The sequence below is a fragment of the Genypterus blacodes genome, unplaced genomic scaffold (genome assembly GCF_046128005.1).
Source record: "Genypterus blacodes isolate CSIRO-AG114 ecotype Tasmania unplaced genomic scaffold, CSIRO-AGI_Gbla_v1 ptg000015l_1, whole genome shotgun sequence".
NCBI lineage: Eukaryota > Metazoa > Chordata > Actinopteri > Ophidiiformes > Ophidiidae > Genypterus > Genypterus blacodes.
The window spans coordinates 4,617,348-4,760,569 of record NW_027466829.1 but is presented as its reverse complement, the minus strand read 5'-3'; the positions used below and the strand labels follow the sequence as shown (position 1 = coordinate 4,760,569).

Genomic DNA, 143,222 nt, shown 5'->3' with positions numbered 1-143,222 from the left:
AGAAACCTCCCCCGCTCCCATGGTGCACCTGGCCTTTGTTTCTACCCAGAAGTGATTTAGCCAGCAACTCCTACCTGCAGATTACAGGGCGGGGCGGGACGAGGGGGGGCGGGGGGGTCTGCAGTGGGACTTGAAACAGTCTGGGTGGCTTTGTATCCAAATTACTGACAGGCTTGGAGTCAGAGTGCAAATGCTGCAAAACCAACAAACACGCAGTATTTGCTTTTACAAATGCAGTGCAGCCAGTCAGGTGATCGAGGCTTTAGTAAATATTGAGTGGAGGGGTGTTCCAGCAGCATGGTCTGCAGATTTATCTGTCGAGAGCCGAGTACAAAGATGAGCCCCCATGAGGATTCCGAGAGAGATGGCGCGTGTTTGATCACCCATCAGGTGTCAGCGATGTTTCAGCTGTTAAAAACACAGGAGAGGCTGCCGCTCTTGTTTGTGCCAGCACATCTCTTCAAAGAGCCTCGCAAGCTCTGTAGCTCCTCATTTAAATAGGAAAGTTTCTTTCAGCCGGCAGCGAGCGCTGGTGGATCTCCTGTTGACACAGGACATTTTCCCTGTGAAAACACATCACTGTTGTTTTTCCGCCTCTTGGTGAGAAGGTGATTAATGACCAATTTTCAGATTCTATCAAAGCAACTGTGCCGCTGTGCAAATCCATCCTAATTACTACACGTGGTTACAAGCGTCAGGGAAAGAGGCTATCACATGAGTGCTGAGACCAGAGAAAAGAAATGCCTTTTTTTATATTTAAAATGTCTCTTTAAAAGCTCTTTAACGATGCTGAGTCATTTCTACCTGGATAATAACTTAATTTTTTTGTGGTGTCTTGCCTTTTTTCATTCTCAAACTGGGGTGTGTTAAAAACAAACAAAAAAACAACGTGCGCTCGCTCTCAGCACACACTCGCTCAATTTTAATTGCCACAGTTCTTCATCTCGCCTCTCTATATAAACAGAAAGTTGAAAGTAAAAAGTAAGAAAAAAGAAAGAATGAAATGTATTCCCGCATACTATGATATGGTAAATGTTAGCGCCTGCTGCATCGCACTCCATATCACTTCGCTCCATATGAAAAATAGTTTGCTATTTTGGAACCCCCTGGCAGCCATAGTGGATCACCACAGACCCAGAGCTCATTTATCTTTTGTCAGAGATGAAGCCAAACTAACGCCATCTCCTGAAGCTGCTAAAGAATGAGGAGGGACGTAGGGAGGGTAAAAATAAACCCAGAGCCCAGGTAGCTACACAAAGAAGTCACTCTACAAGTAATGGGTGGCTTCTGAAAGTGGAACTCTGTATGGAACTGTCTCTCTGCTCAGAAATGATGATATTTAGTCCCCAAGTTTATTCAATTTGAGACCTTTGCTGACTTTTGCGAGACTTGGCGGCTGTAGTAAGAATATTATCCGACACGATATCTGAGGGGCCAGACGATGAAGCATGATAAGGTGGACAAATAAGGAAGTGCCTGAATAGAATAATGTTAATATCAATGTGTCAAATCAATCATATGAGACGATGCTGTGTAATAAGGATCTGATGTTGATTTGATGCTCTCTTTATAAAGGAGATATCCTGCCAGTCAGCGCAGGGAAGTCATTCGTCATGGCAACACACGCAGACCGAAACTGTTCATGTATTATTTTAATGTACATTTAACAATTTAGCTACACCGCAGACATTTCTATAAAAGATCAAATTCATAATCCTCCTGCCTGTTGAGTTACATTTTTAATCTGATTTTATTTTATTCACATCATCATATCTGTATGAAAATGTAACTTAAATGATGTAGAAACGGCAAACTAGAACAGCAAGAGAGGGTTTTCTAAACTAACTTTGCACTCTGATCCATAAACAAAACCAGAACTCAAGATAATTCAAGGGATTAGTAGCAACAGGTAACTCTTTAATACATTTCTGCTAATTCTAAAATAAATCAAAACCCAAATTTCTTCCAGCCAAGAGCCCGTGTGCGTGTGTGTGAGTGTGTGTGTCCGTCATGTATCAGACCAGACCAGGTCAGCCGTCGCTCTCATCCGGGGCCAAAGGAGGAGGAGAAGGTGTTCACATCCACAGACTCCAGCACATTCTGCTAAAACTCTTACTTATCTGGAGCTGTTTACGTGAACCTTTGATACCCTGGAAACAAGTCCCAGTTGCCATGAATAAACCAGTTAAAAGACTTTTCCTTACACCTGTGGTGCCCCAGATAGAACGATCTGCCAGCAAAAAACATGTAGCCACCAGCTACAAGCTCCCTGTCTGGCTGAGCTTTAGATTTCCTTCTATAGCAGGGAGAGTAATTTATAATCCTTGTGGTGAGAGTAACAGTAAAAACAAACTCCTGTAAATATCTGCTCTTATCTGTTGCACGTTTCTCTTCCAATAAACTAAAAACAACATAAAGTTAAGAAAGTCAGATATTTATACTTGTATGCTGGTGTGACTCATTCATCTCGGGATTTAAGCCGACATAGATTTGCTCGTTTAAAACTTGTACTTTTTAAATATTTCTGTACTGAGGCATCATTTTGCATTTAAACAAACATTATTTTCAAGGAAAGTAGTTATAGTAACAGTAAATATAAGCTAGTACAGCGCTTTTGACAGGATATTGCACAGGAAATAAGACTAAGCGAGTAATTCCTTGGTAAATACACAACAACCCTCCTGCCTCAGAAAAAGAAGAAGTGACACATTTATATATATTCCAACATTTGTGTACTACAGCTTCATACATGCAGGAGTAATCTGTGATGAGACTAAATCAGGAAGTAAGAGGTCATTCAGGTACTACAAGGTGAGGTCATGTTACCTCCTTTCAAGGCCTCTCGTGCTAAGAGGGGTACTTATATGTACAGCACACACACACACACACACATGCACACACACCTGTAATTTCATTATCTATGGTTGGGTCTGTATTTGAACAGATAATTCGACGTAAAAGCAAAGCCCTGAGCAATTTCTCAATCAATAAAGCGTGTGAGTCTTTCAAACCCCGAGCCGGCCCGGACGCCTTTCAGACGTTAACGGTTCTGTAAATGGCAAAGAGCTCGCAGGAGAAAATGCTTGGAAACATGTCCTCGCCACGGTAATCATTCTCCTTCCCCTGCAGACGCAGATGCACAGGCGTGTGTGATTAGCCATCGTGAGTCTATTCAGCTCTCCACGTGATCGAGCAGATCTTCGGCGCAATAAAGTGGAGCGGCGGAGGTGTGTGTCCCTCCCCTGACAAGGCAATGATAGGTCAGTGTGTGTCAGTGTGTCACTCTGCTGCTGCCCGGGCCACAGTGTATGACAGTATCTCTTAGTATGACTGCGTACGGCACAGACTGATAGCGTGATGCACTGCTCGCCTGATTGTTACAGATGGATGAGCGTGATGTCTCTGACACTCCGGCTGTCTCCACCTCTCTCTATATCTGCGTGCCTCAGAGAAGTTCCACTTTGGGGACACAGCCAGTCGAGGGGAGTGGGGCCAAAACACAGAGAGCCAACACACACCCTGACACACACACACACACACACACCCCCACACACACACACAGCCAGTGGGCTTGTCATTGAGAGAACACACCATGACTAAAAAAGAAGGCCCCGCTGTGATTGCCTCTCCATGCCTGATGGGGTCTGATGATGGCTCATCCCTGGCCCGGAGATGAGAGCCTGATGAACTGTCAGGAGCCAAACAGCTTTAAATGAGAAATCGACAGACAAGAGCTGCATATAGGAAACATAATAGACACGTTGGCATGACTGGACATCTTGTTGTATGGCGGTAATATGATGCTATCACGTCTGTCTCCTCTGAATATGCACCAGCACAAAATATCTCCAACCATCGGGATCCAGGTCTACCTGAATATAAGCGGCACCTTCCTTTTGTAAAGTCTTGTTAATTATAAATCTGCTGAAATAGCCTTTACACATTGTTTCATGTTTTACAGCCACCATCAAAGAAGTGTGTTATTCATCGCATGTTTGCCGCGCACGGGATCGCTTTGACTTTGATGTCAGTTTAATGTCTTTGATGTCTTTTTAATCAAGTTCCCAGCAAAAAGACGTCTTCATTGTGGCGCTGGCCCTGGACAGACAGCACTGGGAGACATATGCTAAGTTTATCTTCAGCAAATAGATCAGGAGTGCTTTCATTTTTTTTCTCCTCCGTAATGGTTCTCCCCCCCATTGCACGAGGCCCATTTGGCGTTATTTGCTGCTGGGCATGACTTCTTAATAGAATCGGAATTCCAATTTGACTCTCCTGCTTAGCCGTCTTAATTTGAAAGCAGGGTGTCCACTGCCTGGGAAAGTCAAAGGCAGTAATTTAAGCAGCCCCCCCAGCGCTGGTATTACCACTGCTGCTGGAACATAATTCTGCTTAATTTTTTATTTTTTCTAAAGACCTCAAAGAAAGGAGGATGTCTTCATTGTTTGCAGTGAGATCATATTGTCTTGCGATGCTCTTGTGATCTCTGTATGCAGTGCAAGTTCTTTTTTTTCTCTTTTTTTCCCCTGCCCGTTCCGCCCCCCTGCAGGGTGGTCAAGGTACAGGGTCAGCAGTGGAACAGCAGGACCGGGGTTGGTAGAGATTCAGAGGCTTGCTCAAGGACACTTCAAAAGGATTGATGTACGCTGTCACGGAGGCCTGAACCCCGGCCTTCTGGTTGAAGGACAGTCGACTTGATCGCAAATGTCTAACTTAGAGATAAAAGCCCTACGCCGCTGTAATTCATGGCGATTCCCCCCTCAGCACAATGAAATGTAGTTAGAATCCCTGTTAGACTGCTCGCGCCTTTCTCTGGCTGTGCTGTAGCGAGGGCAGTGATATTCGCTGTGAGGCAACAGACACAAAGATGCTGCTAATTGAGTGTATAATTACCAGAACTTGTAGGGAGGCAAAGTGGCTCATCAGAGCACTAACAAGGATGTAACCAGTGGGTTCTTGAGGAGCTCATTGAGCAATCATTCTTTACAATTGCCCTGGAAATGATCGCCCCCCTCATAGTGGGAAGGGTGCTTAAAGAAAGGTCACACTCAAATAGCATCCCATCATTCGGGATGACTTCAGGAAACAGGGCTCCGAACGCCACATTTCCAGTTAAGTGCAGCAGAAAAATGACACGTTTTGACTTCCTAGCCAGCCTTACCTCCAGTTCAAAGATGATTTTTGATGATTTACATAACACAGGGAGTCTAATACAGTTGCACAATCAACTGTAATTCAGTAAAAAAAAAAAGAGGAGGCAGTTCAGTGTGTGTAGTGTGGATGCACAAAGAAGGATTGAAGAGAGAGATGAAGAGAGAGATGGCTGCCCAGTCTGCTGGCACTCACGCCCAGCTGGGTTATGGGGAGGCAGTGGCTGCCTAATGAGCCTCTCTTACCCTGGAGAGCTCACCCACTCTTCCCCCCCCTGAGTCTCTAATATGATGATGAAGGACTGCACACACTCCATCACTATCACACGTCTTGCTTTTCCAATCCGCAGCGGGGGGGAGCTCATAGGAAAGAGAAAAAAAAACAACAACACGCTGTTTGTGTTTGTAAAATGGCCACAGATCACTCACAAGTTAGCAGCGCGCTCATATTCTCCTAAACACTGTGAGAAGAACACACCGGCGCCTTTAACTGTTACTGACACACACCGTACAGCTGTGTGAGCTTACAACCGGGACTCGGGGGGATTTGTTTCACAATAAAAGCACCATAATGTCGTTACTAATGACCGCCGACGCTACAGTGGCAAAGGTGGACGCTGCTTTGTGTTTAACAACACTTTCCCTGGCAGTTTTAAAATTCATGGCCCGTCCGTGAAGTCTGTGGAGCTCTGTGCGCCTTGTAAAACCCTACTTAATGGCCTTTGCTTTGTAAGGCCACAGCCATAGTTCAACCTCTGCAGAGGAATACTCCCTAGACAGTTGTAAATTCCAATAAAAGGTTCATGCCAAAGTGAGCGTGAGTGAGTTATTCTGTTAAGGAGGGAGGTGGGCAGAACTCCAATGGGCCCTCTTTCCATTACCACAGCTCCCCAGTGCCTAATGGTCAAGGCCTGTCTCCGCTGGGTAAATGTTTACCCTACCGTAAGAAAAGAGGGGGTTCACCGCAAACAGGAGCACAGAGGCCAGAGCGGGCAGGGAGATAATGAGCCACTATCAGCCTCTCTGCCTCCCTGCCTCCGCCGCAGCCAGCGCTCATTAGAGGCCGGGTGACGGGCAGGAGAGTCTAACGCTCTCACTCAAGTGATTCCGCCCGCCTGCCCGTTTGCTCTGCTTCTTCTTCTTCCTCCGCGCTCCTCTCCTCTCCTCTCCACGCCGCGTCTTCACATTCATAAAGAGAGAGGGGAAGAATCAACAGTGAAAATATTTGAACAATCTATTCAAACACCTCGTGGATCTGCACTGGAGGCAGGCGGCCAGAGAGCAGTTGTTGAGAATGGGGAATGAGGAGATGGCGGAGACTCAGTAAGTTGTTTTTTTTTTGTCATGGGCTGCCAAAATGGCTTTGATTTACTGAGGGACCTATTGATAATTAATTGTATCATCTGTTTCCTCCTCCGCTCCAGCCAAGAAAAGCAAACCCCGACTCTTCATCAGAGGTCTGGGCACAATTCATACGTAGCATTGGAGGGGCGATTTGGACGGGAAGCTGGCTGTGCAAGCTGTCAGCAGATGGCGGCTGAAACTAAACACCTTTCACTCTCAGCCCCTAATGAAAACTTTGCCAAGGTGTGAGGAGGGGAAAAACAATTAATGGTCTACTTAGGGGTATATTTCTCCCGATATGTCTGCTTACGGATGAGTTTAGAGCCGCTCCCTTGAAACCCACATTGTGATTTCGGCGGCCATTCATTAATCGGGTGTGTTAAAGAGGTTCAGCCCATCATCCTGAGGTTGTGATTTTCCGTGGCTTTAATAGATCCTGTCTGCCCGCTCGCACAAACACAGATCTCTACAGCGAGCTACATGGCAGTATATGGAACATACTTTTAGCTCAATAATTCATTATCTTGGAGGGATGCTGAATAATTGAATTGAACTTGGAGGCCTTTCAGCTCGGCGGAGCTTTGCATGTAGCTGATGGATCTGTGGGATCCAATGCACATTACAGGGGGAGAGGGGAAACATAGTGCTAAGCTGTGTTTCTGTTTTTACTGCACATCCATTGATCAATTATTCAGCCAGACCCTCTGACTGTGACCTCAGTTCTAAGACGAGGCCCCGAGTCTTCTCTTCTCTTCTCTGGGTGGGTGGCTGAGTTCACCTCAGCGCTTCGCTCTCCAGCCGGCGCGCCCTCAGAGCTCATCCAGGACTCAAACGTGCTCTCACCCCCTCACGTTGTTCGGCTACAGCGGTCACAGGTTCGCACACGATCGGCGTCTCTCGTCGTGTAAAAGGAGTGGCGGCGTATGAAATGAAGAGCAGCGTGGCTTGTTCGGGCTACGCTGTTGTTCCCTTGTTCTACTCTAGTCCGGGGAGAGAGGTGAAGAGGAGGGAGGGAGGGAGGGAGGAGGGTGTTGCTTTTAGAGAGCTGGGGGGTCCCCCGACTGTGTGTGTGTGTGTGTGTGTGTGTGTGGCTTTATCTCACAGGCCTTCTCATGAGTGCCGGATCTTTTAATCAAAGACATTATTTCGCAGCAAAACCAGCCTCCCAGCCACTCTCCGTGACTGAGAGTATCTAATTAACACAAAAGCAAAACACTGAGGCTGAGCCCAGTCCCTCACAACAGCAACCTCCATCACTGCCTCCATCACTGCCTCCATCACTGCCTCGCCCCAACATCCCTCCACTCCACCAACAATATTCCTCACAGTCTAATGACTTCATCTGCTGGACTCCTGCATATTATGGAACTATCAGAGCGTTAAGACAGCACAGTCTCCCCTTGAATGTAGACTTGCTAAGCCCAGTAGAGTACAAAACAATATAGGGTTTGCTCTATATGTATGAAATGATGTTGTATATCCTTAATTCCCATGTGCGCCTGGAAGTGGCGAGAGACGTCGGACAAACCCGGAGATTGTTTGTTATGCAGAATCAGCCCAGTGGGATAAAGTCTGCATTGTTCCCAACTCACAGAATGTAAGTGTACCTATTGAGGCCAAAAGACATCCACAGTGAATCAGAATAGCCTGATATTCGACCGTTTAGAGGTCAAGCTGAGCTTTGTCTGCTATGATTTATGATCCACTTGCTCACCTACAGCTGTAGGGGAGAATACATGTCATATAACATTGCTTTGTTAGAAAAACACAGTTTGATACCATTTTGATAGATGGATTTGAAGTTACCTGGGCTTTCTGACATGAGCTGAGTGTGTTTTAGACAGAGGTGTTTAATCTTCATCCTGACTGGTAGGCTCCTCACGTCCCCTGAGCTCCTTGTTTTCCTGTATTGATTAAAATCTGCCCTATCCACCTTCCTGGTGTAAGAACTCCTTCAAAGAAGGCTCAGTGGGATTATTCACTGAGAAAAACTTACCCCAGTCTTTGTTCTGTCGGTTGCTGCAGCTTGTTCAATGAGGCAAGTCTGTGGGCCGGAATCGGTGGAGAGAGAATCTTGGTCATGAAGAGGCCGTTTGTAGTGAGGCCCTTTGTGACTTGTATATTTTCATACTATACACCAGGCAATTTATCATCACGCTACATCACAAAGCTTGTTTGTAAAGTCTAAACAACAGCAAGAGAGTCTAAAGGTGACCTTTTTGCAAAGCGCGGACAGCTTCGGCGTTCTCTCAGATTGACCCTGGAAGCCGCAGTCTGTGCAGAGCCCGGGATTGAAACAAGGGATTAGTTTGGAAATGAGCCCTGGCCTATCTTAAAACACGAACTGACTGAGAGTAGCTTACCTCTTATCTTTGCTTCATTGTTGCAGGAGCTGAAGAAATCATTTGAAAACACACACACACACGTACACGTACACAAACACACACACACACACACACATTCGCAGGTCCGTGTCTGGTGGATATGTTCTACAAAGGTATGATGGCAACAACCACTTAATTTGTGATTAGGGCTTTATTCAAAGGCATGTTTATTCTCCCAGGAATTCATTAGATCCAGAAGCTGCTTCATTTTCCCCCCTTTTCCCGCGACTCATTCCCCCAGTGAGGTGATTTAATGCTATTCTCCTGGTGATAAAAAACTGAAGAGCATGACCACAAATACACATGAATACATTAGCTCTCTTTTTTTTCTTCTTCTTCTCCTCCTTCCTTCCTTCCAAACACAGGGAAGGTTATTCTATCATGCAAATTAACTCTGCACACCAACACATTTCTCACGTGTCTCCTTCCATAGATATCAAATTATTGCAGCTTTAGTGCCAGGTGTCGTACCTGTAGTGGGGTAATAAAGCCACCCAGAGACAAATAAGGCGGCCGGCTACCGTAGCTTAAACAATTTGATTAACACAGAGCGCCGTTTCAGTACGCAGCCAGGATTAGCGCAGTAAACTATACAAATGAGGAATTAAGCTCTTTATAATAAGTAATGGCACTTGTGAAAATGCAATGTGACCACTTTAACTGTAACACATTAGGTTTGTTTCCAATGTATTAGTTTAGATTATACTTGACAACATTTGATGTACACATTGTGGTCATATCTTTGTTTTTTAATTGGTTTTGTTGATCTCAAGCTAATTGTTAAGCAGGAGACATAAAGATAATGTATAGTGGATGGGTTTAGCTTCTAGAGTGGATACATGCCACTAATGCATACATTATAAATAATGTAGTAGTCTAAATTAGAAATGTACGGCTTACATCAATGTGTAAAATACTGATCTGAAAGTTCATTTAATTATATAGTTATAGTTTATATAGTTTATTTATTTATACAGGAATTAAAAAGCTGTTTTTGGGCCCATTCAGAAATTCTGCCTGTTTCTGTCCCACAAATAGAACAGAGAGCAAGAAAGGAAAAGTTAAGTTTAGGGAAAAAAACAAAACAATTAAAGTCACTGAATGAAAATGAAACCAGGACACAGAAAAAGAGGGAGAACGGCAGAAAAGTTTAAAAAGGGAGAAACACAGAGGAGACGGGGAGGCCGAGTCCACGTGTGCACAACCCACGGTGCGGCTCGTGTGTTTTCAATTACGCTTGAACGTACGCAAAGACGTGGACGATCTGATCTGATGGGCCGCCATGAACCGTGATCATGTTCCAGACGAAGTGTGTAAGCAGGAGGAAGTGAGCCGTTATCAGTGTGGTTCTACAGCTTCATTGGAAACAGGTTTGCAGCGGACATACCACAGAGGAAAGAAGGGGGAAAGGAAGGAAGGGAAGTATAAATGAGTGTGGGACAGGGATCGGGAGAGACAAATAGTTTGGTTTGACGCAGGGACATAAATTATAAGAAAGGCAATGAGTAAATATTATGAACACAGGCAACTGGGAGTATTCATATGGAGATAAAGGATTAAAGCCTGAATCAGTTTATGTGCGGCTCCACGTGCGGCTGGAGAGGTGAAAAATAGTGTTTTTGTTCTTTTACACTGCCTAAATTTGCCGTACAGTTCATCCCAGGCTTAACGGATCAATATGCAAAGTCTGAGCTGAACACCCTTTACACTCCCAACCTTAATATTTGAACAGTAACTCCTTAATTTGGGTGAAGATTCAAGAAAGAGCTCAAGTACGACCCCATACTACAATACTATTGATTCAAATGAATTATAAATAAAATAGCTGAGAGTTGGTCTCCCTGTGTAGCCGAGCGGCGTGTTGCAGGAGGATGCGTGTGCTGTGTGAACGCTGCGCTTCCTGCTAGGAGCCGAGCTGCAGTGCACCATCTGTAGCAGCCAAGGGGACAACTGTTGCTCATTAAATTAGCCAGTTCCATCATCCTGATGCATCAGAGGAGGACCTGGGATCTCTGTGACCTTTCTCTCCCCCCCAACCAAGCCCTTCCCTTCACTAATATAGATGCAAACTCAAGTAGGTCAAACACCGGGTATAAATCTTTCTTGGCAAGCCGCTGCGGCGTTTGCCAGGTACGCACCGCGGGCTGGCGTGACGGACTGTGAGCGGAGGTGCGGCTCAGACATGAAGCGGGCACGCTGTCGCCGCTGCCAGCAGGCCGGGACCAGCTTGCTGCTGGCCGAAAGGGTTTTGCCTCCTACGTGGGGACCAGTTGGCCGCTACAATGTGTTTCCTGAAAACAGATATTTGTTATTGCGCTGACGGTGCATTTATTGGAACAGTTGGGGATATTGTGCGAACAAGTTTCAGGAAATTACAAAAGGAGAGGGAATAACGAGCGCGGCCTTATAGCTTTGACTTGTAATACAGTCGCCGCAGTGTTCGGGTTTGACCTTTGGAATTTTAAGGAGGCAGGTTTTTGCCTCTGCTGGTTAATAATGTAACAATAAGGAGAGGGGGAGAGAATAGCTGAGGACGACGCTGCAGCAAAGACTAAACTTCCAGTAAATCTGCGTCTGTGTTAACATTTTAAACACTTTAAGTACTTTAAAACACGGCCTGCTGGATGAAGAAAAGGTCTGGTGTGGTGTAACCCGTCTTAGTGATGACCTCACACCGATGATCTCCTAAGAATGTGAGATTTTATTAGATTATACATTTGTAAATCAATGTATTCGGGCATGTAAACATCTTAAGACCTGATCAGACTAATACGGGTTTGAAGTGGGAATGTGGGGTAATGTAATTATGACCTCAGCACCTCAGCACCTCCGTCATTTAGTCTGGCCTGGCATGTTTGTGTGCGTCAGGTTAAAGCGATCAGAAGCTCATACACACGTCTGTGATATCTGAGCTCTTAACTTCACTCTGTGCTGCTCACGTCCAGCCTCTGTGTCTCACTGGTGTAACACCGAGGACGGAGTCATTCCAGAAAACACAACAACACACACTTCAAATGGAACCCCAAACACTTTGATCTGATTATGCTGAAGGTCAGAGAGTGGAGTAGATTTACAGAATGACCCTTAAGAATTACATTGATCAAGAATGTATTATTCTGAGGATGTAGGTTGCACATTATTGCTCTCCTTCATCAACAAACAAACATTTCCTACCAATGAGGGATTTGATGCCGAGCTTGATGATTAATCAATTGATAGTTAATGAGGTCAGACCAAAATAATTTGGGTGGGAGACCAGATTTGTTCCACAGACCGCTGTTTGCCAACCTCCGATTTAGAGGCTCAGTGTTTGTTAAGTACTTTGTATGAATACACAGATACGGGAGGAAACACGGACTTGAGACATTTTGAATCATGAATTGGATTTTAAATTAAGACCTAATGAGCAATGTTCCCTCTGAATGTTCTAGAATTATTACTATATATGCTTTGTAACATATACTGTATTGAATATAATATACATTGCATGTATTATATGCAATGCTGGCTGCTGGAATGAGCTCAGTTGAACCAGAAATATACAGAAGGAGTGAAAGTCATATTCTTCCAGTTTTTGTGGTGATTTTTTCTTCTTGTTCTTGTTTGTCTTGGTTTGATTTATATTTTATACCGTCAATAAACCGTTAGAGGGGAAATCTTGTCTTTGAGATGACTTTTTTGTTTTGTAGGTACATATGCAGCATATTGTTGTGTATTGCGTAGCTGTAGCCAGGAAGCAGACTGTCCGTGAAATCTGCCAAAACTGCATGTTCTCTAACAAAATACAAAGCAATTATACAAACTCTTCCCCTGCTAAATCCAAAACGGAACACTGACGCAAATAAAACACGAGGAGAGGACAAGGAGGAGAGGGGAAGGAGAGGGGAGGAGAGGAGAGGAGAGGGGAGGATGAGAGGAGAGGAGAGGAGAGGAGAGGAGGGGAGGAGTCCACCCTGAGCTCCGGAGGTCGAGGAGAGTTAGCAGAGGTTGCCGTGCTTAGCCAGTATAAAAAATGGAGGCCTGCATGGAGTTTGTAGGCCCGCAGCTCCAGGCAACGGTGATAAATCCACCTGTGAGGAAGCTTGTATCAGACAGGCCCAGGCCACTGGCAGATAAATGGCCCGGCCCGTGCCCTGACTGGGAGAAGCACCCCTGTGGGCTTCCCCGCCGCTGAGAGTGATATTTCCAGCCCCGTCCCTCGTAGGCTGCGGCGCCGGCGCTTCAGGACACGGGGCCGGCTAAATGAAAACGCCTAATGCACCAAGTTTCCCATCAGAAATTTCCATAATTCATTTCCACACATTTCCTTGAGAGCACACTGTGGGATTTGAGGGAGGGGCCGGGAATCTAAATGTACCAGCTGTGAGAAAAGAGGCGTCTGATCAACAGCTCAGCGGTCGGGGGGCTTGAATGCTGAAAGCCGGCCACCTGACCTTACAGGTGTATTCCCGCTCCTCCTAACAAGGGGGATTTATTTCTTTCATGATGGGGGCAGGCAGAGTAATAGTGTGTAGTCAGAGCTGTGCCCCCCCCCACCCCTCTTTCCTCCCCCCTTTCCTCCCCCCCACCACCGCGTTTGGATTTAGAGTTTATACAGTTGAGGGAATCTATTATTTTATGTTGTGCGTTTCAAAGAAATCCCCTCTCTCAGCCATTCCATTTTCATCAATAAATAAGCCACATTCTGCTCTTTCATTCATCGCTTGAATATATGTTGAATGATTCGAGGGGCTTAAAAGTGCCGCAGCGCTTCTCTTTGTGTTCCTGGTTAAATGTTTCCCTGCAGTTTGTTTTTGTGGCTGTTAAACTACTTACTAAAACCATTTGTTCTGTGGAAAAAAAATAAGTCTCTCTTGGATGGCAGAGCGCCGGAGATGAACTTTTTATGTTGTTGGCTGGTTGCATCTGTTGGCGTATTGAACCACAGCCAGAGATATCACAGATGTCCAATACGGAGCTCAAAAAAAGTTTCTCTCTTTGAAAAAAAAAAAGGCTTCAGATATTTCAGAAATGTAGTTCTCACACACTTTTTTACTATTTCAGTGATTCAGCACCCGGTCGGAAATAACAAAGGTGAGCCGCCTGTGTTCCCTCTCAAATTAGAACGCATATTGAAAAAAGTAATTTGTTCTGTAACAGTAATATTTAAGATGGGTACAAAATCCTCCCAAAATAATGGAGCTGTAATGAGGCTTTGCGCGCATTGTTGGATGGAGAACAAATGGTTTGTACCGAGAGTGTTTAGAACACAGAAATAGTCTGAACACCAGGTGCTGTAGAACAATATTCCCTGCAGTGTGATGAATTGGTTGACTAAAGAGGGTATTCATCCAAAAGCACTATAGTCTGCAGTATGTGATGGCCAAACCTGACAAAGTCTCAGAGAAAACAGTGTGATGCTACAACTTACATCGACCTCATGGTGAGAGATTAAACAGACCAGACTATTCAATTAATTACAAACACAAATAAAGTCTGAGGTCCACTTCTACATGAGGCGACTTCAGGGAGTGTCTGTTTTTTTTGGAGGGGGGGTATTTATGCACAATATGCCCAAATGCACAAGATGATGGAGGGCTTTGCTTGGAGAAATTAAGTTTACTCCTGTGCTCCATTGTCTGGGAAACAATCCTAATAGCCTTTTTTATCCTGGGTTGGTTTAAAAAAAAAAAAAAAGCCAATCCTCCGGGGGAGCTGTTGCCCGAGGAAAGACACAGGTGGCTGCAGCCCAGAGCGGGGTCACAGTCAAGATTTATACTATGTACAAAGTAAAGAACAGAAGAAAAATGGCCGTTCATGTAGCGTCTCAGTGAAGCGAGCGAAACAGCTGTTCACAGAGTGAGGAAGTGGTCAGGTAAGACAGGCCTGGAAATAATAATCACAGGCCCATCTGCTGACCTGGGACTGCATGGCCCCCGGGCTCCCAGCACAGGCCCTCCGTATGGAGCGCAGCGCAGCCCTCGCCCCAGGAAACCTGGCCACGCCACACTAGGCTGCTGACACGGCCACATGCTCGCTTTCTCCCCCTCTCTCCCCCCCTCTCTCTCCCCCCCACTCTCTCTCTCTCTCTCCATATGATGAGCTCTATATGATGCTCGTTCTATCTTTAACCACTGTCTGCCACTTAGTGCTTCACATAGATCCGACTTGAGAGAGAGGGATTTTACAGTTTGTGCTGATATTTAAATGTAAAGGCCTCTTAATGAGCCCACATCATCAGCCTCTGTTATCTGTGATAAACTGCTCTTTTACTGTAAATTCTATTTAGAGTTTATTAGATGTGAGGGGGGGAAAAAAAAAGTTTTACTGTGAAATGACCAACCGGGCATCAAGGTGCAATTTCTTTCCAACTGCCAAAGTAGTTAATTCCAATCATTAATTTAGAGACTAATAGCAGTATAAGATGGCATTTTAATGTAATATTTGATTAAAAGACATTTATCATATTAGTCTGTCTATCAGTGATTTCCTGGCTGTGCATCCTTGATGGTTTCTCCGGGAGGAAATCAATATTGTTCTGTAATTGAGCGATGAGGAGGGTGAGGAGTGTGAACGGTCTAATCATAATTAAAGAGCAGGCGGCTGAACACGGCCAACTGTGGCTCCAGTAGATAAACAAAGTCGGGCGGCGGGAGACGAGCTTCCATGCAACTTTCCTGTCCTGTTTGAACTCAGATACTCTATGAGAGGCTCATTCAGGCCCCTCTTCCTGCTAAGTGTGTGTGTGTCTCTACTGAACAGCAAGTTAAGTAGTCAGACTGAGTAACAATAGGTCGGAGATGAAGCTTAATAATCCTAATGAGCCGCAATATTTACTTCACAGTCTGAAATGTGGTGAAAGATAAAATCCTAAACACTTGGATGAAACAGACGCTTCCTAAACGTCCACTTGCTCCTCACACTTAATCTAACACATACACACCAGCACCCACTTCATCTCTCTCTCAAACACACACACACAAACACACACACACACATATGGTGTCTCTCTGTGTCTCCAACTAACAAAAACACACACGCACACAAACACACACGTGCTTATTCTTTGCTCTATGGCGGTGGGTGCTGTCAAAGCGCGCCACACAAAAGCACCTTTAATGTATTGGGAGAAACGTGGCAAACTGATTTGCATCACTGCCACACATTATGTGCTGACACCCTGGAATGATTTGTTTTATGCACGCTCGGGGCCTTGAAGTTTGCAAGCAGGTTGTCAGTGATGATAGAATTGAGGTAAATGGTGTAGACGGAGAAAACAACAACTTTGCTGAGGTCCCCACTTTGACTTAGAAGGGGGAACTGCTTAACGCAAAAGAAGGCCATTTTAATTGTATCGATTCATCCATACAAATGCAGAATTCTCTCGCAAAGCGCGGCAGTCAGCAGTGTTTCTGTCTTCCGAAGCAGCCAAAGGGAGCTAGTTTATTTTTGTAAAGCCCCTCGACTCAAGTAGGCAGCGCGCAATCATACGACGGGCGGGTTTTGACTTTTGCATGATCCAACACAATGCTCGCAAAGTTATTTGACAGAAAAGGTACAGATTGTTCAAAGCCCTATTTGAATATGATCAGCGTTGCAAAATGAAAACGGCAGGATAAATAAATAAGAATTTGCACTTGCAGCTTGATGTCATTTGTTGAATGGGGGGAATTGCTTTGTTGCTCTTTCTAAATAGCTGAAAAAACACATTTTTTACCAAATGAGCGAGAAACCCCTCAAAGACGCTCGATCAGAAATAAAGTCGACACAAAGAAACAAAGAAGAGAAAAGTTATTCAAACCTTTCTCCACCTCTGAGTAGGTTATTGTCCCGACTGAACGCAGGGTAACATCGGCAAACAATCCACAGAAACGCCACTCAGTATCACATATAATGAACCACGATCAAATTATACTGATTAATAAATAAATAGTAGTTAAAAGAGCTCAAGTTTAATCAGTCAAAAGTAGCAGAAAGTCAAATGTTTAAATCGGAGCTCAGCAGAATAAATCCAAGTGTGAATTTTTGTCTATTAATTCTGGCATAACCAAAGCGGCCAATGACGATTAACAAAGTTAATGAGAGAAGTTAATAATTGAAAAAGTTTGCTTGAAAAAATGCAAATGAACTTGAACTTGAAAATATTTTTGTTCAAGGCTGAAATTTACTGCTTTTAATGCTGATTGGCTGGAAGAGAATTTCGGAATTCATGTTTATATAATTTGTCAAAGGAACAGAAGGGTAACAAGGAAATTTGGATTTAAGTATTTAAGAGCGGACAGTAAATGTGGAAATAACATATAACTAGATATTAGAACGGACATGTTGGGCTTGTGTGTTTGTTGACCGCACACACACACACACACACACACACACACGCACACACGCACACACACACACACACACACACACACACACACACACACACACACACACACACACACACACACACACACACACACACACAACCTGTCTGGCCATACGAGGCTGCTTCACAGTGACATGTAGGAGGAAGACGAGCCTGCTCCTGATGAGGATGGTCACTTCCCAGGTAGACGGGGCTGCACGGTGAGGGATGGGTTCTGTGTGTTTGTCACAGCACATTACCAGACGGCACATGCCGGAACCACGCGGCCCATGAAGATGATCACATTTGATACACAGATGACATTCTATCCCTGCTGCGACTGCACGACCTCATTTTTCTGCCCTGACGTGCGTCGGCTGTGTGTGGGTGTTATTCAAGTCAGATCTATCATTTTAATGGAGAAGTAGTCAGACTTGAGAATTATTTGAGGGATAAATATATCATCGTCTGCTCGTCCGGTATCGACCACATGTCATTGCGCCCCTGCCTAACTCTTTCAAGACAAATGCCTCAAGACGCCATAAAACACAGACGCCCCCAGACGCCACAGCCACAAAAACATCAAGTGAACAAGGAGAGCAAGCGTGCGTTACAACCGTCTGCAGCGGCCGTGATAACCTCGGCTGTTTAACAGAGTTGCAGAGGGATAATGAATCGGCTACTTATTACTAAGTTATCTCTTAGTTATAACAAACCCATCCATTAAAAAAAATCCTCAGGAGTGGTCTGGCCCAGCGCTGAGAAAATGAAAAGTCCACCGTGATTTTTGTCTTTTTGCGAGCGTCCTCAGACACAGCGTGGTTCTGATGCGACTCTATTTGCCAGTAACGGGTTCACAGGGGCACAGCGGAGGATCTCAGCATATTGCTTAAACCACTGCCTCTGAAAGCGCCGCTAATTGCATCTGGGATTTGATTATCCAATCCCACAGTGCATTGCAGCCGGGGCGAGGAGCAAGGGTTGTGTGGTGGGGGGTGGGGGGTGGGTGGAGCGGGGTGGGGAGGGGTTGAATTAGAGGCTGGCAGGGTGAAGCTTCTGCTTGCTGAAGACTTGACAGTGCTTTGTACTGAATGATTGTTCTCCAGACAGCTGACGGAGGTAGCAGCGCGCGCCGAGTTGTTTGAAAGCCCAAAAGGATACGCGGCTGCATCATCAAAGTCCAGCAAGTCTTCCATGTGTCAGGGGGAGATTAAGCTCTTCCAGAAAGGGCAACGCCTCTGATCACTCAATTCAATCGATGGGATTTGAATAAAGGAATAAAAGATCAGGCTTTGTGTATCTGGGTGCTGTGCAACCGCTGGATGGGATTAAGGCGTGTTGGAGCTGTAACAGTGACAGACGCCATCAATCACAAGTTCCCAACACTAGTTAGCTAAAGTTGATATTAGCCCTAAATAGGACACATCTGTTTGTTGCTGCACACTCTCTGACTTTAATTAATTCTCAAGTCGTTTTATTTTTAGGCACAGTTTTTTTATTTGTTGCTGCTCCTGTACATGTGCACAAAAAATGTAAATTGCATCCTCCCTTTGCTCACAGTGAGGGGGCTCACACACACACACACACATGCACACACACAAGCACGCACGAAGGCACGCCGCCGCACGCTGCAAATGAAGCGTGCGCACACACACGCACGCCGGTTCACGCACAAACACAAACAATATGAAAGTCACTGCGCGCAAACACAAACTTTGGTCCGGTGGTCTGATTCGGCCTCATTTTCCTGGCTGAGTTCTCTATCATCTCCCGACCGGCTCCTCCACAGGCTGTGTCAGATAATAGCTTCCTTTCTCCACTTTTCAAGAGAGAATGAGTCTATTCCCTGGGAAGCCGAGTTCAAGGGCAGGTCGGCGTAACCCAGAGAAACAGACTCTTGCCAAGACCTTGGCTTCAGAACCTGGAAATGGCCTAGCACGTTTTTGTTTTTTCTTCTTCTCCCCCCCCCCCTCACGCGTCTGATTTGAACGCGTACGCTCCTCTGACCACGATCCCTGCCTCTCCCGCATCAGCCTTAGTTCTGACAATGGCGCTCAGGTACTCTGGGCTGTCCTTGCTGCCGCTAATTGTTCTGTCATCCTCTTGCATCAGAAAAGAAAAAGTAGTAGTCTCCCCCCGAGTTCCACTGGCACGACTGAGTCCTCTCTCCTCGCTATTGTCTGCTCTAACTTAGCCTCGATCCTCGTCTCTTTTTCGCCCATCATGTCCCACAGTGGGGCATAATTACTCGAATCCCTTGTCTGGCCGCGCGCTCCTATTATTAGCCTAGCATTTAAAGCCCTCTCCCTGGTCAGATGGTCAGTGCTTGAGGGCAATATGTCACACTACATGGGCACCAAAGGTAGCCAAATAATGCCTATTGCGGACCAGGTGCCATGGCAGTAGCACCATTTGGCTACCTTTCACTATTGTGGCGGACTTTGCTCGTTGATGCGGTGTAGCATCAATCGCTAGCGGTTTCAATTAATCCACGCATGGGAAAAGAACTTGTGTCTGCACTTTGGTGTCCGCTGGATAGGCGAACAATGAGGAGGCGACAATGAGGAGAAAACGTGTCCACAGCCCAACATGAAGGAGTAGCTTAGCTTAGCAGTAGCATGGCTCTAGCATCGTTACAGCTGCCTTTCCTCATTATGCGCATGAGAGAAATGGTTGTAATGATATTCTGAGTCTCTTTAATGATTTTTTGGAGCGTTTACGTTCAATACTACATTTGGGAACTTTAAAAACCACCTTCTATGTGAAAAGGGCCTTTAGATAACGTTTGTTGTGATTTGGCGCTTTATAAATAAAGATGAATTAAATTGAAAAATGTATTTTAACTAACAAAACAAGTACCACGATTCTAAATATTGTAAATTGAATTGTTAGAGAAGGTTGGAAGACGTTCTTTTTCAGTTGTTTGGAGGATTTTTACAGGCACTTTCATTCGCTTGATCATTTGTTGAGTGGATGCTGAAGTTGGTGTGTTTGCCGAGGCGTCTGCAGGCTCTAAAGGTCGAGGTAAAGATGGGTTGGAGGCCTGGCTAAGTCCAGGTCAGGCCTCCTGCAGCAGCTCGCCTCCTGCATATGAGCAGCAGACCCCAGCCTCTTTACTTACAGCCCGCTGGAGCAAGAGGTCGACACACACCTGAACCCTGCCCAGCACACTGAGGGCCGCGGGGCCCAACAACGCGCAGCACACACGACCTACTGTGACCTCTCCAACGCTCCGGGGGCCCCTGGGACGCCCACCAATAAGCTCTGGGACCACTCGCAACCTCTCTGTTAGTACACCCTGCCCCCTTAGCATCACAGGCAGAGATGCACTGTACAAAAACACACACACACACGCTCACATACACACACAGGCAGTCAGACATGTACGCCGTGCACATCACACACAAACAAAGAGATACACTCAAACATTACACAGGCATCACATTACTGCTGCATGCAAACACAATCTCTCACACACAGACATGCACTCTCTCTATCTCTCTTGCTCTCCCTCTCTTTCTCCCTCTCGCTCTCTCTCCCTCCTCTGCCTTTCCTTCTGGTATCAGCGTTAAACTGGTGAATATCTCCATCTTGTGGACGGTGTTTGTCCTGTCGTCGGAGGAGCTGTGTGGCTAAACAGTGTGATCATTGTGTCTGTTTAAGCAGCGGTGAGGTCAGCTCAGGTCACTGCGCTCATTCTCGCCTTTACCTCCTTAACTAATCATTTATTTCTGAGTACGTAATACACTGTTCTCTAATATAAAAGAGGAAAGAATGTAGTCACACATAGCTGGTGTGTATCTGTGCACCTTCAGAGGTAAAAACAAGATTTCTTTTAAATGAAAAGTCCATGTGAGGAGAGTATCCCGGTTGTAAACAAGGTATTTTCATGTGTGAAATCATTTGTCCACATCCACTGGCTCCCAGGGTCAGAGAGGAGGCAGGGTGACTTTATCTTGAATGTCACTTTGTTTTTGGTTGGTTAGACAGTAGCCTCCCTTGGATTGGTTTCTCGGATGAAGGCACAGGTGAGGCCCGCAGAGGAGCAGCCCCCTCTCTCTCTCCCTCTCTCCCTCTCTCTCCCTCTCTCTCGCCACGGCGTCTCCTCTGCTAAAACAGCCCTACATTTTAATATGCAACATCTGTGCCGGGAGAGCCTTCCAAAATGGCTGCTCCTTGGAGGATGACGGTAGAGTCTGCTCAAACTTGGGGTTGGGGCATTTGGTACTGCAAGGTTCCGCACAGATGTTAGCATTCACAATGTCACTCTGTCCTTTGCTTCACTACCCTGGGAGGTCTATTTTAAGGGAAGGTGTGTGTTTTCTTCCTTACTTCCCTGAGATCACTTTATCTGTACTTGTCAATGTAACAAATCTACATCGGCTCCGTGAAATAATTTGGGACCGCCGCCGCCGCCTGATCGGTAAGGTATGAAGGAGCTTTCTGCCTGTTCATTCATCATATAGTCGAGTCCTAGGATGTGCCAGACCTGCCAGGGAAACAGCAGAACGAGGAGTAGGAACATGAAACGACACACAATCGCATTTAGAGTCTTCAGAGAGTTCAACAGAAAGGTAATGGACGCCAAAGATGAAACCGCTGTTGTATCTGCAGTCTCTCGGTTGCTTTTGCGGGGAAACAAGTCGGTGTACTCGCTCTACGCTGTCACAAACGGAGAATCCTGTCTGAGCAGAGATGCCATGAGCTAAAGGCTGCACGTCAGTCAGATTAGTCAACTGATTCTCAAACAAGACTGGAGAAAAGACTAAAGAGAATCAGGGAGAGAACGAGCGAGAGACAGAGAACCGAAGAGACAGAGAGACGGACAAACGGAGAGACAGAGGGGAAAAGAGAATGCAAGAGGAGAGGACACACAGAGCATCTAATGCATCGTTTACACAAAGAACATGTTCATATTTAATGTGCATTATTAAGGCAGGGTTTGAACACGGGAGGCTGTTCTTCTTCTGCTGTTTTCCCACACCCTTTGAGCCAAGTCCTTGTGACAGCCCTCCACATCCCGGCAAATTATCCGCATGAGCTGCGGCGAACAAAAACAGCCCAGTGCGGGGGAAGTGAGGCCCAGCCTGAGCTGTGCTCCTGTGATGGGGAGAGACACGTCACTTTGCATCAGCTGCAGCCCTCCAAACCACATCATCTGCAAGTGAGGAGAACGAGACCACTCCACAGGGAGAGGACAGTTAGAGAGAAGAAGGAAGACGAGAGAGGAGGGAAGAAAGGACAATAAAGAGGGAGAGGAGAGGAGAGAAGGGGAGGAGTGGAGAGGAGAGGAGAAGGAGAAGGAGAAGGAGAGGAGAGACTTTAAGAAGCATTTTAGTGTCGTCTTAGATTATAGATTAGATCTTAGCCATAATTATTGCATGTCAGTGTATTATGACTTCACACTGCAGGATAAGTGCTTCATTTAAATTTGTCATGTGAATAATGTAACTCACCGAGCGCTCGTGTACTGCAGATGAGTGTGTGTGTGTGTGTTGGAAGGGAGAGGGGGGGGGGGGATAACACACACAGGCACTTCTAGTCTACAAAAAGCCAAACTACACACACACATTCTCATCTTTTATTTGTGTTGAAACAATACTAAGGTTAAAATATTTGTGAGTATTGCAGTTATTTATTCCACATACTGGTGATGTCGGTGTGTGTGTGTGTGTGTGTGTGTGTGTGTGTGTGTGCTGTACCAACTGTCAGCCAGTGTCTGGTGCTAAACGTCCCCGTGCTGAGCAGAGTCGGGGCTCTCTCTGCTGGACACTGCTAAACTTGCAGGACCTGTAATGTGTTCAGGGAGGAGAGGCACGGTGGCTTCCTGCTACGCTGGGCTCCACTCCATTCGAGATGTTATACGTTTGGATGCATATGGCCTCTTTCTCAAGGATACATCCCGACGGCCAAGGAGACTTGAGAAAAATTGAGTTCCACCAAAATAAACCTGTCTTCCAAGATGCATGTGCTCCAAGCCTAAATTGGCCTATTTAAAGGCATAACCATAGACAGCCTTTGAATAATATTGACTTGCAAAGTATGTGCAGGTCAAGGACATGGAGCAGGACCATGCTGCTTGGCACCAGAGTGATGGGGAAGTAAACAAGATACATTTAGGACTTGGTACATAGTAAAAAGTCAAAGTATTTCCCCTATTTTTTCCAGGTAATGAATGATTACATGGCTGGAATAAAAGAAACACGCTGCAGGGCGCACGGAAACATTCATCAGATCATTTACTGCATTTAAAATAGATAGAGATAAAGCATGACAATACATTTCTATTGCACTCTTGATCTATTTTGTGATTTCTTTTTAATAATGACCATAATTTCCTATGGAAGAGGGTAAAATACATTCATACTAATTATTTGATTTCATGTCATTGAATGTTTATTTTTTTTATTTGACTTACATAAAACAGCTAAAAACGTTTTTTTACATAATAAAATTGGAAATAGCACAATTTCAGCCTTTGCATCGTTGAGGAGAATCCTGTCCCTTCTGTTATATTTGCTGTGTTTTCCCATAAAGGAGCATTTTAAAAGCAATGTTTCTGTTTTATGAGCCTTATCATTTTATGCCCATAACACCACCGCTCCACTATTTATCCTATGCACACGCGGTATGTGCGAGCTGTCTGTCTGAATCATTGCTGTCTCGCTGCAAACCGCTCTGTACAGCTGAGCACACTATCCATATTCATGTGATTTTTGCCGGAAGGCATTGGTGTCTACTAAAAATAGCGCGGAGAGAGAAAGGGTCCCACACTGTGGATCCTAACATTCACCGGCTCAGCCCCTGTGATTGCCTGTAAACAAGTGTCTCTTTGCTGAGATCACATTCCCCCCCAGTAAACATTTGTGAGTAATTGCTGAGGGCAGAGAATGAAGAGATGTTGGAGGTGCAGGTTTTATAATTCAGCTTTTATTTACCTGCACATTTCATATCAGTAGAATCAGGGTTTATTCTTCTTTGTTGGTTTGTCTGCGTACCTGCTGCATGTTTGTGTGTTTGTATGTAGGATGTAGTGATATACATTTGTCCATTTGTAGACGTGTGTGTGTGTGTGTGATTGAGTGAGTTGTGTGTATACAAGTACATGATCAAATATTTAAAATGAGGATCTGAGGAAACATTGTGCACAAACATGGAAATGGTGTGAAGTAAAAGAGGAATTTACATTTCAGAGTCTGGTCACGTGTCTCAACCCTGTCAATGACAGGACGAGTTTGTTTCATGTTGAATTTCAGCCGGATTGCCAGTAGATGGCAGCGAGGGAGCAGCGAGCTCATCAACACTCTGCTGCCGCTCACACAAGCTTCAAGTGTAGAGCTACTTCACTTATTGGAAACTCAACAATTGCATCATCTGAAATGCCAGATTTGATTGAGGAGATGAGGAGATGAGGTCATCAGGCGGCGATCCAGGGTAGATGAGTTTGTGTTCCGCACCTCTTCATCACGTCTTCACTGATGCTTCTGAACAACAGGCCCTCGTGCGTCATGTTATCTCGGCTCTTGACACCATTGTGATGCTAATACAGGTTGTAGGTTCCTTTGGTGGAAAGTTCTGAGCTAAATTAGGAGGTTCTTTGCTATTCTGAGACGAATACTACACAAGCAGGGTTTTCTTCATCCTAATGGCCCCAGATGTATGCACGGGCAGCCTAATGTGCCAAAGATGCAGGTCATTTCCTGGCCGCGGCGCCCGGGGCCCTGCTTGTATTTCACACACATGAAAACCGGACATGGAAACTGTGACAACGCGTCTGTGAGCCTGAGAGAATAACGAGGCTGCTGTATGTGTGTGTGTGTGTGTGTGTGTGTGTGTGGGTGTGTTAAGTTCACTCCTGTTTCATTCAGGATTCAAAAAAGCAAATACAAGCAGGTTATTGATAAAGAGCTCTTAGATTAAGCTCCACATTCACAAACTCTACATTGTATCCTCCTGATTGAATGGCCTATATGGGACATCACCTGCTCTTTTGTGTTGTTGTGCGCTTGTTTGAAGGACCAAGGCCATCTGCTGTCCACAGCTTTCAGTCTTAAACCATAAAAGTGTCTCTCACCTTTGGCCGTATCAGAAATCAATGCTGTTCTGTTGCTTTAATTCTGCCTGTCGTGGTTTGGACTGATTGTGTGGCACCGATGCAGCTGTGTGTGTGTGTTTGCTCGTTGGGTCATGCGGTCGTAGCACAGTTTGGAGACACACACTGTAGGAGAAACTATGGAAGTGAGCGTTTAACATCTTAATTATGAAACAGATTCCCCTCCACAGGTTTCCCAGGTGACGGAGCTCTGCGGTGAGATATCATTGCCTCGCGTTCGGCTCCTTTAACTCCACAATGTGTGTGTAAGTTTACAAATTAGCTCAATATTTTTATCACACCTTGAAGCCTCTGGCAGACAAGAGTGCAGATACAGTTCTGTGTATGAAAACAGAACACACACCGACTCTCTCACTCACTCTCACACACACACACACACACACACACACACACACACACACACACACACACACACAGGCATACCCCCGCTGAGATCTGCGCTTTAGTGGCTCATCGGAACTCACTGAATGACTTTCCTACTCCAGGTAGTCAGAATATTAGAGACACTACAATCAAGTGCAGCACCTCTGTGGGCGAGAGAGAGAATATTGAAGTCGGACAAATTTACTGCTGTGGCAGATTGATTTGGCCTCACACGCACGCTCGCCGAGACAAATTGTAAATCAGTGATGACGATGGTGGAATTTCACCGCAGAAATCAGGATGTCTTTTATGACACACACACACACACACACACACACACACACACACACACACACACACACACACACACACACACACACACACACACACTGGACGCTGGACAGATCCCAAGTCTATCCTCGATGCCTCTCAAAACACAATATGCCCGTACGTCACGGAGGCGGCCTCGGAGATGATAAACCGACTCGCCTTCATCATTTTCCCATCCTGTTCCCATCGACATCAAACACAACTCCGACTCAGACTATGTAGAATTATGGGGCTCTCACTGTTCTAACAGCGCTTATCAATCTGAGGAGGTGATAAATAGCGGCTCACAGGAAGTCATAAAGTCACATTCACATCGTGTCAAAATACTGCAGGGGTGAGTCGGTGAGGTTTAGTCTGAAACGCAGCACTAATGTCGTCTCAGTCCTGCGGGATAGGAAGACGCTTCTGTGATTTTGTGGTGAAGATTGAAGATGCATGACAGCTGACAAACATTTAAGCCATTTTAGGCAATTTACTTATTCGTTTGCCAACCCAACATGAAGTCTTTGCCCGTGTTTCCATCCACTTTAGAGCTGAAAACACAATCGGAGCCGTAGTTTGGGTACAGAGAGTAAAGTGGAGTATTTCATTGTTTCAAAAGCTGCCAGTCTCAAATAAGAATATCGATCCAGGCGTGTTGCTCTGAAGGCATTTCAACACACCAGAGTTTATTCCGCGTCGCCGGTATGAAATATATTCCTTCTGCCACAGAGTCGGAGAAGATTTATGACCCGTTTCACAAAGAACGACTCTATTTCCCCTCAACCGAATAACCACGGCAACGCTCTCTCCTTTCCCCTCTCGCAGCTTCAAATCGACAAAGTTGTATTTTCAGCTTCATTTATCTCTATTCATCTTATTTACTATTCTATCCTGATATCATTTCTGTGCTTGGTGTTGAATCTCTCTCTAAGGCAGGCGGCCATCTTGTTGTTTGGACCCTCTTGTGTATTTTGTTGATCATTAAGCCAAATAGATGGAGCAAAGCAGGAAAGACTTTGAATAATAAGGAAATGAAGTGTTATCAAAAGGACCCGCAGGCTTTATTAAAGCTTTGTGTGGCGTTTATCTCAGAGGAACAAACGGCGGCTTACATCTGTGTCATCGCTGCAAACGTCTCAAATGTAAAAACAATAATTACACATGAGGCACATCGGGGCTCGGCTCAGCCTAAGGTGGTGGAACACACACACGGAACCGCATGACGCTGCACTTCGCCGTGCCAGTGTGTGTGTGTGTGAGCCGCTCGCCCTGTAGACCAAATTGGCAAACACGGATCCATCACCTGGCGTCCATGTTGACACACACACACACACACACACACACACACACACACACACACGCAGAGTGAAGTAAGTTTGTGGCTCGGGGCTATTTGTTATCTATCGTCCCTGCTGGATTCTATTTGCATCCCTATTATGAATCCTATGACGCTTTATGTTTGCACCAGGTTGAATTGATTTTTCCAAACTAGGGATTACGCAACACGGTGGCTACGGTCTCACCTATAACGGCTTTGTCCGTTATGCTACACTGAAGGTGATCAAAGTCCACTCACAGAGCCATAAATTACCATATGCATGCTGCTCGGGGGTTGAGCTGAATGAAGCCTTCATGCACTTAAACCTGGCCAATCAGGAGAGGCTGCTCTTCTTCTTCTCCTCCACTTTTAAGACACGACTGTCCCCTGAATTCTTAATTAAGATATTCTGAATTATTTCTGTCTTTTCCCCGGTTTGGTAGAATGAAAACACACAAGTAAACGAGCGATACAGCAGAAGATCCCAAATCTCTCTCTCTCTCTCTCTCTCTCTCTCTCTCCCTCTCTCTCTCTCTCCCTCTCCCTCTCCCTCTCTCTCTCTCTCTCTCTCTCTCTCTCTCTCTCTCTCTCTCTCTCTCTCTCTCTACACACACACACATATGAACAATCGGCTCCACCGTCCCCAAACTTTCACAAAAATCTTTCAAAGTCAAGGACGAGCAAAGTCAAGCAAATCAGGCCTGTGAAGCCCCTCTGTGGTTTGGAGGTTGGGCTGTGGAAGTGGATCATGGTAAGTAGGACAGTTAAAATGACACAGACAGGCCTAGATGTGTCTCATTGCCTCTGCCTCCCTGGGAACCTGATCAAGCACCAGATTATATGGGGACTCAAAGGGGAGGGAACATATTGGCACTGTGTGTGTGTGTGTGTGTGTGTCGGACGCATGTTTAAGAAGCAAATTGTTGTCGACTTTTAAAGCACAACAGACATTTAAAGTCCCTGCTGGTCTGAGTTCGCAGTTTGTAGTTTATCTGTCACTTTTTCGTGTTGCCAGCGTTTTTCAATTGGCCTTGACAAAATAAAATAAAATAAGAATAAGAATCACTTTCTGCATGTGTTCTTTCAGATCTCTCGACAGCTCGGGATGCAGGCGTCGGTGCGACTGAGCTTCAGATGCATCCCAATCAAACGGGCGCAGGGGGGACGGCGTCTATCAACTGTGTCGAAATAAAAGCATCTCGCACATGAAAGGCAGGATCTCCATGGTTTCCCCGGGAGCTGGGCCTCGTTGCCATGGGAGTGGAAGGTGCTATTTGGAAGAGGAAAATCACAGAGAGAGAGTGAGTGAGAGAGAGAGACAGAGAGAGCAGCCGGAAGACGGGATCATCTTTCCCACCACCTGATTGTACATACAAGCAGATCATCTGACGTCGATTCAAACAACATGTAGAAGAAGTTTATTGGTTTATTATGTACAAATTAGAAGCATCGATCAGAGAGGTCACTGAGGTCAAACAATCCTTATACATTACTGATTCCCCGAAGCCAGGGAGAGGGAGAGAGAGAGAGAGAGAGAGAGAGAGAGAGAGAGAGAGAGAGAGAGAGAGAGAGAGAGAGAGAGAGAGAGAGAGAGAGAGAGAGAGAGAGAGAGAGAGAGAATCTATCATCATATCAAACGCAAATAATCTTATCAAAGCTGCTGAACATGAAAAACAAATTTCATTCGTTTTCACAATGTGTTTGTTTAATTAAACGCCGCAGACTCCAGTGAGCTGAGAGCCTGTGTGTGTGTGTGTGTGTGGGCGTGTTAGAGAAGGAGAGATTGGAGGTCTATAGCCTTATCTTACCTCGCACAGAGTATTGACGGAGTAAGAATTCATATATCATCATCATATATCCTGTTTGTTACATCCGCTAATGTGGAATCAATCTGCACAGTCAAGCCAGCCTTCAGCCTGTGTGTGTGTGTGAGAGACGTTACACAGGTTCACTGAGGGCATCACCGCTGAGATGGTGGAATCATTTGGACCGTGAGAACATTCAGCTTTAGACCTCAGGCTTTATTTCAGGGGAAAGAGAGAAGGAAAGGAAAGAATTCCTCCTCCTATAGTTGAAGAGATCACCATGTTGATCTCACAACATGGTGACGCCGAAAGGCCTCTGGAACATCAGGAACAATGTAGAACACGAGCTACTGGAGTTCTTCCTGTCAGAATGTATGTTCTATATCTCTTGGCAGCGCTATAGGAGCCTGGTAAAACACAAAGCCAGATAAGGAAACGGGCCTGAATGGACTCACTTATGTAGGAAGCTCTCAAACCAGATGAACGAGATAAGGGCGGAGGAAGGGAGGCAGGTTTGCATTTGGTGGAATGAAAACATTTCTTTCCATTTTGGTAGAAAGTGCAGCTGCTACAGAAGCTTAGGGACCCGGACCAAAAGGCTTGTTTGGACCTATTTCAGCTCAGGACTCGGCTGGATACACACGCACATTACAAACACACCAGATTGCTGCACTCTGTAAATCAATGCAGTTATGTGGCCATTAAGTAAATTAGCAGTACAGCGTCCAACTCCGACGTCTACATGAGAGTAGCGGCCCTCATCAGCAGGAAAACATGAATCCTGATGTAAAGTGTTTCCCTGTCCGAACCCTTTATTGGCCATATAAGCTACACTACAGCAACATCACAGTTAACCTGCTCCCCCCTGGCAATTACACACAAAATACTTCAATAACATGAAACAAAAGCTCTATAAAAGTCATTGTAGGTTTGTACTTAATGCACAGCGCGCCGGGGTCAAGCCCCTAATGTCGCTGTAACCGCCTCGCTCCATAAAACCAGCTCCTCTACCTCTGCCAATGAAGATAAATTGGAGGAAATCCCACCGAATCCTATCAGTGGATGACCGGCCAGGGGGAGCCACAGGTAATTCCCGTTTATTACAGAAGCATTTCACAGCTGAGTCAACACAATGCACAAGTGTCTGACGGTATCGGCGCCCTCGCAGGAGCTGGATAGAGATCCTGCGAGGGGGCCGCTATTGTGGAAGGAGACGTAGGCTGTCTGTGGGGGATGTTTGTCGGTTTCCCTTTGTCAGAATCGACACGCGTCCATAAATTACACACAGGCGCAAAAGCCCACGCGTTAGCCCATGTACTGAAACACAGAAGCCTTATTTCCATCAAAACAATCGGGAGCGGATTGCCGGTTATTGTGACGTTTGAAAGTGAAAGTGGATCAGGGTCTATATTTATCCAAAGCCTTTACACACTGACACAATGCCGAGTGTAAAATCTGGTTAAATATTTGCATTTTCTAGCGTGTTATTAGGATTTCAGCAGAGAGAAGCTGCCGGGTACATAGGCGGTGTGTATTTGTGAACGCTCCACAGCTCTCCACGTGATCCTCTCAGGCCGCCGCCGCTGCCGTCGTGGTGAAACCTATTAATCTTTAACTCGGAGCTAAAGTGGCAGCAGATGCTTTTAAGGCCGATCTTTGTTGCTGAGAGCGGCCGGGTCGTAGCCTGAGGTCTGTAACGTACGTCAAGAGCTTCCACTCTGCTCAGCTGGGCAAACACCAGCAATGTTGGCCTTAGTCTTGATCTTACACATCATAAAAAGTGTGTGTGGCCTTGAAGTTGGCTGAAAAAAGCTGACATATGGATTTTTTTATGGATTCAACTGAGCAATCTATTCTAACATGAATCACATTCACATGGCTAAATGTGTTTATATTATATATATATATATACTGTAGATATATTTAGTATTGTCTTTTTACAGTGGCTTAAAATATTTCCAATCTGAGGTCTTGACGTTTTTGATTGATAGTTTAGGTTTCTACAGTTTTGAGTTCTTCATATCTGTCTTGTTATGCAGTGGTGCAAACTCCCAGCCCAGGTTTCAAGTTCCTAATGTTTCTAACATGTTTAATCAGGGTAAAGGTCAGGAGGGGACCAGCAGCCGTGGGGTTAATAATGAGCCACGTTAACACAGCGAGCTGCTGCAGAGTGAAACACAAATCTCTGAGTGTTTCTGTGAAATCAACACAACGTGAGTGATGTTCTAATGTGTCTACAAAGGCATTGAAGTCAAACCAAGCACAGTTGCTTTTCTCTTGTTTAATTGGTATAAAATCGTTTATTACAATATAAAAATGAAAATAAATATAAATAGATGATTAAGGAAGTACTCAGGTTTATAATGTCACAATGCTGGAAAGAGGCAAATCACAGACACCCAGCAGGTAGTCTCGTTTCAGGGTTGACATTTTGTTCACCACTTTAAACCGGAGCGACCTTTGACCCAGGTCGTCCTCGGAGATGGCATCAAAAAAGAAATCCTCGTTGAAGATGGGGTTGCGGCTCTTTCTGATGACGGTGCTGCGTTGCTTCTGGACCTTCCCTGGAATCAGAGAGAGGCTGACGCTGCAGTTGATGATCTTGGGGTCTACAGAGAGGGAGTAGAGACCTTCCACGCTGATCAGGCGGACCCGCAGTCTCTGGTTGTCGGGACAGTACTCGGCACAGAGTCGCAGGCTGCCGTCTTTCCCTATGGGTACCATTCTCTCCTTCATCACCCTCTCTTTGTGCAAAGTCAAGTCCATGGCGAAGATGGTGGGCGGTGACAGGCTGTAACTGCTGGGCAGAGCACCTACCATAGTATCCGACGCCCTCCTCATCACATTGGGGCTGTTGTCTGTGGAGCTTCCCTCGTCAGTGGACAGGGAGTTGTTCCTGGAGACCATCGCCTTCCTTATGTTCCTCGACAAGAGCAGCTCGTGGCTTAGTGCTTTGAAAAGGGAAGACTTGGCGGGACACCTGGTCAGCAGTGGCGAGCTGTAGGGAGACGACTCTGTGGAGGAAGTGGTGTCGCTGTCCAGCGCGCCCTGCAGGTAGAGGGAGTGGCTTCTCGGGGAGAGTCTGGAGGTGAGGCTGCTCAGGCTGAAGGAGGAAGGGGAGGAGGAGGGCGAAGGGGCGGGAGAGGATCTGGGGCTCATGCTGGAGCTGCTCCTCGGCATGAGCAGGGGATAGTAGCCCGGTTCGGCGTGGAAGAGCGACTCCTTCCTCCTGGTGTGAGGGCTCTCCAGTAAGGTGCAAAACCCGTAAGAAGTCTGAGTCTTGGCCAGATGGGGAATGGACAGAGCGGCCTGGCTGTGGGGATCCGCATTGGTAGTCTCCTCATCGCTGTAGCCGTCGTAGGGGCTCTCATCCACGCTCTCCACCTGGATGATGTGCGGGCAGAAGGGCTCATACTGCAACGCTTCTGCCTCGGGGCTTTCCCTGGCACAGGGCGACACCCTGATGATGGGCATAGCTCGGCTCTGCTCGCTCTTCCTGGTCTCCGGCAGGGACGAGATTCTCGGAGGGATGCAGAACTCCGGGATGTTGTCCGGTGTGATGATGTTAGGACTGAGAGGGATCAGTTTGCTTTTCTCAGCCTTTTCTCCAAACATGATGTCGCCCATTTTAAAGCACAATTCTGCTGACGGGACAGGAAGGCTGGATCTTTCCACTGACACACGAATCTTCTCCACCACCCACATGGGACCAGTCAGAAATGTGGGTAACACTGTCAAGACAAAAGGATACTGTATTATTCATGCAACTACATGCTCAACAATACAGAAACTACTGTAAAACATCAAACAATTAACAATGTATGAAGTGATTTTACCTGATTTTAAAGGTGCAGGTAATCCACAATGTAGTCCAGGACAGGATAGGATCGTCCAGCTGATGGATCTGGCTCAGGGGTCCGGACGTTGGTTACAAATCTCTCCTGGGAGCAGCGTGTTCCTCTAATCAAGTCCAGCCCATCTGTGGCCGCCTGAGAGACGCAGGCAGTTTAAATAAAGGAGGAAAGCAACACACGCCCCCCCACTCGCCTTAACAGGATCCTCCCTCTTTCCTTGGCCACTTGTCTCCATGGAAATGTCCAAACCACAACAAAGCCCAATGCCCTGTAGTAGCCACATGTTCTATTCCGCAAGATAAGTGTACTACTTTGTATTATGAAACAAATTAGCACTTCAAACTAATGTGTTTATTTTTCCAGGTATTTAAATGAGACGGTGTGTCTAACCTTGATCCTGGAACAGCTGCAAGGTGATCTGATAAGATTAGACAGCGGAACAGCTTTAGAAAATTTGAGCAGCCGTTGACCTTTAGGTTGAAAATTCTGTGTCAATTGGCAGCTTCAGCAGCTTCAGCAGCTTCAGCAGCTTCCCTAACTTTAAGCGATAATCTCCCGCCAAATTACACAAACACTGTTTACCCACCCGCTCCAGTCCCTGTGTTATTGTGGGTAGATGTGCCATCCGCCGCCACGTAGTCAAACTGTGACTATGTGTCTATGATTATCCCTATTAAATGTCCAATACACCTTATATACTGTATGTACATCTCTTTCCAGCTATTTATTGATGATGTATGTCATTTATGTTGAGTGAAACTTTATTACCAAGATGCTCAAACACTGTGCAGGAGTTATTTGATTTTACCCACGTCCCTCTAATGCAGCCTTGCATCATTTTGAGAGGAACATTAATAACATTCTGTGTGTTTGAGCAAGTGGTTGGCCACATTAAAATGAATGTAGATTTGAGTGGATGGACCCATCAAAATATCCAGAGATTTGCTGTTAAAGGCTTATTTACTACCACAACTACTGCAGTAATGATGAGTGGGAGTGAAATATGATTGTGCAGTAAAGATATCTGTCATTTGCATCACTTAGCTTTGCGCTTCTGCTATAAAAAGAGAGTTTGTCACACTTGCAGTTACATTTAGCTCTGTATGAATTCATTTAGAATCTGAATATCTCTCTTTGCTTGTGTCATCCTGATGTATATAGAGTATCAGCAGCTAACTTGAGAGGTGTGTCGGGTCCTCTACCATAACTGCACCGGCACTGAAGGACACGTTACTTAATCTGAGACCAAAATGTCAACATCCGCACCAAGAGAACAGCAGTTTGATGATAACTACAGGCAGGTAAGGTCACACTACTTCTTTTACAACATTATATCAGTGCTTCCCTCTTGTGGTGGCACAGGTGGCATCAGCTGGGTTAGTGTCACCTCATTGCATGATGGGAAACTGGCCTGCAGTCAAACTTACTGGAGGCTGTTTGCAAAGACAAAACTGAACACAGTGAAGAAGCTTTATTAGTTTTTATGCAGCACGTTTGTGGAGGAAGCTTCCAGATGAACTGAGTTCCGCTGAAACTGAAAGTTTGTATTAAATCTGGGAGGATTTAGCTGCCGCACTGCAAATGCACCATAAGGTTTTATTCTTCTATTTAAAAAAAACCTTAAAGCGTGCTGTTTTATTCTCTTTAATACTCTGGACTTTTACATGATACTTTCTTTTATATCCTGTTTTAACGTCTTTAAAGGGTTTTGTTTTAATCGTCTCTATGTGAAGCATGTTGAATTATCTTCTGAGAGGTTCTACACTTATAAACCTGCCTGGTTTGTCTCACAGCTCAGCAGTGCGTCTGTATATTTGAGACGTTGCTGCTGAAGTACGGCCACGTTAACATTTTGCTCCGTGGGGTTTTCAGTTTAAAATGGTGGTCAGAGATCCCGATGGAGGAGCTCTGTGCAGGGTTCAAGGTTCAAGTGGAGCCACTTGGTTGCACCAGATGCTGAGACACAGGATGATGTCATAGCCATAAGGGTACCTGGAAAAGAACAACCAGGGGAGAACTTCTTAGAAATGTTTTTTGCCGAAATGTTCAGGTCACATGATGCGTTCAAGTGCAACAGCCACCAGACACATCAAGGTCTGCTGATGGAATTAATAAACGAGGAACTATAGAACACACACACACACACACACACACACACACACACACACACACACACACACACACACACACACACACACACACACACAGAGACACAGACACAGACACACACACACACGCACACACGCACACGTACACACTGCATATGCCCCCTGGGTGTGTATGTGTGTATATGTATAACAGTTTGCTCTCTGTGCTTATGTACAGTGTGTGTGAGAACCGTAAAAGCAGAAAATATGAATAATACCGTTTAGTGTGATTGATCCAGCAGAGTCTGTAAATATGTTACAACTCAATCAATGCCTCAAAGTATTTTTAAACATAAATTCATACCAAAAGACAGAACTTATCATCTATTTATGAGTTAATATGGATTATTAAACCTTAGGGTGATGAAACATGAAGCAGGTTGTTTGTTCCTGTGACCATGAGAGGGCAGTGTGTGTTTAGGAAACGCTACAGTAGTGTAGTAGCGTCCACTTTAGACTATCCACTGATCCCAGATGATCATCTGACTGATACACCAAATATACTCTCTGACATTTAATACCTTTATTACATCATTTATGGGAAATATGGAATTCTGATGCATTTCCCACTAATGGATCATTTTGCGGACTTACTGATAAAGCCACTTGCCGCCATTGATCTTGCGTGAGAGGGACGCGGACTGACCTAAACTCACACGCACACACACACACACCCACGCACACACATTACCCATCCTGCTCCACGACTACATTAACGTGAGGCCTCTTAGTAACGCAGGCAGCAGCACATTAACCGATACCGAGTGTGGATTAATAATGTTTATCCCTTAAATCTATCAATCCTCATCTGGCTGCATCTACATATCACAAATCGTGTGTGTGTGTGTGTGTATGTGTGTGTATGTGTGTGAATTTGTGTGTGTGTGTGTGTGACGCTGCTGCCTCCTCTCGGGCGCATAGATTGTGTGTGCGTGTGTGTGTGTATGAGTGTGTGTGTGTGTGCGCTTTTCCCCCCTCTTCTTCTTCTTCTTCTTCTTCTCCCATCTCCCCGCTGTACGGTAACGAGGAGGGGCTTGATGCCGCGGAGGAGGCAGGCAGAGCCGGACCGCGCTCGGTGTGTGTCGCCCTAACCTACATCACACACACTTACATGTACTAAGGAGTGACAGACATCAGGTAGGATTCTGGCTTCATGTAATTTGTGTGTGTGTGTGTGTGTGTGTGTGTGTGTGTGTTTGTGTATGTGTGTGTGTGTGTGTGTGTGTGTGTATGTGTGTGTGAGTCCCTGATGTTCTTGGTGAAGGTGCCGAGCCTGCCTCCCTCCCAAAACAAGCGGGTTCCTCCACAGACGCTCTCGGTGTGTTTGGTTCGGTAGAAGCGCTTCAAACTGCCGGATCTCGGTATTTGCGTTGCGGCGTCGCTCCACTTCGCCGCATCCGTGAGGTTTTTTTATTCGGGATCGTTTAATGATCGCGACTCGGGCTTCGCTCCACCCGGCGCGATGTCAGCGCGACTGATGTTCTTGACATTGACAGATCAGGAGGTAACGGAGATGAACGTTCGATTGAGCGGCGTGTGTTGGTGATGTTGCGTGTTAAATACGTGGGTAGTGTCGGGGGAACGGGGCGGATAACGCGGTGCATCCACGCTGCCCTCCAACTTGGATTTGACCTGAATCCGGATCTGGAGCACCAAAGCTGACATCTGGTGTAAGTACAGTAGATATGAACCGGATCTGCACGCAAACTGGCTCCTCATGGTCAGTTTGGTCAAGTTTGAGAGGGGCAGCTGAAGCGTCTAAGCCCCCGTGATGTTTTGCTGCTTCGCTTCATGGCTCTGCAGCTTCATGGAGCTTAGGAGAGGTCATCAGTCAGGGGTTCGGCGACGTTCTCCCCTGAAGGATGCTCCGGCTCCCCTCCTCGCCGCCCCGCCGCCTCTTCTAGATCCTTATAGTTTTTTCCACGCCGCACTTGTGAGCAGGAATTTAATGATCTGTGACATGTGGTCGTTTCACGCAGGTATACTGGGGCAGTAAATGTTTGCTCCAGGAGAATGGATGTGCGGTTCAGAGGGTTCACAGTAAAGCCACCTACTTATCTATTCCCATGGTTGGGTTTGGATTCATTACAGTTTGGTGGAACAAGTATGTGATTGTTGGGGGTTTGCTTCTTCCCGTCAGCCTCTCCTCACACTCTCATCTGCTTGGGAAGCTTCAGGCTGCTGGGGGCCACGTGCTTCACCCCACCCGCCCGTGTAGGAGCTCAACATCGCCCAGGGTCAATTCAAGGATACTGATCGCACGGAGGTGATACTGGAGACTGACATGTTAGATCTGTGTGCTGGACGGCGAAGGTCAAAATCAGTACGAGGGATCAGTGTGGATTTATGCAATGTGGTGCCGCTGCCCTTGGTGCGACTGGAAGGTGCTTCAGAGAAGAGTGTGTTATTCTTAGAGGCTTGTTTCAGGCGGCGTTGATGTAGAACGTGCAAGCAGTCCTCCATTTTACAGAACACAGAATGTGTGTTGGTGCATGACTAATGAATCTGGTGCATTTAGTTATTCACACAACAGTGTGATCGTGCTTCATATCAGAACAGAAGCTACACAGATTTCCGGTGCCTGACCTTTTAAAGTCACCATTGCATTTTCCAGCGTTTATCCCGGTCCGTGTCATGGCGGCAGCACGCTAAGCAATGTAGTCCAGATGTCCGTCTCCCTGACCACATTTATCCTAGACGTTCCCGGGGCAGATGGGATATTTAATCCCTCTGGCATATTCTGGGTCTGCCCCGTGGTCTCTTCCTATTCGGGTTCTTCCTGGACTTTCTCCCTTGGGTCCAAAGCGTCCAAAGGCGTCCCGATTAGATGCCCGAACCACGTCAGCTGGCTCTTTTCAATGTAAAGGAGCAGCAGTTCAGAGCTCCCTCCTCATGTGTCACTCTGTCCGTCAGGGTGAGTATCTGCCATCATGTTCTTTGGACCTCGTGACCGTAGGTAAGAGTTAGCACACAGATCAGTCGGTAAACTGAGAGCTTTGCCTTTAGGCTTTGCTCTCACATCACGACTACAGTGTGATACAGCATCTGCATCACTGCAGAAGACGCACCAGTCCACCTATCGATCTCTCGCTCCATCCTGCCCTCAATCATGAACAAGACCAACTTAATGGTAATGTGAAAGCTATTAATCATTCTGTGGTCAGAAAGCCTGAGAAATTAACATCTATGCTGATGTCGTGCTTTGGTCTTTGCCGAGTATCATGAATGATTTGTAACATTTTGTAACAACAGATTACATCTAGTGCGTTTTTCTGTGCTTTTAAGGGATATGTCGTCTTAAATGTTGGTGTGTTTTGAGAGAGGGTGAGCCATAGGAATGTATGTACGTTGCTGTTGGACTCTATAGGAGAGGATGAGGAGTAGAAGGGCAACATTTTCCATAAGATACAAACCTTAATTTATGATTATATAGTGCTGGAAAAGCTTTTAGTCATCAACATTTTTTCGTACATATAAATTGAGCTGTCACCTCAGAGATGAATGTATTTCTGTGTAGACTGGGCAGTTTTCTGTGCATGTCCTTGTGTTTTTGCATATGCTGCATGTAGAAACACTATGTGTGCATTCACATCTAATTTTGTGGCGATATGGAAGCAACATAAATGTAATCTCAGCCTGAGCCCGACTGCACCTGTTGGTCCAGAATATTAGCCCTTTGCTCGGCCAAGTTTAAATGAAGGCTTAGCAGAGGAAGCTTGCCAGTTCGTGGCACATCTGCCCCACACACTGCACAGGTTCTCACAGCAGAGTGCACAGATATAATTAGACACAGCTCCACCAATGTCACAAGCTCGCACGCATTCGCCAGTGGCAACTGATAAAGGCCAGGGCTCCATCAAACGAAACTATTCATAAGAGCCGGCGTGATAAAACACAGCGTTTAACATTATGTGTCACCATGTGGCAGCAGAAATGTGGATTTTTAGACCATTTAAAATGTGTCTCTGTCTAAATTGCTGATTGAACACATTAAACTCAGTTTACTGGTCTTGCTCAGCGTATGCAGTATACACAGGTATTTGTGTGTGTAGAGATGTGTGACATCATAGGGATGCTTCCTGGTGGTGTTGAAGACCGCACGTTTGAAAAACTAATTCCACATTTAGCAATCAAATGGATGAATGTATTAAAAAGGGCTCTGAGAGGCTTTAGTGTTCAATATTTGATAGTATGACAACAATCATGTGGCAGTCATAACCGTCAACTATTAAACACACAAGTCCTTTTAAGTGCTTTGCATTATGCCTGTTCCTCTTGTTGCCAGATAAAAGGACAGAACTCAAGTGATTCTGTATTACGCAACGCTATTTAAGGTATCTCTCTTTCTGACTCAATAGGAAATTTACAGAGACTCATAAGACTTCATAAGCCATCATAAAGTGCTTTTAGACCAAGAGTGGAAAGTGGAGTACTCACAAATATGTATAAATACAATACTCAACATCTGCAACCCAGTCAGACATGAGTAATCGCCAACTGCAGTTAATTTATAATAAAAACATCTCCTGCGCTGGGTTGAGTATGTTGATCCCCGCATGTCAGCAGAGAGAACAAACATATGTTAAAGATGAGGCCTGTTTCTGCACTTCCATGTCGGAGAGCGATTTTCCTCTCAGCTGTTGCAGTTGCTCCGTCATCAGGAATGCATTCCTGGTCGGAATTCCCCAGGAAATGTTGAGCTGGAGGGTGGGAAGCAAAGGTTTTAAGAGTCATGCGAGAGTGTGATTATTGAGCCATGTTTAATGCATGAGTGTGTAGGAGTTGGAAGGTAAAACACACCCCATGCAGAGACTGTGACCCAGCTTTATTGTGTCATGTTTGCCAGTGAAGTCGATCTCTTCCGTGTATTTTCTCATCCTTTTCCTTGTGATCGCAGCCCCCTTAGGGACTGGATCACCTCCAGCTCTGCTGCTGTAGAGCAAGAGGCAGATGTATGAGCTGACCCATAGCCTCACTCCTATTCTATGCACACTAATGTTTATTCATAATTTCCTCTATTCACCGCCAAAGATGTAGGTGACAATTACGCAATTACGGTACACTACACCACCTTCCTAAAGTGCTTGTTAACTGAAACTGAACTCTCTGGCAATATTTAAACAAAAACTGTAGTTTGTAATATGATTTCATTACCATTTTTGTGCTCAATGACTACATCTGTCCATTAAAGCAATACATGAATTATCAGTAAAACCACAAGTTGTTATTTTGCCAATGGGTTTGGTCAATCACACAAGCTGGGGTCTCTAATACTGTATAATCACATCATCATCATCACACACACACACACACACAGTGGGTGGAGGGGTGGTGTGTTGACTGTGGTCACTGGTCGCCATGTAAACTGACACAGCTTTGCCAGTGATGCTTAAGCAGGGCTAAGAAGTAGGTCAGTGGATGCTGGCGTGGTGGGATGCAGGTCGGGTGCTGCCTGCTCGTCAGTGGGTCAGATGAGATGCCGCTTGACGACAGCTTCCACGTCAGGGCCACACACAGGACACGGCGCCCCTCAGGGTGACGCTCTGACACATTTCCTCGTAGCCGCAGCTTTCATTCGGACATTTTTACACCTTTGTCATTGCAAACTTCCGCACTAGAGTTGGACGATTCGCTTCATTGGATTTTTAGAATTTGGTTCGTTTCACATCGCAGCAAAGAAAAAGCACCAAACTGTGACTGTGGTGTATTGACGCGGATGTTGGCTGATTGGTTCTGAAATCTGCCGGGGTTACGGCGCCGCGCTCTGTCAATCATTCTTCATTCATTCATTCATCTCCCATAATGTTTCCTCAAGTTCTTTGCGTTGGAATGTTTCTGATCCTCTTATAGCTTTACAACCAGCTGACCATGATATAGCATTTGTTCCAATTGTTGTACTTGTTGTAACTGTAGTACTTTCTCCCTCATAGGGGCTAGTTTGACTGTTGTACATTTCCCGTTCACAATATCCATTCTCACCTGCGATCCAATGAGCCGGCGTTCACTTGGAAGCAATTTTGGTTCACTTTTATGTCGTGCAATGGGAGTGCGAGCGCAGCATTCATACCTGTCCAAACTGCAGAAAACATTCTGTGGGTGTACAGTACGTGTGAAAACGGCCTCAAGAAAAGACTCGCTCCCTTTAGCAGCTGGTAGCAGCTCCCTGTTTGTCAGTCGGGGTGCAATTAACACTAGGTTCATCTTGAAAGGTGTTACAGCTGCAGACGCACACAGAGGTGTTTGAGGATGAAGATAAACAGCTTTTTAGAATCTGTTCTTGGTATCACAGAAGAACATGTGAGCGGTCAGGACTGTGACCTACTGCCTGGGGAAAACCGATTCCCTAAGGTCCAGATCATGTGATGTATGTCATGTGCTATATGCTGCTCTCATTTGAAAAGGGGAGAGGTTGAAGAGAGTAACTAAGGCTTCTTAGTATCTGACATGTCTGCCCTGCTTTTCCAATGGACAGTGTGACACTCTGTTTTTGTAGTTATGCAATACATTTGAGCCCAGAAGGAGCGACTGAACAAAACAGGTTATTTTCCCTCTATTCTTAGAGTGCAAACCACCGCCGTGTCCACAGTTTATCACTTGCTAGACCTTGTGCTGTGTTAATGGCTGTTTGTGCCCAGTGAAGTGAATTGTCACCTTTGTTGTAACATTGTTTTTTCACAGCGTTTTAAGTAGATCTACTGCCTGAAACTGTCTCTTTATGCACAGCTTTGTTTCAAATGTAACTTTGATGGCTGAGCGTTTGCGTTTCCAGCATAATCCACAAAATCTAACAGCTCCATGGAACGCATTCATAACACAAAGCATCAGTGGAAGCCATTATTTGTGTTTGCTCTGGCTCATCTCAGGTCAGAGAGAGTTAGAGGCTTCATCTGGAAGGTTCTGATTGTTTTGGCCGCTCCATCAGCATGCTGGAAGTGGTTTTCAGTGGCAGGGGCTCTCCCAGGACGCGACAGCGAGCCAGAGGTCAATGACAGTGAGGTCGAGGTCCTAGGGATCCAGCCACTCGCCATCGATCCGCATTAATGATACATCACAGCCAAATCAGGCTGAGCGCTTGGAGTCCTGCACCATGACATCATTAACATATTCTGTACACTTATGACACTATTGTTTACCAGTAGAGATAAGTCTAAGTATCTGTGATACATGCGGGGCTTAATAGACTTTGGGACAGGGGGAGCAAAGGAGAGGCAAGATGGACAAAGTAAACAAAACAATATTGCTGTTGAGCGGCTCCATTGATCTCGTTTAGCGAGAATTGACAAGCCATTGCTCTCACACAAAGGTTAATTGAAGCTCTTTGTGTGTAGCGGCTATCAGTGGCTTTTTGTGACTGCCTGGTGCAGTGGACTCTTCTGTCTGAAGAGCAACGCGGAAATTACTGCCATCCACTGCTGTGATCCTCTGCAGGCTGCTGGGGCTGCTGACTGAGCAACAACTCTGTCTCTCTCTCCCTCCCCACTCCCTCTCTCTATCTCCCTCTCTCTATCTCCCTCTCTCTCTCTCTCCCTCTCTCTCTCCGCTCATGGCTATGTCTTGTCAGCACCTTGAATCTCAAACAAGAACCGGACTGCTGTTACAGACTGTCCAAAATGATTTCATATTGGCCCGGCAGAAGTGCGTTTAGCAGCTGGAAGCTGTACTATATAAGTGATTGTGTTACTTCAGCCACATATATTCAGCTCATCAGCAGTGCGGTGACCTTGTGAGGAGGGCAGAGGGCCTCTCTGGTTACCCGGAGTGGGAGGTAATATCTAGGATTACATTGGTTGCTCTGTTTTTGGAGATGGCATGATAAAGATGAGTCAGGGGTGTATGACATGATTTGTAGTGGTCCTCTACTCTTTATAAACCTTTTTTGTGCAGCGACTATTTTGAACTTGGTTCATATCAAGGGTGAGAAAGTGCACCTGTTTAGAACTAGAAATCATTAGTCAAGCTAATTGATTTCTTCAGTCAATCCCGTCATTATATAGGAGCTGACTGCAACCCTATTGCAGTATTTCTTTTTCTACAACCTTAACTACACATTCATCCATTATCCCTACACCCTCCGTCTGTTCAGGGTCGGGAGGCGGGGCTGCAGCGTATCCCAGCAGGCATTGGGAGAGAGGCAGGGTACACCCACAGTATCACAGGGCTAACACACAGAGACAGACAACTCAATCACACTCCCATTCACACCAACAGGCAATTTAGAGAATCCACTTCGCTTAAGTGGGTGTGAGGAAACTAGAACAAACCCACACAGACACAGGGAAACTCCAGACAATAGGCCCAAATTGGTCCGAGCTTGATCCTACCTTCTTGCTGTGAGGTTTTAGTTCCCTAACTTCAACCGTATTTCATTCAAGGATTTGCAATAATGTCAAAAATGTTATTGAACATCATCTGAGGATTGCAGAATTGTGGGTTTCCTCCTTATGTTTCCTAACAATCCTAACTGATGTCTGGGATTCATTTCAAACAGGTCACTGTGGGTGAAAGGTCAGCAGGCCATTGGAACAGAATCCTCAGCAAAGGAGAAGGAGATTTCAAATTGAGTCACAAATTAATTATACAAGATCCCAGTGTTTGTACTGTAACCTTATTGTCGGTGCGCCGTTCGTTGCTTCCACAGCAGAACGAGAGCTGCAGATAAATGTTGCCTCTCGACAGAACATGCTTTGCCTGGCAAATCAGAACCGATGAGCTGATTGAGTTTGTGCTCAATTTCCTGTAACTGTCAGCAACGGCTAAAGCCACAGAGAAGCTGACTTCATCCTAAATAACATTCTAAATTAATCTCTTGTCTCTGTCTCTCTGCGTCTTTTGTTACTGATGCTCGCAGGCCCGGCTGCGGCTGCAATAATCCACGCTGGGTTAGCCTGACATGTTCCGGGGATATGATTCCAGCCTTTATCTCCGGGGGAATATATCTGGGATCTTGTGCCATTCCCTGTGTCATTACTCAGGAAAGCGGTGGGATAACAGCGGCAGCAACAAACAAATGCTGACTTATTAATGTTGAGCCCCGTTTCATTGCTTCATCTGAACGCTAGCGAGGAGGAGAGAAAGAGACTCTGGCCGTTAGAGGTACCGGTCCTGTCAACAGGGCTAGCCATTATTCCATGTGTACATTAACCCGTCATTGTTATCCCTCCATTATGTTCTCTGGTTTCATCCCTGAGGCCGTGCTGTTGTGACAGTGGTTGAACCTGCTGCTACGTACAGTAGAGGAGTTAGTCATCGGCGTATTGGTGATTTCATGGAAGCATCAAGTCTCCGAGCTGAGGCCGTCAAAGTCAGTGCGCTGTTAAAATAAGTGATATCATAGAGTTCTGTTGATGCCGTATGCATTACAGTGCAGAATGGAGGGACTGTGTGCTTTGTAAGATGAGACATTATCTCAGAAATGCCCTTAAAAGGACATTTGCTACGTACCTCAACACAAATGTGCACTTAGCGATGTTGTGTATGACTTTACGGACTGCTTACAGTTCTTTATAGAATTAGAATTCCGACGTTTTGCCGATGCATCTGACCTTTAACCTCTAGGGAAAATGTTACCTGCAGTGGAAACGAGATACATTAGGATGGTGGAAGTTTTACTACAGGATTCATAATAGTTAGAATGTTGCATGTATTAACCTGAGCAGCTCATCAGATTATATAAGGAGGTTTAAATGTAATAACATTCCTTAGGGAGTAGATTCATTCTGCTTAATCTGGACTAGACTGGCTGCAGTGCTGCTGGCACTTAAGTGATTTTCTTAATATCTCCATAAATCACTAATGTGTTACAAATGACCGGCTACTTAAAAATGACAAAGGACAAAGTGTTTCCTTTAAGTGCTTTAGACACAGGCTAAGGGGGTTCACTGTTGATTTTGATTGTTGAAGATACTGTCGTTTAGCACCTCATTGGTCTGCATGTGAGGTTGACTGATCTTCCTCACAAGCTCAATAGCTCGTCTAACGTCTCTTTGCAATAAGAGGATTTTTTAAAGGAGGTGTCTCATTTTAGAGCATGAAATTGTTCAGCATTCAGTTTTCCTTTTAAATATGCAGCATATCACACAATGTCTGTTAAACCTGCATCAGTAAATGTGGAGTGGATCAAAATGCAGTTGTTTACACTGTTGACATCGTTACTAGAAGCCTCCTGTCCGATAAGAAACACAGAATTTCATCAAGGCGACAAAGCAACAGCAAGATCTAGGAGATGCAGACTCGTACTTTTTCCCTAACTCAAACAGAGATGCTGCGTGCAACTTCAAATTGATACGGTGTTAATTTCTTATCGCCACTGCCATCTGCTCAGTTCACTGTGTGGCAGCTGTTAGCTTCGCCCTCTGTCGATTCTTCAGTTTCCACAGACAGATGATTGATGGACCTTCAGCCAATAGTAGATGGTTGCTTATCCACATGGGACGTGCCACCTCTGCCTCGTCTATACCCAGGAGAGGAGCCTCTCTCTCTCCCGCCAGGCTGGCTGCGATGGTGTTGCGTTACACGGCCAGGTGTGTGAGCTAGCCCGGGGTCACAGGTCACACTAATGCTTATCACCAGTGTTGTGTCTAAACACTATAATCCACACTAATACTTTGCACCAATATGAACATACTTACGACTGTGTGCACACGGGGAACAGATTTGCACGCCGACTTAATTGCCGATTAGATGCGACATGACAATTTAAAAGCAAGACGGCAAACTAAATTACCATGCTAAGTGTGTGTATGAATTTATCCTCCCAGAGACAACCGAGACATCAACATATTAATAATCTGAGGTGCCGGCGCCATGTTTTCCATCTGTGAGCGGCTCCTCGCTTTCCCCTCTCCTTTGCATTGATCATGGGTACAATGGCGTCTATCACGACCACGCTGAAAAAACAACCAAACTAAAAACATATTTAGTAAAAAAAAGGAGCGGTTGAAGGTACGATTGTGCTCCGGACTGCCGCGTCTCCCTTTGACGCCGGCTGATCTGCAGCTTTGTGCCTCTGGTAATTTTTCATTTCCTCTGATTTGTTTCTGGGCTCCTCATTCATTATCGATGCTTTGTGCCCTTTTCATAATCCAAAATCAAATGTAGCGCTGGCACATGCAGGATTATTGATGCAGTTATTTAATGACTGTCAGGATCCCTGGCATTTCTGTGTGATCTACTGGCCCGCCTGTGACGAGCTCATACCGGGCAACGTGGACTATATTTACAGTTTGATTTGATTTCTCCGCGCCGGGGAAAGGCTGTCATAAATTAGAGGAATCGGGTGTAGCGAGGCACTGTGGAGCTTTATAAAGCCGGGGTTGCAAACAGACAGCGGAGGAGGCGGCGGCAGCGCTCTGAAAGGACGATCTATATGCAACTTCTGTGGGAGACAGCATCCGAGACACACACGGCACACACAGGCTCTGAGGCGCTGCTCAGAATGTGGCTGGTTTGTCATGTAAGGCTGCTCACTCTGCCGTCTGTCTCATTGAGCCGATTGGGTTTTTCATGATAGCTGAGGGTATTTTAGGGGGGAAGCTTTTGAAACCGCTCGCTCGTTGCTGGAGTGGAGATGCACGGGTTTGTATTTATCCCTGCCAGTCTTTTCAGCGAGTGAGGCTATGTTTAATGCACACCAACAGCACTAATGATGTGCTGCCAATATTCTGTGCATACACCAGGCCTGCCTGCACAGCCGATGTATCTCATGGAAATGGATCTATCTGCTCCCCTTTGGTGTAGAACTGTGGGACTAATTCAATTACACATCCCCCTCCATACTGCTCTCAGTCCCATGGGAAGGCACAACTAATCATTTACAATCTCTGTTTTCCAGAATAGGGGAGGGGGGCCGTGGGGGCATATCAATGGTTCCCCTATGAGAAAGCCACTGCACGGCCTCTGTCCTTCCATTTTCCACAGCATCTCCATAGCTACCGTAGGATTAGATGTCGTCACTCCAGAAGGTTCCTAACCTACTGACCTCTAAAGGCTGAAGCGCGGCCACAGCTGGTGCCCAGATGTACCCTGCAAACACGCGCGGCTCACTAGTAAATGAATTCACTCCTAAGTTTTACAAGAGTCTAATATTTGAAGAACTTGATGAATTATAACAAAGGCCAGGACCTCAATCCGTGCATAGCATAGATAGCATTGGTTTGTTGCGTAATATATATTTTCTATTTTGCTTTGAGTTTTGGTGCAATCACAAACTGAATTACTATCGGGCAATAATTAAGATAATGGAGCCTTTGCAGTAAAGGAGAGGTTTGCTGTAATGCTGGACCTGGCATAAATCCTAAAATCACAGCTTAGCAGTGTGATTAAGGACGTAGCACAGAATAATGGGGGACCCAGTTAAACCCACTTTAATGAACTCCTCCTTGATGTAAAACCTCCCGACAATCATTCATGGTGCAATCTGAGCCCGTAGTATGACATGTTTAGAATGCAGAACACTGAAAAATGCTCTGAACTGATAATGAATTATGGGTAATGTACGTGCTGGTGATTATCGCTGCCCGCAGGTCAGCAACCGGTCGCTATTTGTAGCAATGTGGTAAAGATTTTGTCATCGTTTCATGATTATCAGCCCATGAATTTCAATTACAAGCTTCCAAAATGGATTGTTAGTGCTTGATAGCGTTTCATACAGCACAGCTCTGGATCGAAAGGCTATAAATTGCCACAGCAGTGAAAGTACGAGAGTGTATGGTGCTAACTTTGCCCTCTGTCAAACATTGGTAAAGTTGTGATGAAACACAGGGCGCTAAGGGTCGCCATCATTGCATACTATAAATCCCTCCATCTGTCTGCGGTGCTTTTGTTGTTGGCTCCTTCATAAATCACATTTACCGCTACATCTGTATGCTCCATGCTAATGAAGTAACACCCAGCGAAGAGACACAGGGCTGATTTCATTTCCTGCCTCTGCGGCTGCTCCCTAGACGGCAGCTAGATGGAGATTACACGGCAATGTCATATAAAGGAAGAGATTAAAGAATCTGTGCCCCGCCGAAGCGCCACAGCTGTCTGCTCAGCCTGACAATTAGACGCAGAAGGTTAAGAGAGAGGGGAGATGTGCACTCGGTCGGGCTTCGCCTCCTCTTCTACAGATCTTTGGAGCGTAACTTTTGCCTTGTTAACCTCTGGCGGGTGTGAAGGCTGGAAGTCTCCCCTCCCACGCAGGAGTCTGATGATACTCTCCCCTCGTCGGAGAGCTGCAGCTGGGCTGTCCGGTCAGTCGGAGAGAGAGAAGGGGCACAGTTCTTTGTCTCCCCACGTGTTCGCAGGCCTGCAGAGTACACACATCCAGGCGCCTGCAGCATTCACGCCTATTTTTCTGTCCGAGCACGGAACAAAAATACCACTGTTGCAGAACTGACTTTGGTTTTGACCTCGACAATCCAATATCTGCCCGCTTGGTTCTATGGTGTGATGCCTGCTGTACAATCTTTCCCTCTGTCCTTTATCTCTGCTATTTTAAGATGCCTCTCATGCTCACATCCAGACATGTGAGCCTTAGTGAGTGTGCTAATCTTGGAGTATGTAACGAATATCAATACTGATTCAATCTTTCTGTCTCTTGCATGCATCCACACACACACACACACACACACACACACAAACACATAAATATGCCTCATCCATTTTATGTCCTCATGGCTTTAAATCTTTTCTCCTTGGGTTTATAACTATAACGGGAAGGGTGACATAACCTTAGTGAATCAAGATGCTTGTTACAGCATTGAAAAACAATGAGGCCATTTGAAAGAAAAATATACTATCATTAGATGATGTCATCGTCAAGACATTTCTGGGTTGAAGCGCTGCAGATGTGATGTTTTCTTTTTCAAATGGCTGTATCTAATGAGGAACCGCAGACAGGTGTTTCATACGTCTGTCTGGTGACGCAGGAAGCTGCACCTTACTTACAGCTTCAACCCTCTGAAAGAACCACATAACAGTAAACCCCCTTTCCTTCATCCTTGCCTGTAATGACCCTGAGATGTGAAAGGATGAAGCCTTCTTGTAACTGCAGGTCCTTCGCCTCTGTGCCAATATTCTGTTTTTAGATTGCAGTGAAAGGTTGCGTCACAATCCTGTAAACTCCTCCTGCCTTAAATCTGACTGGAAATGACACAAGCTGTCCAAACACAGATTAAATAACTCTCCTACATGCTTTCATGTTTTTGAGATGTCTTCCAGTCTGGAATAATGGAACCTAGAGCCTAGAGTCTGCTTAGGGACAACAGGAATTTATGACCTCCATTGGGTGCTGGAAGGCCACATGACTGTGGGTGTAACTATCAGACGGTGTCTCGCAGACAGCAGCAATCACAGCCGTGGCTCATTTGCATACTGTCAACACAAACCCAAAACAGCTTAAAATGATAGACCGAGGCTGGAAACGTGAGTTTGTTTGGATTCTTTTATCAACAAACTTCACAAACTCTATTTTCAGACCAAAAGGAACGACACTAACCTGCTAATATAGAAGAAGCTACGGGTCCTTTAAGGCAACTTTTCAGGTTTCAGGCAGTTGCTGCTGCAGAAGTGAGAGTTGAGTAAAAAACAATATGTTCTCTTTGTTGCTGCTTCTCCTGAGTGCTTTGTCAGCCATTCAGTGAACACAAGCGAAGGTTTGGGGAAGCAAAATGAAGGTTAAGGAGAGAGTAGCAAATGTAGAAGTGTAGTCTTATTAATTGCTGAGTTGATTGGCCCCCAAGAGGAAAAACTGGGACGAGCTTCTATCGTCCAGATGTTGTTCGGAGCAGATCAAGGAGCCGCTCGTTGAAACGCAGCCATTCACGAGGACATTAACTGATACGAGAATAAATAGGGAGAAGAAGGCCGCAGATAACAGATGCTGAGATGAGGCGGGCGATTATCTCTCTGCCGTCTGCGGTGTGTTGAAGCTTTATTATCCTTCATATTACTTTTCTTACTTCTCTGTTTTGGTCTTTGCTCAACATTCACAATTGACATTTTCTGCTGAGTAAATTGCCAGAAAATGTCGATGCTCGATAAGACGCTTGTTTTTGTTGCGTGTGTAATGTTTGTGTAGCTGTGCGTGTTTAGTATAGATTTGGGAATGTAAGCTAGCTGTTAAAGTTGTCCGCACGCTCACAAGTAACTAATTATAAGCCTGTGTGAGCATTAATGAGTAATCTGTTCAGCTGAGGGGACATTTAGGTTGCATTGCTACGGGCAGAAATCAGGAGCACATGATGAGAAGCTTCCATGAAAGAGAGCTTTGTAATCATCAAAGTCACATTTGTTTGTATGAAGCGTTTAGAGCTTAAGGCTTGAGGTTAAAGACAAACAAGCATGTACAAATATACTAAAGAATGAAGTTGCGTGAAGGTTTTTGTCGAGCCTTTCCAACAAAGTCTTCTCCTACGTGTGTGCGCACAACAATAGCAGTACACAGCACACTGTCAAACACAAAGCCGTGGCAATTGTGTGAGATTTCCCTTTAATGCTCCGCGTCACCTACAGCGTGAAGAGAGGGCGGCATTCTCAGAAAAAAATTGCTTCTCGCACACAAGTGATAACATTCTTTTCTCGAATTCCATTTCTCTGGCGCGCGGCACAACACAACACAACACAAGGTTTCCAGGCATTTTCATAACGCGGCGACATCTGCAGCATGGAGTAAATGAGCCTTTACTGCGGACAAAGCAAACAGATTAGCCCGACAATTGTGGTAAATTGGTTGTATAATTGAACGTTGTCTCCTCTCTTTGCTAAAAAAAGGATTGCAGCTACAGACCGCACAGTGGCAAGCTTATTATCAAAATATGAAATAGAGATGCTGTGCCACTTTGATGTTCAAGGAATTAGGCCTGAACTGAGCCAATACAGAAAAAAGTACCTTTGGCTTTGCAGCAAAGCTTCACAAACTTCAAGATGCAGGAGTCTCATCCTGGCCCCAGACTCACACCAGCACCAGAACCCTAAATGGAGAGTGTTTATCAGGCTGCTATGACACAACAGAAACCTGGGGAAGGGGGGTGATGTAACCAAATGAGATTTATCCAATAAAAAATTCCAAGCGGAGCCCCATCTTCTCCTGAAAGCCTCTATCAGGACATTCCCTGGTTTATAGGCTGTATCGCTCCGTACCGACTGGGCTCTGGTCCCATACATTATCAAGCCATCACTTTTACTCCTTTAAAAAAAAAAACAGGGTCTTGGGAGTAATGGAACATGTCTTCCTCTACAGCCCATCTTAAATTGTCCATGAGAGGATTGACGGAGTGCAAATTACTGCAGATGCACAGATCTTCCATCACCTCGGTGTCAACTCGCAATTTGGGTGGATTTGAAGGAACGCAACCGTAATTACAATCATCTTGTCCCTCACCAGACTCTGCGTCTGTGACTGGCAGGGCAGCCAATAAGCATAATTATATTCCGGTGGCAGGGAGGAGAAGCGCTCCTGCTCCCGGTGGACGCCAGGCGCTGAAGGTCGTGTGCTTCTTGTGAATTTCTCGCTCCATATTGTAGGTACAATAATGAGTGTGTGTGTGTGTGTGTGTGTGTGTGTAGGGCACCTCCACTCTACAGCAGACATTTACATTTACCTTAACTGCTACTTACTTTTGAAAATGTGTTGTGTTTCTTCCTCCTGGTTTCTGCTGAGACGGCGCGTTTTAAATATTAAATCGTCCACAGGCTTGAATTGAAAGCACTTTAATTTATTCTGCCTTATTTGCCTGCGATCCTCATTTCCAAAGCAAAAGTAAGGAAAATCTGTTTTAAAATGGAAATTGTAAAATGTATTTATAAATGTGTTTTGATATGTTTGCTCATCTTAATTTAGCCGCATGTATCAGTAAGAGGCCCGTTTAACTCCAGATAACACACACACACACTCTTTCTTGATTGGAGCAAGGGGTCCTGCATGAGCCCGACAGGACGTACATGTCCCCGTATCTACACATGATCTAAACCCGATCTATGAATCTCAGCGTATTCAAACCGTCTCTTCACTTGTCGGCGCTCAACTTGCCGGCTTTGTTGTTGTTGACAAAGTGGCAGGAGGCCAGAGCCGTTACCATCAATCAGTGCGGTGCCACATCCAGCCGGGGTAGCCGGTGATATATATGCACAGTATGCAGATGCGGAGTCAGGGGCTGAGTGTGTCATCATGATTTAAGGTGGACTCGTCTGGATTTATAGGTTCCTCATCAGTTTGTGAGAGATAGCAGGAGCCGTGCTGTGCTGCTAACTTTGGGCTGTAAATCACAACAATACTGTTTACTGGTACTTACTTTTACACTCGCAATAAGTTACAGAAGGCTTCTTTAAAGTCCTTTAATGTTTCCCCCTATAGTATTTCTTTATTTCTGTGTTTTTGATCATTTCCTGTAAGTTACTCCATAAACCTGCTTCACTTTACAACACATAGCAATTTCCTGTTCTGACCCATTGCCCCCTAATGACTTCCCTTTGTGCACGACCGCCAGCGACGCTCTGCCAGTGAGTTTGTGTGCGTCTGCATTAGAGGCTGTGCATTGGACGCAGCTGAGCTCTAAGCTCATTACAGTAATCAGGTTAAGAGTTAAAGACTGGGGTACAGGGAGCGCTCGGCCTGCGGCTCGTCTCCTCTGGACTTCCCCCGGTGAGACAGAGACGCTCGCACAAGCCGAGCTGCTGGGACGAGCCGGCTCCTAATGATCGCCTCTCGCTGCTTCTGTTTGTATGCGACTCGCACTGGGGTACTCAGCGGCGACTGTGCTGCCATTATTGCCGGCGTGTAATAGTCAAGATTGCAGAATTCCTTGCTGGGCTGCAGATTGTTTTCTTAGCACCGCCTGTATTCTTACTTATGGTGGATGAAGCTCAAATCCGGCTTTTGTGCGATTTCTGCTTCATTTTTGTACGCAGGCGATTTGTAAAAATGTCCATTCCTGTTAGGTATGGATGTGTGTGTGTGTTTGGGGGGGTGGGCCCTTAATGTTTCTGTTTTTGCTGAGTCAGACAAAAAGCGATGAAGCAGCAGTAATGATGTTGTCGGCCTTTCACCGTCTTGTCCTTCCTGCTCTTGTGTTATTTTATATTATCAGCTGTTAAATATTTACTGAGACCACTTAATTCTCAGCCTTTTTAATCAGTCTGGTGGTCAGAAATCGTACAACAGAAATCTGCTGTAGCCACGAGGACCAAACCTCTAAAAACTACTGAGTCATGAGAACCAATTTCAGAGCTCTTTGTCATTTTGTGGAAATAGCAGCGCGCAGCAAAAGGCCTCTGGAGCTGACAGAAGCCACCTGACCTGGGAATTGCCCGAAAAACCAAGGTTGCTATGGAAACCGGCAGATGTAGAGCATGAAATAGTGAGGCCTGTGAGTGTCGGGGCTACGGCGTCCTCTCCCCAACGTTACGATTCTTTATCTGCACCCCTCGGCTCCAGCTGCAGGACGTCTCCACAGGGGCTTTGCTTTCGTCTCCCCTGTGGTCCTACAGGGGGGAGGGTGTGTGTGTGGGGGGGTTGTAATGCTTCTCCTCAGCTGACCTTGTCCACCCAATGCAAAGGATCTCCATGCTGAGTGGAGCGTGGGCGGCTGGGTGGAGGAGTCGACCAGTTGTTTACTCGACGACTTACGCGAGGGATGTTTGTTTCTGCTAACTAGAAACACCTGGACGCTGTCGAAACACTGAGAATCCACTGAGGAGAGAGGAGGAAAAACACTCCTAAAAGATATGGAAATGACGTTCAGCTGCATCCCAGACAATTCAATCAACCTCCACTACTTGAGGGAAAGCAGGAATTACCAGATAGCCTGCGATTATGCTGTTATGGCCCAACCAGGAGGCTATTTAATTTAATTTAGCTTTGCTCTGTTTGGACCTCCGATCTCTCATGAAGGAGGATTTCTTCAAAAAGCTCATTTTTTTCTCCACGGCGTCATTGAATAACTGTTATTCAAAACAGCTGGAACAAAAGCAGCTCTCAATGCTCAGCTGTCATTTTCTCCAGCCATTGTCACAAAAGAGTCGCAGTCGAGTTCTTCTGCCTCTTTATTTAATTAACAATTGTTCCTTTTAAAGCCTTCGCACTCCTTTTCTCTGCCGCTTTTAAAGTTCATCTCGTCGGCTAACTCACCTGGGCATTGCAGCGAGTTTTACACTCCAGCTCTGTAGATCCTGTCCACATCTGGCACAAAGGCATCGGCTGGGAGAGAACGTTGTGAAGTGTGTGATATTTGTCCCAGGGAAAATTGTTGTCTGTGCCTTTTCCAGCCAGTTTAAACATTTTGACTCTCCAGTGCTTTTAGTCCTCGCTGAGAGAAAAACAAAGCTGGGAGGATACACACAATGATACTGTGTTTGGACTGGGCTCCCCCTGTTAACCGGGTAATGGAGTCCTTGGTTTGCGTTGGCCCCGGCACAGTTTGCTTTCACCTTTGGTTGTCCACTTTTCAGCCGCTGTCCGCTCGTTAATCTCCTCGTGAGGAAACGCACTCTCAGAAATCTCTGTTTGGTTAATTGAGTGGCGTTGCTTTAGTGCTTCCCTCATACGTTCTGCTCTGTCGTCTCCTCTTTCAGGCCCTTTTTTAAGATGGAATCTTGCTCTGGGAACATTTGGATCAAAGCATCAGTGGTAGATGTCACAGGCAGGTTGGCGCTGTCACGCTGTAATGTTACATTATTATGCCTCAAACTTCAGTGAAGCACCCAAAACTGAAGTGACTCTTACAGCAAAGCTCTGTTCACTTACAGACTCGCTCCATCAAAGTGAATCAAACTCAATCCCTCTTTCTCTACGGAGCGTTTCTTTACGCTGTGACAGGATCGCTGAGGGGGCTTTCGAAAGTAACCGGGACCTTTTTGCCGCCGCTGTCGCTGTCGCCGCTCCCTCCGACCTCGACCGCCCGACATTTAAAAGCTGACGTCACCTGTAAGTTCTCATATCGCTGCCGAGGGGGCAAAGTTCACAGAGACGACCCCGGGACCGGCCGCTGCTACCTTATATGTCCAGGAAAATAGGTGGGCACAGCAGCCGCCATGGCAACTGTGGGCAGAGTCACTGATGTGGAAACAATAAGCCGACAACATGGCCTCTCCCTGAACCGCTCTAATACAACAACACTGCTCCACTCGGCATGAACCAGGGAGGATTTAACGCTTGTAAAGATACTCTGAGACAGTGCTACATCACCCTGTAGGCTAACTGACACCACACACACACACGCTCACATAAACAAATAGAATAGAAACCCAAAGCGACTGCCCTCCTCGATTTAACAAATAAATCAGCTTTTTCATGTTTATTCTTTGCTAATTGCTGTGATTTACCAGCTCAGTGATTTTCTGCCTTTTTTCGTGCCGGGGGTCTTCCTCTACAGCACACTGGAGGATGGAACACGCTGATAGAGAGAGAGAGAGGAAGGGGAGAGAGAGAGAGAGTCCATTACACTTTGGAGTTAAGCCAGTGTGTGTTCCATTCGGCTGCTCCTCGTACTGTAATCAGCATGCGAGTGGTGGGAGGCAGTCAGCTGCTGAGGTATGAGGGGCTTCAGCGCCGTGCAGCCTGAGCAGACAGGAGATTGGAGTCAGCTGATTTACAGGACGCGCGACAATCCAGGCACAATATACTGAACTGTATGTGGGAGCCAGAGGTGTGAGCTTAGACACACACACACACACACTCACACACTCACAGCTCCCTGCAGGATGAGCCGTCTCTTATGCTTGTTGGTTATGATTAAAGTTGCGTGTTTGGGCTTCAGGCTCATTCCTGGACATTTAGTTTTCCTTGTATAAGCTACGATCTCAGACATTGAATCTTGTGACTCGTGACTTCTTCTACTGTCAGTATCCGCTGTGCTGTGCTGTGCTGTTCATTTTGCCCATTTTCTGCTTTATAACTAATCGCCATTCTATGTGGCGTATGCATGTTCTCCCTGCCTCTGCGTGGGTTTCCTCCCACCCCCAAAGTCCTGCAGGTTAGCTGAATTCCAAACTCTAAATTGCCTGTAGATGTCAATGCGTTTGTGTCTATCAGTGTGTGTGTGTGTGTGTCAGCCCTTGTGATGGACTAATGACCTGCCCAGGCTGTGACACGATGCTGAACCAAGATAAGTGGGTGTAGGAAAACGGGACGTAAGGATGATTTCATGAGCATTGGCAGTCATTTACTTTACATCTGTTCAGATTGGTTAAGTTTCAGCGCCCTTTTATGTATAGTCTCCCACTAATTGCCGGCAAATTACATCTGTGGACGGGTGGTGCTGCCTCTCTGTCTCCCTGTGGGTGCCTGTCTATATTTGATAACGCAGCTTTTGAGTTATGTCATACTGTGAGGCCTGCACACACACGCACACACACACACACACACACACACACACACGACCACAGCAGAGGAGTAGACACACTATCTTAATTGCCGCATCTCTCCCTGTAGGTTTCCACAAGAGCACCGGATTGTATACTTCTTAATTTGATTGCATCTTTGACAGTCATCGCTCCAACTTTAAACACTGTTTCGGGGTCAGTTGTGTGTGTTGTGTCGGGTAACTTGCGAGCGCCGCCGCCGCCGCCACAGAGAAGACTAATGAGAAAAGTCCAGTTTTGTCAGCAGCAGTCACCGATCTGTCCTTGGGGATGTACGGTATATTAATATGCTGGGTGCTGTTTGTGTTTGTGACTTCAAACTCCCAGACGGGGCTCTCCTCCTCCTCCTCCTCCTCCTCCTCCTCCTCCTCCTCGCCCGTTAATCAGTCTGCCGTTATCCAGGGGAGGAACTGATGTGATTGGATATTATTGACGCTCGGGCCGACTCCACCTGCTGATACATCCCGCTCTGCTCCAATCTGCTCCACATCCTGGCTGTCAGATGCAATCCGGGTGCCTTTGCTCTCAAAAACTGCAGTAATGATTTTGTCGCACCTATGAGCGTTTAGTCACAGGTACTTCCAGGCTGGAGGCTCCTGGATTGGCTGGTGCCTTGTAACCCCAATGCACTGTGATCGCTCTGCCTCTCTTGTCAAGTAGATGCGCATACATGCACCTAAACCACTTTGATGCAGATGTGCATAATGCAGCTAAATGTCAACGCAGAGTTTATGCTGTGTAATTGTTGCAATAGCAGAGAGGGATAATTGTCCGACGGCGTTTCTGCATGTTTAGACCATTTGGGGTTAAAACCTTCCATATGGCACGTAAACGCAGAGAACTGTACATTACAGGCTAACCTGTGTGGATGATGTAATTGAAGCCACTTGACAAACACCTGCTCATTATTCTTATTCAATCATAAACACAGTAATAACATGGCAAAGGTTCTCTGGGGCATGAGATAAACGAGTGAAAGGATGCAGAGGAAATGAGGCGTTATGGTAATATAGACCTATGTAAACACCTTCTATAGTTAGTGTTATATAACAGAAATAGATTATTTTTATTGAGGCAACTTCCTGTCACCTTTGTATAAACAACCACGAACCAAAGTGTGCACTCTGATTGTGTCTTCTCTTATTACAGTGGAGAAGCAGAAGGTTTGGCTGCAGATGTGCTCACTTTAGTTGGAAGCGTTTCCTTTCTTTCCCCCTCCTAGTCAGTCAGTAACCAGACGGTTGTGAGGGAGTCGACCAAAATGCTCTGCCCGGGGCTGAGTTCATCCCTCAGAGTATCAGAGGAAACCAAAAGACTTCTTTCCCTGACACTTCTCTGACGTCTTCAGTACAACAACTCCAGTAAGACACAAGGCCCAGACTGACTGCCTGACTGAATGCCTGACTGAATGCCTGGCTCATGGGCTGGCTGCAGCTGCTGGGTGGAGTGCTCCTCCTGCTCCTCCTCCTCCTCAGCAGTTGTTTCTTCCTCCATATGTTAAGAAGCTCATTCGTCACATTTCTAAACGAGATGAAGGACGCTGCAGATTGAGTCTTTCCGTCCGCCGCTGTGCCAATGTGATGTGATGTATTATTCTCTTGGATTTTACGAGTAGCTGGACTTAGTCGGACCTAAACTAATAAATAATATCTTTTAAAAGTAATGTAAATGATGTATAATCCGCCTAGATAATTACTCAACTGGATATTGGAGCACAGTCTGCCTGCATGGCACAAAATGTTCCAGTCATCCACGTCCAAGAATTATGATTGAAGAATTGATATAAATGTCTCTTTGTCTGTGGCAGTTTGTATGAGTAAATGCTTCTGTGGAGAGGAAGCGTATCTGTTTGACAGGAATGGTGCCGCTGGAGGACACTCTTAGCTGGATATTTTTATCACAAGAGGAGCTGCACTTTCTCTTCCTGCGACAAGGGCAAGATTTATGATTTCTGTCAGGTTCCGTAACCTCAAATTGCATTACGACAAAGTGTGCAGCCCCGAGAGCAAAGACTGCGGTCCAAAAAAGGAACGGGCTTATATACCAATGTTACGGAACGGAGAGAGATGGTAGTTTGAAAATCTGAGTACGGCTTTGATGATGATTGGAATCGACAAGTACGGTTTGACAAAGTCTCCATACTGTCACACAGTAATTCTATTATCAAGCAGTTGCTCTGTTCTACAGGTCATGATTGATTAATTTTTAAACTGCGTGGAGGAAATGATAAGGACGGAGGTGACAGCCTCTGACTGATGGTTAATTATATGAAAATGTATTCAGTTAGACCCTAGATTCAGGAAGTCTTCTCTGCAGGGAAATGACCACAAGGACATCTTGATAATAAAACAATATCGCTTCTGAAAGGCTGAGAAATGTGAACATTTGAAATTGGCACATTACTCAGGCCGCCTTTATTAATTTTATATCTAGTAATGAAAATGCGATACTGTGCACCACTGCGATCGTTGACGGTTTTAATTTTGCTCTGTGCGTCTGAGCTCAAAGTGAGACGGCGGCGGCGGCGGCGGCGGCGGCGGCGCTGTGATGAATCTGGCTTTGTCCAAACGGTCGGTTCACAAACACTTCGACCTTCACCTCCCCGCGCAGTAATGACATCGCCCTCACGTTCTTATTAATGCTGCAGACGAGCTGACAGAACGATTACTCTGTGGCCCCGCGCTTCTTAAATTACAGCTCTTTGCCTATTAAATACATAGATTGCTCATAATTTTTTCCGTATACTAAATCAGGTTCGTCTCATCGTCATTACTGAGATGTATTTATGACGGTTGATGAATGTCTGCCTCTTGTGTGCTGTTAAACTCCATTCCCTGCGTTTAGATGCTCAAAATGATACTTGGCAGCGGCTGAATGTAGAAACAAAACACAGAGCTCCATATCTGTTGGAACATACAGCGCCTGGGCCTGGCACGAGATTAACTGAGATCTATTTTACAGTAAGAACTGGGATTGGATGAAAAAGCGAGTACACTTTCCCTCCTCTGGATTGTTTGCCGTTTCTTTTTTTTTCCAGGAAAGTCTTGTTGGTCTCCGGAGACATATTGACATGCAGGAAACTGACCATGCTCTCAGTCAGCCAGGGATAAAAGGCTAATGATGTGCTCAGAGTGTCGGTGCAGGATGTAAAGATGAGAGGAAAGGAGGTGAGGCGGGGAGTGATTTTGAGTAACCTCTGCACACGCGCACACACGCGCGCGCACACACACTTTCATCCTGCTGCCCCCAGCAATCCTGACAACTGCTGATGATGGAATTATTTCCACCCCTCCATTCAGTGCCACTGACTTGCAACATCCTTTAACTAGACGATGATAATAGCCCCGCCAGCCTGCAGATAATGTGCTGGACTAAATGAGGGTTCAATGTATCGGTGCTGCTGCTGGGGAAATACTTTACTGGCCATTTCATTCAGAGCATTGTTGTTTTCACTGTTATTGCACCTTGTTAGACTCTAATTCTCACCTTTTACAGTAATGTACAACACACACGTGCCTTAGATTCCAATATGGCAGTTTCTCCTGCATAATTGTTTGTTGTTGGGAGCTGCAGGGTCGTATTCATTAGACCAGAGACGTTTCTGCTCTCGGCTTTATTTCCAAATGCTATTGGAGCATCCAGAGTCTGAAGTGTTTTGTTTATCGTGGCGTGAGTTCTGTTTCTCTGGTTTCTTTGGTGTAATGATCTGACCTTGAAAATCATGTCGCAGTGTGGGTCGAAAAAATTGCTTTTTGGAGGATCGGCAGTGATGCGATTCATTTCCAACCTTGATGAATCACATCATGTTGCCGACGGCTCTGTCTTTGTTCATTGCCATGTCTTGTTTCATTTTATTAGTATTTTTCCATTTCCGTTTTTCCTATAAACAATTACTCCTGTGTAAAGTATTGTCGGTGTACTGTTGGATCTTTAGTTTCAGTAGGGGAAGTTTGAGTTTCTTCCCCCCTAAAAGATTATTATTTCAGACATTTTTTACATGTTTTCCTTCCAGACATCATAGGGGCAAATGGCAGCATATATATTACACATATATTCTACATATATTTTACATTTTTGCCCCTGTAAACTCAAATAAGGAGCCAGTATAACTGACTGTTATATGATTAACAGTCATGAACAAATAATTAGATTTTCTGAAGGTATTTTCTTCTTATCTAATAAAAAGCCTTTCATTTAATATAAAAATAAACCTCCCGCTGTGCCTTTGCTCTCTCAGTTTAGTCTGACTCAATAAAGGGACCTGAATCTAAACGCTGCTTAACCTGTCGTCTCGCTGCTGTTTAGATCTATTACCTTTTTATTCTGATCGGTTGCGACGCCAATTTTTTGTATTTCAACAAGTTGTGCGTCGTACATGCCCCTGACTCACTCGCTCAGTGAGGTAAATGATTTCCTTGGCTGCTTTCAGGTTGCCCAGTAATTTCTGTTTCCGGAGAGCGACTCGCCCTGACTCGTGTTACACTCTGCATGTTCTACTCCTTTTGTATCCAAATGGCAGGAGAACAGCGTGTAAACACTCGCAGGCATTTACTTTGCTTTTTGATCAAATGAAACCGTTGAAACTGAAGCACCTTGTGGATTGTTGCAACACATCTACAGTCTCATTCTCACACAAAGCCCTCACCGCAGCCTCACAGGCTCTAAACGCCTCGTACTGTTAGACGCGAGGTTCAAACAGAACGACTGGGGGCCTTTGACAGACTGGCACCATTTGAGTTTCCTGTCCAGCTGCCTCCCTGGTTGCGACGCAGCAGACCGGTCCAGTAATCACAGCAGTCCTCGCTGCTCTCAGGCTCTGTGTGTGTGCCGCTGCTGCTGCTGCTGCTGGCATTACAGTCAATCAGGGCTGCATCCTCCCCAGATGGCTCCTCTCATTCCTGGCCTCTATTAAATTGTCCACGTTTAGACTCCCCATCAAGCCGCTCTTTGGCCATTTTGGCATCTTCATATTTAGAAAAGTAAACAAACCTAATTCAATGAAGGAAGCTTTTTTTTGATGAATTTGCGATAAGCGGAGGAGATAGCTTTCAGGTACGACCGTTTTTTGGGTCTGGCCGGTGATGCAGACGGGGCAATAATATGATAGATCCGACAGAAAGAGGCATCAGGGAGCCGTTCCTCATCCATCCACGCTTTAAAGACGAGCTAATGAGGAGTTCCTTGCGTCGGAGTGTTTGCACTACGATCCCGCAGAAACATTTGCTGCTGTAAACTTAGGGATTATGATGATCCTCCTGGGTTTCATCATGGGGCTCTTGCAGTTCGTGTCCGCAGTGACTGACGCTGAGTCACATCAGATTCTGCCGTGACTTGGGTTTCAATGCTGGACATAAATATTACTCACCAAATCGCTCACGTCTCTAATAACCTTGGAGTAAAAGTGAAGATGGATCCAAAGCTAGGTATCCTCTAGGAGCTGCAGCAAACAATACATACAGTTGATCTACACAATTGGTCAGGTTTGCACTCAGTGGGATCATCGGTGCATGTAAACCTGTGTACGCACCCGGGTGGCCTGTCTTGTCAGTTCATGGCGTCAAGCTGTTCTGTGTAGAACAAAGTGCAAGAGCCGGATGACAAAACCACAGTGGGGCTCCTCTGCCAGCTCCGTACAGAGGAGAGCTCACGCGGCGCCATTACCCCCGTCTTCATTGTGCCTGTCTTTGCCACTTTTGTATGAGGAAGAACTCCAGGCAAGCAGAGCGGCGACCGGAGGCAACGCATGGGCACAACAAAGCCGCAGTGGCAGGAGGGCTCGTTCACAACTCCATCATTATAGGTGAAATCCATGTCAGCTCGTCTCTGCCGGGGGCTCAGAGGTTTGCAGATCTGGATCGTGGAAATCTAAAGCTTATATAAATATATATGGGGAACGTGGATATGGAAATGTTAGAACGTAGCAGGCAACAGAGTAGGAAAGTTAATAACTACAGAAAATAGGAGATAGAGAGCTGTTGTGATTATAGACAGCCCAGTGTATTCAGTTGATCTCTCTCCGTGTTCATGCCGGGGTCAAGGTCTCTCTCGCAGATGGAGTTTTCAATGCTTGAACTGATTCACTCTAATTGCAGCGTTGCGACAAAGCGACCGTCGATTTCTGCGAGAATGAAAGCCGGCAGGGCAGCGAGTAATGATGCGTCACCGGAGTGTAATTTTCTTTGTTTTTTGACTTACCTTTCCTCCCAGGGATTAGAGATACGCGCTTTATCCCCCCGCCTGTTCTGCTCAATGACTGCACAGTTTACCTCCGTCCAGCCAATCTATGTCTCTCACTGCTATCAGACAGAAGTTCTCTTGCACAGCGGGGAGGACTGAACAGCTGCCAAAGCAGTCGTACGCCGCTACACACATTCAATTTCACACGTAGAAACGTCCCCGCGGAGATAATTGTGGAGATTTGTTCTGTTCTTAGTGGCGTTTGTATTGTATTGTGCCGTGGAGACTTCAGCTTCCCTCTTGTCACGCATGGCTGTTTTACGAGAGCAGATTTTAATAATGGTCTGTTGAAAACAATAAAAACGTAGCCCATCTATTTCATGGTTCTGTCTCCTGTGTGTTGTAGGTGTGAAGGTCGGTGAGGCCGTGATACGACCCACCAAGATGGTGGCCCTGTCGCTAAAGATCTGCGTGCGCCAGTGCAACGTGGTGAAGACCATGCAGTTTGAACCTTCCACGCCCGTGTACGATGCGTGCAGAATCATCAGAGAAAGGGTCCCTGAAGCCCAGTCGGGACAAGGTACTGTCGCCGTCACTGATCGTTCACAAGCTGCAAAGGTATGGTATGACTTCCTGCTGACTTTGTGTGTTTCAGCCTCAGATTATGGCCTCTTCCTGTCCGACGATGATCCCCGGAAAGGCATCTGGCTCGAGTCGGGCAGAACCTTGGATTATTACATGCTGCGTAACGGGGTAAGGTTATGTCACCTTATGTGGGGTTGTGGTGGTGGAATGTAGATCTGATCTGTTTATGGAAAGCTGTAATAAAAACCCACAAGTGGTTCCTCTCTTGTTTCTCAGGACATCCTGGAGTACAAGAAGAAACAACGGCCGCAGAAGATTAAAATGCTGGACGGCGCTGTCAAAACCATCATGGTGGATGACTCCAAAACGGTGGGCGAGCTGCTGGTCACCATATGCAGTAGAATAGGTAAGTGAGGTTCTCCTGCACGACGGCCAATATGAATCTTCCAAAGCCATCGCCCAGGCTTGAATTATTCATCCTCTTCATTATTTTTAGCACAAGGCGTTTCCTCCTCACTTCATTGAGTACTAAAAGGTTCTATGATGTCGCTGTGTTATTACGAGGTATCAAGTTTGGCATTTGGACGCAGATGCAGCACTTCGGAACATTAACTTATGCTTGATAAATTCCCAATCACATTTTGTTTAGGACTTAATGGGCATGATTTATCAAGCTCAAACAAGCTAGTTTCTAATTAATGGTGGAGCGTTCCTGCGAAGGCCCAAAGTGTGGCGTCTTCTCCTGACTCAGAGTTGGTCCCTTAGCTGTCTGTTTCCATTCTAATGAGCTGCAATTGTGCTCAAACGGTTAAGGGAGCAGAAGGATGTGTGTCTGCAAGATATCGTTGTTTAGAGAAGCTCTTTCTGCTCGGCTTCGTCTGCTGCACTCTCATTTTGGTTCGCCCCGCTCCCTACTCCGCCGTTTCAAAAGACGTAGACGAGACGAGGCAATGCAGCAGCACAGCGCTCTCCTCAGCTAGTTTCTATCGTTGTCATGCCCGTTCTAGAGGCTCCTTTCATCTTCCAATTCCCCTGGATCTCTTGCGCCCCTTTCAGGAATCACCAACTACGAGGAATACTCCCTCATCCAAGAAGTGACAGAGGACAAGAAGGAGGACGGAATGGGGACGCTGAGGAGAGACAGAACTCTGCTGCAGCGAGATGAGAGGAAGATGGAGAAGCTCAAAGCCAAGCTGCACACAGATGACGATTGTGAGTGTGAAGGGGAAGGGGAAGCGCCTGCAGAAGCGTCTCATTTGAAACCCGTTTTCTATTTTTACACTAATAAAGCATAAAAATTTCATGAAATTGAAATGACTATCTTTTGCTCAGAGAACTAAATTAAATCCATACTCAATTTAGCCTGAAAACTAGCTTTCTTCTCTGGAGATATAGACCAAAAGAAACTATTCATACACAGGGAAGATTTTAGTTTTTCGGTAATTAATCGTCTAATTTGATCTTTAAAGACTCTCCAAAGTGTCTGTATAATTTTACTTCTGGTGCCTTCCTCTTGCAGCACCGTTCTGAAGTGAATGTCTATGTATGCTTATTGCACAGTGAACTGGCTGGACCATAGCAGGACATTCCGAGAGCAGGGAGTGGAAGAGAGCGAGACTCTGCTGCTCAGGCGCAAGTTCTTCTATTCGGACCAGAACGTGGACTCGCGAGACCCGGTCCAGCTGAACCTGCTGTATGTTCAGGTAAACCTCTTACAATCACCTGTTTCCGATGAAATAAGGCCAAACAGACCCCCGAGCTGTGACGACACAATCCAAGAACTACACTTAAACTCAAACGTCGCCTATTCGGGCCAGAGAACGAAATACATCGGTTTGGTCTGTGGCTTTTGCAAACAGATGGAAGACATTGTGCGTAGGGTCGGTAAGCACATTGTAGCTTGCATGCAGCTCTCGGTCAGATCTGGACAGACTCTGAAATGTGGTTGGCTCAGATGTGATAGAAACAGGTTTGACTTGGTTCTTGAAACGCCAGCCAATAGCACATTTGTGTCCTATCGTGTGACATTCCTCCATCATTGTGTTGTTAATTCTTTTATCTGTCGCCCCATTGCAAGCAAAAGCTTTCCGCATGCAGACTTTGTAGAGACTCAGCAGCAGTTATACAGTGGCTGCTCGTGTGGCTCTGACCTTTATATTGACAGGCTGTTTTAATGTCTGTTTGTAAAGAATGATATGAGGATGGGCACAGCTTGATTAGTTTCGCAACGCCAACCTTAATGGGCTTTTGCTGGAGACATCCTTTTTAAGTAGTTTGTATAATAGATGAGTACTCCATCCCACACTTGATTGGCTGACTGCGCCGCTGGCCGGGCTGTTTGCTTTTTTCAAACGGGAGAAACGTGTCCGCCGCTCTGTAAGGACGTGTTTCTGTTTGCATGCATGCATGTTTCATTTTGCCATGTACAAGGTTCATGAGTTTTGACAGTTTGGAGAGTCGTCTTCTAACACCCCTAATGTATTACAGATTGGTCCAATACGTACGGTATGTGTTGGTCTGCTTCACTTTGTGTCTCAGCGGTTGTTTTGTACACTGAAATTGTAGTGAAAACTGAGCTTGGAACATGGAGCTCAGCTTAGTCTGCAAGAAGCGGTGGTGAGTTTAATCTGTTGGTTTCTCTCTCTCACTCTGCCTCCCCTTTTGTGTCACTATGTGTATGTGTGTGTGTGTGGATGCTTAACAGTGCTGGTCCTACCAGCGTTTGTAAACCAAGAAGACAGAGCTGCTGGCACAAAGGGGTTCCCTGGGGGGGTCAGCTGAGTCGGTACTGCAGCGGCCAGCCTTTGCTCACTGCACACCTCACTGCATTCACATTAGCCTATCCGGTCTGGGGAAGGAGAGCTCCCTGCTGACCGCTGGACTCACACAATGGACCCTGGAGTGCCCCCTCCCACACACACACACATACACACACACACACCTGTACACTGTATGGGCGAGATAGAGGGAGAAGAAGTGAAAGGCAGCATTTTGAATGTGCTTAAGCACATGTTGACACAAATGAATGCAATATGTTGAAAGAAACGCACAGTGTTGCTTACACTCCCACACAGAAAAGATAAAAGCATGGAAAAACTGGGCTCGGTGAACAAGCACAGTCATTCATCATTCCAATCCCTCCATCTTTTCAAGCACGGCTGTCTTGTTTATGGATATGTTCATAACAGCCGTCCACCCCGTTCCTCTCTGCCTGCTGCTCTTCCTCCCCTCTATCTGTCTGTTCCCGTTTTGTCTCTCGTCTTTTGGCCCTCTTGTTTCCTTCTCATCTTGTTTGCCTCTCGCCCTCACTCCCCCTCCTCGTACACATTCTGACATAATCGCACACATCCCCACCCTCTTTCCCCGGCACATATTACAGCACTCCGCATATCATTCTCTCCTCACAACACAGACTCATATTTCCTTCCACAATAACAACCCCGCCTCCTGCCCCCCCGCCTCCTTTTGCCTCTCAGTTGCCCTTCTCCATTTGTCCTTCCGCTCCCTCTCTCTCTCTCTCTCTCTCTCTCTCTCTCTCTCTCTCTCTCTCTCTCTCACTCTCTCTCACGTCAGATTGTTACACAGGCGGATCACAGAGACTCTTTACATGGCAGTGGGTCTAATTTGTCACTGTTTAAAAAGGACTAACTGAGCCAGAAAAGAGATCCTTCTCTTGGGCTGCATGGAACACACCCCAGGCTGTGAGCGACCACAGGGGTCTCTTTTGCAAAGGCACAGCTTGGACTTTGCTTCCATCTCCTTCTTCTCTCTTCTCTTGTCTCTTTTTCATAATTTCTCATTCACCTAATCCAGCTTGTACAGATTAGGATGTTTTTGCCCCCATGTCTTTTTTGGCACAGCGTCCTAGCAATGAGCTCAAATGTTTATTAATGTTCGAAATTTCCTTGGTTTCCACCCCGCCCACAGACATAACGCACACACACACACACACACATAATAGAGGCTCTGTAGGTAACAGACTAATCTCTTTTACTATACAGCCACTCCCTTTCTGTCATGTATGTGTGCTTGGAACACACCGACAGCATCACTCTGCATGTGGTGCCCATGTGCTTTTGCGTGAGCTCACTCCATTTGAAAGTGTACGATTAAATGAGGAGAATTGTAGTTAAAATGTGTGTTTGTGTGTGTGAGGGGGAGGAGGGAGGGGGATGATTCAGTACTCAGAGTCCAGTCTGTCAGTCTTTGTCAACCAAAGAACTCATGAAACATGATTTCATCATGTTTCCTTTGCCATCAGCAGTTCTTGAGTCGGTGTTACAGCTCAGTAATGTGCAGTTTTGGGGATTTATTTATTTGTTTGCGTTGATGGAAAATGTAATTGAGTGAAAGGGGAATAGAGAGAGAGACAGAGAGACAGACAGGCCTGTGGCTGTGCCTCAGCTCGCCTGGACACCAGGATGCCTCTGATCCGTATTCAAACTGGAATGTTTTGGCTTTGCCTTTGTCATAAATGTTAGTTTCTTTATTATTCCCGTGCTTGATTTATTCCTGCTGACCAAACAATGCGTTCATTTAGCTGCTTTAGTGTTTCCCTATGTAAGCGGTTCTTTTTATGGCCGTGTTCTACCCTGAGCTTAGCTGGACTGGTTGACCTCAGCGTCATTGCCTCAGGCTGTGTATGGCAGCTTCCGATGTCCTGTGATTGATTTCCACTTTTGCAGCTTAGTTAGAATGACCTCGAATGTTCGCTTATATCACCGGTCAAGTAGCCTACGCTGTGAGAATGTTGACTTCTCTGTGGATTAAGCGGTCATACTGGTCCCACTCAGGCCAACCATCTGCTTAGAAATAATGGGCTGACCATCACGATTCCTATATATATATTAGATTTTTGTTTTAGCTATGGAGGCGTGTGTATGGCATACTGAGAAATGTAGCAAAAGCAGTATGGAACCTTGAGATGTTTGTGTGTGTGTGTGTGTGTGTGTGTGTGTGTATCTAGCTGTGCTGTTCTTTACATGTGTGTGCATGGTGTGTATGTGCCTCTGTGTAAATAACAAATCTCACACATTAGATCAATTTTAAATAAATTTCTTACAAAAATGTTTTGTTTACTAGCTTAGCGAATTGGGTGCTACTGAAACAATGGCGGCAGAATCAAACCTACTTTCTCTGTAAACATAGCAGCAGTCTATTTAGAATTAAACTTAAATTGCACACAACTTGGTCATCATCTTTCAGCAGGGTAATGTTGACATGTTGATGCTTATCATGTAAGTGGTTTGCTAGGTAGCTTAACAACAATGCTGGTGTGAAGCTAGTTAGGGATACTAGTACACATTTTTACACTTTATTCCTAAAATCATACTACACCAGCTATCATATAGTGCACAGTATGGATGGATTAGTGTGAATTCCGTGTAATGGCTGATTCCATCTGGGTGTACTAACTGTATGTATCCGCTGTACTCAGGACTGGCTGATTGATTATAAGTGGTTTAGATTGTTGCCGTCGTCATTGCTGTTGCTGTGTGTTGCTGTTAACTTTGCTTTTGATGTAATGGGACGATAAGAACGAGCCAAGTGTGCTCCGCGCACTAATATGCTAATGCTAAAAGCTCTGATGGAGGCTTTTGGCTGTCAGCTAGCGTCTCAGCTTTGGGAGCCATTAATCTTGCTGCAGTGAACTAGAAAGCGAGAGTGAGGCAGAGCCGACTACCCCCCGGAGAACACCGGCCAATGCTGACAACGGCCTGAAAGATGTCAACAAAAGCTTCTCCTTTTCCATCTACCTCCATAATAACGTGGACAGCCTCCCAGAGCAGAGAGTCTTAAAAGCCATGGAGACATAAGTGATGCTTCAGCAGCACCAAACAGATTTAACCATATTGTGCTTGGTGGAGAAAAATAATAATTCAGCCATTCATTGGATTTCTTCACAGCGTATGGAGGATGTGCTGTAATGCAGATGGAATACTGGGAGAGACGGAGGCATTCCTGTAATGTCTTTCCTTTTTTTAATAACACGTAATGGACTGTGATGACAAACTGCTGAAGCTGTCACATTTGAAAGCCTAGAATGGCTTTTATTGTCACAAACAAATCTGATTTGGCTGTCCTCAATTGTGTGTGTGTGTGTGTGTGTGTGTGTGTGTGTGAACTGTCCCTGCCTTAGTTATACACTTACCAGTTGACTGAGAAGACACAGTTTGTTAAGCCACCGCACATTCATACTGACAATGGGCCGGCCATTATGGACCTTGGGTAATTGTGGTGTCTTTGTACTCCAGGCCTTTACATGCGTGTCTGTCTCTCTCTCACTGTCTCTCCTCTGCGTGTCTCTCCTCTAGGCAAGGGATGATATACTCAACGGCTCCCACCCTGTCTCCTTTGATAAAGCCTGCGAGTTCGCTGGGATCCAGGCTCAGATCCAGTTCGGGCCCCATGTGGAGCACAAACACAAGCCTGGATTCCTTGAGTAAGCCTCCCTCCACCGAGTGATACATTACCTCCAACACAAGCCTTCATTTCCAAACACTCTTGGCACGGTTTGCTTTGCCTCGTTCAGCTCAGCGCCATCCAGATACACTGGATATCTCTGTTTACTTTGGTTCAGTCCATTTCTTCTGCCGTTTCCTCAACTCCAATCCTCAGGGGTGATGTCAGCTGTTACAACTGTTTTCTGATATGCACACACTAGGGCAAGAATGACCTCATACGTGGAGGTATGTTAATAGAAAAGGAAATGCCTGCAGCGCCAAAGAGTAACAGTGTAAAAATGTCATTTATCTGCATAGCCTGAAGGAGTTCCTACCCAAAGAGTACATCAAGCAGAGAGGGTCGGAGAAGAAAATATTCCACGTATGTATTTTAAAAAAAGGTTCATCTCATAAACAGTTTTTGTCCGACATGAGAAATAACACACACACACATATAGATCTTACTGTTTAGTGCTGAGGAGGTCTCACTTCTGTTCTTTGTCCAGGAACATAAACTCTGTGGCGAGATGACGGAGATTGAGGCAAAAGTGAAATATGTGAAGCTTGCCCGGTCCCTCCTGACCTATGGAGTGTCCTTCTTCTTAGTGAAGGTAAGGTCATAGTGAAGTGAAGAGAGAAAAGGTTGCATATCTTGAATGTATGCTTTCACATTGTCACAGTATTTACTTCTCAATCCCAGCATGTTCAATTGTTCATACACAATGATATCCCATAAACATGCTTGATTGTATTCTAACATTTCTTAAATATTTGATCTTTCCCATGCATAATTACTGAGCATTCCCAGTTTAATGACACGTCCATCTGATCTGATATACATCACGCTGTCAGCAGATGTGAAAGCCTGCTGAGAACAACAAACGGCATCATAATCACCAAAGGGCTCAGGGTGGAAGCTGCTGCATTTGCTATTCAGCTGCTTTGACAGTTGCTATTCTGTTGTTGTTGAGCCAGACGAGCAGGTATTGTGAAATCTCCCAGGCTGAAGCTCATTCGGTTAGCATCTTGAGGAAAAAGAGGGGAAAGAGGAAATCGAGGCTGATTACATTTGTCAGCCCTGGTCTTAATGGACTATAAATCGAATGTTTGGTTGAGTAGTTAAAGCCGACTGCGAGTTGAAGATTCTCGTTTTAATGTGTGTGCGTATGTGAGTCCCGCCTGTCCTCCATGAGAAAATGTGATGGACATTTCAAGACACTGTTAAATAATTCACTCTGCTGCACTCTCCTCTTGTTGCCAAAAGCACAAGTCTGGCTTTGCTGAAGCAAAGGTGTAACCTTCCATGTGTCACCCTCCAGTCTTTAATCACTGCAGGCTCCAATGGCAAATCCATTATTGCAATACATATACAGTATTTATATAAACCTGGCAGATATGGAAATATGTGGGAATACAACAGCCTGTGTGTGTGTGTCTGTGTGAGTCTATGGACATGCATGCAGGTTTGAGTGTAGTTCGGTTGCCATCTGACCTTGACCGCCCGCTTTCTTTCCTTTGTGAGCCCCAGCAGATTTTCCCACACTTAGCCGGGGTGAAGCGTTTCTGCTTTATCTACATGCTTATCCATCCACAAAATCAACCTTCCTGCTTGGATAATTATGACGCTCAAGCGATGTAACCTAAAACAATGAAGGTTTTTAAATAAATCATTGTTCGTAGCGATCATGACTGCTGGGATAATGTTATCTGTCCTTGTATTTAAGAGCTAGGAACAGTTGAAGCCATTCTGCTTAGTGGCTTTTGTTCCAGCCCCGGAGCTCTACATTTTGACCTAGAGATGAAAACAATAGCTCGGAGACATGAAAGGTATTTTGACCTCCCTGTCTGTACAAACCTCTAATTTTTGTGTCATCCTCTGCTGCCCTGGAGGGTAGCCAAGTATAGGCTCAGACTCTGACGTGAGCGCTAATAGATTTCCAGTGGGCAGAGAGCGGAGGGCCCCTAGAGGCGGGGAGGCAGAGAGATGGTGGATGCACCGTGCTGGTGTGCAGGCGGGAAGTGAGGCGTGTGGAGACCTTGTTCCATAAAGCAGCAGTTAAATAAGGCTGAACTCTGCAGGGTCAGTTCACAGCTCTCCCTTTTCCTCCCCCAGCTAGTGTGCAAGCCACAGACACATGTACTGTATATCAGGACACACACATACCAGCCGAACGGCACAACAGGTTTTGTGCAAAACTGGGTGAATCATCCACGTAGGTGTTTAACCCAGACATAAGCGTTGTTGGTGTTTCTCCTATTGTGACAGGAAAAGATGAAGGGCAAAAATAAGCTGGTGCCCCGGCTACTGGGGATCACCAAAGAGTCGGTGATGCGAGTGGATGAGAAGACGAAGGAGATGGTGCAGGAGTGGCCCCTCACCACCGTCAAGAGATGGGCCGCCTCCCCAAAGAGCTTCACCCTGGTACTGTGCGAGGCTCTCCGTCACCTCCCCACTCTTTCCTATGGAGCCGGATGTTATTCCCTCATTATCATATGTACACATTCATCTTTACTGCACACAATCTCTCTCCCAGTTTAAGTTCTATCGCATTGTTGACACCATAGACCTCGATATTGAATGTTTTCAGGAGGCTAGACGGATAAATCCTCCATATTTATAATGGATTCCAGGGTAGGATGTGCAGAATTCATATGTATTATTTATCCCAACCTGCTGTTGACTGGAGCCCGCTCTGTGTTCTGCACATTGTTTTATTAAGCCTGGCTGCTGTTGACCGGGAAAGAAGTCCTCCATATCAAGAGTAATGCAGCGAGCAATCCTTTAAAAATATAACATTGCTTGTCTTTATGTAGATTTATGTAGATTGCTTTGAAACCGACTAGTACTGAGATGTGCTTTTTCTCACTTTAATCAGCTCTTTGATGAGATAGAGAACAGACATAATGGAGATGTTGCCAAGACAGTTAATACCATGGCTGACCCTCTCTGAGGCATTGTGTCATCTCTGAGAATACTGTAAGAGCCTTGTAAGCCAGAATATGCAGGGAGTGTTATGTGGATGTTGGAAAACTAAAACTTAAAGGACACTTGGCTTACCTTAAATCTCTGCTTTGTCTTTTGTCTCCGCCGCGCTACAAAGGATTTCGGGGAATACCAGGAGAGTTACTACTCTGTTCAGACTACAGAGGGAGAGCAGATATCCCAGCTTATTGCCGGATACATTGACATCATTCTTAAAAAGGCAAGTAAATTCAGATCAAATGTAACAGTTTGGTGAGAGAATATGGCGTAACATCCTGTATGATCCTGTAACGTCCACGCTGATGTCAGCTTATCTCCTCTCTCTCTACAGAAGCAGAGTAAGGATCGCTTTGGTCTCGAAGGAGATGAGGAATCCACCATGTTGGAGGAGTCAGTTTCCCCAAAGAAGTGAGGAAGGCTGAAGCTGTGTGTGCTGTTGGGTCTTTGCAGGGCGGCCTCATGCTGACCATTCAGATTCAGCCTTTACAGCCTAGTTATTCTGTGTGAATTTAAACCTCGCTGTTTAACTGTGCATATAATTACATTTCTGCGTGCACAGCACATTCACACTTCCCCCCAGAGAGAAAACGTTAGAATTAAACACACAAACAGCACTTTAAAAATAACAATAACACAAGTCTTGGTTTTGCGGGATAGAAATTTTGCTTCCTTCAACAGGTTTGTTTTATGCAAGGTTAAATACGAAACCTGCCTCAGGACAAAGCTACTTTATTATAATCTTATTTAACAAAGAGGGGTAGTTTGTTTGGAACGGCTCTCTCCTCCTCCTCCTCCTCCTCCTCCTCCTCTTCTCTACCTGCTGCCTCCTGTCCAAGAACATGAGACACGATTGACAAGTGTGGTTAAAGATTCCCTTTGTGGTCAAATTCTCCAGGCTCAAAGCTTTGTCCTAAATTACATTCGATCTGCAGAGACACTCCAAGTTATGGATTCCTATCAGTATAAAATGAGGATATTAACAAATTCTACAACAAAAGTATACAGATACGTACTGTAGCTTTGAGATGTATCTAAAGTTCACATATTTATATAAATATTAGTTCAATTCTTTCATCTCTCATCTCATAATCTGGATGAAGGTGATGCAGATGGACTGGCGCTCTGTCACACGGTAATGTGTTGGTAATGTGGACATCCACATGCCTCTTAGCAAAAGCACTCTGACAGACTGGGGCATCATCGTCCTGCTGCTTATGGGCCAATTGACTCATGTTGTGGTTCTCAGCACAAAAACATAATTGCTGCCTCTCAAAACAAGCCGTAATTAACCGATGGAGTCGGCAACATCTGTTGAGCAGGGCAGAAAAACAGACATTTGTCTGAACAGCATTCCTTCTGTCGTTGCCCACTCATCCTTGTGCTACGATAATTGTTTTTAATTATAATTTTGCTGTGACTGACTTCCAAATGAGTAAAAGTTATATTGTTTAATTTCAGTTTAATTTAATTCAAGAAAACACCACCACAACTCAATTTACATAACACACATCTGTGCATCTAATATCTGACATTTGATATTAAGATAGATAGCATAAGTAGACCAAACCATCACACAGTCGCAGGCATAAGCTGTTATTATTCCACTCATTTTGACCAGAGGAATGATCCCTGCATGACATGTTGTACACACAGTCCTAATGAAACTACTGAGCTGCTACCAAAACATCTTTGGAAAAGAAGAACATTTTTCATGCAGAGCTGAACTCTTTCTCTTCCTTCTGTATGTTAGATCCACAATCCTGCAGCAGCAGTTCAATCGCGTGGGTCGTGTGGAGCACGGCTCTGTAGCACTACCAGGTATAATCCGCTCGGGGTCCATCGGGGGTCCTGACACCTTCAACGTGGGTACGATGCCCTCCGCCCAGCAGCAAATAACCACGGGGCAGATGCACAGAGGACACATGCCCCCTCTGGTGAGTGGGATTGTTTTCTAGTTGCAAGGAGAAGGAACAGGGACACACACATGCCGCTGGGCCGCTGGATTGATAAGAGCACAAAAATCACACGTCAGCAGTGGTCAACAACAGACAGCCACAGTTTTTGAAGGTGGTGCTAATTTAAAATAATGAGCTGCGACTAGGACTAGGAGACAAACACTGTGAGGGAGCTTAGGAGGATTTTTAATGAATTTACCACAAATTACCGCCTGGGATGCTTCTACATTTTGCGTCACCACATTTCTCCTTTTTTTTTCTGAGCAGTATTTTCTGACATTGACGTTAATGAGCACAGCCACAGAGGTTTATTTGAATGAACAGCTGCTAATATGGAGCAGCTGCTGCACTCTTTACAACTCCACTACACTTGTGTGTGTGGAGCTCGCAAGTGTCTCTTCACAATGCTGTCCCCTTGACTCAGATAATATTCGTCAAATATTGCTGTGGACATATTAAACAAATAAGTCACTAACATAAGACTTCCTGGAGTTATGAAAGATCAATCTGGGAGGTATTAGCTCATTGGGAGGATGTTTAAACCAATAGCCCGACAAAATCCTAGCTGAGGATAGATTTGTTTTTAATCAATATTTAATCTATGAATAGCTGGTTGCTTCCATGCGAAACAGGGCCGCAGAGAAATGAGAAATAAGCGGCAGAGGGAAGAAATAACAAGAAAATTATGCAGTAAAAAATCCCATCATGCCGCCATGTTGTTGGAAGGGATTTTCCAGGTAAGAGCTTGTGAAAGTGAGAGGCTGCATGTTTGATGCCACTAGAACACGTCCAACTTCTGATCAAAACTCTTACTTTGAATAAACTGAGCAGACTTTTATCTGAGACTTATTGATCACCAGGCGTTTGACGCAGGCGTTTGAACATGTGACCCAGATTTCATACTACTGTTTGCTGTCTGGTGCTGTGTTTTACCAACTGATCCTTATTTGTCTTACTATCAGTCCTAATGAATGACAGACAGACAGACATCTGTGCTGAAACACACACCACAAACATCCAAACACAAGTTATGTGTTAAAGGCAAATGTTACAGGAAGTGATCATTGACAGGAGGAGAGCCGCCATGTCCCAGACAATCACTGTTATCACTTTATTGTTACATTCTTCTCCACCTTACATCATAAATAAATATTGATGTGAGAGGATGATGTCCCTCCACCGCTAAGCTTCAATCTTTAATGGAGCGTCATGGTTCATCACTGTACTTTCTGATCTGTTGTGTTTGATACAGGGAATTGTTTGTGGTTCCGACTTTCCACAATAAAGCACAAATATGATTGTTTTTAACGTATGGGATGAGGCTCCTTACACTCTATGGCTATAAACCTATTTGTCTCTTTCAGTTAATAGAGATAACAGGGCGAGTTTCACAGTTCTGCACCCACATTCAATAGCTGGGTTGTGTTTTTATACACCTGCACATAGTTTATCTGAGCTGTTTGCTGTTGTCAGAGTCTGGCCCAGCAGGCCCTGATGGGGACCATCAACAGCAGCATGCATGCGGTGCAGCAGGCCCAGGACGACCTGGGACACGTCGATAACTTGCCTCCGCTAGGTCACGACTTGGTGAGTGTTTTCTTTTTTACACCAAACACACACTGCTGAGACACGCTTGTTAGGCCGAGTGGATGAGGTGACGGTGCGGCTGTTTTATAATCTGAATTAGTTGTTATCTGAATGATGTCAGATGCTATAGTATAACATTACAGCCTTTTCTTGTGCACACCTTTCTATATAGAACCTATGATGTAGATCTGTTCTCTCTCAACATATCGTCTTTACCATCTACAGCCAAGGTTGTTGCCGCTATTTGACTCTAAAGCAGATTATTGCATTACTGCTCCTCAGTTTCGGAGCCTCTGTTTGTTCAGCAGAGCAAAGTGAGCTTAGAAACACTCAAGTATTCACATCTCTACAAAATCCTCAAATATCATATAATTAGCTGGTAGCACTGAATGTAAATATGGAGGATCTATTTAATGCTTGAGATGAGTATTTCAAAAGCTGTGGGACTTGTGAAGCTCTAGTCCTTTAATCCTCCAAGAAAAAAAGTTGATGTCAGATGAAAAACTGTGATGAAAGCCAATAAACTCTACGTTTCCTCCGGCACTGAAAGGCATCCAGGGTTTGGGTTCAGAACAAAGTGGATGAATCCAAACATGAAATCCACTCCCAAGTTGATGCCATCACCGCTGGAACAGCATCTGTGGTCAATCTAACTGCAGGTGAGGACGCGAGACAATTCTAACTATCCAGGAAGCAACACATTGTCATTTTCCCCTTTTCCTTTATGTCTACAGCAGATTGGTTGTTTATGAACTCAGCTCTGAATAACACACACACACACACACACACACACACACACACACACAGGAGCTCTGTTATTAAAAAATGTTTGTTTTCTGGAAATCACAACAATCCCAATGTGTAAATCGATGAACATGTTTTCCAACACGGTGTCAAACTGAAGACAGGTGCTGAGTTTCCTTTAAAAAAAACCAAAAGAATATTCCCTATTTTCTCCAATAAACATTTTTCCAGTGCTAATTAAATCGTGAACATGTTGTCCTGGAGCTCAGCTACTGCCAGTGTCTCCCCTTGCTCTCAGTATTGCTTGGCGGCGAAGACACACTAAGTTCCAGCCAACCTTTTGGAACGTTTTAATCTTACCTAGCCATCTGTTTGGGTTGCACTTAGACTCCCTCAATCCATTCAGAGCAAAGTTTGTGTTCTGCATTGTCGCTTGTCGCCCGTCTACGTGCTTCTCTACACAGGAACCATTTTAAATAGGCTCTAATTATGAATCTGACAATGACGCGTGTGTTACAGCACATGACACACTAGTGGCCCTGTGGCTCGGATAAATCAATGTGGCAGTAGCAGAACAAATTAAGATGCACAGCAGAGGTAGAGTTTGTAATCACGGTGATCCAAATCCGCAGGGGAGCCAGCAGAAACCGACTACACAGCAGTGGGCTGCGCCATCACCACCATCTCATCAAACCTCACAGAGATGTCTAAAGGTGTCAAGCTACTCGCAGCGTTAATGGACGATGAAGTGGGCAGTGGACACAAGCTCATGGGCGCTGCCAGGATGTTGGCAGGGGCTGTGTCAGACCTGCTCAGATCTGTTGAGCCTGCAGCCGCCGAGGTGAGACCCTCTGTGCGGCCTTCCTCCATTCTCTGTACTATCACACCGGCCACAAAGGCTTCTACGCTATTCAACTGCTTGCGTCTCCTTTTATCAGTGTCCTAATTTACATTTATATGACTTATTAACAAGTATTTATGGGTTTATCCAGTAGAAGTATGTTTATCATAACTCAGTGTGGCCTTTGTGAGAGCAGAGCAGCCCAGCGTAACCAATGTGATGATGTCATCCCCACACAGCCCAGGCAGACGGTGCTGACTGCAGCAGGAAGCATCGGTCAGGCCAGCGGGGACCTGCTCCGTCACATGGGGGAGGGCGAGACCGACGAGAAGTTCCAGGTTGGACGCAGCCCACTCACTGTTTCTATGACACTGCTGGCCAAACAGGAAGACACACACACATGTTCTCAGACCCCCATTACAGATCTGCAACACACACTCATGCAGTCACCTCAGGCTTTATTGTTAGACTTTCATTCAATGTGCTGTTTATATTGTAGTGTCAGGAATTGTGTATTAAAACAATACAATATGCAAATATCACAAACCTCTGCAAAGCTTTCTGCCATGTTCCTTCTGTTATTACACAAGGAAGTTAATCTTTCTGTCACGCACAGACACGACTAAAAGTGCTGGATCCCTGAAGAATAAAAACAACAAAATCGCAATTTGAGGGAGTTCATACTGACGGACTTCACACAGCGCTTCAGAAAGCTCTGTGTCAGTGGCAGGTCAAGGCTCCTCCTGCAGGATAATGACCCTGAGAGAGGAACAAACCACCAGCTGTCTCATTCACAGCTACAGAAAGTGCTCGATTGCAGTGATTTCCTCAATAGGCTGAGCTACAAAATACAAGGTTCAGGGTCCAACACACAATCTGTACATATCTACTAGTCACTGTTACCCTAAAGCTTTGGTGCCACATTCCAATTTGGTGTTAATCTGTTGAGGAAGGCAAGGGTACAAATGTAATCTTCAGTATAATTCTGATTTATGCAGATCCTATCTTTCCTTGTGCACAAAACGTATCTGTCTCAACATCTTGTGCTTAGATATGGTTGCATTGCTCTTCCTATGTGCAGCTGTGTGTTGTGTTGACTGAAGGACATTGATGAATGTGTTTTAGGACATCCTGATGAATCTTGCCAAAGCAGTGGCCAATGCAGCTGCTATGTTAGTCCTGAAGGCCAAGAACGTAGCCCAGGTGGCCGAGGACACCATATTGCAGAACCGGGTGATTGCAGCTGCCACTCAGTGTGCCCTGTCCACGTCACAGCTAGTGGCCTGCACAAAGGTACGCATCTAACTCTAACCAAGCAAACCAACACCGCAGCAGCATGCGAGACAATCCGGAATAGAATGAGTTTATTTCACCCCATTAGGGAGATCATTAAAAAGGCTTATCTTAAATGTTTTATTGCTATCTTATAAGTAGCTGTAATTTGTCTGCATGTGGCTTATCTGTGGCGCAGGTGGTGAGTCCTACCATCAGCTCCCCAGTGTGTCAGGAACAGCTCGTCGAGGCCGGGAAATTGGTGGACCGCTCGGTGGAAACCTGCGTCAAAGCTTGCCGCTCGGCCAGCGACGATGGCGAGCTGCTCAAGCAAGTCGGGGCGGCAGCTGGCGTGGTGAGCCAGGCCCTCAGCGACCTGCTGCACCATGTGCGCCACTACGCCAGCTGTGGAGAGCCCATCGGACGCTACGACCAAGCCACAGACACCATCATGAATGTCACAGAGAACATTTTCACTTCAATGGGCGACGCTGGTGAGTTGGAGAGGAGGAGGAGGAGGAGGGGTGGTGAAGGCTGTGAGCGAGAAGCTGTTTTAATTCTGTGTGTTCACGAAGGTCCAAGAAATACAAAGACAAACTGCTCACCATTACGTTATGTTTGATGAAGTCATGTAATGCAGTTTGACAGAGTTAGAAGGCTTTGAGTTATTGTCCATTTTCCGTTCATGTTCCTGAGCTCAAGAACTATTTCTGTACGTTTTCAAAGGGTGGGGGGGGGTATTTGTTATGGTTCAAGGCATGAAACTGAAGAATTTCCCAACCTAGCCAATCCTCAAGGGATTGTAGAAAACTTGTCATCCAAAACCGCTACAGAGCTCTGAATCTGGTCTCAATCAGCATCTAGGGAGGCTTTGAAACTTAAAAGGAAACACATGACCTGGGCATTTTTGGCAGGGCACACTTTTCTCTTCCACAAATCATCAGCGGGGGAAAAAAAGAAGAACTGCAGCCGTAGATCACCAGCGAGCGACTAGGGTTCGTTCTACAGATCGAGCACTGGTCGATTCCCAAGGCCATAGGATGTGAGTTGTAAAGCAAGCCGATGTCATCACACTGACTTATATCCAGCTGGAGGAGGGAAATGCAGCTTTTTATAGCAGGTGTGTGGGGATATGATGCATACATTTCTAAGACTCTTATTTATGTGAGAGAGGCTGTGCAACTACAAACCTTCAGCTACAGGAGCGGATGAAGGCCAAAACAATGTCAACTAGGACTACGACAATTACATAACGTAGAAGAAGAAGATTTTTCCTGTCGCTACAAATGAGGTGTTGTTAGCTGTTTTGTTGTATAGCCAGTAGCATGCTGGGTAATTCATAAAACGTGATTTAACCCATGTGTGAAATGCGTTATTGGCCTGTTTTGACCATTGCCTGGTTTAAATTGTATTTGCCTCAGATGTGTTAGTGGTCAATTGATTAGTCAATGCGCCTAAAGGGAAAGTGCTGATCAAGTGATAATGTGACCCCCTCCCCCTCCCTCCACTGTTAACAAGAGAGAAACTATATATAACAATGGCGGTTGCTGCCTGCCCCAGTTTGTTTATGAATTCTTTGGCGCAAGTTGCATTTTTTTACTGTTACTTTTGCTGTTTGGCTGGAAATTATGACACCAAAAAACTCCACCAACTCTGTCTGTTGTAATGGACACAAATCTAGTGAAAAAGACATCATCCCTCCTTTAGAACGAACAAGGGAGGAAAAGCGTGTAGATGCTGAGACAGGACAGATCAGCGTGGCCACAGGAACTGAATTTCACACCTGACACAGTATTTCCTTTGTGTCGCTACCCTAATGGATATGCTTAAGGTCTCTCTGTGTACTTTCTATCTGCTCTCTGCATGTGTGTGCTATCGTGCCTTCTTGATGCGAGCACTGTGTGTGTGTATGTGTGTGAATAGGGGAGATGGTGCGGCAGGCCAGGGTGCTGGCTCAGGCCACCTCAGACTTGGTCAACGCCATGAGATCTGATGCTGAGGCTGAAGTGGATGTGGACAACTCCAAAAAGCTTCTGGCTGCAGCTAAACTCCTGGCTGATGCTACAGCTCGGATGGTGGAGGCTGCTAAGGTACGAGAGGATGAGGACTTTTGATTATCTACCTAAATAAATCTACAGTGATGTAATCAGGGGTAATATAATCAAATCTAAAGAGCTGTTGAATTTTCTTCCTTTAATTATTTTAAACCTGTTTTAATCTCGATGTTTTGTGTCCTATTTGATCATTTTAATATTTCCGTTGCTCGCTATCGCTGTCATAGTGTGTGTGTGTGTGTGTATGTGTTATGATAAATGTCAAATGCAGTGAACTGGATTGTTGACGTGTTGTGACTTGATGGAAAACAGATTTTGGGGCCTAACTGCATGATGAAGTGTCCAGCAGCATCATTTCACATCCGAGATCTGAAAAACTGCATCATCATTAGCGGTGAATAATAAGGCCTGTCTGGCTCTGTAGACAGTTGTAAATGAGCAGGATGTCCTCAATGTGAAACACACCGGCGATTGAAACACTGCTCATGGCTCCTTTCTGATCTGTGACACATTAATCACCACGCAACTGCCATTATCTAGGGGAAATGTGAATTTTTGGCACCGATGGTTTCCTAGGAAACTGTCAGAAAGCAGAGAGCTAAATGCCTTTTTGCATTTATTGTTCAGTTTGTACAGCCAAGGTCAAGGCAAGTAAGAGTTCATTGTTGGGGAACTTACTGCTGTTGTTGTGTGTGTGTGTGTGTGTGTGTGTGTGTGTGTGTGTGTGTGTTTGTTTACATTGAACTATATGTGTGTATTGAACTGCTCAGGGAGCAGCTGCCTACCCAGACAATGAGGACCAGCAGCAGAGGCTTCGAGAGGCGGCTGAGGGACTGCGAGTTGCCACCAACGCTGCAGCCCAGAACGCCATAAAGAAGAAACTGGTCAACAGGCTGGAGGTGAGTCACAGCCGTAAACACTTTCTTATCTTTACGCTGCTTCATCAATCACGGCCTCAGCAGACATCCACAAAGATGTGGTGTAACCGTATCTCATCACAACAATGTTACAAGCCTGTAGAGAATCCTGCTCCAAAGATAACTACACACCTGCATGGAGGATTCAGATCTGAGCGGAGAGGAAATACAACATTTCAACAATTATCTGCAATTTATCGTATTTGTCTTTGTTGTTTTTCTCCCCTGTAGCGGCAGAGAGCTCTAAATCCCATTAGCGCTGTGAATGAACGATCTAAGTGTAAAGATCTGTGTTTCGCCCCTGGTATCAGTTCGCCCCTAATGACTAGCACCTCCCTGCTTCAGAGCTCCAATGTTCAATTTCCCAAGCACATAAAGAGTGCATTACCCAGGGCTGCCATCAGCTCGCTATCAGACTAATATCTCAGTCTGGCTGCTCACGTCACACACACAGTCACTGCGAGGGTGCTAATGGTCACCTCACAACTATCAAGGACATGTGGACACTGAATCATGAAGCTTAACATTCACAGTGTAGCATTCATCTCTTAATCTGGTCTCAGGCTTCACAGGGACGTTCTCATCCACCTCTTTATGTATTTCCCATTATGTTGATGATGCTGTATGTTTCTATACAGGAGAAGCTATAAGAGCTATATATTTTTTTCTTCCTCATCCACTCAGTAAGGAATGTCTTCTCTCATCCCTTGAAATATCACATTTCAATGTTAGTGGAGTTAATTAATGTCAACCAGACACTGTTTTACCACTTTGGTCTTGGAAGCGGAGCGACGTGAGGAGTTTTCTCATATCTTGAAATGGAGCCTGCAGGCGCTGCGATCCATTTCCTCTTCTTACTAAATGTTTTGCTTTGTGACCCCTCTTAGTTTGATTAGAGCCGCCTCTGCCTGAATATGGAACATGACAGTGTAATATTGCACGGAGCGAAAAGCAAATGTTCGTCGTAACCAGCAGCCTCTCTTCCTCTTCAGCCCTAAACGCTTTCTATTTGTCCTTTATCTTCTAAACAGATAGCTGCCAAGCAAGCGGCGGCGGCTGCTACTCAGACCATCGCGGCTGCTCAAAACGCTGCCGCCTCCAACAAAAATACTGTCTCACACCAACAACTAGTGCACAGCTGCAAGGTATGGACATGCATCGTCTAGATTACTGTCTAAAATAAGATGATTGTTACTGCTTAATTAAACAACACTGCGGATTCAAGCACTGAAAACACTTGTATCATTATTTAGTTATGATGTTTTGGAGATGATGGGTATGTGTGTGTTTGTGTGTGTATATCAAGGCCGTAGCAGACAGCATTCCCCAGTTGGTGCAGGGCATGAGGAGCAGCCAGGCCCATCCTGAAGAGCTCAGCGCCCAGCTTACTCTTATCATGGCCAGCCAGAGCTTCCTGCAGGTTGGATTTCAACTCTCAAACTCTCCATCCTCACAACTGTCCAATGTTGCTTGTGTATTTGTGTCGTGTTGTATCTGCTTGTTAGTGACTGCGACTGTATTTGTCGGTGCTTCTTTGTTGGTATTTGTTGCTCTTCCTTCAGCCGGGGAGTAAGATGGTGACGTCTGCAAAGTCAGCAGTTCCAACAGTGGCTGAACAGGCTGCTGCAATGCAACTGGGCCAATGTGCCAAGAACCTGGCCACCTGCCTGGCAGAGCTGAGGACTGCCACTCAGAAGGTAAAGTATCTCTGCACAGCACAAAAAGCAGCACGATTTACTTCATTTAGAGGCACTCAGCACGTCAGGTACAATTGCATCATGCCTGTGTTGCTAAATGGATTTGGTGCAGGTGAGTAACATGTGTGCCTGTCCAATCATTCTAGGCCCACGATGCCTGTGGTCCTCTGGAGATTGACTCAGCCCTCAAAACAGTACAAACCCTCAAGAGTGAGCTTCAGGACGCTAAGATGTCTGTCATTGATGCCCAGCTGAGGCCTCTTCCTGGGGAAACGGTCAGTACATGCCAATACTTATACGGTGACCTAGATTTGTACTGTGACATGTTAAGATAATGTGTTTTCTCTCGCTCACACAGCTGGAGAAGTGTGCTCAGGATTTGGGGAGTACATCTAAAACTGTGGGCTCCTCCATGGCCCAGTTACTGACATGTGCTGCACAGGGCAACGAACACTACACAGGTAAGAGAAGCACGTTTTACATAGACGGCAGCTTATTACAGCAACAAATCACTTAAGTGACTTATACGGCCGCAGTAAAGGAGAGATAATAAATATGTATAGATTGCCGGGTGTAATATTTTATTGGTAAAGTAGCTCCTGTGTGCTGTGCCAAGTGGAAACGCGGGGATAAAGCAGGCAGGGGAAGCTCACCACTCCTTTATTTGTGTTATCATTGTCGCCTAAAACTGGACCCGGTGGATCCTGCAGAGCTCTGTGCTTTTGTCCTCATTTCTCGCTCAGCTGAGGCACTCAGGGGGCGAGCGATGAAGACAGATAGAGGAGAGCATTTCGAAGAACGAATGCTCCCAGGCAGCATTTCACGCTGTGGCCCACGGTGCTGCTAGCTGCTCATTAATCTTATTTGCACTAAATTTAACATTCCATCAGCAAATGGCTCCACTTGGCTGCTTAATGCAATTTGATCCAATTTGCTGCTTTTCTTCTCGGCTTCATGTATAATAAGTTAAGGGCACCTCCCATGTGGGGACATATTTTGATCTATTAATCAGTTTATTTAAACAAGGAGAGTGTTTTCCGATTGTTCTCAGTGTGGCGCTGCTCGCCTCTGCCCCGTGATTTGCACAGTGACATTAAATTAAAAGAGTCAAAGGCTTAAACAGGACCGCTGTGAAGGAAAAGATAATAAGATCGAAATTTATTTTGTGAGTAAAACTGTTCAAAGCTTCATTATCTGCAGTCACAGGATTATTTAGTATCAATAAATATCAATATAAACACAATAAAGCCATAAAGTCTGATCGCTGCATGTCCATCTGACGCTAATCAATACATAGTGCATAGTTTCTTCCATTTCTTTTCCTGTTTTGCTGGATTTCACTTTGCTGTTGCTGAGTTTGTTCAACCTGTGCCTAATCATTTTCAGGTGTGGCTGCCAGAGAAACAGCACAGGCTCTAAGGACGTTGGCGCAGGCAGCCAGAGGTGTCGCAGCCAGCACCAGAGAGCCTCAGGCCGCAGCTGCCATGCTGGACTCGGCTCAGTTTGTCATGGAGGGCTCGGCCATGCTGATCCACGAAGCCCATCAGGCCCTGGTCCACCCGGGAGACGCTGAGAGTCAGCAGAGACTGGCACAGGTAAGACAAATCCCTGTAATCTTTAGCCCAGACTGTAATATTCCTATCATGGTCATATTGTCTGTAAGCATTTCTTTTCTCCATAACAATCATCTCTTCTAAGTATGCAATTTTCTCCGTCTCTTGCTTAGTATTCCACTCTCAGGGGCACCACAGTAAAACTGCTCATTCTTCTACACTCCTTCAGGGAATTAACATATCTTTTGGTATATATCAGTGCCAGCAGCATAAGCTGGTGACACGGGCGGCCGTGCACCGCTGTGAGACCAATTTGCATTGGAGATGTTTTGCCCTCACGGCGATGCTCTGGGAGTTTGTATATTGTAGTGCATTGTTAGAATAACTAATCTGACAGAGCACTGTTCCTGTGTTTCAGGTGGCCAAGGCGGTGTCACACTCCCTGAATAATTGTGTGAATTGCCTGCCGGGCCAGAAGGACGTGGACATGGCCCTCAGGAGCATCGGAGAGGCCAGCAAGAAGCTCCTGGTGGATTCTGTGAGTCAAGCTCCAGACTTTTAATTTGATCCACAAAATAAGAAATGAAAAAAAAAGGTGATTAACATTTGACTGGTTCTGATATTCTGCCTATTATAATAAGGCTGAAACCATGTGTGTCTCGTCTTTGAAGCTTCCTCCCTGCAGCAAGACGTTTCAAGAGGCCCAGACTGATCTGAACCACACAGCAGCTGAACTCAACCACTCTGCTGGAGAGGTGGTCCATTCATCACGTGGCACCAGCGGCCAGCTGGCTGCGGCCTCGGGGAAGTTCAGCCAAGACTTTGATGAGTTCCTGGACGCTGGCGTGGAGATGGCAGGACACACCCAAGTTAGTTTCGTGATCATGCAACCCTACACACTGGGCAGTGGCAGCTGAGGTGGGCGGTTGTTGGTTGCCAGTGATTCATGATTAGCTTACATGCAGGAGAGAGGACTTTGTATGGGTCACATCTAAATGCATCTGAGGTGCTGAGTGGCTGCTTTTCATATTTCTGTGTCACTTCAGTACGTCAGCTGTTGAACTCATTTGTTAATTAGACTTTTTCATTTAATTCACTTTGGCACAGGATTGTCCCAGAGAGCGTGAACGCAGACTGAAGTAATGAGATCTTGTGATGTTCTTGTTCTGGTTATTTTGCTCATTAATTTGGATAGATCATCTGGGAGTGCAGTTGATGTAGCGTGACACACGGGCCTTAATCAGGCTCCGAGAGGACTGCTGAGCGGGGAAGAGGGATATAGATAGTGGTGACATTAAATACACTCAACAGGATCTGGACCCATATGCAGCCCTTGACAGCTATTGCTGACAAATGCTAACTTAGGTTTTGCATTAGAAAGACATACTGCCTTTATCTTAATTTAACTTTACTTAATCCCTCCCCTGTTTTTCTCTTGGCAGAGCAAAGACGACCAGATCCAAGTCATCGGTAATCTGAAGAACATCTCAATGGCGTCCAGCAAGCTGCTGCTGGCTGCCAAGTCCCTGTCTGTGGATCCAGGTGCAGCCAACGCTAAGAATCTCCTCGCTGTGGCAGCAAGGTGCGATAAGATAGAACCGCAGATGTGCAAAAGGATTTCTGACAAGCCAAGAGATGTTTGTTATCGCTGTCGTACAATAGGTGCCATTACACTGAGAGCTTTTTCCTTTCTCTTGTTTATCTATGATCCCATATTTGACAAATGTACATTTTACACTTGAGCGACGCAAAATCTCTTTCTTCTAACGTCTCTGTGCCGCTTCAGTGTCTGCCTGACAGCACTGGAGGGAGTGTCTTCCCTCTAGTGGAGAGAAGCAGCCACTTCTTCAGGGCTTTATGCCCGACTGACTTCCCTCTGTCTAATTAGGAAGATGGAAGCTTTGGCTCAAGCCTTTCTGTGTTCAACAAGGCTGAACGCAAACTGCAAGACAATCTCAGCTCTCCTGCGCTCAGCCCGAGCCAATGGCAGCGAGGGGCCAGGAATGCTGCGCTGGCGTACGGGGAGTTAAAAGCATTCGATAGGTGGTGTGTGTGAGTGGAGCCAGGCGGCGTGTGTGCACGCAGAGAAACATGTGAAAGCTGAAACACTTATGCGGCGGCCTGTGTGTTTCAGGGCGGTGACGGAGAGCATTAACCAGCTCATCACGCTGTGTACCCAGCAAGCTGCAGGACAAAAGGAGTGTGACAACGCCCTGAGGGAGTTAGAGGTACAGTCGCTCTGTGCCGCATGCTGACCTGTCTGTCCTGAGGCCTGTGTGTGCTCAGCTTCAGTTACAGTACATTTCCATTCAACTCCTCCATTCTCTTACTTCCATAAGCCCATTAAGTGTAGCCAGACAAACAAATCAGAACTAGCTGGGTTCATGACACAGATATGACAAAGTGACACAGATTTCATACATTTTGAAGATATTTTTGAGGTTATATTTATATATTTTCCTCAATAACTGAAGCCTTAAAGCACATCTGGTTGTTTCCCTCGTCTCTCTGCTCAGGCTGTTCGAGGGCTCCTGGATAATCCCAATGAGCCCGTCAACGAGCTCTCCTACTTTGACTGCATCGAGAGCGTCATGGAGAACTCAAAGGTACACACTCTCCTCCCGCACTGCACCTTCAATTAATGTCACGGCTGTTTGAGCAAAGAATTGGAGGAGCTGAAGATCCGAGTGGCGTTTGCTCCTGTTTCCCATCAGGTGCTCGGGGAGTCGATGGCAGGGATCTCTCAGCACTGTAAGACGGGCGACGTGACGGCCTTCGGGGAGAGTGTGGGCGTGGCATCCAAGGCCCTGTGTGGGCTGACAGAGGCTGGAGGGCAGGTGAGGTAACCGCCTGGTACGAACCGGCTCTGGACTTTCTCTCCTCTCCTCCTCCTCTTTCATTTGGCCCAGTCCAGGTCAAGACTTATTAAATACCAGTGCAGATATGTTGGGAGTGAGACGTGCAGTTGTTCATAATTTATGTTGATGTTCTTCATAGATATTCAACCTTTACGGCGCCACTCCAGCCTTTAACCTTTGCAGCCCCTGCTACTGAAATGGCCTTTACCCGTTATCAGCCAGTCGCCAGTGAGGCGGGATTCATTGCAACTTTTACAGACTCCCACTCCTAAAGCTGTAAAAAGCAATTCTCACCTCCATTATCATTGTACTTCATTAGATCTGGAGAACAGAACAATCGCTGGCTCTGTGATCTGTGTTCTCACCCCGCCGTACGTGTGTGTGTGTGTGTGCGTCTGTGCTGTATGTGTTAATGTATTTAACTGCTTATAGAATCCACTTTAGGCGTGAACCAACACTATGTTATATGTTCCGCTCCTGTAGGCTTCCTATCTGGTCGGTGTGTCGGATCCCAACAGCCATTCGGGACACGAGGGGCTGGTTGATCCCATCCAGTTTGCCCGGGCCAACCAGGCCATACAGATGGCTTGTCAGAACCTAGTGGACCCAGCTAGTAGTCCCTCACAGGTGAGTCCATTCGGGCAGCCGTAATGCATTTACAGGATCAAGCATACGGAGGCTTTAGTTGGGAGACTGCAGTAATGTACATTCATTGCTCCTGACGTGAATGAAATGGATGATTAAGTTTGAAAACCTCTCAAATTGACCAAATGTTGTAAAAGGTTCTTTTCTGCTCACGTCGCCAGAATGAATCCTTTCATACTAACTTTGCTTCGCGACTGTTTTGTTTTTTTCCAGGTCTTATCTGCCGCAACCATCGTAGCCAAACACACGTCGGCCCTGTGCAACGCCTGCCGCCTGGCTTCCTCTAAGACGTCCAACCCTGTAGCTAGGCGACAGTTTGTCCAATCAGCCAAAGAAGTGGCCAACACCACAGCCAACCTTGTCAAAACCATCAAGGTCATCTCCCCAACTGATCAAAATGTTGAGTGCAGATTTGCTACACGCGTTTCTTCCCCGCGATCTTGGTTGATGGGGAACACAACACAAATTGCCTCGTCGCTCAAGAATAAAGCCAAATGAAGCGGCACCAACGTTGATCGTGTCTCATCTGCTTTCAGACCCTAGACGGGGATTTTTCGGAGGAGAACAGAAACAGGTGTCGCGTCGCCACGGCCCCGCTGCTGGAGGCTGTTGACAACCTGACGACGTTTGCCAACAACCCCGAGTTTGCGAGCATCCCTGCTCAGATCAGCAACGAGGTATTTACACCGATTCCCTCAATTTTTTACTCTTTGCTGTTAAGTTATGCGTTGTGTTGTCGGAACACGGTGAAGTATGCAGTGCGTGACACAGAACATGCTAAAGGAGGCTCTTCACGGCCTCGTAATGAGTGCGCTTGTGATTTTTGTACTCCAATCCTCTTGAAAGAGCCTCTTGTAGGCTGAGCCAATATAGAAGGGTTTACACAGGGAACATGGGGGAATTGGGCCGAGGTGCAGTTTTCTCTTTTATTTTAATACCAACAAAACGCTTCGGGGGAAAGATGGATTTTTATATTTCAGTCAGAGTGGAACCGTCCTCACATGCTCTTAAAAAGCTTTGAGGCTGTAATCTGCTGAGGGGCGGGACGGCTCTCTTTCTCACCACACCGCCGCTAATCTGCACCTTGTTAATCTAATTGTCCAGGGAGGCTTTGGCTTGGATCATAAAGACTAAAGGTGTTTCTTTCAGCGTCTCTGTAAAAGCTGCCTTTGCTAATCTCATACCTCCTTTAGATTGCACCTTTGATCTCACGGCGGCAGTCAAAGAATATTAACAACTCTATCCTTTCCCTCTACCTGGATTGTTGTTTCACCAATGCTAATCTCCTCCTCCTCCTCCTCCTTCTCCTCCTCCTCCTCCTCCTTCGCAGGGCTCAGCCGCCCAGGAGCCTATTGTGCGTTCAGCCCGCGCCATGCTCGACAGCTCCACCTTCCTCCTGGAGACGGCCCGATCGCTGGTCCTCAACCCTAAGGATCCGCCCACCTGGTCCATACTAGCCGGTCACTCCCGGACGGTTTCTGACTCCATTAAAAGCCTCATCACTGCCATCAGGTCAGTTTGAATCCCTCCTACAGCCACGGAAGTCTCTGTAGGAAACTCCTGAATGTTTACAGCCTCATTCTCCATAAATCTGTTCCTCATTAGTTTAAAGCTCCGGAGTGATAACGACTCTTTGATTTGATTTATTTGATAAAGAGTCCCTGTTTTGCCATTTTGGATCTGCAACACATCATTTTCTATTCCACCAAATGTAGTAAAGCTCTCCTTTCCCTTCATCACCACCCACTTATTACTTCTTTACTACTCTTACTAACTAGTCTATGGTCTGAAATAATCTGTGTTTTCACTCTTTAAGATGAATGCTGATGCTTTTATACGCCTCTGTGTTGTCTAATGTTGTGTTTAAAGGCACTCTCTCTTATTTCTGTTGGTAGGGACAAAGCACCCGGACAGAGGGAGTGTGATTACTCCATTGATAACATCAATAAGAGTATCCGGGACATTGAGCAAGCTTCACTGGCTGCTGTGGGCCAGACTCTGCCCTGTAGAGATGATATCTCCATGGAAGTGAGTTCATGTGCCCCGCCATGTCCCAGAGAAAGGAACTTAATGTTATCTGTTGTCTCTCTGTTGTGACTTAGACTGTAATTCTCTACTGCTGTGTCTCACCAGGCACTCCAGGAGCAGCTGACATCCTCTGTGCAGGAGATTGGACATCTGATTGATCCCGTTTCCACGGCAGCCCGAGGCGAAGCTGCCCAACTAGGCCACAAGGTGCTGCTCTGGTCCTAGATCCCTTCATCCCCTCTGGATTTAACAAGAAAAAAGCCCATTCTGTCTTTTATGCACTATCTTGTGATCCAATTCCTCCTCTGACTGTTCTCGTAAACTCAATCTTCCAGGTGACCCAGCTGGCCCGTTATTTTGATCCACTCATCGTGGCATCAGTGGGCTTAGCCTCTAAGCTCCTGGACCACCAGCAGCAGATGACCATCATGGACCAGACCAAGACTTTGTCTGAGTCTGCACTGCAGATGCTCTACGCTGCCAAAGAAGGAGGAGGAAACCCAAAGGTACTTAGGCAGTTCAGCAGCGACTGCATGTGGAGTGTTGGGAAGTAGGCCAGTGCAGCAAGAAGAGGAAGAGGAACAAATCATATGAGAAATACGATCATTATTTATTAAAATGGTAGATAACTTTACAAACAATAATGGTTTCAGCAGATCTAATACACTGAAACACGAGGGCTGTCCTCAACTGATATTCTGTCCTTCCACTAACAAGGACCTTAATCAGCTCACTGTGCGCAGGCTTATCACACCCATGACGCCATCTCTGAAGCTGCCCAGCTGATGAAGGAGGCGGTGGAGGACATCATGGTGACTCTGAACGAGGCGGCCAGTGAGGGGGGCATGGTCGGGGGCATGGTGGAGGCCATCGCTGAGTCCATGGGCCAGGTGAGCACGGGTGGGGTGTGTGTGTGGGTTCTGTGATGATTCACGCTCAGGAGACGGCTCATCCGCTGCTCAGGTTGACACATTCCTGTCTTATTTTTCTGAAGGCAAAGTGAGCTTAAGGTGAGAAGAAGTCTGCAGTGTGTGTGTGTGTGTGTGTGTGTGTGTGTCTGTGTGTGTCTGTGTGTGTCCTTGTTAGCGTCTCTTATTAGTTCAACAGATGACAGCTTTTAAATCCACAGCCCACTGGTGATGTCACTCATCCAGCGGGTGAATATGTCACCGTGGCGACAGCGTGGTTAATAATTAATGATGATCTGCTCGCATTCGCACCTGGATCACGTCGTACCATCACATTAAGTTTTCTCACGTATCATTTTTCCTCATCTTAAACATAGATCAGTATGACAACACCATATAAACCCTAATAAAGGAGAAGAAGAAGATTTCAATTAAAATGACTAAGACGTCTCATTAATGAAGGTGCATAAATACAAACAGGCTCAATGTTACGCTTTATTCTTCCCAGCTGGATGAAGGAACGCCTCCGGACCCTGAAGGCTGCTTTGTGGATTACCAGACCACCATGGTGAAGTTCTCCAAGGCCATCGCCATCACAGCACAGGAGATGGTGAGCGGCCGCCAATCACTTCAACATCCACCGCCAACCCACCATCATCAATCTGTAGTGACGCTGCTTGATCTCTTTCTCTCTCTGTCCCCAGATGACTAAGTCGGTCACGTGTCCCGAGGAGCTGGGCGGCCTGGCCTCTCAGGTGACGGTGGACTATGGACAGCTCGCGCACCAAGGACGTCTGGCTGCAGCCACCGCAGAGCCGGAGGAGGTGAGGAGGCATCTCTCTGTCATGGAGGAGGCACAGGGGTGTGTGTGGGGGGGGGGGGAGGGGGTATGATGTGCGCTATGAATGATTTAACACATCCTACCGCAGATCAGGTTGCAACTCTGTCCCTGAAACGTCACTCTGAAATATCAGCTTATGCCTGCGTTTTGACCCAAAAATGGGGTTTTGAAATGGATTCCCTAACAGACAGATCAGAGCAGAAGTTTGCTGAGGTTTGATACGATGCCTCTTCCTCAAGGCTGCTCCTGACAGCATGAGATCAAACACAACAGAGTATATTCCCTCCCCTCATCTCTATCTCTCCATCCCTCCGTCGCTCTCAGCACCCACATAATCTTCTCATCAAGCTCGTTCCGCACAGTCCAGGGGACGCTGGACGAGAGACGCAGCTCTTATCGATATCTTGTATGTAGCAGGCTGCTGGAAACCCCGCTGGTTACCATAGCGACATTGTGCCTCTACAAATCTAAAAGCCTATAGTGATGCTTATAATGAAGTACCACCCACCCATGACTCTCCGTCTGGAAATTAAAGGTGTAGTGCCTGCATTCCCGCTCGGAGTGTGCTTGAAATCAGTTCTAATCCGCCCAGAGGATGAGAGGCGCCGGCACTTTTCAGGAGACGCTGTCAGACACTAGATGCTTGCTTGTGTTTTGCAGGTGGGCTTCCAGATTAGGACGCGGGTGCAAGAGTTGGGCCATGGCTGCATCTACCTGGTCCAGAAAGCCGGAGCCCTGCAGCTCAGCCCCACTGACAGCTTCTCCAAACGGGAGCTGATCGAGTGCGCCAGAGCCGTCACAGAGAAGGTGAGGAGATCCGTTGGACCCATACAGGGCAAACACACACACAGGGAACACAAGGAAGCTTTTTATATCGCCGCTTTCTAGCCGAAGCTCATCGTGTTACAAGTGTCGTAATTAATCATCGCTGGCGTTTTGAAGTTTAGCAGCAGCGTGGAGCCGCTCTGCTCTTTCATACAGAAACACCTCATGCGTGCATACGTTCCCATTAAGTGATAGGCAACACATTGTAATTGTGTGCAGCTGCGGGCTTTAAAGAAGAAGCTGCTCAGCTGTGAATAATCGTACACCATAGAGCCGCTGACAGCTTTGCTTGTTAATATTTCCTCTGAGGATTAGCTCCAGCCTTAATGTTGATCTACAGAACACAAGACTTTAAGTTTAATGCGGGGTTGTAATTTGTTTGGTTGTAGCCTCGGTCATGCGTGTGATGAGAGCACGCCGGCCTTCCTTGACCATCGTCACACTGTGCACTTAATGAGAACAGTAACGTGTCCCTGCTGCAAAACCTCCCAGTAGTAAGTTCTCCTCTCCAGCCTCTCCCAGTTTGATTCAGGCTCTTACATGAAAGTCTCTACAGCGAAACGTAACTCTTCAGGCTCTGCTGCTTTGTTTGTGCAGGACGGGCAGATGGGCAGATGGCCGTCTTTGAGTGAGCTGCGTGACTTGCAGAGTCAGGCTCGTTGGCTTAATGTGATTGTGCAGCAGACTCTGATCTAATGGAGGTTTAACCCAGCTCTCTCTCTCTCTCTCTCTCTCTCTCTCTCCCCGGCTGCCAGCCTCCTCCTATATCCGCCTCACTGTCTTTCAGATTTGCTACCTCACTCTTAGACAATATGCGATTAAGAGGGAGAAACAGAATGACGGTATGAAAGTGTTGTTTTTTGGGGTGTTTTTCCCTGAAGGCTGTATCTTGTGGCTGTTGCAGGTGTCCTTGGTGCTGTCAGCGTTACAGGCGGGTAACAAAGGCACTCAGGCCTGCATCACAGCAGCCAGCGCCGTTTCTGGCATCATTGCTGACCTCGACACCACCATCATGTTCGCCTCGGCTGGAACACTGAGCCCTGAGAACGAGGAGTCGTTCGCCGACCATAGGTGCGGTGACCTTGCGGCATACGTGACCCAAACACAACACAGACACTGGAAGAGAGGAATCTGTTTACTGAATTAAAACGATCTCTATCTGGCAATTTCATCCTCGGCTTTAAATTTAAACCTGCTGATTAGATGAGATACAGATTTCTGTCGTGGTGGAAAGTGCTGTTGTTGGCTTCCTTCCATCTCCTTGGTTACCCGATTATGACCGGAGCAGCTTGTGACCCAGTGTGTCCCGTCCCTCAGGGAGAGCATTCTGAAGACGGCCAAGGCTCTGGTGGAGGACACCAAGCTGCTAGTGGCGGGCGCCGCGTCCAGCCAGGACAAGCTGGCTCAGGCCGCCCAATCCTCGGCCAAGACCATCACCCAGCTCACCGAGGTGGTCAAACTGGGAGCCACCAGCATGGGCTCTGAGGACCCGGAGACGCAGGTGACGCCGCCACATCATCCACAACACATTTACAGCTTCCCTAAACGTTATTGCTTTGTAATTCAGCTCCACGCCTGTTTTAATCTGCTATCATAATAAAGGTAATAGTTGCTCTGGAGTGTGAGCCGTGTTTTCTACTCACCCGGGGTTAGATTCTATATAATTGCACTTTCCATCTGATAGTTATGAGTCTCCTCTCCCCTCAGCCTCTATCTCCTCCCTGCACCCACTGTGGAGTAGCATGATTCCGGGGCGGTGGAGATAAGCGTGTGCCGTGTTGGATCCTCTCCACGGGGTAGCTGCTGATAAACCTCTTTACTTCAGCCATTTTGTTGTATTGATTGCAGTTCTGCCTCCTCAGGTGGTTCTGATAAACGCGGTGCGGGATGTGGCCAAGGCTCTGGCCGAACTCATCGGTGCCACCAAGTGTGCGGCGGGGAAGCCGGCCGACGACCCGTCCATGTATCAGCTGAAGAGCGCCGCCAAGGTAAATGTGGATCTCAGCGCCGGCCCGCGATCGCTCAACCGCCGCTCTCATGGAAATAGATCCTGTGATGGTATCTGTGCTGTGCTTCATTTAGACTTATCTGGTCTGAAGCAGGGCTCTGATACGGCCTCTTCATGGTGTGTCTGGATTCCTTCCTCTGTCATATCTGTGTCCGTACATTTTAGCAGGTATTCGCCCGTTTGTGTCTGAGTTTCGCCTTCGGGTTCTTTTCCTTTCACTCCCTCTTCCATCCTCACGACCCCCATCGAAACACAATCCAGGATCAAAGTAGCATTTTGGATCTAACAGCAGCGCAGCTTTCACTCACATAAAACCCAACAAAGCAAGATCTAAACCTTTCATCTGATCCCTCCACACACACTCCAGGTCCAGGTTCCGTTTGTAATCCTAGCCAATTTACTTTCAGTCCCAGCAGTGCTTTCCTGTAACTTGCAACGCCTGCAAAAGCCTTCTTATGTCTGTCATCCAAATGGAATTAGTGCCACCCACCGTCCCGCTCATGTTGACAGATTGTTCCTCTTCCTCCAACATATGGTGACCTCCAAACGGGACCCTGTCGAACGCCTGCTGCTCATGTTGCTGAAATTCTTAACCTTTCTTGACATCTCGTACACTTTGCAAAACTCAACACAGACGCGGCAGAATCTGTTACCGTCGGTGATGTTTCACTGAGTTTCCTGACTGTTGTTGCAGATCAAAATCCTCTTTTTTCCTTCTTCTCTCCTTTCTTTCTTTCTTGAGCAGCAGATTTCAGTGCCAGGGGGAGATAAGGGGATTTTCTTTTTGCAATAATAATGTTTTCATCAGCTGAGGAGTAAGAGCTCCACCTCCTGGTTTGATGGAGAGCTTCATGTTTACATCATTTGTTCCTTTTGTCTGACAGGTCATGGTCACCAACGTCACGTCTCTTCTGAAGACGGTGAAGGCGGTGGAGGACGAAGCCACGCGCGGGACCAGAGCCCTGGAATCCACCATCGAGTTCATCAAGCAGGAGCTGACAGTGAGTAGAGTCACCTGATGAGACACAACATCTCTCTGAGAGGGTCCGGTCCATCTGAGAGGGTCCGGTCCATCTGAGAGGGTCCAGTCCATCTGAGAGGGTCCGGTCCATCTGAGAGGGTCCGGTCCATCTGAGAGGGTCCAGTCCATCTGACAGGGTCCAGTCCAGAGTCTGTTATTCCAAAAAGGGCCATTGAGCGTTTTATCTCTTTCTTTTTTTATTGTTTACTCAACTCTTCCTCAGGCTTCTCACAGCACTTAGCAGAAGCAGAGTGAGAGAGGAGGAAGAGCCCAAGAGCCGGCTTCTTTATGTTTCTTGTAATTTGCTGTTAATCCTTATCAGAGGACCCCCAGCCTGAGAATGAGCTTAACAAGAGCTGCAGCCAAAGCCCAATTCAACACAGTTCACCAAACTCCCAGTTAGACCTTGTCCTCCTTCCTCGCTCACACACAGACACACACACACACACACACACACACACACACACACACACACACACACACACACGTCTAAACCCCATGTACCTGTGCCTGTGTCTCCTCCCGTGTCCAGGTGTTCCGGTCCAAGGATGTCCCCGACAAGTCCACCACACCCGAGGAGTTCATCCGCATGACAAAGGGCATCACCATAGCAACAGCCAAGGCAGTGGCCGCAGGCAACTCCGCTCAGCAGGAGGACGTGATCGCCACTGCCAACCTGAGTCGCAAAGCCATCTCCGATATGCTGACTGCCTGCAAGGTGCTAATCCACACACCGGCCTGCCAGCGGGCCCCACACACACACACACACACACACACACACACACACAGACAGCAGCAGGCTGCTCAGAGAGACGCCACACCTCTCGGCTGCTCGCAGTGACTCAGTCACTTCTCAAAGTCATGTGATGGGGTGTGGGTCAGGATGTCCTCCAACCGCCAAGCAGTAAAGACAAACCATAAAGACGACCTCATGTTGTGTTGTGTTTGTTTGCAGCTCATTTCCACTCTGAACACACTCTGTGACATAAAGGCCACAGACCTCAAAAAGTGCATTTTTACAGCAGACACTTGCAGAGTAGTCTTCTGTATTTACCCTGGATGAACCCTGTTCCTCTCTCCTGTCTCCCCCAGCAAGCGGCGTTCTTCCCTGATGTGGGCGAGGAGCTGAGGGGCCGAGCGCTGCAGTACGGCTTAGAGTGCACCAACGGATACGTCAACCTGCTGGAGCAAGTGCTGCAGGTGAGCCTGCTGCTCTGTGTGTGTGTGTGTGTGTGTGTGTGTGTGTGTGTGTGAGAGCTTCATACGAACACACCCCATGTGTACATGAAGGGAAAGTGTGTTAACATAGAAGTGTATGCTAATGAGTGCATTAATTAGAGATATTATTGATCACATTAGCATTTCTGTTGCGGCCACAAGCCGGGGACTGTGGCAGGACATTAGGGCGTCTAAGTGCCTGGTGTTGTAATTTGTAGTGGAAGCAGGTGGAAAAGATGGCGGCACAGTTACAGATGGTGTTTGGTGTCAGATCACACAGACAAACATGCTCAGTGTGGCAGCATCACAGGCTGTGTGGGAGGAGGTGAGACTTCCTTGGAGCTGTGGGTATAAAACGGGTTCTTTAAAAGTGCATCTTGGTTCTCTCATTCATCTTTGACATTCTGGAGTCACCTCTGCGTTTGTGTGTGTGTGTGTGTGTTCTCAGGTCCTCCAGAGGCCCATGCCGGAGCAGAAGCAGCAGCTGGTCGCTCACTCCAAGCATGTGGCCGCCAACGTGACGGAGCTCATTCAGACGGCCGAGGCTATGAAAGGTGAGGCCACACACACACACACACACACACACCACACACGGGCGTCACACAAGCGGGCGTCACGCACTCACTTCAGCAGCATGTAGAGTTTTGGCCCGGTTGGCCTCAGACGTGTCGAGTGGCAGCTGTAATATTCCAGTTTGTAGCACTTTGATGAAGCGGCGTCATTTCTCCCTCAACAGGAGACGCAGGGACAATACTGCAGTTCAGGCTTAAGAGCACTAATCTCCGTCATCATGTCACATTGTCCAACCGCTAATAACAACAATAATGCAGACGGGTTATGAAAATCACTGTCAATATTGAAATGGCACGGCGGAGAGCCTGTGGAGAAAATGGCTCCAAATTGAGCTCTGCCAGGTGGTTAGAGCGCAAACTCACCCGCCTGCTGCACACACACACACACACACAGCCCTGACAGCAGTAATAGATTGTGTTTGGATGAGAATTAGATTTCAGTGTATAGCCCCAGACCCAGTGGGGCTATACACTTCACCTCTCTAACGTCCCTGTGCTCTCTCTCTCTCTCTCTCTCTCTCTCTTTCCTCTCTCTCTCCCTCTCTCCTCGCTGCCTCAGATGGAGGTAAGTGCGATATGGCAGTGTGTTGTGTTCCTCCAGATCACCTTTCATGGAGTCAGATGTGGGGGGGGCGCCGGTGGAGCAGAGGGGTCGGGGGGTGCTGGGGGGGTACAGGGGGGGCGCAGGAACAGATTTCCCCAGGGCTCGGGCATAATCTAGGAAAACATTGCTCCATCTGCTCCGCCGAGCTGTTTCCCAAACGTCTCCGCTTTATGGGCACTTTAAAAACTATAAAAAGACAATGATCCATCAAAATGCACATTTTCTTCCAACTCTTTGTTTATCTTATTTAACTGGGAGACACGGCGGTCACGCTTGCAAACAGCTCTCCCTCACTCTCTCTCTCTCTCTCTCTCTCTCTCTCTCTCTCTCTCTCTCTTTGGAGTCAGAGTGTGTGAGATTGGTTGCGGTTCAGAGAGGTTGAGGATCCGTGTCATTTCTTTCCTGTCAGTAACTCGGTGAAGTGTCGTTAGTGGAGGCGTGTTGGTGACGGCGCGTGTGTGCGTGTGTGTGTGTGTGTGTGTGTGTGTGTGTGTGTGTGTGTGTGTGTGACTTTCAGGTTCGGACTGCGTGGACCCTGAGGACCCCACTGTCATCGCAGAGACCGAGCTCCTCGGGGCGGCAGCGTCCATCGAAGCTGCAGCCAAGAAACTAGAGCAGCTGAAACCCCGAGCCAAGCCCAAGGTACCGGCGCCCCTCACACACACACACACACACACACACACACACACACACACACACACACACACACACACAGAGCCACACGCAGCGTGATCCATTCATCAAAAGTTAAGACGATGATGGGCGGGAAAAGGTGACACTGACTTTGAAGCAGAGTTGCAACTGCGTGACTGAACTGCTGAGGCGTGTCGACGCGTCTCTGTAATCCAGGCGCGGGACGCTGGGGGAGTTTCTTCAAAGGCACATTTGGGACGTTATTGTTGCCTAGAGATGCAAAATTACACCGCTGGGTCCTCAAGTTTATGTTGGACTGAGTTCAACTGCACAATGAACTGTGGTGACCCTCCCAGAGAGAGGGGGGGGGGGGAGACAGAGAGAGGGGGAGAGAGAGGGAGAGGGACAGAGGGAGAGGGACAGAGAAACAGGGAGACAGAAAGGGAGAGAAACAGGGAGACAGAGAGGGAGAGGGACAGAGAGAGAGGGGGAGAGAAACAGGGAGACAGAGAGGGAGAGAGAGAGGGAGAGGGGGAGAAACAGGGAGACAGAGAGGGAGAGGGACAGAGAGAGAGGGGGAGAGAAACAGGCAGACAGAGAGGGAGGGAGAGGGGGAGAAACAGGGAGACAGAGAGGGAGAGGGACAGAGAGAGAGGAGTAGAGAAACAGGGAGACAGAGAGGGAGAGAGAGAGAGAGAGAGAGAGAGAGAGGGAGAGAAACAGGGAGACAGAGAGAAAGAGAAACAGGGAGACAGAGAGAGAGAGGGAGTGAGGGAAAGAGAGACGGGTAGGGGGAGAGGGAGAGGGACAGAGAGTGAGGTCACACGGTCTGACTGAACTCTGTTTCCGTTGTTTTATTGTAGCGTGGCTTCGTCTCTAATCTGATCCTGTTTGTGTATTCATGTAAACTCCTCTCTGTGGGATCAAACGCTACGAAAACAAACTGGTTTACCAAAGTAAGGAAATAATCCAGAGACAAAGTACAGAGTAAAGTTACGTGTGTGTTTCCCCCTCTGACGTGTGTGTGTGTTGTGTTACTGCATGGTTGTTTATCTGTGGAGACTGAACACGTCAGACCCCTGTGCTCTTCTCTTCTCCTCCTCCTCCTGTTCCTGTCCTGCCTCCCTCTTCTTCTACTCTATGTATTCTGTTCTAAAGTGTCTATGTGATATGCAGGAGGGTTAGAGTCTGTCTCATACTTTAAGTCCTTAGCTACAAACTCTGCACTCATGAGAGCTTTAGAGGATTAGAGAGAGAGAGAGAGAGGCGACCCTGCAGGTCTGTAGGGCCTCAGTGTCGCCCTCTAGTGTTCTGATGAGGTCACCAGCTCTGCAGGAGGAAATCTGACATTAGGAGGACACTTCTGACTTCTGCTTATACACAGAATTGACTTTACTTCACCACACACACACACACACACACACACTCACACAGACTGAGAATGCAAACGAGCTCTAATAATGCGTAAGAATCTCATCAACGCCTCTCGAGCTCCAGCGTCAAAGATCCAGCGAGTGTCCACGTGTTTCCATCTAAGATTAACTTGCGATTCTTGGATTCCTCCTCTTTGCATCCGTCTTCACATATCCCAGCATGCTTCACTTGCCTCCTCCTCCTCCTCCTCCTCTTCCTCCCCCCCTGCTCTCTGAGCTGTTGTAGACCTGGAAGTCTTCTGCAGGTCTCTGTCTGATATGTTTGATATATTAGGTTGTTATTCAGTCCAACTATATATCAAACATATTCCTACAGTGTCCCGCCCTGTCTGCAGCCACGTGTGCCCTGTGTGCTGTTTATGGACCTCTGTGATCGATGGCAACGTCGCTGGCTGCCGCGGCGGAGATTTCCATTCGATAATCCGCCCCTGAACACATCTGATGCCTTCCTGATCTCCATGTTGGTTCTCAGTTCTCGGTTGGATCGCTGATAAACTGTTTAATAAACGTTTTCCTTTATTCGTCTGAAAGCTTCAGCGGTGGGATGTTGTTGTTGTTGTTGTTGTTGTTTGTGGAGTCTTGAGTTGACATGTGGTTCTGGTTTCAGCAAGCAGATGAAACGCTGGACTTTGAGGAGCAGATCTTGGAGGCAGCAAAGTCCATCGCCGCAGCAACCAGCGCTCTCGTCAAATCTGCCTCAGCGGCTCAGAGAGAACTGGTGGCTCAGGGCAAGGTCAGTCCACACACACACACACACACACCAACACACACACACACTCAAACGCCAAGCAAAATACTGTCCTGGACTAAAAGACGTCTTAACTGTATTTTGAATCTGTTCCTCTCCTATCTCTCCTGCAGGTTGGCTCTAATCTGGCCAACGCGGTGGATGACGGTCAGTGGTCCCAGGGTCTCATCTCAGCCGTAAGTCTCGCTCTCTTTTACCTGTTCACTCGTTCTTTTGCTGCTCTTTGACCCTTGAACGAGAGTGAATGTGCTCGCCGTAGGCCCGCATGGTCGCAGCCGCCACCAGCAACCTGTGCGAGGCGGCGAACGCCTCCGTCCAAGGCCACGCCAGCGAGGAGAAGCTCATCTCCTCGGCCAAGCAGGTGGCCGCCTCCACGGCTCAGCTGCTGGTGGCCTGTAAGGTCAAAGCCGATCAGGACTCAGAAGCCATGAGGAGACTTCAGGTAACGCTGCTGCTGCTGCTGCTTTTATCTGATTGAACACTTCTACGTGTAGAACCTGCTGACTGTGAGACCATTCTGCTCTCCCAGGCTGCAGGCAACGCGGTGAAACGCGCCTCAGACAACCTGGTGAAGGCGGCGCAGAAAGCGGCGTTTGACAAGGCCGAAGACGACAACGTGGTGGTGAAGACCAAGTTTGTGGGCGGCATCGCTCAGGTGAGAATGGAGAGGAAATGTAATCATTGTGGTTTTCAGATGGTTTGGAGTCCAAAATGACTCAAGAAAGATGTTCCCGCTACATTTGTCCGTCTTTTAGCACTTTGAAATGATACTGCTGCTGGTTTGAGTCCTTTCTGTGTTGAGCCGTCTGAAATGGATCCTTCCTCAGGAGTGGGATTGCGCTCTGTCAGCTGTTTCTTGTTCCCTCCCCCCTCAGATCATCGCTGCCCAGGAGGAGATGCTGAGGAAGGAGCGTGAGCTGGAGGAGGCCCGGAAGAAGCTGGCTCAGATCCGACAGCAGCAGTACAAGTTCCTGCCCAGCGAGCTGAGAGAGGACGAGGGCTGATCCGGGTTGGGGCCGATCCGGGTCGGGCCGATCCGGGTCGGGCCGCACCACTGCACCACAGCCGGTTAGACCTTCTTCTTCTTCTCACGGGGGAAACACTGCCACATATGATCAGCTTCTACTCTCATATATCTATGGAATATACGGCACTTGAAGCGGGCCCGTTTGGAACACGCCTGTGCCCTGTAGTGTAACTTGTACATGTGTATGTGTGTATGTGATGTGTGTATCGTGTCAGAGAACGGCGAGATCGTCATAAGCGAGACGGCGTGTCGTACCTGAATGCAGCGCTCGTGTGAAATGAAACTTAACCCTGCTTTGCGTCGCCGCGTCGCCGACTGTTACGATGACGGAGCGGAGAGGAGACGAGCGCCCGGCGTCCTCCGTGTTTGGTTGAATGTTACAAAGAGCAGGTTTAGAGCAAATAAAGAAGTGGAACTGGATGACGTCACACTAACCTGGGGGTCAATCGGACGGCAGGAAGTGGAGGCCTCATTTCCACCCCTGGCTTGCATGCACTGCATTGTCTATACATATCAATGAAGCTACTAACCAATAGAGTAGTAAAGGCACTTAAACGTTAACGACTAATACTGATGTGAGCGTGGGGGAGGGGGGCGGAGCCTATGAGGTTCAGATGAAACTATAATGTTCAGCCTAATGCCAAACAGTGAGGGGGGGGGGGGGTCTGATGATGAAAGAGTAGAAGAAGAAGAAAAAAAGAATGATTTGTTGACGTTTAGATAGAAAAAATATTTATTCTTGACTGTTGTTTTGTTTTTTAGTTTTTTTTTTAAAGAATCGGTTCATTAGAAGCTGACAGGTGAATTCTGTTGTTTGGAGAAATCAGGTGACCAAATTCCTTCATTTGTCACTTCAGCTAACCGCCCCTGCACACACACACACAGACTACACACACACACACACACCAGCACTTCTCTTCTTCCATGGCGTAAACAGAGCAGAGCAAAGTTTACATTAACGTCGGTCCTGTTTGTTCTTTCTTGTCTTCACATCTCAATTCTCCTCCTCTCCCATTCTGCACACAAACACACACACACACACACCAATACTGTAGTTACTCTCTCCCTGCCTGGTGTTTTCTTTTGTCTGTAGCAATACGTCACACTGAATATCCTACCGAGTTAATCTGTGCTGTCGTTGTCGTCGTCGTGGTTGTGTGTAAGATTGTGCAATCGCCGGCCGTGCAGAGCGCTCTGAGGAGAGCAATCCACCATCTTCCATCATCTTATCTATGTCACAACTCTCTCAAACAAACATCACCAGAATGAGGGGAGGGAGTGGGGGAGGGGGGGATGCATCGGGAGATTATATCCAGTGGGTTCACGCTGGTCTGCATCGTGTTCTAGTGCCTTACTTGAGTCCGCCCCGCAGGCGGCTGAACATCAGGCCCGGGCTCGGGAGCCTGAGTCTGGTCCCCTCTGGATCAGAACATTTGTGCCAGTCTAATCCCTGCCGGGGGTCTCAATAAACCGCCGCCCCGCCCCCTTCGCCATACGATACAATGCCTTGGCTGGTCGCCCCTCTGCCTACAAACGTTGTATGCTGATATAAAAAAACAAAAACAAAAGGGCCGTCTGTGCATAACTAAAGGAGTTAAAGACCATAATGGAAGACTAACACTAGAATGCATTCCATGAGCATGTGGCAATTTGTGTATGAAGTGGAGAAGAATACCAACACCAAGTCCCACCGCAACGTCGGGCCGAATAACTTCTTTGTTTTTCGTTGTTTAACCACTATAAAGATGAAGTTTCTATTCCTAAATGTAAGAGTTATCCTGAAGTATATTGTCTAAACTAATTTGTCCGAGTATTAATGGAAATAGACAAAAAAGTGTACTAGCTCTGTTCTGACTATGAAGTGTTGTGCTTTCCTTTAACAGACTGCGTTAGTTTGATGGTTTCATGCTGTATGTATCATATTTATCTGGTCACTAAAGTATTTTTTGTATTCACCAAAAATAAAGAGTTTCAAAGAACCACTTCATGTCCGTATTCTTCTGTCCCCTTCTTTGTGAGGTTGTGGAGTGGTTCTACATTCTTCCCTGTAGGTGTCAGTGTTGTCCTTCACAGTGGGGTTGAAGGGGTCAGTGGATGTTTGGAGAAATATGCTCCAGTAGAAGCGCCGGCCCAAATATGGACATACTGGATCTGCCTTGTTCCCTCCGCCTTTTGGTTCACAGGCCAAACTCTCAACTATGCAAAGATTCCCATTTAGACTTGTTGGTCAAGCATGAGAATGCAGGCGACTCAGCTCAGAGCCGCACAATCTTACAGCAAAAACACACAAAGATGTCAAACCGCTGCAGTGTTGTTAAGAAAAAAACACGTGTTACAATCCTGAACGTTTTGTTTGGGAACGGCACGCATTTCAATCTGGAGCTGCTTCTTCTTTATACTGTACATCCAGTATGAGTGTGTGGGACGGTGTGTGTGTGTGTGAGGGATGCTTAGAGGTGACCGGCACAATGCTGCTAATGAACTCCATATTTGGCTGTTGGAGTGTTTGGGTCTCATGTAAGGTCCAAGCGACACGTCCAAGAGAGAAAACTGGAGCCATGTGGTCCTGCACACACACACACACACACACACACACACACACACACACACACACACACACACACACACACACACACTAGTCCCGGGGTACCAGGAGGATGTTTGTCAAACCCTCAGTAGATGAAAGATATCAAACAGATCTACAGTCTTGTGCTTGGGTCCGTTCTCGTATTGTCCTGAACTTTAACCCGCCTTTACAAAATGGCATCTTAGATTTGGACTTGAAGCATCAGTGCAGGATCAAACAGCTTCTAAGCCCTGCAGAGGGGACGCCCCTGGCAGGCTGGATGTGTTAGATCTCTGCCTCGCTTCCCCTCAGCCTGGCTGCTGTACAGCGACTTAGACCAAAATGACGGTCGGCTCAACACTCCGACCTCCGCGGCTTTAAAGCTGAGCTCAGCCGAAGCGCAGCAGTGGAACAACAAACACATGTGGATGGTAGCGCCTGGTTTCTAACATCCAGGGATTTAGACCTAATCCAGTCTCAATTACAGACGCTGAAGTTTGAGTTGAGTTTATTTCCCTCAGTAAAGTCGACCATTAAACTTTTTATATAGGAAACCAAGTCAGGTGGTCGTTTAGGTTCAGCACGCAGAGCAAAGCCACTGAGTCTGTCCTGATGTCACCTGCCTGCAGAAAGAGAAGAGAGTGGAGGCCAAGTTTAGAAGAATGTGTCTCAGGTGATTGCTAGGATTGGAAACTCTGGGTTATTATGTGTTCTATTCAACAGTTTCCTCCTTATGGTGTCAAATCTAAAGCGTTTCAGTTCAGACCGAGGCCAGCGGCTTGACGAAGTGTGTGAGAATGTGAAGTTCCAGTGCTTAAGTGCGGAGCCGTGAAAGTTCCACCTTCCCTCCCTCGACCTGATGCTGTGTTGTTCTAAGCTTGAAGGGGTGCAGTTAATGTTTGGCTTCAGTCCCGTTCCTTCAGGAAGTTTCACCGAGACCCAAAGATGGTATGGAAGAGGGAGAACGGAGGAAGCACCTTCATCTGCTGAGGAAGAATCCTCCATTTGTCAGAGTTCAGGTCCATTTGTAAGAAGCTGTGATGTCCAAACTGCCTGTGTTGTTTCTCCTGCTGCTTCATGTTCCTTCTCTTTTATTTGACCCAACATTCTCACCATTAAACCCCATCATGTCACGTCTCCTCACCGTCGCTGTCAAACTTTCTCAAACTTACAAACTTGGCACGGGATTGGCCGCGGTTACACACATTTGATTTGCACTTTCGGTGTGTTTGCAGTGTGTGTTTGCCTGAGGATTCCTGCAGTTGTACCAAAAGGCGGTGAGGTCATGGTGTTAGAGGCTCCATCTGTCCTGCTGTATACTCACACTGAGGTACTGCTGCCTAACATAAACAGGCAGAGAGGAGCCAGCCTGATGGATCCAAGGAGCCTGGAACACATGACTATTTTAGGCCATCAGAGGGTCTCTCCCCCCTTAAATGAGCCACCGTCCACCAAGTCTCTGTACGGGCCGTTACGTAACCAGGAGCTGGTTATTGTCTCGTGTTTAGATCTCCGCTTAAAAGTCAAGAAGTTGATTGTGATAATGTTGCTTTGAATCGTGTCTTAAAGTTCAAAATAAGAAGTTTACAAGTGAAGGGGTCGTGTCAAGTAACAGGAGGTGACCCCCCGAGTTTGACCCCTGTGTGACGCCACCACACACACACATGCACACACACACATGCACACACACGACACACGACACACACGCGCACACGCACGCACACGGCACGCACATACACGCACACACGCTCACGCACACGGCACACACACACGCACACACACACACGCTCACACACACACACACACACACACACACACACACACACACACACACACACACAAGCACACACGCTCACATACATACACACACACACAAACACACGCACACACACGCACACACACACACACACACACAAACACACACGCTCACGCTCACGCACACACACACACACACACACACACACACACACACACACTCACACACGCAGAATATGTTTCAGTGAGCTGTGGTGAATTTCGGGTGCTTTGTGTGTGTGTGTGTCCGGTGTGTGTGTGTGTGTGTGTGTGTGTGTGTGACCTTCAGAGGGTCCATCCTCTCCCATGACGGCACAGCAGCAGTGCTTGGCCTTCATGCAGGCGGGCTCAGTATGTCTCAGTCAGCACTGACAGCAGGTCTATATTGGGACAGAGCTGAGACTTAAAACCCTGGGTTCTAATTTTGGACAAGTCAACGTGCAACATAAGGAATATCTGACACATTCTACCACGTGACGCCGGACACCTTCTCTTCCACAGTCTGACTCTCTCACTCTAGTTGCAGAATTTTGTGTGTTTTTGTTGTTTTTGTCGTATTAGCAGACGGCCGTGTGGGGAAACCCGCGGCTCTCGGGCCTCAGACGCCGCTGCCCGACTGGATCTGATCTCAGCCCGTCCGTCTCCCCCCAGATATAAGCCGCCGCCACTGCCCTGGAGTGAAATGTAACACCGGCCGGGACCAATCCCCTCCTGTCTTAATAAGGAAACTTTGCTGAACGCTCTAAGATGACAGGCCGCGTTTCTGCAGAGGGAAAAGTCCTGGGCCGCCTGTTTCTCCCGTTGGCCCTGCGGCCTCCCCGCCCGTATTAAAGCTGAATAAACAGCTCCGCTCGCTGCTCAGCAGATTCTTTCCCCCCGCACTGATGGCAATTTTCATGAAGGGGATTTAGAATAAAGGAACAGGCAGCATGATGAATCCAGGCTGGTATCTCTAACAGGGAACGCTGGCCCGTCTGCTCTTTAAAGACTCGGCTGAACAGTAACATCCTTTCTATATCACCTCTGTATTTCCCATTCCGTTGGCAGAAAATGATCTCACGCAGCAGAGGGACGTCTAATTACTCTCACACAGGCCGTATTACTTGTTTTATAACTTCTAGCACAGCTGCCTTTGTGAGCTCCCCGTGTTTCAGAGTCACGGCGTCTGATCAGATGCAGAGGCGCAGACAGGCCCGGGCTGTAAGAATGCAGGTACGCCTGTCGAAGGGCTGTGGGCTCCGGCGGCATTCCTCGCTGGAGGAAAACCGCCGTGACCCCTGTCACAGTGAACGCCAGCCTGCTAAACTTCCAAACAGTCACTCAAAACCACACTCGGAATGTCTCATCGTCACAGATTCTCGCTCGGGCTCCAAGATTATGGCTTTCCTGCAGCCGGGCTTTGGTTTCTTTACAGCGCTCGGTTTAAACTCCTAAAGTAGATAAGGCTGACGTTCTTAATTTGGAGCTAAACTTTCCCAAAAGCAGAATATGTGAGGATCTCTTCCGGGTTTCTGGTTGTTTTGCATGAATGTGGAAGTTTGTTTGATGCCAGAAATACAGACAGGGAATTGTGTCCTGATGCACAGACAACCTTAGACGTTCAGCATCCTCCTCCTCCTCCTCTTCCTCGCCATTGTTTGACTTCTGGGTGCCAGAGCCTCTGACAGGCTGCAGTGTAACGGGGGGGGGGGGGAGCTGTGGCTCAGCTGTAAGTGCATACCAGGAAGTTTTATGGCCCTGTGGAATGGAAAGAAATATCAAGTACGTCTTTGGACCTCACAAAAAGCCCCCGCAACTTTAGAGCCCTCGCCTCTGTCTCCTCTACCTCGCTCACACACACCACAGAGCCCATATAAGGACACGTATATGAAAGATTCCCTCTGTGTGTGTCAACATTGGGAGAGTTCTCTAACCCTGCGACACCAGGGGCAAATGTTAAAGGGAAACGTTTAAAGGGGGTTATCAAGGAGACGGGCTGAGGTAGGAGACGTAGGATCGGGCAGCGACAAGAGGGCGAGATGGATGTGGGAGCGCTCCAGGCAGGAAGGAAGAATTCCTGAGGAGGCAAGGGGCCGAGGCTGTGTGTGTTTAGGGATTCTCTTATCTGGAATTGGGAGCAAATCTGCAGCCTGTAAACAATTATTTGCTCTCCTCTTCCCGGCTGATGTGCTCTCTGCTGTGCGCGAGGAGAGATGCACGACACACACACACACACACACCACATTGGCTCAAACATGTCTGGGCTCTGTCAGAATTCGATTTTACACTGGAATTCTTGCACGGCATTCCACTTGAGTTTGAAATGAATCGTGACAGTTCCCCCTGAATGCATTCGCCCCCTCATACACACACACACACACACACACACACACACACCACCCCCCGCCCCTTATTACTGTAAGCTGACTGAGCAGCATCAGATACGGGCGGACATTCTTGTCCCCATCTGTAGACGGGGAACACAAACAAACACTCTGGGAGGAGCCCTGGACAGCCCACAAATATTCCTCCATTATGAAGGCAACCCACAGTGCTTTGCAGGACAGGAAACCTTCATTTTGGGTATTTTGGGGTATTTTCTAACCCACTTGCTTCCTGTTAGAAAGTCAGAGCTGCACCCACAAGGCTCCTCTCCCTGCACACATGGCATTCACGTCTCCAATTCCATCAACAAACACAAGGAAGGACTTTAAAACGAATGCAAGAAGTGTCTAAGAAAAGAATGAGTGAAGAATTGCAGGCCCACGTATTAAATGTATGGGTGCGCTTGTTTACGTGGCCGGTCTGAGCCTGGGCGCAGGTCACAGTTGTCTGAGCGATGACAGAGTCTCTCACCTCCTGGCAGCTGCTCACACCGGAGCAAAAAAAGGAATTCTGCCCATCTTCAACCAGAGAGAGCACCTGCAGCTGAAGTATTTGACCTTCATACCTCAGGAATGTGGCTCCATATGTTCTCACACAGGCGTTGTTCTGTATTGTAAGCTCAGTGTGGTTTAGGTTTCATTAATTAAACAGAAAATTAAGAAGAATTACACCGCTCGTAGGTAAAGCAGTGTTGTGATTTACACTCCTGCCACAGCTTTACCACCGCCACAACACTGCCCTGTAAAGGTGTCACAACCTTATTGCTTCTATCCATCATCTACTGTGGCTGTGTGTGAAGGTTGGTTGTGTCCAGACGAGGGTTTTGCGCTCCCTGCAGACCGGCACAAGTCTCAGGACGACGCTAAAGCCGGTGGAACATTACTGTTAATAAACCAAAGAGCCGGCGAGAGACTTGGGTTACAGCTTGAGTTGCACCCTCCCACTTCCCCACCTCCATTTCTGCTCCATGCTAAATGATCATGCCCCTGCATGGAGCTTTCTAATCCCCAGGAGCCGAGGAGTTCTCTATATATATCTGGACCATGTCTGCAGAAATCATTGGATGGTATTTGAAAAGGAGCCTGGCAACGCTTCGCCTCTCAGAGTTTCACTGCCGTGGGCTTCAAGATGGTGGCAGAGCTCGACTCAGCGCCCGCTTCCCCTCACAGCTCAGCCACCGAGCAATCAGTGGCACAGATCTTTCACAAATAAGCACACGTCTGTCAGAGCAGCTGAGCTTTGCTCCAGAGCAAAGAGTTTGAATCAGTAATATCACTGGATGCTGCTGAGTGTGGCAGAGATTCATAGTGAATTCACTGGTTTGGCTGTGATGGGACCTTAAGTGTCCCCCCCCCCCCCCCCCCCCCCCCCCACACACACACACACACCCCCAAGGTCCGCTTATGCAAACACGCTTTGATGCAAGGCGGCCAAGTAGAGCTCAGCTCCTCCCTCAGCCGTGACCGAGCAGAACCGGACATTCTATATCTACACAGGGTCACTGCAGGCACACCAGACCTGCTAATGCAGAGACATTAGCAGGGGGGGGCAAGGGGGGACATGTAGATCTGTCCCATCCATGGACTCAAGCTGACACCATGTGACCTCTGGGCTGCAGACGTACGGAGCTCAGAGGGGTCCAGAGAGGTCCTGCATGGATGAACTGCTGTATTAGACACTTGTTGCCATTCAGCTCCTTGTATGTCTTTTCATACTCATTGATTCACTCTTTGTTTATGTTTCATGAAGCTGTTTCTGCTTCTGGCACCTGTTACCTGATGCAGACTCAGTCAACCAGCAGTGTTTGTGGTTCCAACACATCAGAGTTTCTCAAACCTGAGTAGGAAACGTTTTCTTTTATGCAGTCAGAGACTCAAAACGCTGTCAAACAAACTGTGCCTCTTTGTTAGGAAGGAGAAAGGAGTAGAACATAATGGTAGTTTGTGTATTATAAAATATGCTGGAGTGTTCTTCAGAGGCCTTAATCATGCTGCTCTGGTGAAAAGCTTTAGAAAGCCTTGAAGAAGCAGATTTCTTTTTCCAAAGAGCAGAAAATTATACCTCTGGAGACTTTTTTTCTTCTTCAGCGGCCATAAAAAAAGCAACTCTGTGGAGCTGTGGTGGCTTCAGTCGAGCACCACAGCCTCAACAGGCCCCGAATACTGCAGGAGTTTCTCTGTCATTTCATTTGTCATCTCATGTATAATGCTGTGAAATGAAAGGAGCCATAAATAAGATTTCCTCCGTCGATTCTCCCGTCTAAACAACGGACCTGAGAGCCCGGAGAGAGCTGCCTTCCTTTCATCCTCCTCCGGGATGGAAGTCAGAAGGCAAATCATAAATAATTCCTGGACATAAGAGGAGATTTGTGTCCACTTCAAATCAAAGTAAGCACATCGGACTCTGGGCTATTTTTACTGTGTCAATATGTTCAATCATAAGCGTCATAATGGAGCTTATTTTCATTCCCAGAATGCCGTAGTGAGTCCGGCGTGCCGAGACAAACCTCCCGAGCGCAGAGACTTAACAAAGCATTCGGATAATCGAGATCCAATTGCAACACAAAGGGAACCACGGCGTCGATACAGAGCATGGAGGAGACTCGCTGTAGTATTATGGGATAGGAGACTGAGAGAACTTAACACAACTACAAAGATAATGTGTTTATCCAATGATATTGACTCTTTAACACTCATATCTGCAGCTTATGTAAACATCACAGGGGTTAATAATCTGATTAAAGCAGGAATGCAACCTGATATTGAGAGAGAGTCTTGATGTGTAAAGCAGATTTCTTCAGGATGCATGAATGTGTTGGAGATGAGCCTCTTCTCTGCTCACTCATCTGCACAATGAGGAAAAGGAGCAAAAGCTTTCCAAACCACACGTGTTTATAAAACTGAGAAAGGGAGAGAAAGAGAAACAGAGCTACAGATTCCAGTCGGTTCGAACGCGGCCTGGATTAGCTCTTTATTATTCTATCCCTGTGGCTGTCACTCAAAGTTCTGTGACCACTTCAGAGTCCTCTGTGAGAATAAGAGGCTCCTGCTTACGTAATCATTTAATCTACAGCAATGCAATATGAGGAGGAAGAGGGTAAAGTGTTGAAAAGTGGCGACGACACACTCCTGTCTTTACCCAGCAGTCTGCTGGCACGCCTACAATAATCTACAACACAGACCCACAGCCTGAGGAAGAGCAGGATTATTTTTGGGGGGGACGTATTTTATGGCGTTAGGCCTTGGAATCTTGGCCTCGGCGTCTTGGATCCCATTTACAGACCAGGGCAGGTGCACGCATGAAAGCGAAGGAGATCCTAAAAATATCTCCTGGGGAATCTGTGAGGGAGGAAGAGACCCGATGTGTCCTCAGTCACCACCCCAGAGTCTCAGCTGCTTTATGAGCACTACAGACTCAAATGTAACACCTTAGAGCTCTAAAAAAGAAGCACAAGTCTTAAATAATTACTGGATCAAGTGATTAAAGCACAGTCGATGTCACCTATGTAACAATACTGTATAGATTATATATGTAACGTTCCCTTACACCCTCCTCAAGTATAAACCCATTCATTAATAAAGCTTATAAACTGGAATTCTCCTAAGTGTTTGGGGAGCAGTTAACATTTCTCAAAGTCAAACTCCATCATCGGCTCAGCTGCTGTAATTGAGGCATGAACACCCGGCTGTCTGTCTGTCTGTCTCTCCTCTGGATGCTGCAGTGTGTGAGCCAAATGGCATCAACAGCAGCTTACAGGAGGAATCGAGGCACATTATCAGATAATCACTCCCCTGGCTGCTGCATGCAGGGGGACAATGCTCTCCTAAAGCACCTCAGCCCCACTTGGCCCCCTGGCTACTGGAACTCACCCCTGAGGAGCTCACACACATACACACACCCCCAAACCCACACACACACAAACAGGGACACCTGGGGAACCTGGGGAAACACCTGGCCTGTGGACAAAAGGACAGAAAAGGACTGAATGAGAGACAGCCCGGCAGATAAAGGACATGATGTTGCACCCAGCAGCAGCAGAGCTCGGCCTCCATCTCTTTATCTGGCTTCCGTTACTTCACCAGCATGACGGCGTTCTGTGGGAGCTGCTGTCTTGTCCATCACGCCCCATATAAAGACATATGAACAGTCAAATGTCTGGAAGCGACGAATCGCGGCGCAGATCCTTAAACCCGGCCGGGCTCCCTCACACACGCCTCCTCCCAGAGAAGAAGTATTGGATGTCCGCAGGAATCCAGCGGCCCCCCCTTGGAAGTACATATTTGCCAGGGCGCAGGGAGGAAGAGCCCGCACTCCAGCTTCGCGTTCAGCCAGCCTCAGACGCTCTCGCTTCTCTCCTCTGGGTTTTCTTTTTGGACATTTTGGGTTCGGACACCAGTGAGCAGCCATGGACGCCATCAAGAAGAAGATGCAGATGCTCAAGCTCGACAAGGAGAACGCCTTGGACAGAGCTGAGCAGGCCGAATCAGACAAGAAGGCAGCTGAGGACAGAAGCAAACAGGTCGGCTGGTTCTTCTTTAAAAACAAACAAACAAATTATCTGCTTCTTCCTCTTCCTTTCTCCTTCTTCCTTTTTTTGTTTTGTGGTGCGGAAAATTCCAAAAATAGCAAAGAAACAGAGCAGGAATTCCCTTTAACGGATCGACTCCACAGTTTGGAGTAATTTACTTTATGGATCTCAGCCTATAAGGAACTTTCCAACCAACACTTTTCACTCAAACTTATCATTTGAGCGAATTTTGTCGGATATTTTAATTTTTCCCTTCACTGCTAATTGGTAAAGTAAAGTAAAGTTTAGTGACTAACAGATAAAGTTGAACATTCTTATTTAATTGATTGTTAAATACTTTTTTCCACCCCTGTTTAACTTGATACTGTGTGGTTTATGTGCATGTTCATAGTTAGAGGACGAGTTGAGAGAGATGGAAAAGAAATTGCGTCTAACTGAGGACGAGCGTGATAAAGTCATAGAGGAGTTCCAGAGCGCAGAGGAGAAGCTGCTGACCGCCGAGGAGGTCGCGACCAAGGTACCACCTGAGCCCGCATGGACCCTCCTAACTGCTCTCTTTCTCTGTCCTCTCCTCCTGTCTGTCTGTCTGTCTGTGTCTCTGTGTGTGTGCGTCTCTCTGTGTGTGTGTGCGTCTTTCTCCTTCTCCCTGTCTGCGTTCCTGCGCCTGTGCGCCTTCACGCTCCTTCGCTGATCACCCCTGAAACTTTGAAAACCCTGAAAACCCTGAAAACCCCTGAAACGCGCCTCAGCTTGAGGACGATTTGGTAGCTCTGCAGAAGAAGCTCAAGGGAACCGAGGATGAGCTGGACAAGTACTCCGAGGCTCTTAAGGATGCCCAGGAGAAACTTGAGCTGGCTGAGAAGAAAGCCGCCGACGTAAGTAAGAGAGGGGCTTCACTCTGGCACCTTTTCCTGCTTCCTCACACCTTTTTATTCTTCATCACTGCGAGAAACGACACTTCAACACAACAGATCCACTGTTGGTTCCTAATGGGAATACAAATGTGCTCTCATCATCTCATGTATGTGATGGGATGTCCCTTAAGGATGATGAGGATGATGAGGGTGATGATGATGGTGAAGCTCACCTGAACATCCTGCAACCTCACTTTGAGTTATTTATCTCATGTGGATCAGCTGTTGAAGTGTGGTTTTAGTGATGTCACAGTCTTTCATCCATCAGCCCAAAGACACACAGACACTGGACACCATTCACTGTTAAAGGCAACATTCCAATATGAAAGTAGCTGCTCGTTAGTGTTTTGTTTTTAGGCGGTGATATGATCTGCTCATTCCTGCAGGCGAGCTGCTAAAGGAGTGAAAAGTGAACTGGCCTGATATACAGTAGAGTCCAGAGAGTCAGCGGAGGATAAATATAGCCCACTGCTTTATATGGTCAGGACAGAGCTCACATCTGTGGGCTGAGCTCTCTGCTTACCACAGGGAAGAAAAGCCTTTACCATCAAAATGACAACATACCAGGACTCTAATAGAGCACAGCAGACAGGAAGAAGTCAGCTGGGGATTCAATAATGATCAAAACAAACACACAAAGAGGTTTTATTCAAATATTGTGATGTATATTATTTTGACCTTTTAGTAAAAAAATAAAATAAAAATTGGTAGGTAAAATATGTGAGGAATTTAGATTCAGGCAGTGCCAGTAAGACACAAAGTAAGGAAAATGGAATGAAAGTTTAGTTAAGTGACGACAGACAGGCAGATTTACTCTCAATCACCAGAATCATTCAGAGGAGTCAGTTTGTGTTGTGGCTCATAAGCTGCTGAGAATAGAAATCTATCATTTCCAATCTGACTGTACTGACTCATTAATCTACTGAGTTTACAGTCACATCATGGTTGATATTGTATTTAATTTCTAAGAATACCATTGTAGGTTTCTTAAAATATTCCTTGGATCTTAAAATAGCGCTGTAGTGTTTCATTCTTAAACTGATAGTTAGGTTGGATCTTATAATAAGACATTTATACAATTGCGTTCAAAATTATTTAAATATTCTAAAAAGTTATTTAAGGATCATTGTAATTCTAATTGTAGAACTCTTAGACTGATTAACTTGCCAGATGTGTCTCTCTTTGCACTGCTCAGTATTGACCAGCAGAGGGCGCTGTTTCTCCACCAATCCCCAGATGCTGTTGATTACACTGTGTGTCTTCTGGGTGTGTTCTTGTTATTAAAGAGACATTGTTCCGCTCAGTCAAACAGCAAACTAGTCTTTAATCCCAGCAGCTGATCCCGGCTGGATGGATGCTCGCAGTACTTTCAGGTTCAGTCGCATTCTGTGCATTTCTGCGCCACTTCCTGTACTCGGCGATGCAGGAGCGCGTCTGCAGAAAGCTGCGCACCGCCGCGCAGCTTTCTGCACAGCCGAGGACGTCATTTCGCTCCTTGTCACTTTGTCGGAAATTGCGCCGCACCTTGTAGCCGGAGTTTGATCATCTTAAAGCGCAAATAATGGCCGGAGCCACGTCGCTGGAGGCGGTCAAACGAAAGATCAAATCCTTACAAGATCAGGTGGACGTTGCTGAGGACAGAGCCGAGAGATTACAGAGGGAATTGGTTGCTCAGAGGAAAGCCAGGGAACAAGTAAGCATGTTTACTACGCTAGACCTGAATCTGAACCTAAAGCTGAGCCTGAGTCTGAGCCTTTACCTGGAGCGGTGCAGCGTTCCAGACTAGATTTGAAGAGATACGCAGTGAAATAACGGGATTTCTGTAAACGAGCCTTATTGTGGCTCCGTGCAGTGTTTGCGGTGCGCAAACCCGCGCAGGTTCACCCGCCCATAGTTTTCAGATTTGTGTTAGAAAGGGGCCATTGAACACACACACACACACACACACACACACACACTGTCACATGGTGCTTTAGTGTCTCCACCTGTCAGAGCTGCAGACTCTTTCATGCTTTAACTGAAGCTTTAGTCTGAAGTCTGTAGCTGCAACAACGGATCACATCTTTGAATGAACAAATGTGAAAGCAGGAAGTTGCTAAACCGAGAAACACACACAGACACACAGACACACAGACACACACACACACACACACACACACACACACACACACACACACACACACACACACACATATACATACACATACACACACACACTGTGGCAGCCTGTGCTCTATAATTTACCCTTATAAGGACAATGGCCTCAAAGAGACTTTCCCTCGTGTGGACTTGGCGGTTGTTCTCAAAACGAGATGTAAATCTTTCCTCATGTACTTACGGAGATCTGTAGTTCAATAGATAGGGTCTTTTTAAACGTATAGTTGTAGTTTTGATCACCTGAGGCGTTTTAAGAGGAGCAGGAATCACTAATCACTTCTTCAGCTGACGTATTATCAGTGAGTTCCTTGTTGACAGATGCACTTTGCTCCATGGCAGCACTCCCTCTCTTACACCGACCCGATGACCTGATCACCTCTCACACCCTCACAGCCCGTGGTCACTGCACAATGTGTCAGTGTGTCAGTGTGTGTCCAACGTGGCAAACAGATATCAGAAAGCAGAAGTAGATCAATTGTCACCAGATGCACTGAGTCACTTTCGAAAAAAAGAAACCGATGTGTCATGTAAACGGTCCCAGTCGGAGTGTGAGCAGCTAAATCTGCTATCTAGGGACTCTGCCTCTGTGGTAGTGTGTGTGCATCATGTGCACTGTCATTTATGGCATAATTGTCCCTGAGCCCTTTGACTTGGTCCCTGTTAATGTTCTCCAGAGGGCCGGATAATGAGGCAGGGAATTCAACCTTCTGTCGACCTGGGTCATCATTATCATTAGAGGGAAATCGTCAATTAGGAGGGCGAGGAATCCTCCAGGGCAGAGCCTCCATGTTGCTCCCAACAAGTGGCCACCAATACAGAGGCAGCAGGGAGCCTTTATACTAGATATTCTTTGTTTTAAATTGCCTTAATTACAGTTTCATTAGATTGATTACTCTGCTTTTAACACAGACTGCAAATACTTGTGGAAGAAAATCTTGAAGCAAACATGAAGTCGTACAACTAAGCAGCAGACAGGAAATCAAAATCAACACCTACATTCTTTGGGCTGATGTGTGTGTGTGTGTGCGTATGTGTGTGCGTGCGTATGTGTGGGTGAATTCTGGTGGTGTGTGTGAATCTGAACGTTGGCCTCCATCTCCTCTGACTTGCTGCCCTTCTCTCCCCGCAGGCTGAGGCAGATGTCGCTTCCCTTAACAGACGCATCCAGCTGGTTGAGGAGGAGTTGGATCGCGCACAGGAGCGTCTGGCTACTGCCCTGACCAAGCTGGAGGAGGCTGAGAAGGCTGCTGATGAGAGCGAGAGGTGGGTTCTTTGGTTCCATCCCTCTGTCAGGCCTATAAGCCGCTTCCTCCGTTCCCCAAATTCAGTATTTCCCCTTCTGCCATATCAGAAAACCATCAACCTTGTACCTTTTAGAAAGCAAAATGAAAGATCCACGTGTCCGTCTGTCAGCTCTGAAGCTCTCAGGTCGTCTCGGCTCCTCTGTGGTCGGGGCGCAGCAGAAGGAAATGACTCCTAATGTGTTTTGCATTTCCGGTTTCCCCTCACAGAGGCATGAAGGTCATTGAGAACAGGGCCATGAAAGACGAGGAGAAGATGGAGATCCAGGAGATCCAGCTGAAAGAGGCCAAGCACATCGCTGAGGAGGCTGACCGCAAATATGAGGAGGCGAGTCTCTCAGCTGTTGGCGGCCTTCCCCCTGTCATAGAAGAACTAGAAGTCACCCCATAATGATTTAGCATAACTGAACATGTAGCTTCCTTATTTCATATAATTACTTTACACCCTATTTTCTTACATAATACATTTCTTCCTATTTAAATAAGTTTCCTACCAACCAAAACATTTATTTATACCACTAGGGGGCAGCGGAAAAAATGTTCAGACAGGAGGACAACAGGTTTAAGTTAAACACAATGATGTATAAGGTGTAGGGAAGGGAAACTGTAGTGTCCACATATGAGGACGCAGGGTCTCAGAAGGTTAAGGACCAACTACTTTATTTTTATGTGTAGTTGTAGCGCAGATTTTCTTCTATAGATCCCTTCCCTTCTATTTCCCTTTCAAATGCATCAGGGTGTTGTGTCTTTGTTGTGTTTGTAACATTTTCCTGCGTTCCACCTAAAGGTCGCCCGTAAGCTGGTCATCATTGAGGGTGATCTGGAGCGCACAGAGGAGCGCGCTGAGCTCACAGAAGGGTAAGGCCTCTGGCGCCCGTGTACATTTGCACGTATAGAACGCTGGCACGGCAACAGATCAGCTGGTAGCACTAACCTACGGCAGGAAATACAAACAAACAAATACCTGGTCTTGCTTTCAACTTGAAGAATGTGCCTGCACCTTCTCATCCTATGTGCTCGTTATTTGCATGATCTCCACGTTTTGAATGGCACTGGCTTGCACACGCCACACACCCACTAACAGGCGAGCTCGGAGGGCGGAAGAGGAGCTGAGAGTGTTGGAGCAAAGCATGAAATCACTAAACTGCTCCCTCACACAGGTACTGACCCCCAGACGTAAAGGCACCTAATGTATAGATTGATGTTGTGTTTATGGGCGTGGCTCTTCTCGGCTTGGCTTTGCTTTGCTTGCTGTTCTTTCGTTCTCTTCTATTCTATCTAGTGTGTGTATTGTGTGTGTGTGTGTGTGTTTTAGATTTTTTCCGAACTCACTCCTTTAACTTTGCAGGAATGTTGCTTGAGAATTGAACGCCTCATAGTTTGTAGCTGCAGACAGATTAACGCTCTCACATTCCTGCTCTGTTGGGTTCCACTCTGCTCTACGATTTCTGTCCTCGTTTATCTCCTCGTTTTAGTTCTTACATATTTTGTCTACTCTTCCTCTCCCCTTGCTCTCCCCTCTCTTCTGTTCGTCCATCTCTCCTCCTCTTTCCTCTTCCTCCTTCGCACTCTCTTGTCCGTCTCGGCGAACCCCCCCAGCAAATGCAATGAGCTTGAGGAAGAGTTGAAAACCGTGACCAACAACCTGAAGTCACTGGAGGCCCAGGCTGAGAAGGTGAGTGTCGGTGCGACGCCGCGATGCAATGGACTCTCAACTCTCTCCTGCAGAATTAGCTTCTTATCGTGCAGAAGATCCGCCACCTTTTCCACCATGACATCATTATCGTTTCACCATATTCAATCGTCTGCGGAGGCGACGCATGTGTCTGACCCTCCCTATCTCTGTTTCTGCACCACAGTACTCACAGAAGGAGGACAAGTACGAGGAGGAGATCAAGGTCCTCACCGACAAGCTGAAGGAGGCAAGTATTGGGGGGGCCGGGGTGGGGGTTTCTTATCTGGGGGTTGCGGGCTGAGGCCAGAGGGATTATCTATAAATGTCACACACATGCCGTATCTCTGAGTCGCTCATCAAGTATCTCTCTCCACCACAGGCTGAGACTCGTGCTGAGTTCGCTGAGAGATCAGTAGCCAAGCTTGAGAAGACCATTGATGACTTGGAAGGTATGATTTTTTGTTTTTGTCTCTTCAGGCCCAAGTTTGTTTTTTATTATCATTATTTTTATTATTATTATTATTATTATGATGTCCCGTGAGTCCCACTCGAGGTATTTGGGTAAGAGCTTCATGCTTCCTTCTCATTTCCATTGTTGCTTCTCTCTCCACATTGCATCATACTTCCTTTCTCTTTATTCCTTTATTAAGTGCATTTTTAATTCATATTTAGTCCCATCACACTGAAGCTAGGGCGTGGTGGGCGGAGCATAGCACAGGTTTACTCTGTGATAAGGGTGGAATAGGTCCACCTGGTTCCTGGAGCCATATCAGGGTTTGATGTTGACTTTGGGGTTTGAGATTAGAGCCGGCGTGTTTCTTCTTCTTCTTTGCCCTTCATTTTGTTTCTGTTCTCCTCTTCTTCCATTTTTTGTTATAACGTTTACTTCCTTTCTTTTTCCCCTCTCCTTTATTTTTTCTCCAACCTGTCCGTCACCCTTCTCTGTCTTCTCTGTCACTGTCTGTCGGACGCTTCATCCCTCCACCTCCTCTGTCACCTGCTCCTCCACCTTCCTTCTCCCTGCTCCCTCCCTCCCTCCCTCCCTCCCTTCCTTGCCCCACCAATAGATGAGTTGTATGCCCAGAAACTGAAGTACAAGGCCATCAGCGAGGAGCTGGACCACGCCCTCAACGACATGACTTCCATGTAATTCTCAACTTGCTGTGTCTGCTTGTTGCCGCCGTCGACCTCCTCCCTTCCCCCTGCACCTTTTTTCCTGCCTGTATTCCGGACGTCCCACCCTCTCCGTCGCCCCTTTACTCTCTCATTGTACCCACCTCAGAACGCTGCATCCATAACTGAGGTGTCCGCCCCTCTCCCCAGTTGAATAATGTTAAGAATGATGCAACAAAGTTAAATCAGACGAGTGCGATTGATGGCACATGATACTGTTTCCTGTCTGTGTCAGTATCAAGCGGGGGTGATGTCATGTGTTTGCATGGACACACATCAGCATGCGCTCTCAGTCTTACAATTGTTGGAAGTTGTATTACTTTTGTTAAAAGTAATCAATGTAACGGTGTGAGTTTGTGCATTGTTGTCGACTTTATGACCGGAAGCGTCTCAATTAATCCGATTCCTGAGGTGAAGTGTGTTTCCTCTTTGGTTCCCCTGCCCTGAAATGCCCCACGTTTACTAACACGGTCTACTTCTGTCCCAGAAGAGAGGCCCACTGTGTGCTTTGTGAGATTGTCCCGCGTTGTTGTCGCCCCTGCACCGGTTCACCTTGTTCTCCTCCCATTCTGGGGGAGAACATGGAGGTGCGTAGCGGAGACGAGGGCAGGTTGTGTCTGTCTGTCAGTGTGTGGTACCTGATGATGATGATGGTTTGTTGCCTCGTTGCTTTGTGGTGCAGTGACCCCGCCTCCCCCCAACTACATCCACCACCTCCCTCGGCGACCCCCTGTGGTTTACTGTACCTCTTCTCTCCCACACAGATAAATTGTTTACACCTCGTCAAAGACGCCTCCTGCCGGCTGAGCGGCATCTATCCGCTCTCTCCAGCCTTCCCTCCGGTCTTCTCTCCACTTCCCCCCCCACCCCCCTTCCCTCCCTCCTCTCTCTGTCGTTCGCTTTCCTCCTTCTCCTCTCCTCGTGTCCTCACCCTCACGTCAGCGTCAATTGCAATCCCATCTCTTGTACAGAATCCTAGACTCTTTCTGCCGCCGTGTAAAAATAAACGTCCTTCCTTCTATGTAAGCTGTATCTCTTTACTCTGTCCCCTCTTTTCTGTTTATTTTCCTTTTCTTTTTCATATCTATTTATTTTGCAAGTGGCTTAAATAAAACCCGGCAAGCCATGATTTTAAGTTATGTATTTGTTTTTGTTTGTGCATCTCCACAAATCATCAGTTTAGCAGCAGAAACCCCCCGCTTCACCTGTGATCAATTCATGTTTTCCTGCCAAATACTATATCTTCAATCGAGATATTAGAACAAGCACAGCACCTAGAACAACTACAGCTACAATGTACACGTTGAGCTGAGTTGCTCTCTGGCATGCCGGCACTTTTTCAACACATAAGATGATGACAGTGTGAGATGTGGGAATAGGAGGGATAATTTGCGTCGGTTTAGTTCCTGAGGAAGATAGTGGTGCAGCAGAGTAACGGGTGAATGATGGAATACGGTATGTGAGCATGGAGGGTCACCTGCTGGTGTGCTGGGTACAGATGGATAAAGGATTGAGAAGGGCTGACACGTGGTCTTTGTGTAATATACAGTATTCTGTCATTTATGTGAATAAATATAGATTCACACTTTCTGGGTGTTTTTTATTAAACAAAGCGCCACATTGTGGAACGGAGCATGTTTGCAGAACACGTGAGGAACTTTGTGGTGTCGTACACAAGTGAAAGTGATCCGTTCCCTAAAGTCAGCTTAGATGTGATGGAGGCCAGTTGTTGAAAGCACATATACACTATTACATTATACTCAGAATTTAGCCTTTTTAACATAAAATACATTCATTATTTGTCAAAAGAAGCCATAAAATCTTCCTTACTCCTCTTTTCTGCCTCCTTTTGCTGTCTTGCTTCACTCTGAAATCCAAAGCTGGGGCCAGATTTGCCCCCTAAATCAACCTCACATAGCTTCTCAGATATTTTCCTCTCCTAACACACACACACACACACACACACACACACACACACACACACACACACACACACACACACACACACACACACACACACACACACACACACACACACACACACACACACACACACACACACACACACACACACACACACCAAAGGTCCTGCTGGCTCTGTTCTGGAGACGGTAGGTGCTAACAGGCATTTGCACTTTTCTCCTCTGACTTCCTCTCCTCTCTCTGTTTCTCTACTCGCTGTCTGACTGCAAAGATCGCCTCTACCCACAACTCGAGCGAAACCGCCATCTCACTAATGAGCTCCGAGTGGCCTTGAATGAGGACTAAATTCTGTGAATGTTTGATCTATTTTAAATCATTTGTGTCTTTAAATAACATGTATTGTGTACGACAATCTGATCCAGTGTGACAAATGATGCTTGCACTTGCTTGAATTTGTGTTGCTGATGGCTGGAAACAGATTGAAAACATTCCTAAAATCAGGGATCATCTCATATAGACTCTATTTACATGAAGTCTTCCAACCCAATAACACGCTTTCTATAATGGATGTTGTTGTAAATGTGTAACTGTTATGTGTTTCTGTCAAGCATTAATGGCAGCTGCTCTCTTGTAGACTGTAACTTGTCTGCATGGTGGCTTGCGTATCAGTCTGAGCTGGTTTAGTCTTAATCACAGTGTTGTTTCTTGTTAAATGTCAGTGTTGATGTAAACGGCTCGTATTTATATTGAATGGCCAGCTGGAATGATGAATTAGCTATTAATGCAAACTAATTCACTGATGGACTTAACGCTTCGCCTGCTTGTGTGAGATTAAACCTTCTCCGTTTGGTGTTCTAACAGAGAAACTGTCACAAGCTAAAGAAGAGAACCTCAACATGCACCAGATGCTGGACCAGACTCTAATGGAACTGAATAATTTGTGAAAGCACCGTCTGACCCACCAAACTCACTGTGGTTTTGGCTTCATTTTTTGTTTTATTTTTCTACTTGCACCTTGCTTTACCCGTAAACTCCCGCTTCTTCCTACCTGGCGAGCCAAACAGCCAGACGCTCGTCCCACTGCGCCGCCCTGCCTGCAGCGGAACATCGACCAAGAAGCAAAAAGCTAAGGGGAAGTAAAAGCTTAACCATTCCCTTGATGAAGAAAGAAAAAAAAAAAATGCGATTGTTTTTCGCAAGCCAGTTTTGATGTCGTAATAACGTCTCGCAATTTGCAACCCCTTTGAGATAACGTTTTATTTCTTTATTTCTTTTCGACAAAGTCATCTGCAGAAGTGACGTGTGCAAAGGTGGCTACAAAGGTTCTTACACCCCCGCTTTAAAGCTAACTTGGTACCTTCCATTCCACCTCCATCATGCACAGACCATATAGGACTATCTTAAGGACAACGTGAAGAAATTTTGCACTTAATAAAACCTTAACATTATGTACGTACGTTACATATTGTGGGACAAAGTGTGTGCGTCTAAAGCTATTCAGTATACCTTCGTGTCTTTATACATTGCCTGTACCTGTCAGTATGTGATGTATACTGGTGCTACTGTATCTTTTTTAGGACTGAGTTTGGACTGAGTTTAGGGCCGATATTCCATTTTGTTTTGGTGCCAACATGTTATAGTGACCTGTGGCTATAAGGGGACCTTCCTACACGCCCAGAGTGTATTTATTTTTTGTTGAATAGGAACGTTTGGTTCAAAATTCTTTCATCTTGTCTTTGGGGTTTGATTGAAGTCATCTGGTTGTGCATTGTTTTAGCTTTTTTTATTATGAATATGGATGTTTCAAGTGTTTATCATATCTGAAATGTACAAATGATGAATATAAATAAAAAGCACATGTTTGGAAGTTTTCTAATTTGGTTTGTAATGCAAACACATCCTTTCTGTCTGACTGCGGTCTTGGCTGGAGCGTTAAGGGGCGATGCAAACCAACTGATTTAAAATACTTTCCTCTGGTAAACTTCTAAATTGTGCTCTAAATGTGCGTCCCTTCTCATTTCGGAAACAAATGTAGATCTGTTCATTTGCAGCTTTATTGCATTACTCCTGGCTCACTTTGTCTTGACCCTCAGTCTGACTTCACTGGAGGGAAAAACCTTCTCACATGTTTCTGTGGTTCAGCAGTGGACCGTATCAGTTTATACCCATGAATAATCAAACCCAGGAGCCGCGGCGGAACATTTTGTAAAACTATTTTAATCCTGCAGATTGGTGATGTATTTCACTGTTTCACTGGAATTTAACTCCTGCAGCGCCATCTAATCCAAATAACACTGCAAAGGTGCTTATTTCAACTTCAATGATGAATTACAGTTCCATCCTATTTGTTTTGTATGTTCAATCTTATTTTGCTAAGTCATTTGTGGCCATCAGAGGAACTTATTTTCCCTAATTTCTCATAATTATGAGATGCTAAATTGTAATTATGAGATGACATCCCATAATTATGAGGTACTATCAGACTATAAGAGATACTACGTCATAATTATTAGATACTATCTTTAGTCCCTAAAGAATGGAGTTGGACGACATTCCAGATGTGCACGACAATTTGCAGTCAACAGGAAGGAAAATAATACGAGCACTTGCTTCCCCCTTCATGTTGGATGATCGAGGGAAGATAATACCATAGAAATCTCTTATTTCTGTAAGTGAAGTTAATGACTGGAACATGACTCCGCTGATATAGCCATTGATCTACCTATGACTGTGACGTCACACGAGAAAAAAAAATCGATATTCAAGTGCTTACATAAGTACAAGTGCAGCTACTCTAGACTAGGATTCCGCTACTTTTACCTGGCGGCTGTAGTTATTCCAATATTAAGACTTTTTCTGAGTGTCTATCGCTTTAATGCTTACGCTCTACGTACCAGAAATGACGTAGATTATCTCGCGAGAGTTTATACCGGTTTGTTTGTAAAGGAGCGAAAATTGCAGTGCAGCGTGCAACACCTAATATTTATTTAATGCCGTTCGTTATAGTTTGATCAACATCCTTGTTCCTTCCTGTCTGATCCAGTTTGTGACATTCTGAGTATCGAGCCAATGACGTAAAGTAAGTGCCCGCTGCTTGATTGTGTCTATATCTCACAAGTTTAACCGTGTTTGTTTGTGTCCATCGGGATCAGATAAGTCTTATATTGTCACGATGCTCATGTTGTAGTGACTCTATAGTTCGTTTCTGTACTCCGCCGTATGTAAAAGTTAAAGCGCTGTTAAAGCTGTTGGGAGAAGTTAGGTTCGCCATGGCAGTACCTTTGATTCGCCACACTGTGTCGCCGTTTTCCTTTGTATAACCTTGTCAATGGTGAATCTGTGAAGTAATCGCTTTTTCTCAAAGAGTGAAATGATCAATGCCGTGCCTATTGATATATTTCTACGACTTCCATTCAGATGTTTCTATTGATGTTTCACAGTAAGTCATGTTTGCTAAAGGTGATTTATTTGTTGTTTCAATCAGTGTTAACAATACAATAACAATGCAAGTGTCCTGGCCGATACACCATCCTCTTTACTGTTATAATCCTAGAAGAGCTCGAGTACAAACAAACTAATTATTTTGTCGATTCAGTATTCTCATTTACAATGTTTCTAATTCCACTGTCTTGTCAAAGACCAAATAAATGACCAATAGAAAACTGTGATATTTACGTCTCTTCTGTGAAGCAATAAACCATAAACCAATAAACCGTATGTGAACATAAACATATACAACGCTGACGTTTTAGAAACATTTATTTGCATTTCCTGAAACTTTAATGTGGTCACGGATGCTAAACACACATCTGGGTGAGCGGGTCAGGAGGGGGAGTTCACGGTTACACGGTGGATCTGAAAGCACCAGAAGAATCAGTCACACTTGTAAACAGGCAGAGGGAATCTGATGTATTTCCGGTCTCGTCCACTAGATGTCACTATTACCCACATCTTGAAAACATGAATGACGTTACAGGGTTTGTTCATAAGAAAGCGACACGGACGGTAACAATATATTAACACATCGCCGTACAACAGCTGTTTGGTTGATCTAGCTTTTTACACAACTACTGTTTTCTACTATCATGCCGCTCAGTTACATCTCTGTATTTGCATAAATATCCTCCGCATCCATAAATATGAGTTTCTCAATGGCTGCTGCTGAGTGAACAGGAAGAGGGACGGTCACAGCGGCCCCTAGTGGATTCTTTGGGGTACATCTCTTCAAGTAATAGTAGAGATTGCTAAAAACAACCCCACATTACTTAATTTGTAGGCATTCTTCATGTTATTTAAAATGACAATGTGATTGAGGGGTGAAAACCTCAAATGGATGTAAAGATATAAACTTAAAAGCTTTAGATAATCCCGATTTTAGTGTAGGTTGCATTTTGAAGCGCTATCGTTCCACAGCTGCAAGCTTCATTGGTCTCCTGAGAAGCGCTAAGCAGAAACAATCCCCAGGATCTACGGTTCAGAGAGCAAATGGCTGATTCATAATGTTTGTACTTTAACTCCAGTCTCTCAGGTGTTTATGGGCTTTCTGCACAGTCAAAGTAAAAGCATCAGCACTTACAGGGAGGAAACCTGTAGTCCTCAACCATCTAACAGAGGTGGAGAGCCAGCAGCTGAGGGGTAGCGGCGCTGTATTATGGGTCACACTATGCTCTCGCTTTCCTATGTTTGCCTGAATGAGAGTGTGTGTGTGTGAGGGTGACAGATATGGGCCACAGCGAGCGGTGGGGGTCCTCATCTAGAGCAACAGAGACAGATAACTGTGCAACATAAATAAGTGTGTGTTCACCAGAGGCTTGTTTTGGCCCTAGCTGCTCAGTGGCAGTGTGAGTGTGTAGAGACCAGAGGATGGGGCACAGCAGCTGCTTCTCTCTCTCTCTCTCTTTCTCTCTCTCTCTCTCTCTCTTTCTCTCTCTTTCTCTCTCTCTCTCTTTCTTACTGCCTTCTTTCTGTTCTGATGAAGAAAGCTTTACTCCCTTTACTTTGCTCACACTCCTATCTGCCTGCTCGTCCCAGTGAAGGAGGAACTTGTAAGCAGCTCTTGCAGGTCCCTTGAAATGAATTTCTATTTGTCAGATTTATTAATTCTTCACCCTCTGGTACAGGAAATGGGTCAGAGGAGTTAATTGGCAAATCAAACCAATCTAATTTTAGGATGCATCATTTAAACAGGCTGAGCTGTGACGGCTCGGCTTAGAAACATCATCTATTGTATTTAACTCTATAGATCCAGGGTTCGTCTCTGATGTCATTTTTCCTGCTGTATTATTATATTATCTTATTATATTTGCACTTTATGTTTATTTTATGCAGCAATCCTATAGGAGACACTGCAGAGGGACACAAGTTGATCCATTTTAATATTTTAAAACGACAATAAACCAATCTAAGGACCGCAGGGATCAAACAGAGAAACATTCAGACATGTTTCAGACTCTCTCTCACTTCATGTCAGCTTTTCCCCCCCTTTCCTCTAGCATCATTTATATTTTGGCACCGGCTGCAGTTTGTGCCGCTGCCGCTGCTCATACGCAATCCCTGGATGGGTGGTTGCCATGGAATCCTGGGTCACATGCGTGGGTTTCCTGTAGCCAGAAGCAGCGAGAAGATGCTCGGACCCAAAACCCCACAACAGCCATTTTCACTGGAGAAACACGAAGGTCTCGCTGTGGATGGATCGCTGACTTACACCTGACCTGCTTTTTCTTATCCATCCACATACATCGCGCTTGTGTGTGAGGGAGTGTGTGCGCTTGTGTGCATTCGCGCGTGTGTGTGCGTGCGTGCGTGCGTGCGTATATGTGTGTGTATGTGTGTGTGATTCCTCTCCCAATTCGCTGCAAACCGGTTTTGTCCACATCCATAGACTGATCACAGGAATGAGTATAGAAATCCCTGAAGGACTGACGGAGCTGCTACAGAGCTTTACGGTGGAAGTGTTGAGGAGCCAGCCCAGGGATCTGCTCGAGTTTGCGTTGCAGTACTTCACCCAGCTGAAGGACAGCGAGAGCGACGAGGCCTCCGTGGGCAATGAGCAGAATTCGGCCCCAAGACCTGGCAAAGCGGTCAATTTCCTTGATGAGGCCATGCAGATCGACTCGGAAAACGGAGAGGAGGAGGATGACGATGACGAGGAGTTCATAGGTACAGTGGCGGCTTGTTTTTGTTGGGTTCTTTTAATCGTGGGTTGGATGTGAGCGTTTGGCATGTTTGTGTGTGTGTGTGTGAGGTGATTAGCATGTATCGCGGTGCGCGGCTGCCGGTCTGTGGGGGAGCAGAGGAGCATCGCCGCGCCTCGCCTCGCCTCGCCGCGGTGATGCTCCTCTCCCCCGGCTCGCCTCTTTGCATCCACCGCGGCTCTGCCATTCTCCATATATGGTCACGGGGGGATGAAGGATGGCGGATGGACGCGGCGCTGCTCTTCATCCGTGCAGACGCGTTGTGTTGTTGTGAGGACGCACAGCAGCTGCAGGACGAACAGGGTGGTGGTTGTGTGTGTGTGTGTGTGTGTGTGTGTGTGTGTGTGTGTGTGTGTGTGTGTGTGTGTGTGTGTGTGTGTGTGTGTGTGTGTGTGTGTGTGTGTGTGTGTGTGTGTGTGTGTGTGTGTGTGTGTGTTTTCTCACAGAGGGTCATTTTCAGTTCCAGGCCTCATCGTCGGGCCTCCACCCTCATCATGCATCACAGCATCTGACACATCAGATCTGTGCTGCAGGATTGAAGCATTTCTTCCATCCTCAGCCAAACAATAAGAAATCAAATAAAGCAGCTGGATGCTTTGCTGTCAGGGTTGAGATTATAAACTCTGTCTGGTGCAGGAGTGTGTAAGGTGCAGCAAGTAGCATAGCAACCAAAAAGCCCTGACACAGCATCCTAATGAGTGTTGGGGTCTGCAAGGTTGAGCTGTGATTGTTACATAAGGACAAATACACTTACACACTCCACATCTGGACTCACTAAGGTGCTGGTTCTGGTGTGTGTGTGACTGTGGCCTCTGACGTCTCCGACACATTCATGTTGCTTAATGATATTACAATTTATACTGAGCAGGCACAGTATTTATGCATGACACACACACACACACACACACACACACACACACACACACACACACACAGTCTGATGTATATTTCATATCGTGCCCATTGTGTTATACTGGAGTTCTTTCTCATTCAAATTGGAGGCAAAAGCACTTGAAAGCACCTGCTGTTGTTCAGGTTTCACCCAAATCTTCCTCCCTGTAGCTGCGTGTTGAGCCAGCAGGTATACACTATAACGCTTAGAACGACGCCTATCAAAGAGTTAGGATGGAATTTAACAGCTGAGCACATTTTCCTTTTGTGTTTCTGCAGCACCTGTCATAAACAGATTCATCAGAAGAGCTTCAGGTGAGTTGTTCTTCGTCGCCTGACTTTTTAAAAGCCTGTCCTGTCGAGAGCAGAAGTCTGGATAATGTCCGTGCTGGAAATATGTCAAACTCCTCTGACACGTGAACACGGAGGCTGCCACACATTTTCCCCCATTAACACGCAGTCACCAAAGTATTTTCCATCTGTCTCTTGTCACCGTCTATTCTTCTTGTAATAGTGATGAATTCTCCTCCGTTACTTCAGGGTTTGTGAGGGAAAACGTTTAACATAGACAGGAAATGTGAATCCGTGTTTGAATGTACCGTCTGGTAATCAGCCTGCAGTCACATGGTGTGTTTGTCTCATGCAGTGTGTGCTGAAGCCTTCAACCCCGATGACGATGATGAGGATAAAGAGCCCAGGGTAAACAAGAGTTTCAAGAGGAAATGAAGCTTTGAATAGTTTTAAAAAGCTGAAATATTCAACGTTTGTGATCCCACTTTAATGTGTGTTTGTCTGCAGGTCACCTACCCAAAGACAGACGAGCAGAGACAGAGACTACAGGAGGCGTGTAGGGACATTCTGCTATTCAAGAACCTGGATCCGGTGAGTGAGCTGTAGATCCAGAAATCTGCGTTTCAGGATCTGAACTCAAAATGCCTGATCGTAGCCGTGCTTTCCCGTTCCCCTACAGGAGGAGATGTCCCAGGTGCTGGACGGCATGTTTGAGAAGTTCTGCACCGAGGAGGATCACGTCATCGATCAAGACGATGACGGGGACAACTTCTATGTCATTGAAAAGTAACCGCCTCACATCAGATCAACGACTGTTAGAGACTTCACACACATCCACCTCCCTGCTGCTCACCGTCTGTTTATCTGTTGCGCTCAGCGGGACGTTCAACATCTTCATGAGGGTGGAGGGCGAGGATAAGTTGGTGGGCTGCTACGATAACAGAGGGAGCTTTGGCGAGCTGGCGCTGATGTACAACACCCCCAGGGCGGCCACCATCATCGCCACCACACCTGGAGCTCTTTGGTGCCTGGTGAGTAAAGCCGGAGCACAGCTGGATCTGAGCTCAGCTTCTCTGAATGTGACTCTCTGGCTCTGCTGCTGTCAGGATCTACAGTAAAGTAACCAAACTATCTGTGGCAACAATGTCATCTAACGTGATGAAATGATGAGGGAGGTGAGATTTTTAGATCAAATCCTTACATGAATTTATCTGACTGTGACCTCTGACCTCTGCAGCTGCTGTAGTTTCATTCTGGTTTGTTTATTAAAGACAAAACTATGGGTGATAAATTGTGTCATGTCATGCGAGCTGTATCCCGCTGTATCCCCGGGTAACCTTGAGCAACAGTGGCGCCCAGAACGCAGAGGGGGAGGTGTGTAGATTAGGTTAGTGTATAGAGTCGCATCAAGCACCTGAGGTGGACGAGGAGGGAAAGAAGCCACGCTGCTGCCAGTGAGCCTCTGAGCCAAACAATAAACGAGCTGCAGCTGCTTAGGCTTCAAATCCATCCTGGTCGTATGCTCAGAGACCATTTTGACTCGTTTTTAGTGGAAAAGCAGAGTGACTAACAGCAGCAAGGAGGGATTAGTTCCATCTAAGCTTGTTTGTATCTACAGCAGTGAATCAGCATGTGTAACAGCAGGGCCAATGGCACTTGAACTCTGAATGGAATGCAGCCATTGTTGATGCGTCCGTCCATCCGATCGTCCTTTTATCTGCGTCTGCTGAGTCAAACGCCCGACGTAAGGACAGACTGCATTCATTTCAAGCCACCAGGGTGACAGAAGCACATGAATGTTGCTGTTGCTGTTTTGTTATGCTCGCCCTAAAAGCTGGGCTACATCGCCCCCTGCTGCTAAATGTCATGTATGATAGTTGTTTTTGTTAAAGGGTGCTGCCTCAGAAGTAGAATATAAATGACTACTGCAACATGAAATCAGAAGTGACAGCTGCTTCTCTTTTGAAAGATGAATCCTTATTGTTTTTCCTGTTAAATTTTGTTTCCAGGATCGTCTGACTTTCAGGAGGATCATAGTTAAAAACAACGCCAAGAAGAGGAGGCTGTACGAGGCCTTCATCGAGACGCTACCACTGCTCACGTCATTGGAGGTTAAGATACATGATGTCACCTGTTGAGAAACTGCAAGTCGCGTTTACATTCAAACTGATTGAACCAATTTCCGCTTCATCCACAGCTGTCGGAGAGGATGAAGGTAGTAGACGTTCTGTCCACCAAGGCGTACAACGACGCGCAGCAGATCATCGCTCAGGTGAATCCTCTCTTTGTGTTATCTGTGCCTTTATGCACCCATACAGGCTTTTATGGTGATCTGGGCTCAGGCTACATCTTGCTTGCTTTATATTACAGGGTGATTTAGCAGATAGCTTCTATATCGTCGAGTCTGGTCAAGTTAGAATCACCATGAAGAGAAGCAGGGTACGTATTCGATTGGAAATCTACTCCCTGGATTCAAAGTGAGAAAATGTTCTGTTCGGTTTGTCTTAATTTGCGTTTCTTTCTTGCCAGACGAAAAAAGATCAAGAAGACGAGGCGGTTGATATCGCCACGTGCTCCAGGGGGCAGTATTTTGGGGAATTGGCTCTGGTGACAAACAGGCCCCGGGCTGCGTCGGCCTATGCTGTGGGAAGCGTCAAATGCTTGGGTACGTTCAGTGCAGCTTTACCGCCGCCTCTATTATCTATGTTCCCGTAGTCTGTGTGTGACTCATCTGTCCTTTTGCCCGTCAGTCATGGACGTGAAGGCTTTTGAGAGGTTGCTGGGCCCATGCATGGACATCATGAAGAGGAACATTGCTAACTATGAGGAGCAGCTGGTAACCCTGTTTGGTGACATTAAGCAACAAAATGCATGAGACAGCAGCTCCAAAGGACCATGAATTGGTGGATTATATATTAAAAAAAAGGCTTATATGGATGTTTCCCCCATAGCTACTCAAACAGCTTTTCTTACAAGAAATGTGAAAACCTGCCACATTATTTATTTGTCACGTAAATAAATCTTAATTAGTGACGATGCTGTATGAGGGAGGGAGGGCATGTTTTCATGGAGTTGGCCACTAAGTATTAAGACTAAAGCCAAAGCTGAGTCACTTAAAGCTTGTTTAAATTAGATCTCACACTACTCTCACTTTGAAAAAAGAAGGTGTACATTTACTTGTCAGTGTCAGATGAGGTATTTGTTGTATATTGAGCACTTTTGTTAACGTTCACCTCTTCTCTTCAGGTGGTGCAGCAGCAGCATAATATTTTTTTGTAAATTTCTGAACCTTATTTATTAGACTCAGTTGCCAAAGGTTTCTTACTAGATCAGTTGTGAGCAGTTACAGTATGTCACACACACACACACGCACACACTCACACTCTTGTCGTTTTCCACACGGGCAATGACACTGTGCAGGCGGTGTAACAGTGACCCGACATGTAAACAATCAGCAGTGTTTGGTGAGAATAATCATAAGAATCATTTGACCTGAAATCAGTGTTGACTTCACCATAGTTTCAGTGGTCTAAATTTAAATATATATATATACATTTTCCATGCTCATCTGATTGATTCCCTTAAATACATATTCATAAACTGTAAGTCATTGTTGGTGTTTGTGGCAGTTAGCCTGATTCTATGCTTTTTTTGCAACAACTAAAAGAATTCTGAAAGAGATAGCTGATAGTTTTGTAAGAACACACACTACACTGCTGTACAATTTCAAATTGAATATTTACTCTTGTCATATAGGCTTAACTTTAATTTAAAAGAAGAAAAAAATTCCCATACTCGACTGTAGTCATTATAAGCAATGTTGTGATTCGATTAATTTCCCTGTTTCAGTGTAAAACCTTTAGTCATGCTGTTTTGGTGTCAGTGAAACATAAGATTATGATATCCATGATTATGAGACCCATTATTGCTGTCTACCTCTGGCAAAAATGAATACTGTTTGGGAAAAACATTCTGATAATTCCTTCCAATGGGAACCCTTTGTGGATCCTTTCACTATTGTTTTATTTCAATTAATAATTACAGTCCTCTGTATTTTGTCTGTGGTTTGTTGCAGCTTCAATGTTTTAGAGCTGGTTTAACATCGATTCTCTGTATGAAATTAAACACTCTTATTTCCCCCCCATGTGCAGATAGTAGTGCTATAGAATTTGGTAATTTTGAAGGCAAAATCATAATAACTGGCTGAAAGTATGTTTCACTTTTCATGTCAATAAAGGACATTTTTACATTTGCGTGTCACATGTTCTCTTCCTTTCATTGGCCCAGTTCATTCATTCAATATTCATACAGTGATTCATGTTGTTATCCCACTGTGTGTGTGTGTGGGATAAAAACATGAAGTGCTAATGTGAGACTATTCATCTATTTATTTATTTCAATTTTTTCAAATGATGTAAATAATAAGTGATTGTCATTCTTGGTATAGTTGCAATAATGCAGATAAAAAGTAACCATGTATTGTTCCTGTTATTGCCAATCAGCTGTTACTGGGCAGTAACAGGCGTGTACTTTCAGCCAATCAAACGTTCATCAACAAACCAAGCCCCGCCTTCTAGATTATTATCTACAATTTTGACCAATAGCATCGGGGGCTTCTTGTGATTGATGTGTGTATTAACCAATCGCGAGCCTTCTTTGTAAACGTTCATTGCCACCCACAGAACGAATGCCAGAGAGTTTCTTGATGGCGACGCGGCTGGTAAGTGAGAAGTTGTCTACTTTCTTTCGAAGAAACAAATGATTTAGATTCAGTTTGGACACAACTAACAAGTAATCCGTTGCTTTGCTCTTCTAACGCGATGTTATAGCGCGGTTGTCATACGCTTGTTCCATGTCGAATGACAGATCGTACTTGTGTTTTTTTCCTTCGTGACGCTTGTTGTTTTGTGGTAACGATCCCACCTGACAGCACTTCTGTGTCTCGAAACAACATCGAAAAAGTCCAAAGTGTACCGATCGAAGCGAAGATGTTGCAAAGGCGCTTGTCGACGTTTTTGTGTCATTCATTGCTAACGGGGCAAATCGGTTGCGTCATGCCTCAACTTGTTGACATTCTTTTGTTTACAGTGTTCGACTCGACAGCCTCTGGCTCTGTGCTGAGGACACCGCTGCTTTCGGGGAGCGGGGCACAGAAGGCCTGGCCCGTATGAACTCGCTTTCATGGGGGGTTGTGCTCCTAAAACGTTGAATGAATGAACAAATCAGGCTAATTTGTCTTCTTTTGGCGTGTGCGAAGTAACGCGACGCGACGCTCCTTTCTGCAGCGTTAAATCTCGCACAAACGTTGAATCGATCGTTTGCTGGTACGCACGACTAAACTTCTTTCCACTAAATGCGTTTGTTTTTTATTCCATTTGTTTTAAATCGTGTTTTATTGTTTACTTTGCATGTGTAAAATATTCGCGACTATAAAACTAACCCGAATATTCGACTGATCCATCGGCGCGCTGGGTGTCGACGCTGTTGTTGTTTTAGCGCGTCGTATTTTTTAGCTTCCAAACGCACTTTGAGAAATTTAACGCAGCGATTGATCACTTTTTCTACCCCGTTATGAATGAATGAGCTCTGGTGCGCATGCGCCAAAGGCTTTAAGTTTATAAACAAGGCCTCCACGCAGCTGGTCACGTGACTCGCCACAGATACAGAGACAAAGGACTCAGGAAAGACTCCTCCACCTCTCTGTTATGTTCATATAATACCCGCCTGACATTGGCTGCTTGTCGTTTTTTTTCTTCTGTCCATGTCTGAATAGAAACACAGTGTTAATGTCCAACACCTTTTTAAAAAATTATGCAAATGTAGAAATAGTCTCTTCTCTGCCATTTAAAGTTGACACGGTTCATTAGCTCAGGGGAAATTTAAACACAGCCTTCAGCAGTTTCACTTTGTCTAATTTTGGTGCCATTCCCTCTTGCAGCTGTTGTGGCATGATATGATGTATGAAGCTGAGTAAGTGGACCTGTAACCTGTCAGCAAAGACCAAACAGCAGAACACTGCAAAGATGGATGAATCCTTTGACCCACTCAAATGTAACGAGGACCTACCTTCTCCCGGCTGCCACATGGATTATGGTGACAATTCTTTTAAAAACAATATGTGGCTCAATCAAACAAACAGAGCCAAGTGTCTTACCTCTCTCCCCGTCACCCTGCAGATGACATGCCCGAGCTGCAGGAGGTGGAGGAGGACCAGAGGTCTCCGGGGCTGTTTCAGGTGAGAGATGGCGTGTCTCATCAAGAGTTCAGCAGCTCGCCCAGCACCAACTGGCTGACTGAGCTGGCCAACATCGCCACCAGCCTTCAAAGCCCCCAACTGAAAGACGCTCCACATAAGAGGTTTGCAGGGATGCATGCCATCACTAATGTGAGCCAATGAATGTAGGAATGTGCAGTGATCCATCTTACTGGTCATCATCACGTTTTGTAAAATCTTCATATAATCACTTAAACAATTTAATCCACCAATTCCAACTATTAATTTGGTTGTAGTTGAATCATTTCAAAAGCAAATCTTTGGTAAAATGCCTGCAGAGGCACAGGCATGTCATATTAGTGACTGTAAATACCCCATACAGTGTAAACACACAGTCTCACCCATATCATTGACAAACGCCTCTCGATGTAGTTTTATAGCCTTGTCATCTTCTTTCAGGTCGTCTCCAGTCCACATCTTTGGCAGCAGCAACAGTTTACATTCCTATGCCCGGCCCCCATTAGCCAGCAGTGCACCCAACCCCTCCAGAGGCCATCTCAGGGAGCACAGGCGTGTCAGGGTAACTTAACTTTGCAACTCCTATCAACCATATTCTGATAACCTACGGACTATCCGACCCTGTAGACTCATTGATCACAGGCCTGCAAGTCCTTTATGACAGCTTTGCCTTTTCGCACATTGAACTTGTTCATTACGTCACTGTCGCTGTTAACTGTTTTTTGGGTCTTTTCTTCAACAGGCCTGCAGTGAATCTGAGTCTGGGGTTTTCTCTATGTCCACATCGTTTTCCGATGATGAAGACATGGTGTGGTCTCACTCCTGGCCCTCCACTGCCTGGCACTGCTTCCTTAAAGGTGCATACATGTGCATGCGTGTAGCCACACACTGCACACACTTACAGTTGAGAAACACAAAAAAAAACTTGTTGTATATCTATCTAAGTCAATGTCTTATGTTTACATGTCCTTAAAACAACTCTACAAGTAATCAGGACAGTATTTCATCAGAGTGCTACCACTATCTTTTGTTTATTTCCACTTTTCTGTAAGGATCAGCCTCAGAAATTCCTTCCAACCATCATCAGTTACAAAATAGGAGAAACAATGACGCCCAGTGGTGAAATGGTGCTATTACAGCCTCTATCCCTTCAGTTGTTTACATATCTGTTTGTCTTCCCTTTCTGTTGTGGTGCTGACACTCAGGAACGCGCCTACGCTTCCACCGTGGCCCGAACGTGGAGTGGCAGGATGCTGACGAACTTGGAGATTTTGAAGATAACTCAGACGAGGAGACCATGATGCCGTCTTCCTTGCGTAAAGTGAGGAAGCAATTGAGACTGTGGCGTTTGTGTGGCGTTTCTTTGCAGTAGTGAACACCTCACCTTTATTTTTTGCTGTTACCAACTTCACAAGTTTTGGTTGTGAGCTCTTAGATGGCTGTTTAGAAACAAATGTTGATTTTTCTATCATTTCCCGACACCTCACAAGCCTTTCCTCTTCCTGTTCCTGATGTTTACCAGGTGACAGTTTCAGTAATGGTTTCATTCAACCTTTATTTGACTTCCATCTAACAACTCTACCAAAAGGCCTCATTGGTGGAACGCTGCAGAGATGTTTGTCCTGTTATCGGGTTCTTGCTCTATAATCCCGCTCCATTCACTCAGATTTGAGAGGAAATTCCACAGATATTTGGTTTTTGCTTATCAGGTCTTTATTTGTGTCTCTATTTTCACAAATCTGTTAAGTGAACACCTCATGACATTTTGTAAAAGGAATGATCAAAGCCGCTGAGCTTCAGGAAAGCAGCAGAAATGTACAGATTCTTTTTTAGCTCTGACTTACTTATTTTAAAAATACTCCTCTGACTGACACTTCCTGCTGGTGTGTGATAGCAGAGATACGGCTCAGAGGGCCTGAAGCTGGTGAACCACGAGGAGACGGTGTCTTTCGGCCAGGCTGTTCTGAAGCTGACCTTTGACCCTGGCTCACCCGACAATGGACTTCTAACAGCTGAATGTCGACTGGATCACCCATTCTTTGTCAAAACTAAAGGTACAAACACAAACACTTTCTCACAATTCTGCAAATTGAATATTTCCTTTTACGCTTAATCTGTTTCTCTATTTTTCAGGATGGGCCTCCTTTTATCCGAGCCTTACCGTGGTGCATCATGGGATCCCTTGCTACGAGATGCAGCTGGGCGATCTGTGCCTGCCGCCAAACCACCCCAACGCCATAAACTGTGATGACTCTGTCGTCTTTGACACATTCAGAAGGTAATGCCTCCGTCTGTGACCTGAAGTAGCTTTTCTGTGATTGACGTGAGTACTTCGCAACGACTAATGAAGAAAACATCTCTCTCTTCTCCTTTCCTTCCCCTTCAGTTACGACTTCACCCCGCTAGACTCCTCAGCCGTGTACGTCCTCAGCAGCATGGCCCGCCAACGCAGGACCTCTCAGTCCAACGGCGGCGCCGTCAGTCCGGACTGCGATAAACTGGAGCGCTGCAGCTCCCCGCAATCTTCTAGCAAAACCAACAAAAACTCAGGGACAGCCAGTGGTGCCCCGGCCACTAAATGCAAACGGCCAATGAATGCCTTCATGCTCTTTGCCAAGAAGTACAGAGTGGAATACACCCAGATGTATCCTGGGAAGGATAACAGGTGAGTACTCACACACAGGCTGATCTCACCACACACACCAGCACTCTGTGGGGTTGAGAATAAAGGATCTTTGTCCTTCTGACTCTTAACTGACTCATTTTACACCCCAGAGCCATTAGCGTCATCCTGGGTGACAAGTGGAAGAAGATGAAGAGCGAGGAGAGAAGGATATACACCATGGAGGCCAAGGCTCTAGCGGAGGAGCAGAAAAGACTCAATCCAGACTGCTGGAAACGTAAACGAACCAACTCGGTAAGGATGAAAACGCAGCGACTCTCTTCACTCAGGCTCCATTTGAAGCGCTCCCAGGTTAAACCACGCTGGCTTTGTGTCTCTGCAGGGTTCCCAGCAGACTTAGTTATCTCCCAGAATCCCCAGATGCTGGCGGTTGGCACGGAGAGATGCTGGACGGAGTCTCGACCGACCGCTTTGTGCCTCTTCACTCTCCTGTATTCTTGAGACTCGACTGTGATACTGAACTCACTTGCTTTTTTTGTTTTTTTGTAACCATGAAACATTATATAGACGAAACCAGTAAGAAATATGAACTATAAACAAGAACGTGTAATCTAGTCACTAACAGTGCTTATATTTTCCTATCTATCGTGTCAAAAGATGTCTTACTCCCCTGAGATAAGGACAGACTCTCTCTTTTTATTTCAGGTCATTTCATATTTCAAGGTTTGGAACATGAGACCCTGTGGTGCTATGCTTCAGTGTTGAAGGAGCAGTAAACAACAAATGTCTATTTATAAATGTAAAAAGGGGAATTTCACAAGTGTTCATATTGATTATATTTGTAAAATTCAATAACTCGCACAGATTTGTGACCCTTTTATACATTTTGTAATACAGTACATACGCAGCCGGGCTATAGCCAGTAGTCTGGGCTGTTTGTGCCGTGTGAGGCTTCTAAGCATGCGGTGGTGGGTTTACACTCAGTCATAAAGCACTTCAGGCTTTCACTGTGTTTATTTCCTTTGCACTTTATATAAATATGTAATCTTATCCTATACAGACATTGTATAATGTCGGAATCCATGTGTATAATACGACTCGTATCTTTTGCTAGTCTTTGCTAGTCGGTTCCTTTGACTCGAGCGTGTCTCGCTCTGCTTTCAGGTTGCTATTGACTTTTTAAAGTTCTTTGTTCAAAATGTACAGGATCACACCACCCACACACAACCTCTTGCACAGAATATCCTTGTATTATATTATAAATACATTTTTTAAACTTGCATCTAAACTCAGTGTTTTGCCTCGTTTGTTTCCGTCCTGCAGCTGATTGTTGTGTTTGAAACATTCATCACTTCTTCAGAATAATCAGCCTCCTCCAGTGACGACCGCTCTCTCTCATCTCAATCTATGTAAACATAAACATGCGCCCTGTTTCCCGGGCAACAAAAGGTCTGAAGTGTCGTCTCTCAGTGTGGGTCCAGCCACATCAAAACCAGGGCTAAACAAAGATCTGTTTTGTCGCGTTATTCATTCTACAGGCTGCTTGACGCAACTTTAAAGGTTGTGATTAAATCCTATGTTAACCAACACCTGCCTCTTCATCACTAAAACGAAGACCTTCAAGTGAAAGAGGAAAGAATCTTAAGCTTCTTACAGAAGCACAGAAAGACCTCAGTTTGGTGAATGGTTTGTCTTAAACACACAAATAAACAATAGAGTGTTTGCGTCTTTACAGCCAGAGGGCGCTAACGCTCAATTTGTGCCTCTGCTCAGGATGACGTGCTGTTTTTTTGACATGAAAAATCTGGAGCCTCACTTTGTGCATGATAATAGAGTTATAATCTGAACACGGGGATCACGCTGACTTCACTGTCATCTGTGTGTGTCGGGCAACCATAATTCAACATCGTGGCAGTGAATAATTTACTTGACAGTTGTACGCCGCAAGGTAAAAGAGAAATTGATGATTTATGGACAAAAAGGAAGTTATTGTTTCCATGTTTATGAATATCTAGAGGGCCTTGTTTGTTTGTAGGGGAGAGAATGACTCGTCTGGTCTGGATGGAGGGAGATTTAAAGCACTGCAAGCCTCATGAAATAACAATGATCAACACCCTGCAAGCCTTTCAAGCTTTGGAATCTAATTATAGCACATCCACAACCAGGCACTCCAATATGATCTGAGTTGAATACTTTATGGGGTGCAGATTGGAGGAAATGGAAAGTTCCCTCTGTGCTCCTGGCTGAATAATAGCTATTATTACAATCAAAATAGAGACTGAATGTTCACGTCTTCTCACGCCGCCGCAAATCAAAGCCATGTGTCAGCGTCAGTGTTGTTGTGAGAGAGGCAGACGGCGACGTACAGGAGCCATTTGTGAATCTTAACGGGGATGCTGTGAAGTCACGCGTGCAACGTTTGTCGATGGTTTGATCCCTAATAAGTGAAAGATCAGCTGGATGCAGCACAAACACCTGGAGTGAAGACGGCATAGTAAACAAAGACACACCAGCCTGCGTTTCATCTCAGCTGAAGATGGCCGACGAGTCATTTGAACATTTTTAAAGGTGGCACAAGTTGAATAACACATCATCCAAAACCTAACCCTCTAATTCATTTTAAGGTCACCGTGTTCCAGCTCATGAGACGTGAGGAAAGGCTAATTTTTGTACAAATGGAGTGTATTATGCATAAGTTCCTTGGCCTGGAACAATTAAAGAACAAATGAATAATATAAAAGAACGATTAGAGTGCAGAGAAGCTATGACGGGGCAGGAGGGGGAGGGAGGGGGATCATCACTGCTGGTTTCCTGTAAAAATCTGAAGCGCCACCTTAATCAAGACTTCCTAATAAGGGGCAATTAGCTTTTGTAATTCAGTGAACGACAGCAGACAGTCGGTGTCGTAGTTACAGCAAATGTGTGTGCGTGTGTGTGCGTGTGTGTGCGAGTGTGTGCGTGTGTGCTTGTCATTGGATGAACTGCTGCTACAGTCTCGTAAAGCCCGGATGGAATATTTCAGATTTTCAGCGTCAATGCAAGTCGTGAAATGTGTGTGTGAGTAGTCTCTTAAACCCAATAAGGTGTTCAGAACAGAACTTGAATTATACATTACCCGTCTTCATCTTTACAGGGAGGCATCTGTCAGTGGAACAAGTGGAGCGTGAGGTGAAAGCCGTGGGAGAAATTTCTATGAATTTTAATAGCTGGAAGATGACAGAAGATGACAACGTTTAAAAGAGAAGATATTGTTATTCTTTCTCTGTGACTGCGAAATATAGCCGACTCAGCCGTTTGCCAAACAGTGTCAGCACAGTGAGAGAGAGAAGACAGAATGTGTTTAAAATATGCCTCCAATGACTTCATCTGACTCAAATGTCACACAGAATACATTGATAAATGCGTTTGGCGATGACCTCGTGCAGGCCCCGGAGATCATGTCAGAGCTTTGTGACGGACGCCTGAGAACGCTCTCTGTATCTTATCGATGTTATCCTGTCACTGTTTATATGAGACATTCATCCATCACCGCCTGCTTCATTGAGTAACGATCAGGTGGGGGGGTGGGGTTGACCTTCAGGTGAGGACTTTGTGCTGCAGAGCGTCCCAGGATGTCCTCGAGGACTCGCCGGAGCCCATAGGACACAGAACCTCAACCCAGACAGCTGAGCCGTGATGGTATCCCTGAATGTTTCATGAGAATATCTATTTGGTGTTTATATTTAAATGGATTTTTAATTAAATCTCTTTTGTAATTTGGTATTCACAGAAAATTCAATATTCTGAATTCTAAATCACGTTCTTGAGATCACTGCCAAGTATTTCCCAAAGCATGCCGATGGCTGAATGTGGCACGAATTTCCATTCATTCCTGTCCAGGGAAAACAGCTGCGGATCGGCTCAAAGCTATAATCTGGTAGAATGAAATATTGTCAAATAAAGTAAAAAAATACACAACAAATAA

The 143,222-nt window shown here is 46.1% G+C and overlaps 5 protein-coding genes across 26 annotated transcripts; 4 read left to right on the top strand and 1 right to left on the bottom strand.

The window, feature by feature from the left end:
- Window positions 1-31,473: 31,473 nt before the first annotated feature.
- On the bottom strand, window positions 31,474-32,832 carry c2cd4a (C2 calcium dependent domain containing 4A). The gene has a single exon (XM_076140185.1). The coding sequence runs from the start codon at window positions 32,818-32,820 to the stop codon at window positions 31,474-31,476; it is 1,347 nt and encodes a 448-aa protein (XP_075996300.1). The 5' UTR covers window positions 32,821-32,832.
- Window positions 32,833-36,169: 3,337 nt separating this feature from the next.
- Window positions 36,170-103,149, top strand: tln2b (talin 2b). The gene is made up of 57 exons (XM_076140660.1): window positions 36,170-36,253; window positions 63,039-63,212; window positions 63,288-63,385; window positions 63,494-63,623; window positions 64,274-64,429; window positions 64,778-64,920; window positions 69,532-69,659; window positions 69,979-70,042; window positions 70,167-70,271; window positions 71,927-72,082; window positions 72,762-72,863; window positions 72,975-73,051; window positions 74,394-74,577; window positions 76,072-76,185; window positions 76,736-76,844; window positions 77,562-77,770; window positions 78,010-78,108; window positions 78,896-79,063; window positions 79,242-79,536; window positions 80,966-81,132; window positions 81,867-81,995; window positions 83,045-83,158; window positions 83,320-83,433; window positions 83,576-83,710; window positions 83,857-83,985; window positions 84,069-84,171; window positions 85,097-85,305; window positions 85,682-85,801; window positions 85,935-86,132; window positions 86,706-86,845; window positions 87,398-87,491; window positions 87,780-87,869; window positions 87,978-88,100; window positions 88,605-88,748; window positions 88,980-89,165; window positions 89,303-89,443; window positions 90,097-90,278; window positions 90,662-90,794; window positions 90,900-91,001; window positions 91,130-91,300; window positions 91,538-91,684; window positions 92,211-92,312; window positions 92,407-92,526; window positions 93,204-93,350; window positions 94,273-94,439; window positions 94,686-94,869; window positions 95,231-95,356; window positions 96,261-96,377; window positions 96,930-97,115; window positions 97,490-97,597; window positions 98,064-98,169; window positions 99,309-99,433; window positions 101,465-101,590; window positions 101,719-101,781; window positions 101,865-102,047; window positions 102,135-102,260; window positions 102,481-103,149. Exons 2-57 carry the CDS (start codon window positions 63,077-63,079, stop codon window positions 102,607-102,609), a joined length of 7,659 nt encoding a protein of 2,552 aa, XP_075996775.1. The 5' UTR covers window positions 36,170-36,253; window positions 63,039-63,076; the 3' UTR covers window positions 102,610-103,149.
- Window positions 103,150-113,541: 10,392 nt separating this feature from the next.
- On the top strand, window positions 113,542-124,894 carry tpm1 (tropomyosin 1 (alpha)). 21 transcript variants are annotated; one of them, XM_076170264.1, is made up of 10 exons: window positions 113,544-113,875; window positions 114,276-114,401; window positions 114,634-114,759; window positions 118,085-118,218; window positions 118,467-118,584; window positions 119,044-119,114; window positions 119,341-119,416; window positions 120,116-120,178; window positions 120,311-120,380; window positions 120,999-123,882. In XM_076170264.1, exons 1-10 carry the CDS (start codon window positions 113,762-113,764, stop codon window positions 121,079-121,081), a joined length of 981 nt encoding a protein of 326 aa, XP_076026379.1. In that variant the 5' UTR covers window positions 113,544-113,761; the 3' UTR covers window positions 121,082-123,882. The 21 variants fall into 21 exon arrangements, with proteins under 21 accessions (XP_076026408.1, XP_076026339.1, XP_076026379.1 ...); XM_076170272.1 differs by lacking the exon at window positions 119,341-119,416 and adding an exon at window positions 119,856-119,931 and having other exon boundaries at window positions 113,546-113,875; XM_076170255.1 differs by lacking the exons at window positions 119,341-119,416; window positions 120,999-123,882 and adding exons at window positions 119,856-119,931; window positions 123,889-124,894 and having other exon boundaries at window positions 113,554-113,875.
- Window positions 124,895-128,824: 3,930 nt separating this feature from the next.
- On the top strand, window positions 128,825-134,637 carry prkar2b (protein kinase cAMP-dependent type II regulatory subunit beta). The gene is made up of 11 exons (XM_076169740.1): window positions 128,825-129,186; window positions 130,392-130,427; window positions 130,759-130,811; window positions 130,911-130,994; window positions 131,083-131,189; window positions 131,281-131,434; window positions 132,413-132,514; window positions 132,601-132,675; window positions 132,774-132,842; window positions 132,933-133,068; window positions 133,154-134,637. Exons 1-11 carry the CDS (start codon window positions 128,922-128,924, stop codon window positions 133,276-133,278), a joined length of 1,206 nt encoding a protein of 401 aa, XP_076025855.1. The 5' UTR covers window positions 128,825-128,921; the 3' UTR covers window positions 133,279-134,637.
- A 430-nt stretch (window positions 134,638-135,067) lies between these two features.
- On the top strand, window positions 135,068-140,546 carry hbp1 (HMG-box transcription factor 1). Of its 2 annotated transcripts, none has more exons than XM_076140006.1 (11): window positions 135,068-135,123; window positions 136,342-136,496; window positions 136,580-136,760; window positions 137,077-137,197; window positions 137,378-137,492; window positions 137,841-137,956; window positions 138,533-138,689; window positions 138,769-138,913; window positions 139,022-139,300; window positions 139,411-139,552; window positions 139,641-140,546. In XM_076140006.1, exons 2-11 carry the CDS (start codon window positions 136,364-136,366, stop codon window positions 139,656-139,658), a joined length of 1,407 nt encoding a protein of 468 aa, XP_075996121.1. In that variant the 5' UTR covers window positions 135,068-135,123; window positions 136,342-136,363; the 3' UTR covers window positions 139,659-140,546. The 2 variants fall into 2 exon arrangements, with proteins under 2 accessions (XP_075996121.1, XP_075996112.1); XM_076139997.1 differs by having other exon boundaries at window positions 138,530-138,689.
- The last annotated feature ends 2,676 nt before the right edge of the window (window positions 140,547-143,222 follow it).

Coding starts and splice junctions, on each gene's coding strand:
- tln2b (XM_076140660.1), top strand. CDS start 63,077: ATGGTGGCCCTGTCGCTAAAGATCTGCGTGCGCCAGTGCAACGTGGTG. Junction 70,043..70,166: donor CGGAGAAGAAAATATTCCAC/GTATGTATTTTA, acceptor TTCTTTGTCCAG/GAACATAAACTCTGTGGCGA. Junction 102,048..102,134: donor AAGCCATGAGGAGACTTCAG/GTAACGCTGCTG, acceptor CTGCTCTCCCAG/GCTGCAGGCAACGCGGTGAA.
- hbp1 (XM_076139997.1), top strand. CDS start 136,364: ATGAAGCTGAGTAAGTGGACCTGTAACCTGTCAGCAAAGACCAAACAG. Junction 136,497..136,579: donor CGGCTGCCACATGGATTATG/GTGACAATTCTT, acceptor GTCACCCTGCAG/ATGACATGCCCGAGCTGCAG. Junction 138,914..139,021: donor GTCTTTGACACATTCAGAAG/GTAATGCCTCCG, acceptor CTTCCCCTTCAG/TTACGACTTCACCCCGCTAG.
- tpm1 (XM_076170255.1), top strand. CDS start 113,762: ATGGACGCCATCAAGAAGAAGATGCAGATGCTCAAGCTCGACAAGGAG. Junction 120,179..120,310: donor TCACCGACAAGCTGAAGGAG/GCAAGTATTGGG, acceptor TCTCCACCACAG/GCTGAGACTCGTGCTGAGTT. Junction 120,381..123,888: donor GACCATTGATGACTTGGAAG/GTATGATTTTTT, acceptor GTGTTCTAACAG/AGAAACTGTCACAAGCTAAA.
- c2cd4a (XM_076140185.1), bottom strand. CDS start 32,820: ATGTGGGTGGTGGAGAAGATTCGTGTGTCAGTGGAAAGATCCAGCCTT.
- prkar2b (XM_076169740.1), top strand. CDS start 128,922: ATGAGTATAGAAATCCCTGAAGGACTGACGGAGCTGCTACAGAGCTTT. Junction 129,187..130,391: donor CGATGACGAGGAGTTCATAG/GTACAGTGGCGG, acceptor GTGTTTCTGCAG/CACCTGTCATAAACAGATTC. Junction 132,676..132,773: donor CGCAGCAGATCATCGCTCAG/GTGAATCCTCTC, acceptor TTTATATTACAG/GGTGATTTAGCAGATAGCTT.